The sequence below is a fragment of the Schistocerca americana genome, chromosome 7 (genome assembly GCF_021461395.2).
Source record: "Schistocerca americana isolate TAMUIC-IGC-003095 chromosome 7, iqSchAmer2.1, whole genome shotgun sequence".
In the NCBI taxonomy this organism is placed as follows: Eukaryota; Metazoa; Arthropoda; class Insecta; order Orthoptera; family Acrididae; genus Schistocerca; species Schistocerca americana.
Genome location: NC_060125.1, coordinates 28,822,998 through 28,967,176, shown reverse-complemented (window position 1 = coordinate 28,967,176; position 144,179 = coordinate 28,822,998). Strand labels below are relative to the sequence as shown.

Below are 144,179 nucleotides of genomic sequence, written 5' to 3'. Positions count from 1 at the left end.
TAACAATAGCGGGTTTCAATTTGAAAAATCGTTTCAGGCATGCCCCTTGACTTAACCAACGTACTTTGAAATAATATAGTCCAGTTACAAAAGACCTGACACCCCTTTAATTTCCTGAACGGTTACAGATATCGAAACGAGGTTTCGTGCAATTGATAGTACCCTGAGGGGCACTGTTTTGTATGGATAATGCCCTGATATCAGGCATCAACTGAGATGTTGATACAAGTATGATTTTTTTTAATGGAAATGTATACTTTTCATAACTATATTCAGTAGGTCTTGGAAAGGCAGTTACGATGATATAGCGCTTTTATTACTGACACTGAAGCCTTTCGCAAGAGAATCCGAGAAATGCACTAAAACTGGGAAGCAATGAGGCGAGAGTAGGCCATTGCTGTGAAATAACACCAAGCTCTCAGACCAGACTCAGCCGTTATATGCCGATGCAGCAAGGCACGCCTTCGCTACTAAAATAAAACCTCATTTTGTATACGACCTAGGAACACCTACGATTTTTTTTGTGAGACTATGGCATATGCTAGTTTCTGGCGTATCAGATGGGACTAAGGAAAGCTGTTTCAATTGTACGTACTTTTCCAGGTTTTTGTTGGAACAACTACAGTTTTTCGAGCAGTTTTTCATTACTATTTTCACAGAATTTTCTTGACATTCATCTCATAATAGCGTGTCTAACTTTTGCACATTGGTGTACATGTCAGCATGCAAGAAATTATGAATCATAAATGATCTGCTGACAGACAACACAGTTTTGATAGTTCTGGGGCACAGAGAAGTAAACAGTCGAAAAGCTTAATACAACGATGTAGACTGGCATGACCATGTTTACAATGTAATATCTGATTCCGGATGACTCAGTTTTAGAATATTCCTCTCATTCTTTTGCAAGGAGTTTCTACTACAAAATTAACAAGCATTGTATCACTGCAGTCGTCTTCTCATGCGCTTTCGGATGCCGTTAAGAAAGTATATCATTCTCTTTAAAAAATTATACTTGCCTCATAATCACGATCGATACAAAAGTGAAGATTCTGTATTACACACCAAATTACGTGTCCCTTAGCGTGCTATCATTGGCCCAAAACCTAGCTTCGGTATCTAAAATCATTCACGAAATAAAAGGGGTATTACGTCGTGCATGACTCATCCTGAATATACTCCCTTTGTCAGAAATGTTACAGGACAGATTAAAAAAAATATAGAAAATTGTACTTCAGTTACCAACGTTTCTGGAGGTCTTGAAATAAAGCAGGGAAATTTTCAACTTCTATGCTTGTAAGCTCATTTGTCACAGGCTGTCGTATGTATGTGATATCTTGATGGAGTTTTCTTTCAGTTGCATTCTTGAAAGGGCCTCGCTGCAGTTGCTTAATCATCGTCCACATTTCACTAGGGTTTTCCCAGCTTAACGCATATCTTATTTTTCACTCTTTGCTCAGAATCAGCATCGATTGTGTCACCAAAACTAATGCGCCAAGAATCCAGACAGGGTGTTGCTAAGCACAGCCTTGCCACATAGTGAGTTTCACGGAAACACGTGCAAGGTCATTTCGAGGACACACACATTAACATGAAAGCAACATTTGTTCCCTTTTGGTATTGCAAGCTCAGAAATAAAAAAAAGCCTGTCCTGGAACTTTTTCTGCGAAATGGATTAGTCTCCATACTCTTCGTACAGTTTCACTGAAACAGTTATACCTGACGGCATAGTAATGTATTCTACTTCCGAATATTTGCTACTTGAACCATCAATGTCATCACGTCAGCTACGTCTGCTAATTTAAAACAAAGTGCTTTTTGATGTACAGAACACAGAATCTCGTCTGCTAATCTTTGTAATTTCTGGTTCTTTCCTCGTCAACTAAAAAAATGGTTCAAATGGCTGTGAGCACTATGGGACTTAACTTCTGAGGCCATCAGTCCCCTAGAACTTAGAACTACTTAAACCTAACTAACCTAAGGACATCACACACATCCATGCCTGAGGCAGGATTCGAACCTGCGACCATAGCGGTCCCGCAGTTCCGGACTGTAGTGCCTAGAACCGCTCGACCACCCCGGCCAGCCCGTCAACTAAATCTTTAAATTCTATCTGAGTGGTGTGTAATGTTCCATAGGAAATTTCTGCTACTCATATATTACTGCGACTGCATAATGGATATGGAGAATTTCAACCTTCTGTTCTCGTTCCCATTCACATCTTGTGACGATAGATCACTAGACTGCCTGTTTTTGTGCGAATAACCACTGGACCAACTTCCTTTATACCACAAACAAATAGCGAAGGATAAACAGTGCTTACACCAAGACCCTGGCGAGCTGAAGAAAGCCGTGTCGATCAAAAGAAGCCTCATCAAATGCTGGAAGGAAGTGTCGCATCGCTCTGCTGTATGAAATGTGGCGCTATACCGAGAGGGACCGAGCAAAGGCGAGACGTACCAAACAGTGACGAGACAGACTGAACCTCGGAGCGCTTGGAAGCAGCACATTGTGCAAAAGTGAAATTTTGCACGACTTGGTCGACCATGGTGTATAACAACTGACGCTCGGAAAACCGATATTTGATCGGAATAGCAGAGCCGAATTAGACAACGTGTGAATATGATAGTGAAAATGGGCCTCCGGTATCTGGCGAGCTATGTGGGCGCGCGCGGGCCGCTTAGCGCTTACCTCCTCGCGGGACAGCGTCTCGTGTGGCCAGCGCGCGTCCAGGTCCTGCAGCAGGCGCAGCAGGATGCGAGTGTCCAGCGGCGAAGACAGCGCCTGCCGGCAGTAGGACGTCCAGCGCACAGCGGCCAGCTGCAGCTCCGTCACGTCGCCCTGGATCGCGTGTTGGTGCTGGATCGTCTACGCCACATGCGGCAGCTCGCCGCTCCACTCCCACGTCGGGCCCTGCGGGCACATCGCCGGCACCCGTCACTACAGACAATCTCACAGGACAAAATATCAGCCACCCCCTCAAAAAAGCTCAACTCGTCGCTTTGGAGCTCTGAAGGTGGCAGGGGTAAAATACAGGGAGCGAAAGGCTATTTACAATTTGTACAGAAAGCAGATGACACTTATAAGAGTCGAGGGGTATGAAAGAGAAGCAGTGGTTGGGAAGTGAGTGAAACAGGGTTGTAGTCTATCCCCGATGTTATTCAATCTGTATACAGAGCAAGCAATAAAGGAAACAAAGGAAAAGTTCGGAGTAGGTATTAAAATCCATGGAGAAGAAATAAAAACTTTGAGGTTCGCCGATATTGCTGTAATTCTGTCAGAGACAGCAAAGGACCTGGAAGAGCAGTTGAACGGAATGGACAGTATCTTGAAAGGAGGGTATAAGATGAACATCAACAAAAGCAAAATGAGGATAATGGAATGTAGTCGAATTAAGTCGGGTGATGCTGAGGGAATTGGATTAGGAAATGAGACACTTAAAGTAGTAAAGGAGTTTTGCTATTTGGGGAGCAAAATAACTGATGATGGTCGAAGTATAGAGGATATAAAATGTAGACTGGCAATGGCAAGGAAATCGTTTCTGAAGAAGAGAAATTTGTTAACATCAAGTATAGATTTAAATGTCAGGAAATCGTTTCTGAAAGTATTTGTATGGAGTGTAGCCATGTGTGGAAGTGAAACGTGGACAATAAATAGTTTAGACAAGAAGAGAATATAAGCTTTCGAAATGTGGTGCTACAGAAAAATGCTGAAGATTAGGTGGGTAGATCACATAACTAATGAGGAGGTTTTGAATAGAATTGGGGAGAAGAGAAGTTTGTGGCACAACTTGACTAGAAGAAGGGATCAGTTGGACATGTTCTGAGGCATCGAGGGATCACCAATCTAGCATTGGAGGGCAGCGTGGAGGGTAAAAATCGTAGAGGGAGACCAAGAGATGAATACACTAAGCAGATTCAGAAGGATGTAGGTTGCAGTAGGTATTGGGAGATGAAGAAGCTTGCACAGGATAGAGTAACATGGAGAGCTGCATCAAACCAGTCTCAGGACTGGAGACCACAACAACAACAACCTGTGTAGGACTTCTGCCAAGCTGTCACGTTACCCTCCACCGCTCTGAAATATGTCATGCCGGCCAAGTGGTGGGTACACCTTCTGATCAAAAGTGTCCAGCATCTAGTAATGGACATAAAGGGCACTGCGCACACACACCAACCGACCGACCAATTTCCTGTACAGCCTACACACTTTACGACCTACTTTACTGAGTGACTACAGGGACAAAAGATGAACTTCTGTTGGTCGGCTGGCAGGGCAGCGCTACACATAACATAATTTTTTGGGTGGAGTGATTGGGGGAGGGAGGGGTTGGGTGAAATTGTGACGGAGATCATGCGAAGGGCTGGTGGGTCGGCTGTTGGCTGTGTGTGTGTGTGTGTGTGTGTGTGTGTGTGTGTGTGTGTGTGTGTCCCTTTATTACTCATGGGATATGACCACCCTTTAATTTATGATAGCTGGAATTCTGCTGGGGACATTTCCAGTGAGGTGCATGAATGTCAGTGAGGGAATGACAGTCTGTTCTTCTTCAAGTGCTGAAACCAGAGGTGGTAGTGATGTTGGATTCTGGAGCGAAGTCGATCTTTTAACACTTCCCAAATGAGTTTCATTGGGTTCAGGTCGGGACACTGGGCAGCATAGTCCATTTCAGGAATATTGTTATTCACAAACCACAGATACTGCCGCACAACAGGGTTTACTATCACGCTGAAACAATTATAGTCTCCGAAAACGTCCTGTGCTGAATGCAGCCTAAAGCTCCACAAAATGTCTTCATATACTTCTGCATATAGCGCTTTCCTAAGTGCAATGAGGGAACGACACCCTAAGCACGATAAACAGCCCCATATTGTAACATCATCTCTTCTGTGTTGGAATTACGCATGATGGCAGGCATTCTACAAACCCTTTCATTGGATTTCCAAAGTATGTAGCGTGGTTCCTCACTTCAAATCACCCCTTTCCAGTGATACACTGCCCAATGGCGTCATTCTTTACATCACCCCATGTTTTGCTTAGCACTAATTACAGAAATTTGTGGCTTGACAGAAGCTGCGTGACCATCGTACTCCATTCCATTTAACTCGCATTCATTGTGCTAGCTGGACTACTGGTAGTACTTTGGAACACACGAGTGATCCCTTCCACTCATTTCATGCGGTTTCTTACAACCACCGTCTGCTAGGGTTGGAGGTCCTGTCTGTCAGTACATGATGTCTGCTTCATCTAGGTTTAGCTGTTAAGTTTCCTCCCCACTTCCACTGCACACTCCCATCGCTAGCAGTCGACTTGGGCAGCTTTAGAACGTCTGAAATGACCCTGATGGATTTGTTACTCTGGTGACATCCAGTCACTACGTTTGAGATCACCGAGCCCTCGTGAACAACCCATTTTACAGTACTGTTTCTCTGCTAATAAGACAATGGCTCCCACCTCCAGTTACCCTGTCGAGTCTACCTCTCGTGACATATAGTCGCCAATTCCGCATCACATAGCGGTGTCCAGATACTTTTGATGAGATGGTTTATGTGCCAGTTAGTTATAAGGAACACCGCAGTAAGAAGGCTCTACATGGAGAAGTGACAGGATTGCAGTTAGTAGTAATCGTGTTTGGACTCTCCTGTGATCAGATCGTGAGTGCAGTCCACCGATTTGTTGATGTATCAAGACAGTAATGGTAGATCTCTCGCAGCCATGTAGTACGGCGTAGGAGCAACACTAGTAAGAAGACTTTAGCTGACATGGACCAGAGACAATTGTCATACACTACCAGATACAATCGGTTTCAAACATGACAAGGAATTGCTGCTCACAGCGAATGCTTTGGATCGCTCTAAGTCACGTAGAACTGATACCAGACGGTTGTGTGACACTCCACTGCTGACCTAATTCAGGACAGTGCCTCTTTACAATGAAATTCTGTGTATGTGCCACTCAGTTATCCGAAATTTGCGCTGTAAGATAGGTTGACGAGGTAATAGGACATGTACATGTGTTAAGACATTAGGCAGTAACTTGGATGGTACTAGAGGGAGCTGTAGAAGGTAAAAACTGTAGGTGAAAACAGAGATTGGAATATATGCACCAAATAATTGAGGACATTGTTCTTCTGAGATGAAGAGGTTGATTGGTGTATCATTGTGGATTGTCTACAAGGAATGGTGGACCACTCACAGTCATGTAACACATGTTAAGAGCAGCCATTGTTAAAACACCCTAACCGACAGTGACTAGTGACGGATGTCACACCTCGCCAATGACAATATTTTTCCAACCCGACAGAAATTGCTGCAGTCATTCAATGCAGACACGGATCCACAGTAGGATCCTAATGGGGGGGGGGGGGGGGGCTCTCAGTTTCTTACTTTCTCACCTCTCCCACCGGAAGGATCCAGGACTGAAAGAATGCAACAAGTTTCCAGCGAACCAACGTTGCGAATGGAACTGCATGCCATGGACTTTCGAAACGAGGTACTTCACAAAAGGTCATTGCTCTCAGCGGCATGTGGAGTTGGACGTCTTTAATTGGACAAACAACACAGTATCTGGGCAGTAGTTGACTGGAGTGCAATCATGCCATACTGAAGAGTGGAAGTTGTGGATCAGGCCGGAGGTGGTTCTGTGATGTTTTGGGGCAGTTTTCGCACCGTGACTTGCGACCATTCATTGCCATGAAAATAAACCACGATGTTCATCTCTACATTATCTGTAATTAAGCATTACCCCTCTACATTTTGATATGGATATGCTGTGGACCCTCCCGTCTTCCAGGATGACAGCAGCCATTTTCACAGGGTTGTATTCTTATGTTCCTGGTATGACAAACACTCTCACTCCTCTCTGCAGATGACAGCTCTTGCAGGGGTGGATTCGTCAAGTGGATGTGGCATACCTGAAGAAAGTTCTGGAGCATATCATTGTGTGGAACTGAAATATATACCAAGCGAAAATTTGAGAAGTATAAATTAGAAGGACCGAAGATTTGGCTTCCTTTCAGCATCATCATGACTAGAGACTGTGCATAAACTGAGATGTGTGAAGGGTGTGAAGGGAAATCGGCGTATGCTTTTCAAAGGATCTATCCATGCAGTGACCTGAAGTGGTTCAGGGAAGCCACGAAAATCTGATCTCAGTGTGGGGCGAGTATTTGAATCCACCGTCCTCCCCAGTACGAGACCCTTACCTTCATCACTACGCCACTTCAAACGATCAGAAGTTGGGGAGAATTTGATCCTTTCAGATGAGGTACTATCGAAGAAGGTAGTAAAGTAGAGAGACGGGATACGAAACAAGGAGGTACTGAAAAAACAGCCCGCCGCAGTGGCCGAGCGGTTCTAGGCGCTACAGTCGGGAACCGCGCGACCGCTACAGTCGCAGGTTCGAATCCTGCCTCGGGCATGGATGTGTGTGATGTCCTTAGGTTAGTTAGGTTTAAGTAGTTCTAAGTTCTAGGGGACTGATGACCTCAGATGTTAAGGCGCATAGTGCTCAGAGCCATTTGAACCATTTTGAAAAAACAAATAGGCCCTATATTAAATCTATGGGAAAGCCTTACCAGTAGAATGGTCACGTTAATGGAACATTTGCCACGCAGGCCGCTAAAATTAATTTTGCGCTGGAAGGAATTAGAAATGGAAAAAAGTAATGTAGGTGTAGACAGATACTAGAACACGCGTCCTAGGACAAAGAAATTATAAACTTGGTGTTCTAGATACATTGAAACAGACTTCGAGTGGTTGTAGATGGTATCTTGAGGAATACATTGCGGGTAGAAACCCGTGTTGGGGAACGTCGTTCAACGACGCTAGAGCGCGCCGATGTTATAGGCGCTGGCAGAAAACGTGACTTTGCACGCTGAAGGACGGTAGGCAGAAAGTCTCTTAATGTTGTTTGTTTATTCACTGATCGACTGATTACCGCGACCTTCAGTGGAGAAGGTGGAGCTAGCTGCTGCTTAGAACGGCTTTGTTTCCTATGAATACGATGCTCTGGTGCTTCGGTTGGTGGCGGTTTCTGACACGAGTATCCACCCGCAGTTTATTTTTCTCCTGGAACCCTCTAAAATACAGGAGAAAAATAAACTACAGATGGAAACCCGTGTCCGAAACAGTCATCCACCAAGGCAACAGAACATCGCATTCATTGGAGACAAGGCCTGTCTACGCAGCAGCTAGCTCCATCCTCTCCAATGGCGATCATGGCAATCAGTTGCGATCACTGAGTAAGAAATAACATTGCGAGGCGTTCCTCTTACATTTCGTCAGTGTACAATGTGAATTTGCTGCCGAAGGGGTGCCCTAGTGGCAGACATAGGCTTCTATGACTTCGACGTTCTGTAGCTTCGTTGGATGAAATTTCTAGACACGTACTCCTATCCTCCATTTGTTCCTCAAGACACCCTCTACAACTCCTTGAATTTTGTCGCAACATTTCGGGGACACCCTGTAGAGATGAAAAGTAGTGCAGAAGATAAGAAGCGATGTAGGACTCCAAACCAGTCGAAAGACAGATGAATTAAAAAAACAGACAGTACTTTGGATACACAGCTGTGCACCAGGATAAACTGAAGCAATACCACGTGGGAAGACTGTGGCTAAGGTCCTAAATTCTAAGCTTGTATATGTATTGTCAAGCAACGTACAACTGGTTCATGAATCAGTACTGACAATGTTTCGCGTCAATTGTTAAATGTGTGATACAATAACCAGAACATGTTTCGGGACTGCGTTATTACGTTATAAAGTGGTATAAAGTAAGGAAGCAAATCGAAGATCGCAATACTACATACACTGAAAACCATGTAATTATATTGTCCTGCATTATACCATACCCTGATTGAGCCGTGCGCGGCTCGTGTTAGTGCCGTTTATTGCTTAACATCTTGTCTTTGCGGTACTGCCGTCCTGTTTCTTATTAGATTTACTGGCGTCACTAAGTTGCTGGCTTGCCTGCCCGTGAGTGGCACCAGCGGCGCTTATCGATAAGAGGACTGTCGTACTATCTTTAGAGCGACCGCTAGTATTTCCGGGTCGTTGTGTGTTGGGACGGAGCAGCAGTGAGGTCCGGACAGCCATGTACCTGTTATTGGAACACAGCATTCTGGACAGCTCAGGAGCATATTTAGATAGTTGCATGTATTCTCTGTGGTTAACAAGATTAGTGGTGAACCATCTTTTTTTCTGATTCAGTGCTGGCAGACAGTAATAAACTTAGTTTCATGTAAGTACTGTGTGAATTATGAAATTTTTCCACCACACAGTGCTGCCTGCATATTACTGGATGTTCTGTGAGTAAATTTTCCACTGTAACTGCGAGAAATGCGTTCGATTTTCCCCAGATAGTAGCATAGCTATATTGTTAAAACACTTTCCCCGGTTTTCAGAAAGCATGGGTGGTTTTTCAGGAATTCCATTTCTAATCTGTGCAATCGCATTTGAGCAAACTTTTTTATATCCTATTTTGAAATTTAATTCATAGTGTCGCACTTCGTAGATTTATACTTAGTCATAGGCTACAGAAGTGGGGGGGGGGGAGGGAGGAGGGGGACGTCAGGGGACAGACAGCAAGGAGTTGCACTTGCCACCGACCCCCCCCCCCCACCCTCCCCACCATGAGCGTCTGCGATAAACTTCATCCATTTAAGAATTCTCACTAATTTCTGGATGTGTCCCGCATGTAATTCGTGACAGACTAAATATTGAGTGTCCTGTCAGTTATTTGTGCAATGTTTCATTCGTTATAATAAATACATCATTTGCCTGTCGTTTCGGAACACTGCTGAAACAAAGTACCTTGTGTTGCTTCTTTCGCCCCCTCATACAGCTGGAAATTAGTTGCGGTAATGGACAGTTCCGACTTAGCACCGTGTATACCTGTCTGACAACTGTCCGAAATTTTAAGAACAGCCCTTTCGTTTCTGGACATCGTGACCTTAACAAAATGTCTGAACTTTACCTGTTAAGGCTTGCTGAGACTTTAACAGCAGACAACTGGATTTCATATCCAAAGATTTATTTCATTTGCAGTATGGACAACATAACATCCTATACTATGTGTTTCTTTACTTTTGGTTTATCTGAGGGCAAACAATAATCCTAGGCTAAACACGATGGAAAATTGTGAATATTGAGGTTGAAATGGTGTTTGGATCTTTCTCAACTGCATGGTTGAGAATTTATACGCTGTATGACCCTGTCTCACTTCTAGTCACATAACTTGTGTACTCGAGTTCACGCATGTACACATGATCACTCCAAACCGAAGAGACGAAGACCATTTTGTTTGCATCATTGGCCTTTGATACGTGATTATGGGTATTCATGTCGGCTCTCCAGCCAGATCAGATGATGTTTTGAATCTGGAGCCCCGACATGAATACAACCAATTATTACGCCGGCAGAGATTACGGAATCACATGAAGATCCTCTACGGTGAGGGGACGTTTCAACTTTCAAGGGTATTTCATGAACTTCGTAAGAAGGGGAAATTACTGAGCAACCTCGCTTTTTGGCTGAGATGCTGGAATGAAGTTTTAATACCTAAATTTGCCAGAATTGTTGATTACATTGAGACAAGAATGGCCAACACCATTAAGAAGCGTGCTGGTTTTGCCTTACTAAGGGAGCGCAATAGTTTTATACGCGCACAACTGGATTTCATATCCAAAGATTTATTTTATCTGCATTTGGCAGTTTCAGCGCTGCTTCCGCTGCATCCTGGAATTGGGTCGACAGTTCGTCCTGGGCAATATCAGACTGGGTGTAGGCAAACGCCGTCAGTAGGAAATCTTCGAAAATTCAACGGTTTTCTTCGCAGTCTACACTGATAACACCCGTCGACATGTGATTAGTCTCACAACGAAAGAGTGAACGATGCTATGCCTGCAGTATTGGAACAGGAATTCAATTTTACCCATACACCCAGTGATGTTCCAATTACGGAATACATTTCTGCCGTTGAACAAGTCGTGTCCAGGTTTCCCGACCATCTAGCTGATGAGGTTAGGTAAGAGGTGTCTCAGCTGTTTCAGGTGCCACCCCCGCGAGGTAACATCTCGCTTTAAAGAGCCGCAATCCGGTCCTTCAGAGAAGATTTCGTAATTCCTCCAGCGGACAAGGCCAGTTCAACGGTTCTTCTTTTGCGGGACAATTATGTGCTTAAAATTTATCTCTCTCTTGCACACTTGGCATACCAAAGATTGCAGAACTATCCAACTCACCGTATAAAACCCAAGACTCTCAAGACTCTTCCAGTCATTAAAAGAGACTTCATTATCTGATGAAGTTCTGGGAAAAACGTCGACCTGGTTCTGCAGTCCAGCCGAGATTATACGGTTTGCCTAAGGTAGACAGGAAGTACTTTCTCTTCGGCTTTTTGTTAGAAATTTGGGCACTCCTACTTATAAGTTGGCTAAGTATCTAGCGTCCATGCTCAGTCCCCCAGTCGGAAATTGCTATAATCTTATTTCCAATTCTCTGGTTTTTATTCAACATATGACTTCTGAGTCTCAATCCCAAGAATTGGCTCTTTAGTTTTGATGTTGCGTCTCTGTTGTCCAAAGTTCCTCTTGAGGATTCTTTGCAGTTAATTTGTGAAAAATTGGACGAAGAAACAACAAGCTTTGTCGCCATGTGTTGACGTTGACGTATTTTTTTACTTAATGACAAAAGTTTTAAACAAACTGAGTGGCTATTGGGAGTCCATTATCCCCCGTGGTCGCCAATTTGTGGAAGATTGAGGACATTGCAACATGGTTCTTTAAACCAACTTGTTCATGGAGATACGTCGACCATACGTTTATGGGATGGCCATTTGGGAGGGATGTTCTGGATCGTTTTCTGTATCATTTTAATTGTGTGCATCCCAATATTGAGTTCATTATGGAAGTCAAAGAGGACGGCGAACATCTGTTTTTAGGTGTCTTGGTCCACAGGAGGGGTGATGGGACATTAGGACAGTTTATCTGAAGCACACGCATACGAACAGATATCTTTATCCATCAGGCAGTTATCAATCCTACCAACGCAACGGGGTCCTACTTACATTGGTGAAAAGGGTTTACGCTATCTGAGATGCAGACAGTTTGACGCAAGAACTGGAGACTGGACATTCGCGGGAACTAACAGAAGATACAAGCAAATCTGCGGAATTCCTACATTTTGCGGGGAGCATATCTTCAGAAACAGGAAAAAGTTTAAAGAAGTTTGATATTAAAAGTATTTTCCGTCCACCGCCTGAGACCACAGCTCTGCTGGGCTTAGTGAAGGATAACTTTGGTTCGAGAAAGCCCGGGATCTACACAATTCCCGCAGTTGCGGGAAAGCCTGTATTGGACGAACTATTTGTACGCTCCAGTATCGTTGCGTGAAGCACGATCGGCACGCACATTTAATTCAGCCAGAAAAATCTTAGTGTCTGAACATTGTCTTACTGAAAAATATGAAATGTTGTACGATGAGACAAGTAGTTGACCCTGCGTCGCTGTATTGGGACTGTGTAGTGGAAGAAGCCATTGGAATGCCGCTATCTAACAATACTCTGAATTGAGATAAGAGGTACCCTTTAACTAACAATTAGGACCTTGTTCTGTTTGATGTTAAGAAACACAATGGTCCCTGTTTCGGTCATCAGAAACTGTCAGTTTTTTATATCTATTGTTCCCACGAGCTTTCACCACCTGTGCGCTGTTGTGCCTGTCGCTAGAGGGCAGTTGTGTTCGCGCACGCGCGGTGGACCCACGGTCGATGGATATTTGTGTTCCGGCTGATAGTGCGACGGCTCACAGCCATAGTATTGTGACCAGATGACGATGTGTTCCACCTGGAGACCTGACATGAAAACAACCAATGGGGACGTTTACGGAACCTCAAATGGTGATTCTGCTGACCAATTCTATAGTTGTTTTTAACTATTATTCTATGTTCACATTCACATCAAGCATGTCAGAAGATGTACTGCTGATATACTCATGAGGTACGCTTACTTTCAAGGTACAGCTGCCATCTACAAGTGAATAATGTTCGCTGTGTAGCTGTCAAGCGTTTGAGACAGGATAGGCTGTGTGTACTTCATGTGAAACTTATTTCTGCTGCCAAGGGTATTTAACTCCACTGGACGCTCTTTGTTGCTTCCGTACAAGGTAAAACAAAATTAACCACTCTGGAGCAACCCATACTCTAGCTACGCTACATATAAATCTGACCACAACCAACATTTCATTGGGGAGTTGGCAGTATTTATAACTAGGCAAAATCAGCCTCTGATTATCACAAGAAGCAACTGCATGGAAAAAAGCGGGAATTTCAGAACATCCTTTAGTTACATGATTTGGCGTCACCAAACACCTGTAATACTTTACTCGGAAGAAACACAGCAGTATGATGAATCTCACAGGATACTGAGCTACAAGCATGTGAATTGGGCATTGTTCAAGGAAATGCTTGAAAAGTCGTATCCCACAAATTCCCAAAATTACACAAAGCAGGAAACTTGTTGAAGCTGTCAAAGCCCTTACCACTGCAGTTCAGGATGCAATAGCAGGTACCATTACAGTACTTATACCACAAGAATGCTCAATGGCCCTGCTCCCAGAAATACAGGGGCCGATGTCAATGAGAGATCATCTCGGGAGATACTGGCTGTACAAACAGAATATTAGCAGGCTCCAGGGGATCATACGGGCTAAATTAAAACTTTTAAAACCACAAACTGGGACAATACACTCCCAGGGCTGCACACCACATGACCTGGAGTGTTGCAAATAGCTGTCCACTCCACCAAGAAGAAATACTACACACCAAGTTTACAAATACCTTACAGACCAGCATACTCCATGGAGGAGAAGCATGAGCTGATGACCAGAACACTAGCAACATCATTCACACTGAATCTGGCTCCTTCCAATCCAGCACTGCTACTTGAAATGGACCAGGAGGTTACATGGCTTGTAACCCAGCCCAAGTGCAGTGTAACAATACATACTGCTACACATGAAATTACACAGGTTATTAAGCACAAAACAGCTAGAAAAGCTCCTGGTCCCAATCACTTTCAAAACCGTGTCACCCAGGAGTTCATGAATAAAGCTATAGAGCATCTCACACATATGACGAATACCATTCTACAACATCAACACTTCCCTGTCCTGATGTTCAGGAAGCCAGGGAAATACCACTCCCTACCACAAAATTACGGAGCCATCAGCCTGCTGAGCTCCCTAAATAAGATTGTTGAGAAGATGATTCTCAAACATCTTACTATGCACTGCAACACCAATGACTCGCTGAGACTGGAGCAATTTGGATTCAGCAATCACCACTCCACAACACAACAACTCCTCCGCGTAGTAGAACATATTACACACACCCCCAACACCAACAAAGCTACAGGAGCGCTGTTCCCGGTCTTCAGTCATCTACAGCACAATCGTCTCATTCGCAAACTCTGCACTGCTAGTCTCTCCGACGAGCTCATACATCTTACACACTCATATCTCACCCACAGAAGCTTCAACACCGACGTTCAGGGCAAACAGTCAACACAACACAGTATACAAGTGGGAGTACCCCAAGGCAGCATCCAAGGGCCCCTCTTGTTTAATCTCTACGTCAATGACTTTCCAACTGAACAAAACACAATGGCAACCATCTACGCAGATGACACTACCATCCTAGTGCAAGACTGGAAACCATCAGGCATAATTCGCAACTGCAAGCAAAACTGCCTAGCTGGAATGACAGTGTGTTAAAGCAAATGCTGACAAGTGTGAAGCAGTTCTGTTCATTGACAAGCCATAACAACTGCACAAACATTAAGTGTTCTGGCATACCCACAAGCTCTGGAATGAAAATTAAGATCGCAAGAGCAAAGAAGGCAGACAATAGCCCATTGGCAAGGACCACACCACGACGGGAGCAGGCCCCTAGACCAAGAGAATATAAGTGCCGCTCCTGCCAGCCTCGGCCACTCAGTATTTGGACAGGATTAGGACAGTATACGGACAGGCCTAGCACAGAATGGTACAATAACAGTTATTAGTGATCCACAAACTCTGTGTCAAACTTGCACGAACATTGTATATAGCAAAGGACTCTGATTTATACTGCATGTCGCCTATTGCTTGCGACACCATTGTAAATTCCAGGTTAAGCATTGTCAAACTTCTTATTTGTAATAAAAACTATTGATGTTGTTTGCTTGAATTGTTGTATAGCATTTTGAGAATGCAGCATCCTTTAGGCGCCCTATATGAGATGAGTGGGCAGGACCCCACATTAAGACTGCAGACGAATAACACTACACACACGCCCGATACGTTTCAGTGTGAAAGTCAAACACTTCAGTGACAGGCCAACTGAGCAAATGCAAGGCTCAAACAGTGTTACTCTAAGCTCAGCAGGTAAAGCACACTGAATAGGAGGGTATCGAGGTCCGTGTACATGATACTGATTAGACCCATGATGATACATGCAGCTGCAGTCTGGGGTTACGTGGCTCTGACCGCCTGTGCTGCCTACAGGTGATACAGAACGAAGTGCACCACAGTCCACACACACACTGTTGACCTCCACAGAGAATACTGCCTTGAGACTCACACACAGATATTCAAAAAACTCACCACACGACTGTACAGGAACTTGAGACACTCTGACAATCACTTCATTCTTAACCTGGGAAACTACAACCACAACCATGGGTGAAAACACAACTGCTGAAAAACACTTCTATCTAGGGACAATTAATCACCTGTGGACAGCACAAGCTCACAGACAAAATAAACACTGGTGAATCCCTGCATTACAGCAAAACTAAATGGCATTGCCAGCTGCAAATATCTAGCTGACCAACTGGCAATACGGGAAAGCAGTATTGCACACTAAACATAAACATATCCAACCAAACCTCTTTATGGCCAATTGACCACTTGTATAATGACCTTGGCATGTTACAAGTACAGATGCTGCAGGTGGCCCAGGAGACACTCAGGTGCACAGCCCAGGAGTACCCCAACTCAATAGGACTGACACTCGTAAAGAGTGTTTTAAGCTGCGACAGTGGTATTGAGCATCGCACGATACCCAAAACTAACGACAACCTCACCCTTGCAGACAGAAAGAAACTGCTACTGCTCTTACTATCTGTCCAGACTATTGCAGAAGTTCTTTTCCTTTGGTGCTTGCCTCGGCACTTTTCTCCCTCTGCCCTTAAAACTGCTACGTTCTGCTCACTTCTTGACCACTTCTATCGCCTCAAAGTACCTGTATTAGTGGGTAATCCTACGGACAACATCATGATCCCACATCCTGTGCACTTCTCAATTGTAACAAAGCAAACGGAGGTGATGGTAGAACTTTGGTGATGGTCACCATGTCAGTGTGGGTGTGGAGTAGTTTCGCCCTTTAAAGAAAAAGGCATTACCACGAATTGGACCTGGGTCCTCCACATAGCAGCAAGATATGCTGACCTCTGAGCTGCTCAAATGGACAAGAGAGAATTTAGCATTAATTGCAAAGTTTGCAACCATAACAATCACAATATAAATAATTTCCATAGAGAATATGCATTGAAGCTTAGGGTTAAGAAAACTGTTTTATATTCAGGTGCAACACCCTTTTAACATCTGCCAGCCGACATTAGGAGCAATCTGGAAATCCCCAAATATTCAAAATTAAAGTAAAAAATGTTTTATTAGCCAGTCCACCAATAATTTACCTGGATATGTGAATTTACCTACCTGTCCCACCTCAGATACACAACGCACAAACACTTTCTAACAGAAACCATATTTAGCCATGCAACATATTCTCTAGGAGCAGACAGGAATGGCAGATGGTTTACTCCACAGAGGGAAGCTGGCAGCAGCTTTGGAATGCCTTTTGAAGTGGTGATTCCACCTTAATAATAGCCTATGTGCAGGTACGGTTGGTTCTCCACGGAACAGAAACTACTGTACTGGTCCCAACGTGGCATTGACAGCATAAAGGGCAGCAGCCCTGTAAAGTTAATTGTTTTGGTATCATTTTAGAAGTGTCAACTACATTTCATTTTTGATTATTTTATTTTTGTGATTTAGGAGCAGAAAACTATAGTGGTAAGTATACTTCCCACTGTCTTTAGTAAGCTGTTATGAGTTACTACTACATGTGAAAAAAAGGAATTTTCTGTTTTTATTTGACTATCTATTTTACAATCCTAGAAACTTCATTCAACGCTACGTAAAGAAACGAGCCGAGACAAGTCACAATAGCATATATTGCAGAATGAAACAATGTGTTCTGTTGTAACAAGTGACAAAAGCACTGATGTCATGACAAACAGACACCAGTTGTTTAGCATATTATCACAAAAGGTCAACCACATCCAGAGGAGGTACAACATTTCCCCAAGAGCATAGTAAAACAACTAAATTAGTGGTAAGTATGGTCAGTTGGTGGTAAGTATCCTTTCTGCTGTCCAAAAAAGAAATTAATTTTGTGGTAAGTATATTCCCCTTGTATCATGGAAAAATTACTTTGGTAGTAAGCATACTTCCCAGTGGCCTTCAGAACAACATTATTTGGTGGCACATATAGTTGCAACTGCTTCTGAAAGGAACAAGTGACATTTAATGACAATTAAAAGCTACATTTCATAACAGACAGAGAGTTCAGCTGGTGCAGCAAACTAACATCAGGTGCCAGGTGCATACAGAGCTCGTATGATGTGTTCTCAGGAATACAGTAAAGAAATACAGTTGATGGTAAGTACACTTCCCACATCCTGTGAAATGGTTAAATCAGGAACTTCTCTCACAATATATCGAGCGAGGTGGCACAGTGGTGAGCTCACTGGATTCACATTCAGGGCGACTAACAGTTAAAGTCCATGCATTACTCTCCTGTGGCAACCTGTTCATCTCAGAGTACCCCTTTCAACCTACAGCCTCAATTATCTGCTGGATGCATTCCAGTCTCTGTTTTCCTCTACAGTTTTTGCTCTCTACAGCTCAATCTAGTCCACCCAGACTTGGGTTTTCTGAGCTTTCTCTAAATCAGTATAGGCAAATGCCGAGATGGTTTCTCTGAAAGGGCACAATAAATAGCCTTCCCATCCTTGAAACAATCAGAGTTTGTGCTCAGACACTAAAGACCTCAATGTTTATGGGACATTAAACACTTATCTTCCTTCATTTCTCCTTTCTCAATATTCTTTTGTCTACCAGAAATCACTAAGTACAACTGACTGTGTAATGTAGGTGAAAGCGAACCTGCACTCTCATTTACTTTAGCAGAGTGCACTGTGTCTCCATTCGTTAATGGGACAGTGTGACTCACGTGGGCCGTACAGTCTGTCGACCTGCTGCAAAGAGTCACTTAAGGCTTTTACTGGTCATGAGAGATATACTTAGCAGTAGCTGTGTTTCTTTACTGCATTTATGGGAATACATTGAACCACTCTGCATGCTCCTGGCATCCAGTGATAGTCCGCTGCACCAGTTTACTTTCTTTTTGTTATGAAACATAGCTTTTAGGGCTGTGAGAAGTATACAGCCCACCAAATAACAGTGTTTTAATGGCTCTTGGAAAATATGCTTTCCATCAAAATAGTTTCTCAAAATGGTTTGGGAAGTACACTTACTGTATTTACCCGAATCTAAGCTGCACTCGAATCTAAGCCGCACCTGAAAAATGAGACTCGAAATCAAGGAAAAAAAATTTTCTTTAATCTAAGCCGCACTTGAAATTTGTGCCTCGAAATTCAAGGGGGAGAAACGTTTTAGACCACATCTCCAAACCGAAACAAAGTTGGTCCATTGTAATATGAGACAATTTAGGTCGAATGAATGATGATACAGCTACAGTAGTTTGGTGCGTGTGGTAAACTTAGCAGTTAAGCTTTACCACATAGTCATTGCTATGTGTCAGGCTCTCTGTCCGTATTTATACTAGAGAGCCTTTTTCACGTGCTTCGTCTGGTTTGAATTGATTGCTTGTTTTTCTTTGATCTGATAAGTGCCGTTCTCTCTGTTATAGGTGTTTCCGTCAGTCTAAGCTCAAAATGCATTATCATACTGTGCCATTCTGATTATGCGTGTTTACAGCCTGTCACCGCTCGCGGGATGGCTTGCTTTTGCGCACGCTACCGCCGCTTACAATTAAAAAAAAAAAAAAGAGAGGAATCGTCTCATCAGCAAAACAATGGGAAGAGACTGCTATTTGTTGTTACTTACACTGCCACTTTCTTTGATAATGATCAACAAGAACCATATAATAGACTGCATATGATAGATGTTCCAAACGAAAGTTTAGCGAAAAATTTTCTCCGTTTGTAAATTTTTGCAGACGCCTCTTTAGTGCATTACATTCTGCACAGAAATTAGATCCATCTTAGGTTTAAAAATCTAGTCAGTTGCCATGCTTCATTTCCGACTGTATCACTATTCAGCATAGGAATAATACGAATATAAACATGACATGATATATATATTCTTCCGCGTTTGCTGTTGTCTCTCTCTAGTTTTGTAGTTTATTAGGAAGACAGGATTTAAATGAGATAGCAGGAAACACGTAGGAATACATGGCAAAATGTTTACATTCGAATTATTCTTATGGTGAAGAGAATACTGCATGTGATTCACAATTCATAAAAGTTGCTATTAACAACCATCTCTTGTCAGGTGGGACAAAAATTCAGAACGTAGACTTGGCCATATTGACAAACATCCCAAACACTCTTCCAGTTGGATTTTCGTAGTACATTGAAAGGCTGCAACATTTGGAGATGAAGAATACGGAATTTGTATTTACTTCATTGGATAAAGTATGAAAATGCAGTGGTCGAAACTTGGGGCAGAGAAAAAAGCTCGTCTTCCACCCCCCCACCCCCGTTTTTTTTTAATTTGTTTACTGACGCAGAGGTTTTGGCGCCAGTATTTATCTTTGTGCCTGCAAAGCATGCCTGTGTAGTGCTACAAATATTCGATGGCAGAAGTTAGTTGTGGCGGCACCTACCAACATTTTTCAGAACTTCCGCTTACTTTGCACTTGATTCTAAGCCGCAGGCGGTGTTTTGGATTACAAAAACCGGAAAAAAGTGCAGCTTAGATTCGAGTAAACACGGTATTACACAATTATGTCTTTTGTGAATCTCGGGAAGCATACTTGCCAACCACTTAGTGGTTTTACAAAGCTTTTGGGAATATATATTACCATCTGTAGATGTACCTGGTATCTTGTGATAGTACACTGTACCAGATGCATAAAAATTGCTACAACAAATAGTTTTTGTTTGTTGTCTGATCACTACTATCGTCACCTGTGTAGTTGGAAAAAAAATTGCCTCATTTTCACAGTGGGAAATAGCAGCTCACAAAAGGGCTTTAGGAGAAATACACTACCACTACAGTTTTTGTCCTAAACCACAAAATAAAATTACAAAAATAAATAAATAAACAAACTGATCACATGTCCAATATAACATCAAAAAATTTGACTTTGCAAAGGGATTAAAGCGTTAACGCTTAAAGACTGCCCAAGCATTGTTACTTTACAGTAAGAATGTTTGTCAGCATGGAAAGTTACCACACAATTGGCAAACACTACAGCGACGTCATATGAACATTCCACAGCCTTTGCAGTAACAAAATGTTAAAAATCGGCACTACAGAGATTGCTCAGAGCCAACAACAACTGACGACTGCTAACTTCAAATTATAGCTGACAGGTAGTACCTCGGGAAATTAATGTAACTGCACTGTGACTTTTTTTGCAGCTAATGGGGAGAGCTGTGTTGACTCACACGGTACACAACCATCTCAACCCATTCAGTGGGGTCTCTAGGTGTCCATTATGTACTACAGTACAAACCCCCGGGCAATGTAGTGCACAAAGAATCGTGGTGTACATGGAAACCGATGGATGGAAAGCGACATTCTTTTTAAGGAGCACTAGTGAGAAAATTTAGAGAAATGGCTGTTGACGCTGACTGCAGAACAATCTACTGCGACTAATGTACATTCCATGTAAGGGCCATGAAGACAAGTTTAGTGAGATTAGGGCTCATTCAGAGGCATATAGACAAGTCATTTTGCCCTCACTCTGTTTGTGGTACAACAGGAAAGGAAATTACTAGTGGTGATACAGGGTGTCCTCCAGCGGAACTTGGATCAGTGGTATTGTATTCCTTTCACAATAAGTGAAGCATTTCTTTGATACCTGATGATCCTTGTAGAAGGGTGCGGAAATGACCAGGTACCAATGCATGTCTGAAGTGTGAAGACCCACAGATTCAGCACATAGTTGAGTCAGCCTGGTTTTGGTCTGGTGTCACCTATGGATATCAAATGCCTCTAATAACTAGTAAGTATAATTTGAGAGCTGTGCAGTATCAGAACTGAATCCTCCAGCCTACTGTCTAGCCAACATAATGTCAAAATTTCAGCAATGGGTCTCTCGATAAATAGTGCACTATGGCATAGGTCCTGTTCTTAGCATGCATTTATTGTAATTTCCTGCTTAATACAAAGTCCTAAGCAATTGGAAAAAGCACGGTAATTCCTGTATATAAGAAGAGTAAAAAAATGGACCCACAACATTACAAACCAATATCCTTAACATTGGTTTGCTGCAGAATTCTTGAATGTATTTTCACTTTGATTTCCACGAGACAGAAAAGCTTCTGTTCACAAATCAGCACGGATTTAGAAATCATCGTTCGTGTGAAACTTGACTTGCCCCTTTCTCACAAGATATCCTGCAAATCACGGATGAAGGGAACAGGCAGATTCCACATTGTTATTTCCAGAAAGTGTTTGCCACAGTGCGCCACTGCAGACTGTTGATGAAGGTCTGAAATTGCAGATTAGGTTTCAAGATATGTGAATGGCTCGAGATGGCTTCTTGTGTAGTAGAAGCCAGAATGTCGTCCTTGATGGTGAGTGTTCATCAGAGGCAGGGGTATTGGGGTTATTCTCAGGAGTGCCCCGGGGAAGTATGATAGGACCACTCTCATTCCCTATACAGGGTGTTACAAAAAGGTACGGCCAAACTTTCAGGAAACATTCCTCACACACAAATAAAGAAAATACGGTATGTGGACATGTGTCCAGAAATGCTTAATTTCCATGTTAGAGCTCATTTTAGTTTCGTCAGTATGTACTATACTTCCTCGATTCACCGCCAGTTGGCCCAATTGAAGGAAGGTAATGTTTACTTCGGTGCTTGTGTTGACATGCGACTCATTGCTCTACAGTAATAGCATCAAGCACATCAATACGCAGCATCAACAGGTTAGTGTTTGTCAGGAACATGGTTTTGCAGTCGGTGCAATGTTTACAAATGCAGAGTTGGCAGATGCCCATTTGATGTATGGATTAGCACGGGGCAATAGCCATGGCGTGGTACGTTTGTATCGAGACAAATTTCCAGAACGAAGGTGTCCCGACAGCAAGACGTTCGAAGAAATTGATCGGCATCTTAGGGAGCACGGAACATTCCAGCCTACGACTAAGTGACTGGGGAAGACCTAGAACGACGAGGACACCTGCAATGGACGAGGCAATTCTTCGTGCAGTTGACGATAACCCTGATGTCAGCATCAGAGAAGTTGCTGCTGTACAAGGTAACGTAGACCACGTCACTGTATGGAGAGTGCTACGGGAGAACCAGTTGTTTCCGTACCATGTACAGCATGTGCAGGCACTATCAGCAGCTGATTGGCCTCCACGGGTACACTTCTGCGAATGGTTCTCCAACATTGTGTCAATCCTCATTACAGTGCAAATGTTCTCTTTACAGATGAGGCTTCATTCCAACATGATCAAATTGTAAATTTTCACTGTCAACATGAATGGGCTGACGAGAATCCGCACGCAATTGTGCAATCACGTTATCGACACATATTTTCTGTGAACGTTTGGGCAGGCATTGTTGGTGATGTGTTGATTGGTCCCCATGTTCTTCCACCTACGCTCTATGGAGCTTGTTATCATGATTTCATACCTGTGCAGCTAGAACATGTGCCTTTACAAGTACAACACAACATGTGGTTCATGCACGATGGAGCTCCTGCACATTTCAGTCGAAGTGTTCGTATGCTTCTCAACAACAGATTTGGTGACCGATGGATTGGTAGAGGCATACCAATTCCATGGCCTCCACACTCTCCCGACCTCAACCCTCTTGACTTTCATTTATGGGGGCATTTGAATGCTCTTGTCTACGCAACCCCGGTACCAAATGTAGAGACTCTTCGTGCTCATATTGTGGACGGCTGTGATACAATACGCCATTCTCCAGGGCTGCATCAGCGCATCAGGGATTCCATGCGATGGAGGGTGGATGCATGTATCCTCACTAACGGAGGACATTTTGAACATTTCCTGTAACAAAGTGTTTGAAGTCATGCTGGTACATTCTGTTGCTGTGTGTTTCCATTCCATGATTAATGTGATTTGAAGAAAAGTAATAAAATACGCTCTAACATGGAAAGTAAGCGTTTTCGGACACATCCACATAACATATTTTCTTTCTTTGCGTGTGAGGAATGTTTCCTGAAAGTTTGGCCGTACCTTTTTGTAACATCCTGTATAGACTGGTGGTCCAAGACATTATGACCTGCTTAATAGCTTGTTTGTCCATCTTTGGGACAAAATACATCACTGATTTTGCGTATGAGGGATCAGACGGCTTGTTGTTAGGTTTGAGGAGGTATGAAGCATTAGATGTCTGCACACAGGTCTTGTAATTCACGTAAATAACATTTCACTGATTTGCATACGTGGTAATGATGCTCAATAGCGATCCAGATGGGTTCTTTAGGTTTACATCAGGCAAATTTGGCCACCAAGACATCAATGTGACGTCACTATAATGCTTTTCAAACCTCTGTAGCATGATTCTGGCTCTGAGACACAGACATTTACACTGCTGAAAGATGACATCGCTGTCGGGGAAGACATCAAGCATGAAGGGACATAGGTGATTCACAGCTGTCGGCATGTCTTCGATTACTACATGCAAGTGCAGGAGAATGTCTCCCAAGCATAATGCTGCTCCCACCAGCCAGCATCCGTGGTGTGCTGCACATTTGGAGCCGCCATTCTCCTCAATGATGGTTTTTGTGGAGACACCTATCAACCTGGTGTAGCAAAGAGCCAACAATTCCATTGATTGATGGTTTAATCCGAATGGTCCTGTGCCCACTGCAATCACAACTGATGATGTTGTTGGGTAGACATGTGAACATGTAGGAGTGGTCTGCTGTGGAGCTCCGTGTTCCAGAATTTACAATGAACAGTGTGCTATGGAACACTTGTGCGTGCACCAGCATTGTGCTCTTTCAGCAGAGTTGCTACAAATCACCGTCTATCCTACATTGCAGACAGACATGCCCTCAAACCCCAAGTACTGTGAAGCGTCATGGATGTCTAACCATTTAGCACCTAGTGATAGATAGCACATGAACATTTGACCAGCATTGCTGCTTTTGAGATGTGTGTCACAGGCTCAGCATAATAATAATCTGCCATTTATCATAATCACTTATCTCAACTGATTTCCCCATTTGCAGCCCATATCTTCCCTAAAGTGAGCCCCCGTCTGTGTCTGCTCTATTTACATATTTTTGTTACCGCATCACATGCCCGCAATGCCACCAGGCAGCATCCAACTCGCAGTGGGCAGTGGTCATAATGTTTTGGCTAATAAGTGTACATTAAGGATCTGACAGCCAACGTGGCCAGCACTATGAGGCTGTTTGCTGATGACGCTATTGTGTATGAGCAAACGTCGCCATTGAGTGACTATAGGAGGATATAAGATGACTTAGACAAAATTTGTGATTGGTGAGATGAATGGAAGCTTATTGTAATTATAAAAAAAATGTAGCTTAATGCAGATGAGAAGGAAAAAAAATCCCATGATGTTTGAATACAGCATCAGTAGTATGCTGCTTGACAGTCATGTCAATTAAATACCTAGGCATAATGTTGCAAAGCAGTAAGACATGAAACAAGCAAATTTGGTTGTAGGGAAGGCAAATGGCCAAACTGGTTTATTGCAAGAATTTTAGGAAAGTGTAGCTTATCTGTAAAGGACACAACACTAGTGTGACCCATTCTTTAGCATTGCTTGAGTGTTTGGGATCTGCATGACATTGGATTAAAGGAAGACATTGAACCAATTCAGAGATTTATCACCAGTAAGTTTGACCAGCACATAAGTATTATAGAGATGCTTCATGAACTCAAATAGTAACCCCTGGAGGGAAGATGATATTCTTTTCACAAAACACTATTAAACTATTTAGGTACCTCGTACTTGAAGCTGACTGCAGGACGATCCTATAGCCACCAATTTACAATTCATTTAAAGGCCACAAAGACAAGAGAAATTAGGGCTTGTACAGAGGCATATAGACTGTCGTTTTTCCTAGCACTATTTGTCAGTGGAACAGGACAAGAAATTACTAAGGTGGCTTGTGGGGTATGTACGTAATTTTAATCAGCACGATAGATACATTTTTGTACATGTTTACTTTCAAGGAACTTTGTTGTGCTGTTCTTTTTTAATAAAAACAAATACAAAGCTCGTGTGGGGTATGTACATAATTTTAATCAGCATGATAGATACATTTTTGTACATGTTTACTTTCAAGGAACTTTGTTGTGCTGTTCTTTTTTAATAAAAACAAATACGAAGCTCGTGCTTATTCACTCCATTCCTGGCTGATGAAAGTGTCTATTGTAATTATCATCTTTCTCATGTTCCCAGTACCTCGGAAGCTCTCTGTCAATTGTATTTCTTTTTATTTGGCATTTATGGTGTAGACATCTTGGAATTCACGAGCATCTATTCTGTTATCAGAAACATTACATTCTCTTCAGACCATTATGCTGCTCAAAGATCTTGAGTTGAAGACAAAAGTTCACTGATGAAACACCAGAATTTAGCTCTTTCTCTCCTGCTCTCACCAATGCAGAGATAATGGAGACTTCATTTGACAGTTCATCGAAAGACTGATAATGGGCAGAACACGAGTGAACACCTGTGAATGCTAACCAAATGCAACAGAATGGTGTCTGCTTGTGCTCAGCTACTGTTCAGAGCCACAGAGAATTCTTGTTCATTTGTGTCCGCTCCAGTGAAAAATGAGTTTCAGACCTGCAGTCCAGTCTTTTAAGTTTAGCAGGCAGATGGATCGGTCATATTTTGGGCCAGTATGGTATACAGATGTCTGACACATCTCATTTCGAATGAGGCTATTTGAGGGCTGTGCAATGTGATGATAGGATCCTCGAACCTACTGTCCTGTCATATAGTCGACGTTTGGATGATCATTGGTTGTGTTACAAGATGACAATGCACAAGTACACCATGGGATACGAATGATGGAGGAAATCAAAGTCAAAATGAGGGCAGCTCAGTCTGTATTATTGTAAAATATTAGGAGAGAGAGAGTCACGGACATGATATGCAAGTTGAGATGGTAATCACAATAAGAAATACTTTTTTGCTGTGGCAAGATCTTTTCACAAAATTCCAGTCTCCAACTTCATCCTCCAAATGCAAAAACATTTTCATTTTCATAGCACTCACCTTCATAGGGAAATATGATTGTTATAATAAAACACAACAAATCAGAGATCACACAAAGCAATTTAAGTGTTACTTTTCCCCACACATTGTTCAAGAGTGGAACGGTGGAGAAAAAGTATGAAAGTGGTTTGATAAATCCTCTCTCAGGCACTGAGCTGTGAAATGCAGAATAGTCATATAGATGCAGACATTTCATATCCCATAAGCACGGTGGTTGTGGTGGTCTAGTGGGTAGCGCACTAGACTCCAATCAGGGGGTCCTGGGCTCAATTCCCAATAAAACATAAAAGGTGGGGATTTTTCCTTGTTCCAGTGACTGCAGGGTGGCCCCAGGTGACGCCAACCTGTTATCAGATGACTCCTGGGGATATTTCCCAGGGGTAAAAGGAAGCTGGGGTGATAGGCCATAACCCTCTCCCTCCTAGTGCCACGGTGAACAAAGGCTGCACCCTACCTGCTGTCAGGACAACAGCCCAGTCACTGCCTGCCATCATAGACCTTACTTTAACTTCTATGTTGTATGCATCTGAACAATTACTTTAACACAGAACAAATACGGAATGAACAAGACCAGAATAATTCACATATTCTGTTGGATTTTCTGTTGCGGCTATATCATAAATTAAACAACAACAGAAAGACATCTTCAATCAATTTTCTAAAATTCATGACATAAAAGTATTGTATAAATCATTAAAATTCTACTGTACTCTATCGAAATTGTAATACTCCTGGGTAGATGCCAACGTTAGCATGCAGCTAGAGCCAGTGTGGACATAGTTTTTAGGCTGTTGTCCACATCCGAGTAGATGAATAGCAGACTGGTATGCACACCCCACATCAGTTACATGATCCTCAAACATTTTGAAAACATTCTCACACTTTCACACACGATAATATTAGATACATACAGATACAGGGTACATAACTTTCATCCTGGTGTGGGTTGGAAGGGGGGGGGGGGGGGGGGGAGGTGGCACGGAAAGGGCATCTGGCCACAATTTACCACTAATACTACCAAATCCACATTAACATGCTGAGACTGTGATAGCAGGGGATAAAGACTAAGAAAAAGAAAAAGTAAAATGTATCAAAGTTGTGAGGTAAAAGTCTGTGCCCACTGCCAGAAGAAAATTCACTCCAGATTTAATGTTGTAACAGTGCATATGGAGTACATGAAATGATCACATTTACAGATCAATACTGCAAATGCTTCTCAGCTATCATGTATCGACCCGTGCCAAAACACACACATTAGTATGTGGTGTAGCGCTCACTGGTGACAATGCAGGCACTGACTGTGGCATGCAGTCGATAGTACAGATGGCAAATACTGTCCTGAGATAAATTATGTCACACATGCTCAATCTGTTCAGATAGTTATGTAAGAGTTGTTGGTTGACAAGTTGCACGAGTCACTTCTCATCCCATGTTCCCACATGTGCTCGGTTGGAGACAAACTCGTAGAACATGCTGGCCCAGGAAGTCACTGCTCATCTTTCGGAGAACACTGAGATTCGTGATCAGCGTGTGGGTCAGCACTGTACTGTTGGAACAGTACATTACCTTCCAGTTGCAAGAATGCAAAAATAACGGGTGTAACATCATTCTGCATGTACCAAGTGCAGAAACACAACAGACGAATGAGAGTTGTAGTTTATCGCACCCCAGACCATAAGGCCTGGGGTGGGGCCACTGTATCTTGGACGAATGCACTCTACAAGAGAGTGCTCACCAGATTTATGTCATTTGCTGATACGACCATCACTTGTGTGGGAGCAGAATCTGCTTTCATCACTTACGACCATGGCGTGCCATGCCATCCTCAAAGAGATCCTCTGATGGCACCACTCGAGCCATGCATGTCAGTGCTGAGGCACGATTGGAAGACGGGATAGATGTGTGCACGTCCGTAACGCAACTGGCAATAACTGCTTCACAACAGTTTGTGTTGACACATCTGGGGCTCACAAGACCTTTTATCTGTGCTGTGGTAGCCGTACGATCTGCAACTGCTGCCCTTTCAGTACAACAATCCTAGTGAGCATCTGTGCTGTGTGGATGTCCAGAACCTCGACTACGTGTGTGAGAATGTTCACGTGACTACTGATACTAGCAATGTTGCATAACTGACGCAGCACATCCAACTTGTGTGGCAATTCCCCCGAAAGGACCATCCTGTCACTCGGAAGCCCACAATTTGACCCCTTTTTAAACTCACTCGTTGGCTATAAGAATCACAAGTGTGCCTTCCTGGCATGGTTGCCTGCTTGCTTCACATGTCTGCATCACACTGGCTGTGAGCATTTCCTATTAAAGGGTAGACACATATAGCACTCTGATAGCTATGCCATTACACTATCTGTTGGCGGATGACACTGAAACCATTGCCAGTACATCTACTATTCCCAGGTGACATGTGTTGTCATCAGAACAAAATTGACATTGTATTGCCAGGTGTACAATATAAGCTGTATCAGCAGAAACATGTGACTAAAAAGATGCTAGCCTTACATTATTCTTGCACATTATCATTATCTTTGATGTTAATATGACAAGAAACATGAAAAATGCAATATCGAAAGTGAAGTTCATGGGAGAGATCTATGAACCATTCAAAGTAAAGACAGGAGTGAGGCATGAGGAGAAAATAATCAGGACATGGGACAAAAGAGACAGATGGGTGAAGACTGAACCGTCGCCCTCCAAGTGCCGTGCCAAACAAAGACTGCACTCTACGTGTAGTCAGATCATGTCACACACCACACCATGGCTTGCGGAATATATATGCACATGTAGATAAAATGTCTGGCCTTTGCTGATGATATAGCCATCATAACAAATAACAGAAAAGAAGACAAAAAAGCTCTACAAACTATTTATCAAATCTCAGTCAAAACGGGACTACAAATCTTACATGAAAAAAACTTGTACATTGACACAATGTGAAGAGACAGACACCCACTAGTAACAAAGTATGGAACGATATCACATGAAGAAAGTTTCCAGTGCCTGGAAGAGATTACACAGAAAATGGGACTGAACTCAACATCCAATGAAAAAAGAATCACAAAACTACATAAGGTATTCAGACTTATATGGAACAATTATAACAAAAGAAGTTTTTCCATCAATGCCAAATTAAGACACTGTAGTACAGTAGTTACCACAGGCCTTGTACACCTCAGAACAACAGCCATGAAGGGAAGAACAAAAATCAAAGAGATGGAAAAACAGAAGGAAAGATCTACAGGCCAGTTCAGAGAGAGGGGATCTGGATAAACATATTGACAAAAGAACTGTACAAATACAAACAGAGGATTAAAAACAGCACCAGGTAAAGAAGGACAAGGTTCTAGAGACACATACAAATTATGCACAAAAACAGACTTACCAAGAATATTTTTAATATAGTTATGACTAATAAAGTGAAAACCAACTGGGTATAGGAAACCGTGGAGGACCTCAAGAAACTAAACATCTCCGCAGAAGACATCACAGACAGGAAAAAATACAGAGTAAATAACTGGAAAACAGAAATTTCAGCAGATATTGAAAGAAGGAAACGGGGAAGAACGGTACAGAAGAGAGGAAGAAGAATCACAATAAAGAGACAGAAAAAAACCTTGAAAATTGATGGTGCTTTACTGCTCTCCTAAAGGGGGTATTAATTAACAATAATTCAATATAATAATAATAATATTTGTTGTACTTTAGAAAACATCAAACAACAAGTACAAAAAATACTGGAACAAAATAATGTGCAATCAGAAGAAGAAGAAAATACAGTAATGGACTCAAACATCCCAGAGCAAACAAACAAAGAACAACACGCATCGATTAAACAATCAGAGGAAAACGAAATCTTAAGACAGCCACCAGAACAAGCACAAATAGAACATGAAGTGACACACATGTTAGATATAGAAGAAAAATTTCAGCTGACATATATAGAATACAAAGACACAAATACAGACATTAGACCATTCTTGCAAAGACCGCCAAATAACCCACAAGTCGAAACAACGTTAAAAACTATCAACACAATCATACACAACAAAATAAATGAAAACACAACTATGGAAGAGTTACAACTACTGGTTTATACAGGAGCACTCACTACACTAAATATACACACTAGGCAGAGATCAGAACCAACAAACACACACAAGAAACCCACAAAACCAGCATGGCAACACAGGCTACAGATCAAAATAGAAAAACTGAGAAAAGACATCGGACAGCTAACACAATTTATAAGAAATGAAATCTCGGAAAGAAAACGAAAAGGGTTGGGTAAAATCTCACAACAAGAAGCGACAGAGCAATTAGACGAAAAGAAGCAGAAATTACAAGCATTAGCCAAATGACTCAGAAGATACAAAAAAAGTGAAAATAGAAGGAAACAAAACCAAACATTCAACACAAACCAAAAGAAATTTTACCAGACAATAGATAACAAACACATTAAAATAGACAATCCACCAAACATAACAGACATGGAACACTTCTGGAGCAACATATGGTCAAACCCGGTACAACATAACAGGCATACACGGTGGATACAAGCAGAAACAGACACATACAAGATGATACCACAAATGCCTGAAGTGGTAATTTTGCAACATGAAGTCACCCAAGCAATTAATTCTACTCACAATTGGAAAGCCCCTGGAAAAGATAAAATAGCAAATTTCTGGCTAAAGAAGTTCACCTCAACACATTCACATCTAACTAAATTATTTAACAGTGACATTGCAGACCCATACACATTCCCTATACACTTACACGTGGAATAACTTGTCTGAAACCTAAAGATCAAGCAAACACAGCAAAATATCGCCCCATAACATGCCTACCAACAATATACAAAATATTAACTTCAGTCATTACACAGAAATTAATGACACATACAACACAGAACAAAATTATAAATGAAGAACAAAAAGGCTGTTGCAAAGGAGCACGAGGATGTAAAGAGCAACTGATAATAGATGCAGAGGTGACATATCAAGCTAAAACTAAACAAAGGTCGCTACACTACGCATACATTGATTACCAAAAAGCTTTTGATAGTGTACCCCACTCATGGTTACTACAAATATTGGAAATATACAAAGTAGATCCTAAATTGATACAGTTCCTGAACATAGTAATGGAAAATTGGAAAACCACACTTAATATCCAAACAAATTCAAATAATATCACATCACAGCCAATACAGATTAAGCGTGGAATATACCAAGGAGACTCATTAAGTCCTATCTGGTTCTGCCTTGCCCTGAACCCACTATCCAACATCCTAAATAATACAAATTGTGGATACAATATTACTGGAACATACCCACACAAAATCACACATTTGCTATACATGGATGATCTAAAACTACTGGCAGCAACAAATCAAGAACTCAACCAATTACTAAAGATTACAGAAGTATTCAGCAATGATATAAATATGGCTTTTGGAACAGACAAATGTAAGAAAAATAGCATAGTCAAGGGAAAACACACTAAACAAGAAGATTACATACTGCATAACCACAGCGACTGCATAGAAGCGATGGAAAAAACAGATGCCTATAAATATCTAGGATACAGACAAAAAATAGGAATAGATAATACAAATATTAAAGAAGAACTAAAAGAAAAATATAGACAAAGACTAACATAAATACTGAAAACAGAATTGACAGCAAGAAACAAGACAAAAGATATAAATACTTATGCTATACCAATATTGACCTACTCATTTGGAGTAGTGAAATGGAGTAACACAGACCTAGAAGCGCTCAATACACTTACACGATCACAATGCCACAAATATAGAATACATCACATACATCCAGCAACAGAAAGATTCACATTAAGCAGAAAGGAAGGAGGAAGGGGATTTATCGACATAAAAAACCTGCATTATGGACAGGTAGACAATTTAAGAAAATTCTTTATAGAACGAGCAGAAACTAGCAAAATACACAAAGCAATCACTCATATAAATACATCGACTACACCATTGCAATTTCACAACCACTTCTACAACCCCTTAGATCACATAACATCAACAGACACGAAGAAAATAAATTGGAAAAAGAAAACACTACATGGCAAGCACCCGTATCATTTAACACAGCCACACATCGATCAAGACGCATCCAACACATGGCTAAGAAAAGGCAATATATACAGTGAGATGGAAGGATTCGAGATTGCAATACAGGATCAAACAAAAAACACCAGATGTTACAGCAAGCATATTATTAAAGATCCCAATACCACAACAGATAAATGCAGACTTTGCAAACAACAAATAGAAACAGTAGATCACATCTCAAGCGGATGTACAATACTAGCAAATACAGAATACCCCAGAAGACATGACATTGTAGCAAAAATAATACATCAACAGCTTGCCTTACAACATAAAGTTATAAAACAACACAGTCCCACATACAAGTATGCACCACAAAATGTACTGGAGAATGATGAATACAAATTATACTGGAACAGAACCATTATAACAGATAAAACAACACCACATAACAAACCTGACATCATACTCACCAATAAAAAGAAGAAATTAACACAACTAATCGAAATATCCATATCCAATACAACAAATATACAGAAGAAAACAGGAGAAAAATTGAAAAATACATCCAACTGGCTGAGGAAGTCAAGGATATGTGGCATCAGGATAAAGTTGACATTATACCAATTATACTATCAACTACAGGAGTCATACCACACAATATCCACCAGTACATCAATGCAATACAGCTACATCCAAACATATATATACAACTACAGAAATCAGTAATTATTGATACATGTTCAATTACCCGAAAGTTCCTAAATGCAATATAACACATACCATACAGTTGAAAGGAAGTGACGCTTTATCAAGGTCCACGTCACTTTCCATTTTTAACCAGACTTAACGTCTGAGGAAGTAAAGAATAACAATAATAATAATGACACTGTCTCTGTCTCAAGAAATTGATCTTCGAAGATCAGCTGAAGTTATCTCCCATGTCTTACTCTGCCTCTGTCCATGTGAATAACAGTAAAATTTAGGCTTATTTGGGAAAACAGCATCAAAGAAATTGTTTATTACAAATGGAACAACAGTATTATAGATTGCACATGACAAAGATTTATTGTCACAAATTGATGTTATCACCACTCTTGATAAATCCTGTTAATACAGTCCAATAAAAAATAACAACACCCGATAAATCTCTGTACACACGCCACATTACCACAAGTGAAAACTACATGGAGTGGAAACAGAGGGAGATACTACGACGCAAAATTGTTTCCATCTTATGACCTTCTTGTTGTTGCTGTGGTAGTCTGAAGATTGGTTTGCTGCAGCTCTCAATACTAATCTATCCTGTGCAAGCCTCATCACCTCCACCTCTACATATCTATTACAACACCCACCCATTTAAACCTGCTAGTTGTCGTGAAGTCTTGATCTATTTCTACAGTTTTTATACCCCTTCCCTTCCAACACACACACACACACACACACACACACACACACACACACACACAAGCCACCAAGGAAGAGCCTACAGCTTTGATTCAACCTCCCCCCAGTCATACCCTCATACCTCCCTAACTATGCTTTGTTCATTACTCCATCTTCCACAATCACTACGAATTCCTCCATCCTCCACGAGATATATACATCCTAAGCACCAATCCTGTAAAACTGTTGTCAACCTTTCTGCCACAACTCTTAGCCCTGCAGAAGTCTTGGTACTTTCTAAAGGCCTCACCTTTAGCCCAAAACCTAAATTCAAGTGTGCTGGACTTGTAAAGGACCTTCTTTCCTTACCTAATCTCTGCAGCTGAAATTTCTTCAATGTGCATTAGAGAGGTATGAGGGTATGACTGGAAGAGGGGGGGGGGGGGTGAATCAAAGCTGTAGGCTCTTCCTTGGTGGCTAGTGTGTGTGTGTTGGAAGGGAAGGGGTATAAAAACTGTTGAAATAGATCAAGACTATGCTCCAGACTGAACGCGGAAAGGCATAATCAGTCTTAAATGATGATGATGATGCATCCCACTAATAACAGCCAACAAAAACCTCACATAGAACCTTGCTTAAAACAGTTCCAGCCTCCCTCCGACCCTGAACCTCCCATTCCAGCCAGTCATCTCTTGGTTATCTTTCAGGAATTCGTCACTTCTAACCCGGCCTTACTTTCCTTTCCTAAATTCTCCCTAGTGAGACCAACATCACTCCTATGTAACACACACCTACCCATATCCTGAAAATCAATCCGTGCCTTATCATCTTCCCTACAGATAAAAGCTTCATCACAGTGTTCATGAATCATAGTGACTATGTGGCTGAGAGTCTTCACCAACTTTCTAACACCTCTGCATACAAACCTTACAACCATGATCACATCCTTGAATTCCAACAAGACTCCAGCAGCTCTCCAAGACCTTAAGTCCATCCCATAACCTGACTCCTGGATCTATCTCCCTCCTCACACCACTCCTTCCTTTTTACCTATTCGCCAAACTACACAAACCCAACTACACAGGTCTCTCCACTTGTCCAACTGTGGCTGGGTACAATCCTCCCACTGAACATCACATGCAAACCATTGTCTGTAACCTCCCATCCTACAGTGAAGACAATGCTCACTTCCTTCACCGCCTTTCTGCATTTCCTGTTTTGCTACCACATGACTCCTTGCTGGTTACTATGGATGCAACATCATTTTACAACATCCCCCATGCCCGTGGCCTCACTTTCCAAACATCCTCCTGATGCCAAACCCACCACCTCTTTCCTAATCCCCCTACCCAATCTCATCCTGACCCACAATTATTTCACTTTTGAAGACCAAGTCACAGGGTGAAATGCCTAAAGCTCGCACCACAAGTATGAAGTGCTATTGATTTGCGGCTTTGACAGAATGGATTGGTTGTCAGGGACTCATTATTGTTACCCAATCAACAGATTGTAAAAATCCTTTCTTGTGCAGATGTACACTTTTTAAATGAAACTGTGCTTACTGACATTAACAAACTAAAAATATGGTAAATCAGAATGTCAGTGGGGTTTGTTGCAGGATTCTAGTACAAGTTGTCAATGAGATACAATATTTTTAAAAGTTTCCACACCAATACTAGTTTGTGCCACTCAATCTGGGTAGTTGCTAGGTATGATGTTATCAACCTCTTCAACCAGTTATGTGGAAGTCATAGCCTAACTCTTAGCAACATAACAGATGAAACAAGTAGTTGATCCACATGTTACCTCTTGCACAATCGCATGTGGAAATGGCATTAATCGGGCAAGTGTCCTATGCATTCTCCATTGATATAGGTTTATCCCTTTCTATAAAGAGCTGCATGGAATTGATCAAAAGAATTGTGTTAACTTCCATACATGGCCATTAAGACAGGATACTCCAGATGTATCATGTATCTTGTTTAGTGGTGAAGGAAATTTTAACAATCGTGGCCTGGTAAAGTGCTGAAATAAGCACAATTGGTCTGTTAAAAATTCTCTTTGGCTGTGGCAGGTGGAATGTCAGCATCCTTGGAGTGTAAACGTGTGGTGTGGGGCAGTGAACCATCAGCTCATAGGCCCGTTTTTCTTAGAAAGAACACTGGATGCGCACAAGTATCACAGCCTCCTAACAAATCATCTTCCACGGATGCTAGAAGAGATTCCTCTGCAGACTAGGAGAAACTTGTGGTACCAATACGATGGCTGTACAACCCACAGTGCACGAAGTACAACATGGCTTCACAAACTGTTTACAAATCATTAGATTGGATGTAGAGGACCTGTATCTCGATTGATCCATTCGCCAAATTTCATGCCTGGAGACTTTTTTTCTATGGGGAAAGCTGAAGGACTGTCTACAAGGGCATACCAACTACATCTGATGATATGCAATGATGTATTACTGCAGCCTGTCGGATTGTCCCTGCTGAAATACTGGTTTGTGTGCAGCAGTCTTTCCATACCAGAATGGGAGCATATACTGGTGCTGCCAGTGGTCGTTTTGAACACAGCCTGTGATGGTCAATTGTCTCATTACTGGTCACAATCCACATAACTAGTGTATGGACTTGGACTGTTCTTTGGTGTGTGCTACCGCAGTACATTGTTGTACCACACATTACGGTTTTTCCCCATTCAATGCTCATGTGGAGTGTGGGAAGAATGATTCTTTAAATGGTTCTGTGCATGCTGTAATTAATCTTGCCTGCATGGTCCCTATAGGAGTGATACATATGCGGTTATTGTATAATCCCTAAATACCTCACTTAATACAGGTTCCTGAAATTTCATAAGTTAGGTTTTGTCATATATTTGGCGTCTATCTTCACTTGTCTGGCATTTCCAATTTTTAGTAGCTTCTTGATGCTCTCCCATGCATCAAATAAATCTATGATCAATCATGCTACACTATTTTGTATACATTCAATGTCTGCCATTAGCCTTATTTGTTATGGGTCATACTTAAGCAATATTCTAGAATGGGCCACACAAGTATTTTGTAAGCAATGTCCTCTATAGACTGATTGCATTTTCCAGTATCTTACCAATGAATTGAAGTCTGCATTCTGCTTTGCCTACAAGTGAGTCTATGTCACCATTTCATTTCATCCAGATATTTGAATGAGTTGACCAATTAAAACTGTGATTATTTGATAATGTAGTCATACAATACTGTCTTTTATTTGTTTTGTGATCTGCTCCAATTTACATATCTTTGGATGTTATGACCTGACTCAAATTTGTGCAGATATTTTTCGGGTAATAATTCATTATAGACAACTCTATCATCCAGGAAAAGTATGAGGTTCCTTATAATATCGTCTTCCAGAACATTAAGGTACAACATTAATGTAATGGTATAAATTACTATAACTGTATAAATAAGTTTATAAGTGTGTAAAATACATTGAACTATTTGTTACAACAAAATATTGTACCGGTATACTCAGCAAGATGTTAAATCAGCAGATAGCTACATTTTATGTTCAACATTTTGTGTACAGCATATATGCTGGAAAGGATTTATACCCAAATTAAATTAATCTGAAGAAATGGTAGTGTGTATCTGGAAAAAAAAAATCCGTAAAAACTCATACAGTCCAATTTGCTATTATGTCACTGTTACTGAAATATAATACAAAGTAACTGAATTCGATGAACATTCTCAGAGTGCAATATGCCTCAGAATGAAATGCACAGTAATGTCAACATTATTTTTCAAGGCTATGTTTGTGAAAATGGATGAAAGCAAACCACACATTTTGTTCTCAATCTGCGGAAGCATTATGCACTGTGAAACACTGTACTGCTGTTATACATAAAAGCTGTCTCATTGCCAACATCTTTTCCCTGCTGGCTGTTCTACACTTCTCATCACTGATTCAACACATTGTAAGATATTTTATGCTGTATGACACCACAGTCCAATCTGGTTAGGATAGCATAAAAATAATATATGAATTTCAGTATTGAAACTGGAACAGCAGAACAGCTCTCATCACACTGGATATCAAATCGAGGTTGGATTACAGCCATGGGTACATCATTTCATGCTACTCAACTGTTATGTCATATGTCAGAGTTCATCAACTGTAGTGGCTGGCGACTGGTGGCATACCCATCTCTTGGCATCCTGTGAACAGACGTTCTCCACAGGTGACAGATTTGAAGGAAATGCTGGATACGGCAACAGTGGAACACTCTCTGTATCGAGGTAGCTCAGGTGATGTGTAGTCTTGCATTATCTTGTTAAAAGATAACATCACGGAGCCCTTGAAAATAGGGCACAGCGATAGGCCTTAACAAAACACAAATGCAATGGCTACTGTCCAAATTACTGGCTATGTGAACCAGAGGTTGTGACATGAATCCAGTTGCACCCCATACCATCACATCACGTGCTGGACTCACATGAGAATGACAGATACAATCTGGCCAGGTCTGTTGGCATCAGAGCCTCCACACACATGTACATCAATTGTGACGATGTTGCAGAACCGAGACTCATCCGATACGATGACACAGTGCCATTCCTGTGCCTGGCATTGTTGTCAGTTGCACCGCTGTCAGTTCACCTCTCTCTAGAGCTGCATTAAGGGCTTGACAGTCTGTGCTGCTCCAGATGCCATCACATTGTCTGTGTGGATACTTGTCTCACTGTATACAAGCCCACTTCCTGACTAAATGTACACAACTTCACTGCAGGATCACGTACGCATGAGCGAACACTTGTCTGCCCTCTCAGGTGCTAGTTGGGTGGCACTACTGAGGCCCTGCAAGGCATTTAGCATGGCCCTCCTGAACCTACCAATTCTATGTTCGCACAAAATGAGATTCTGAGCAATGCAAGCAGCAATATAGTGAAACAATAAACCAGATTCTCAGCAGACCATGAGCCTGCCACTGCCAAATCTGGAATGCTGATAAACATTTCTCCTTCTTCCATTATGCTTAACACGGTCTTCGTGTAAACAACCAACACTGAAATAGAATTTCTGAATGAGAAACCTGCTCCATATGCTTTTCTTGCATACAGAATATGCATGGGAGTGGTGAAAAGTAATGCCTCTGAATTTTTTATTCTGTTCTCAATATCAGTCGAGGTATGACACGTCACACATATTACTTGGTCAGCTTTTCCACTTCACTGACTCGTGGCACACCCCCCTCCCGCAAACAGATGGAGTCGCAATAGGCAGCCCACTCTGACCAGAGATTGTGAATATGTTTACGGTGCACTTCGAGGAAGAGGCCCTGATGTCATCCAAATGGAAATCCATCTTCTTCTTCTTCTTCTTCTTCTGTTATGTGGATAACACACTTGTCATCTGGCCTCATGGAAGAGACAAACTTCTTGACTTCTTTGTACATCTGAACTCCACACGCCACAAAATCAAATTCACTATGGAGACCAAAGAAGAAGGAAGACTACCATTCCTGGACATCATAGTCAGGAGAATAACGGACAGCACCCTGTGCCACAGCGTGTATCTGACTCTATAAAACACATAAACTCAGTTCTCCCTATGGCACTGTGAATAATTTCAATAACAAAAAGTGAGATGAATGTTGCAGCGGATATTTAATTTCCTCTATGGCTTTGCATTCAAGATCAGTCTTACCTGAGAGTGCAACATTACATCTTTGGTTAATTTAATTATATGTTCATTAGATTTTGGTTATAAGGCACGTTTTGGTGCCTAATGTTTCATCTCCAAATGCTGGAAACAATCCATGGAGGAAGAGGAGTATGTAAGACATTGGTGGACCAGGTTGGAAGAATCTGTGAATTTCAATACTCTGTAGAAGAGCTCAATCATTTGAAAATAACTTTCAGACCTTGTGGCTATTCTAACAGATATACATAAGGCACTACATTCTAAAATATTTGCATCTGTCACTGAAAAACAAGCAACTAGAGGAAAAGTTCTCTTGCCATTTGTAAAAACTGTCGCAGATCATGACCTCCGAGTGCTATGAAGAGAAGGTATTGACGCAGTGCTTAAACCAAACTGAAGACCACAACAGCAGCCATACTCAAGTAAATTGCTGTGCAGTAGTTTCAGTGAATTTGACAATGATGTGGCTGCTTTCATGGTGGCCCAGTCATATTGTGGGGTAGGGAATGCCAGTGACAGGGCTGGAATTGTAAGTGACAGATGGATTTTTGGCAAAGCCTTGTATCAATACCTCCTTAATTATTGAGCTGAAAAACTGTAAAAAACATTCATACAGTAAAATCACACAAAAAAATTTCCTATTTCTGCAGGTATTGTGCCTTCTGGTTCTTTTTCATTACAAAAACATATTGATTCATGTTTATAAAGTCACAACTATGTCACTGTGATTTGTGTAACACACATTCTAGAACATGTTCCAGGAATGTCATGAAACAGACAGCTTTAAATACTTACTCTAGCTTATCTTTCAAGACTTGCATGCCAACAACAACACCATCTATCCAATCTGTTTTTATTGTACTTTCATGTAAAGATTTCTCCACAAAGGATATCATCTGCCATGTAGGCAGTGCAAGAGGAAATTCCACACTAACATTTGGGTAATCAAGTGGATTCTGTGTCTTGTCAGAACCAAGTACAATCAACCCAATTTCATCTTTACCACTGGTAAATATCTGGAAACATATTAAATGGTAAAAATAAGTTTTGTTTATAACAAGTTGTATACCAATAAAAACATCACACACAGATACTCTTTATAAAATTATTTAATTGGATAGATAAAAAATCTACTCACCAAGCAGTGGCAGAATACACACATAAAAGACTGTTGTGATAGGCATGCGTTTGGAGCCAGTGACTCCTTCTTCTGGCTGAAGGGTTGCAGGGGAAGCAAGAAGGGTGAAGGAAAAGGACTGGAGAGGTCTAAGAAAAGGGGTAGATTTTGAGAAAGTTACCCAGAACCGTGGGTCATGGGTGACTTACCGTACAGGATGAGAAGGAAAGACTAATTGTTAGGGACTGCATCGGGCAAGATTCGGAAACCTGAGAGCTTAAAGGTGGAAGACAGAGTAATATGCAAGACAGAGATTACTACTAAAACTGTACATGAGTTCATAAGAGTGAGAAGCTAAGTGTATTGTATGCAATAGCTGTGGGAGGGGGCAGTGAAAATATACGATAAAGACAATGACATATGTAAAAAGCTAAAACGGAGTGAAGCAAAGAGTAATTACAGTGAAGAAAAGCTGAGACAGGAGAAATTAACGTAAATTAAGGCGAGGTGGGTGGTGAGAACCAAGGACACGTTGTAGTGCTAGTTCCCAGATGCGGAGTTCTGAGAAACTGGTGTCTGGCGGAAGAATACAGGTGGCATGTGTGGTGAAACAAGTGCCGAGGTCACGTATGCCATGTTGTAGAGCATGCCCTGCAACAGGATATTGTGAGTTTCCAGTATATACACTATGCCTATGCCCATTTATCATAACTAATAATTTGGTGGTAGTCATGCAGATGTAGAAAGCTGAACAGTGTTTACATAATAGCTGGTATATGACATGTGTCATTTCTATTTTTCGCCTGATCCGCAGTTCTGGGTGACTTTTCCAAAATCTACACCTTTTCCTGGAACTCTCCAGGCCTTTTCCTTTACCCTTCTTCCTTCCCCTTCAAGGCTTCTGTCTCGAGGAGCCATTGGCTCCGAAAGCTTGCCAATCACAACAGTCTTTTATGTGTATGTTCTGCTGCCGCTTGGTCAGTAGATTTTTTATCTATTCAATTAAATAATTTTATCAATAATTTATTGTTTTTGTAAAAAACAAAGACGAGGTGACTTACCGAACAAAAGCGCTGGCAGGTCGATAGACACACAAACAAACACAAACATACACACAAAATTCAAGCTTTCGCAACAAACTGTTGCCTCGTCAGGAAAGAGGGAAGGAGAGGGAAAGACGAAAGGAAGTGGGTTTTAAGGGAGAGGGTAAGGAGTCACTCCAATCCCGGGAGCGGAAAGACTTACCTTAGGGGGAAAAAAGGACAGGTATACACTCGCACACACGCACATATCCATCCACACATACAGACACAAGCAGACATATTTAAGGATATCTGCTTGTGTCTGTATGTGTGGATGGATATGTGCGTGTGTGCGAGTGTATACCTGTCCTTTTTTCCCCCTAAGGTAAGTCTTTCCGCTCCCGGGATTGGAATGACTCCTTACCCTCTCCCTTAAAACCCACTTCCTTTCGTCTTCCCCTCTCCTTCCCTCTTTCCTGACGAGGCAACAGTTTGTCGCGAAAGCTTGAATTTTGTGTGTATGTTTGTGTGTCTATCGACCTGCCAGCGCTTTTGTTCGGTAAGTCACCTCATCTTTGTTTTTTACATATAATTTTTCCCACGTGGAATGTTTCCTTCCATTATATTTATTGTTTTTGTTGTTATAGTTACTCATTATAACCTACTTAAAGTACATCACGTACCCTCCTCTCCACAATTCTTCGAACACATAGTTTTGCCTTTTGCAAAAAATCACTGCGTTTCTGTATAACATACTTGGAGTCAAAGTGTCCAACATCTATTACAATTATAAACAGAAGAAAGAAAGTCATTGTATTTATTGGCAGTATTACGCAATCAAATATTTTGAAAGAGTTCCAGTGGTATAAATTTACAAAATCTTACAAATAAATATATACGTTTATTCTTTAAATCAATTCTTAGCAATAACATAATAGTATAAATTGCAGAATCAATATAGCCAATTTTAATGTAATGACTGCAATACATATACAATATAACAGTGGTAAGTTATAACAAATGAGAGAGAGAGAGAGAGAGAGAGAGAGAGAGAGAGAGAGAGAGAGGGGCATTTAGACAATGTTTCATTACAGTGTGAAACTTATTAGAATTAAAATGAAGCCATAGTGAATTATTACATTCCAAAAATAATAATTATTGTGTTCTTTCACCCCAAAATAATACATTCATTACGTAATATATACTTTTAATTTCAGAAATTTTTACAGCTCTGAACTTCACTGCTTCGATGAATTTATTACATGTGTCAATGAATGAGGGTTGATAACACTGCTTTAGTCATTCAATTGTTCGTCATGTGATGTTCGCAATGTTCTTAATAACTTCTTATGTAAAGTTCTATCATCAAAAAGATAATCTACATAAATTTTAAAAGTTGCGAATCTTTAAACAACAACTTGAAAATGGGTGTATCAGTATTTTGTATACATTCTAGCATTGCTAGATTTACTTTTAAATTTTAAAGTATATGAGCAGATTGAGCGACTTTCCATCCAGAAAATTTACTGTTGGCAAGACCTCACTACAAAGAAAAATGGTCTTTCCGGAGTCAAATGCTAAAAAATTCATAAATACCAGCATTGTAAGTGATACAAACAGGTATTAAGCAACAGGCATAAATATCGTTCTGCTTGATGAGAAAAAAAGTAGGTACATGAAAGAGTAAATTGGGTGCAAGGATTGAACATAAACTGCAAAGGTTAAAAAAAAAAAAAAGAGGGTCACTGCTCAAGAATTGAGAACTGCCCCCCCCTCCCCCACCCCTTCCTTTTACAGGCTTACTTTCACTTTTCAGATGAGACCATGTCCCCCATATGTGAAGAAAATAGCCAATATGTAAAGAGAATTACAGATAAAGAGTTTTCTAGAATGAGATTTTCCCTCTGCAGCATAGTGTGCACTGATATGAAACTTCCTGGCAGATTAAAACTGTGTGCTGGACCAAGACTCAAACTTGGTGATCGTAACCCCAGACCTGTGTTGCCATTTTGGGAGGTAGATCTTGTATCTGGAAAGAGGAGATGACAGTTAGGATACTATGGGCGAGCAGCTGCCATCAATTTTTGATGGTGCAGAACCCACAATAGTGGAACTGCTGCCTAGTCCAAAGGCACCTATTACCAGTCTTACCCCACAATAGTGTATCGAATCCAGAAGTAATGTCGAAGCTGATAAAAAGTCATATGAGAGATTCCTGTAATCTAGGTGTGACTGCACCAATGCTGCATACAGGCATATCAAAGTAGAGTGGACCACACCGCTGAGGCATAGAAGAGCATTCAGGTGCGACCTACATGTCTGCTTTAGTTGACAAAGACGGGGAAGCCATGTCAACTAGGCATCAAAGACCAGTCCTAAAAAACACAATGACAGAAATGCATAACGTAGGTCATGGCAGCCAAAAAATGGATGCTATGAGTGAAAGCGCAGGATTGTGCTTGGTGTATTGCTCCCTGCATTCTGCCTCCAGCAATAGCCGTCACGGATGAACAAAAACGATGGGGACACCATATGTCATGCAGCTGCCGGCAGATCATTGATAGCCACAAAAAGGAGAGTGACACTCAAAACAGAACCTTGTGCAAGCCCCTTCTCCTGCAGGGGGAGATGCTACAGGAGGCACCAACCTGTACCCAAAAAGTGTGACATGGAAGAAAGTTCTGGATAAAAATCGGGAGTGGGCCATGGAGGCCCCACTCCTTTAAGGTGGCAAGGACGTTATGGCACCATGTGGTATCATAAGATATACATGCAGATCAATGAAAACTGCAACAAGGAACTGATGCTGAGCAAAAGCTGTTCAGATAGCACACTTCAAGTGGACTAAATTATCTTCAGTAGAGCGCCCTTGGCGAAAAGCACCCTGGATCGAAGCCAAAAGATCCGGGGATTCAAGGACACAATACAGCCTTCGACTAACCATATGTTCAAGTAACTTGCAGGACACTGAGTAAACAAGCTGGACGACAGCTGTCCGTTTGAAGAGGCAATTTATCTGATTTCAAAAATGGAATAACAGCATTTTCTCGCTACTGGGAAGAGAATTCTGCATTGCACCAGGGATGGTTAAAGAAAGGCCAGGTACACTGATGGAAAAATTTGCAACACCAAAAAGTAATTAATGTAGAGTAATGAAATACCAGGAATATATTTGTTGAGACAACGTATGTAAAGTGATTAATGTTGCAGGATCAATGTGAGTGTGAGATAAGCCACTGCAAGACATTGCTGAAGATGCCACTAAGTGAGACAAGTTCATAGAGAATTGCAATAGAAGGCAAAATCGTCAAAAAAAAGGGAGCCGGAGATGCCCAGTGGGAGACAGGCCATTATAGGGTTTATGGTGATAGCAAAGAGAATGACACTCAGTATGGAACCCTGAGACACACCATTTTCCTGGATAAAGGTGTCCGACAAGGCAGACCCTTCATGCACCTGGAAAACTCGGTCTTTTAAAAATGTCTGAAGGAAACAGGGTAGGTGGCCACGGAAGCTCCACATGTGAAGAGTATGGAGGGTACTAGCTCTCTAGCAGGTGTCATAGGCCTTTTCCAAATCGAAAAACACAGCGACAATCTGGGATTTCTGCAGAAAACCATTCATGACATGGGTGGGCAAAATAATGAGACGGTCCACTGCAGAATGCCCTGTTGAAAGCCACACTGTGCATTCATCAAAAATTGTGAGACTCGAGCCACCATATCATCCGGGCATGAATCATATGTCCCATCACCTTGCGAACACACTGGTAAGAGAGATGGAGTGGTAGCTAGTAGGAAGAGTGTGTGTGTGTGTGTGTGTGTTTTTGTGTGTGTGTGTGTGTGTGTGTGTCAGAGAGAGAGAGAGAGCTAATTTCAGCAAGAGCTGGATTTCCATCAATAAACTGAGTTGAAGTCTGCTGTTGTGGTCTTCATCCAACTACTGCTTTGGTGCATATCACCAGCCTATTCCAGCCTTTGTAAGCCTCTTCATCTCTGCATAGTATTTCAACCTAAATCCACTTAGAATGGTGAACCACCATTCAGAGAATAACTTTTTAACAACACAGTTTGGCTTCTGTAAAGGCTTCTATACTGAGAATCCAACATAATGTCTCACAAAGTCAATTCCAGTAGAATTAAATAGTGGAAATTATCCCCTCTGTCATCTTGCCAAAGTCTTTGACTGTTTAGATTAAAAAATTCTGTGAGGGGGAGCAAAAAAAGTATGGCATTAAAAGTCTTCCCCTTGCATGGATTGAGTTGTACTTTAACTACAGAAAATGGAAGGTCACATTAACAAATGATAAGACAGGAATAAGATTAAACTCAAAAAGGGAGAACATAAAATATGGTGTGGCACACAGTGTTTGCTGCCAAGTCCACAAAAATGATTTACTTGGGGCACTGGAGGGCTTTGGAAAAACTCTAATGTTTTGCAGTGTCACAAACTTATTGATGCAAGATCTAAACTCATCCATACCAGAAACATCCAGGAGAATAACAGAACAGGCTTGTACTGATCAACAGATACCAGCTTAATGCCTAAAAACTTGTATTGTGCAGTTCTAAAGAAATAAAAGTCACTTACAGATACGAATATCAAAAGTAGGGATAAATGGGTAACTAGGCTCCCGTGTTCTGAGTTCCTGGAAATGCAGATACCACTCACATGTGAGACCAGCATGTGAGTCAGTTAACCGAGAAGCTCAGTTCTGCCCATTTTGTGCTTAGAAATCTCTTACTGTATCAAACTGGACAAAGGATTGCTAACACACTTCCACTCAGTTTACTCATATGGCATAATCTTCTGAGGTACTTCAGCTAAGCGGAAAAAAATATTTATTCTACATCTTGAAAAAGCTTCTTCAGGGACCCATGGATTCTCACACTTACATGCCTATAGAAGTTATATTCCCTAATGGTATATGTGATTAATAACAAGATTTAGTTTAAGATGAACTCAGCAATTCAGAACTGCAATACTAGAAGCAAAAATAATTTCCATATATAAAAACCTAAAATCAGGTTTGCCACAAGTTTCTCCAAGTGAAATTCCCTGATATTTCTCTGATTCCACAGACACGTTTTAGAATTTTTCCCCGACAAATTTTGAGGCCTCAAGGGGAGGTAAAGACATAAGTCGACAAAAGAATCTATTTGTGATTAATAACAAGAGTTATTTTTAGATGAACTCAGCAATTCAGAACTGCAATACTAGAAGCAAAAATAATTTCCATATATAAAAACCTAAAATCAGGGTTGCCACAAGTTTCTCCAAGTGAAATTCCCTGATATTTCTCTGATTCCACAGACACATTTTAGAATTTTTCCCCGACAAATTTTGAGGTCTCAAAGGGAGGTAAAGACATAAGTCGACAAAAGAATGTAAGGGCTTTGTATTTCTCCCCCATTTTGTTTTAGGGCGCAAAAACAACTAGGGTCATATGTGTCCATGCCAAAACTGTGAAACACAAAGATGAAATGAGGAGTTAAAAATGATTACATGTCAACGTTTAATGACAGAAGATAGGACAGCTACAAACAGGGACGTGGAGGAGAAAGCTCTATGAAGTACGCAATAGGGAAATGGAGGCCCAGAACTAAAAATTAAATGGCCTTCACTATATTGCTACAACTGATAAAAAGTAAAACACGGTCGACAGCCCACGGATTGTTCACTAAAATGGCCAATAACTCAGATGGCAAACCCAAACGGGAATGTAAACGGTAAAAAAAAGGGCATCCCTTCAGGAAACGGCAGACAGTTAAAAGTTGGGTGCAATGTGCACAAAGTAGTAGGGGAGCACCACTTAACAAATGGTGATGGCTAAAAAAGCAGTGCCCAATATGCAACCTAGTTAAAATGACCTCCTTGCCGCAGGAGGACTGAGAGGAGGTTGTCCAAGCCACTGGGAGAGGCATAATAACCCAGAGTTTATTCCTATGAATGGAGGACCAGTGGTGATGCCAAAGTGACACCACCTCCTGACAGAAAGCAACAAGAGATCATCAGAGGGAATGCAAGAATTATTGGGCTGAAGTACGAGGAATGCAGCTTTGGCAGCAGTGTCAGCAACCTCTTGGACCGATATGACCTGGAACCCACATAAACATCACAGTGGCTCCATAAAAAGTGAGCAAGTGGAAGCTTTCCTGGAACGGGTGCACTAAGGGATGGACATGTCATAGGCTTTCTCCAAATTGAAAAACACAGCCAGTCTGGGATTTCCACAGAAAACCATTCATGACATGGGTAAACAAAGTGGGTGATACCCAGAAGGAAGTTGTTTGTCCTTACCGGGCTTAGATGTGGGTATGACAGTGGCTTCACGACAGTGGCTGGGAAACATGCCCTCTGCCCAGATCCGGTTGTACGTATTAAGCAAAAAGTGTTTGCCCACAAGAGAAAGGTGCTGCAACTTTTGAAAGTTAACAGTGTCTGGTCCAGGGCGGAGGATTGAGATGAAGTGAGAGCATGATCTAGCTTCCTCATAGTAAAGGCAGCACAGTAACACTCACGATTCTGAGAAGAGAAAGGCATTGTTCGAGTCTTCTCTGCTCATTTCCAATAGAGGTAGGCAGGACGATAGTGGGAGGAGCTCAAAATTTCTGCAAAATGGCGACCCAAGGTGTTGGAGATAGCAATAGGGTACACGATGATAGTGTCTGCTACTGTCAGGTCGAAAATTGGGGAATGTATCTTGCACCCAGAGAACCGTCGGAGGTTGGTGCACACGATGGAAGAGGGGGGTGAAACTGTTAAAAGAACTAGTGAATGAAGTTCAGCTGCCTTTTTGGTTATCCCAAAGAATGCGAATTGCATTGCAGCTGGCTTCAGTCCACCAAAGGACTGGGACACAGCATGGTGAAGAGGAAGTGTGAGGAATGGAATGTTCTGCGATGGTAAGGATAATGTTTGTAAGAAATTCCACCTGGTCATGACAACTGCGGAAATCGTGTTCGTTGAAGGTCACCAGGGAGGAGTAAAGTCTCCAGTCAGCCTTAGTGAGCTGCCATTTCGATGTGCACGGAGGTGGGGTAGGAGTTAGCAAATGGATAGCACACAGGAAATGGTCGCTCGAGTAGGTGTCAGAAAGAACGGACCGTTCAAGATGATGTGCAGGACAGGCAGTGAAGAAGGAAAGGTCCAAATGGGAATAGGTGTGTGACGAGTCTGAAAGCAACATGGGTGCTTCTGTGCTAAAGAAGAAAAAGTTAAGTTGATTAAGAATGGCAGCGAAGAGGGCACCTCTCGGATAGGTTCTGGAAGAGCCCCAAATGTGATGGTGTGCATTAAAGTCCCCAAGCAGCAGAAATCGGCGAGGAAGCTGTCCAATAAGCTGGAGGAAGTCGAACCTGGTGACATCGAATGACGGAGGGATGTAAATGGTAGAAGGGGAAAAGCTCAAGTGAGGAAGGAAAAGACAAACTGCAACAGCTTGATGACAGGTAGTCAGGGAGATGGGTGGGTTGACTATGAATGTCATCCCATAAGAGCAGCATGACTCCCCCATGAGACAGAATGCCAACCTCGAGCGGAAGGTCAAAACAGACCAGGAAGAAATGTGAAAGCTCAAAGCAGTCATGAGGATGAATTTTGTTTCCTGAAGACAGAGTACAAATAGAAGCTGTGATTCTAAAAGCAGTCATAAATCCTCTTTGTTGGATCAAAGGCTGCAAAAGTTCCATTGGAGGACAGTCACGATGAGGACAATAGGAAGGGGTGTCACCTCGGCAGCTGCCGAGTGCCAGTCTGCGAAAACTCGCTGCTACAGGGCACAGAGGCAAGAGGATCCTGCTCCATGTGGTCCTACAGAAGTGTCGGCTTTCTTCTGCTGTCGACATGAGGAATCCAGGGCATGTTGTCTGTAGTTCAACAATGCCTAGATGATCAGTACTGCAGTTCGATTACATCTGCATTATTACACTGTGCCAAGAAGGGCTCTCAACAAGGGTAGTGTCCAGGCATCGTGAAGTGAACCATGGCAATGTTGTTCAGACATGTAGGAGAAACAGAGAGACAGGAACTGTCAGTGACATACCTTGCTCAGGCCACCCGAGGGCTACTACTGCAGTGGGTGACGCTACCAACGGATTATGGCTCTGAGGAATCCTGACGGCAATGCCGCTGTGTCGAATAATGCTTTTCGTGCAGCCACCTTACATCACATTACGACTCAAACTGTGTGCAATGGGCTGCATTATGTGCAGTTTCACTCCACACATCCATGGCGAGGTCCATCTTTGCAACTGCAACACCGTGCAGCACGGTACAGATGAACCCAATAACAAGCTGAATTGGACTGCTCAGGATTGGCATCACGTTTTCTGCACCAATGAGTGTCACATATGCCTTCCGACGATTGTCAGAGATGTGTTTGGAGGCAACCCGGTCACGTTGAACTCTTAGACACACTGTCAAATGAGTGAAGCAAGGTGGAGGTTCCCTGCTGTTTTGGGTGGGATTATGGGGGGCTGATGCGCACTGTTGGTGGTCATGGTAGGCACCATGACAGCTGTGCTATAAGTGAATACCATCCTTATATTAGAACAAATAAGCCCTCGGTCACAAATATTAAGTCAAAATTGACCAGGTTTCGATGCTACTATGAGCGTCGTCTTCAGAATTACACTAACTGTTCTAGAACATATTATGTATATAATACATTAATAAAATTAAAGTTTGTACTGACTGGAAAAGATGAAGTACAAACTTTAATTTTATGAATGTATTATATACCTAATATGTTTTAGAACAGTCAGGCTAATTCTGAAGACGACGCTCATAGTAGCATCGAAACCTGGTCAATTTTGACTTAATATTTGTGACCGAGGGCTTATTTGTTCTAATATAATTCTGACACGGGCACTGAACCTTAGCAGCTATGTTCAAAGTTTTATGAATGCCATCCTCCGACCAATAGTGCAGTCATATTGGCAACATATTGGCGAGGCATTCGTCTTTGTGGATGACATTTCGCATCCCCATTGTGCACATCTTGTGAATGACTTCCTTCAAGATAATTACATCACTCGACTAGAGTGGCCAGCATGTTCTCCAGACATGAACCCTATCGACCATGCCTGGGATAGATTGAAAAGGGCTGTTTATGGGCATGTGACTTGCCAACCACTCTGAGGGATCTACGCCGAATCGCCGTTGAGGAGTGGGACAATCAGGAGTGACAGTGCCTTGATGAACTTGTGGATAGTATGGCACGACGAACACAGGCATGCATCAATCCAAGAGGACGTGCTACTGGGTATCAGAGGTACCCGTGTGTACAGCAGTCTGGACCAACACCTCTGAGAGTCTCGCTGTATGGTGGTACAACATGCACTGTGTGGTTTTCATGATCAATAGAAAGGGCGGAAACGATGTTGATCTCTATTGCAAATTTCTGCACAGGTTCAGGAACCGAGGGGATGCAAAACGTTTTTTGATGTGTGTATGTATGTATGTATGTATGTATGGGATGGGCGTGAGAGAGAGAGAGAGAGAGAGAGAGAGAGAGTGGAGGGGGGGAAACTGTGGTTGGTAAGACCTTTTTCCTTTTTGTAATGTAGTGGATTTGTTTACGGTTCATTGAGGTAATTTATGTTTGATTAATTTGGTATTATTTTTTGGGGGTATTTATTTGCTTATATCGGTGGGTTTTATGGAGTGTGGTCTGGTGTTGTTGATTTGTGGCAGTTGGTAGTATTGTGCACCTTGGTTGAGCTATATAGGTCAAGTGAAATTTGCAGTACCAGGTTTTTGTGTCTGGTTTCATGGTATCTCTGGCTATGTTTGAGCCGTATAGACCAAGTGAAAGTTTCAGTGTATGTGTGGGTTTCTAGTATCACTGTCTTCATTGGAGCTGTTTAGTTCAGGCAAAATGTATGATACCAATAGCTGTTATTCGCAGTTTTGGGGTGGGATGATTGTTGAGGGTTTGTTGAGGATTTTGTGTGCATAATTTTTGGTTTGATATTTATTTTGGAATGGTGTCATCATCCTTATTGTTGTGTGTGGTGATTGACACTGCCCAAAACCCCTACTTCGAGCGGTTCCCCCATTAGTTTCACTTTATTTCTGGTGTTAAATATTCCACTTGTTAGGGCCTGTTTATGTTTGTTCATGGGTGTAGTGATAGATGTCGTGGTCTCCATATTGAAAACGCTTGAAATAGGAGTGTCACCATCTTGAAGATGCCACGGGTTAAAGCAAATAAGAGAACAAGAACTTTTGGTAATCCCCTGCTGCCTATGTCTGTAAAATATGCTAACAACAAATTATGGCTAGTGCTACTCTGCTCGAATTGATAATTATGAAATTACTTGTAGATTTGTTATGTCAGGGGTAAAACAGCGATTTTGAAAATATCCACTGCTCGTCCTATACTATTTAGCTGCTATTTTTATATAATACTTCAAACAAAACATTCATGTAATGGGACGCAGACTACTGTCAGCTCTCTATATATGGGTAAAGTCAGGATCTATATAATAGTATTAGTATGCAGAATTTACATTCTGGAGCCCAGGTATTCTTATAAATTATGGACACCTTGTCTCATGGGGTATTTCTTTACTTCATTTTTAAGGATTTGGGGATTTTTGTTTGCCTGTCCGTCTCTTGTCATACTGTTACACTTTTCTAGCAGAATATAAAGCTGTAATCTGAACCGTACGGAGAGGTGCACAGTCTACATGGAAATATGCCATTGGTACTTGAGGGAACATAGATATATTAATGCTTAAATTCACATCATTGATTTTCCACAATAGTATTTGTCTTATAGTCAGTTATAAACCAGCTTTTGGCATTCTGTGTCATCCTCAGACAATTTCTGATGATGTCCAAAAAAGCCAAAATCTGATTCATAACGAACTATAAAATAAATGACTTTGATCATGCTGAGCACCACAGCTGAGACCAATATTAATGATTATATGTGTTATTACATATTTATCATGTTGCAGTTGGTTTCACTGATTGAACATCTTCAAATTGCCCATTTGTGTCATGACTTTACACATGTAGGCCACCTGAATATGTTTAGTGAACAAATCTGGTCATAACACAATAAATGTGTAATAATACAGCTTAGATGGTTATTAATATGAAATAAATATTATTATGGCACATCAATCATGTGTATTTCCAGGGTTGCCACATGTTCTGGAAATCAGGGAATTTCAAATGTATCAGGGAATTTTGAAAAGAGCACTGGAAAAATCTTGTTTTTGTCTCAGTAGATGAAATGGTTTGTTTACTGAGATGTCATGTGTCATCACTGGCTGGGTGCAGCTGAGTACGTGCGTAACTTCCGTACTCCCTTATTCTTACTGCTTCTCCCCTTTATACCACTCCCCTCGAATTGCAATCAGTACCACCACCACTTCTTGCCACTAGCCTAGCAGCTATCGACAAGAGACAGGGAGGCAGGAGGAGTGGTTATTTGAATCTGATTCTCAGAGATTGTTGACGCAGCAGCCAGAGGTGGTGATCACGTATACATGAGTTGTGTCTGGGTGACTGTCTGAATATCTGTGTGCTCTTGTTTTCTGACAAAGGGTATGGCGGAAGTTTGGTTGTGAGAATGTTATTGTCTTTTTTACATGCCTGGATGTGGCTCAGCAATCATCTTTACCGTGAGTTGCTACTATCCTCATTAGCGTTGATTCTCAGAGTATTTGTGCAACTCACCAGCTACACAACCGGCAGGCCGGAAAGGACAGAAGGAAGACTCCCTTGAAGACTTGCTACATCCCTCCAGCCAATCAACACATGAGTCTCCCTCTGCCAACTGGAAAGGCTCGAAAAAGTCCACCAAAGGCAAATGGTCTTCTGTTTCGCTGACCCAAAGATCCTCTTTGACGGTGTCGCCATGTGATACCTTCTCCTGGCCGGCCACCATTTCGCCAGTGTGCCCCACCAACCTTTCTTGTGCCCTGGATTCCTCATGTCGACAGCAGAAGAAAGCCGACACTTCTGTAGGACCACATGGAGCAGGATCCTCTTGCCTCTGTGCCCTGTAGCAGTGAGTTTTCGCAGACTGGCACTCGGCAGCTGCCGAGGTGACACCCCTTCCTATTGTCCTCATCGTGACTGTCCTCCAATGGAACTTTTGCAGCCTTTGATCCAACAAAGAGGATTTATGACTGCTTTTAGAATTGCAGCTTCTACTTGTACTCTGCCTTCAGGAAACAAAATTCATCCTCACGACTGCTTTGAGCTTTCACATTTCTTCCTGGTCTGTTTTGACCTTCCGCTCGAGGTTGGCATTCTGTCTCATGGGGGAGTCATGCTGCTCTTATGGGATGACATTCATAGTCAACCCATCCATCTCCCTGACTACCTGTCATCAAGCTGTTGCAGTTTGTCTATTCCTTCCTCACTTGAGCTTTTCCCTTTCTACCATTTACATCCCTCCGTCATTCAATGTCACCAGGTTCGACTTCCTCCAGCTTATTGGACAGCTTCCTTGCTGATTTCTGCTGCTTGGGGACTTTAATGCACACCATCCCATTTGGGGCTCTTCCAGAACCTATCTGAGAGGTGCCCTCTTCACTCCCATTCTTAATCAACTTAACCTTTTCTTCTTTAGCACAGAAGCACCCATGTTGCTTTCAGACTCATCACACACCTATTCCCATTTGGACCTTTCCTTCTTCACTGCCTGTCCTGCACATCATCTTGAACGGTCCATTCTTTCTGACACCTACTCGAGCGACCATTTCCTGTGTGCTATCCATTTGCTAACTCCTACCCCACCTCCGTGCACATCAAAATGGCAGCTGACTAAGGCTGACTGGAGACTTTACTCCTCCCTGGCGACCTTCAATGAACACGATTTCTGCAGTTGTCATGACCAGGTGGAATTTCTTACAAACATTATCCTTACCGTCAGAACATTCCATTCCTCACACTTCCTCTTTACCATGCTGTGTCCCAGTCCTTTGGTGGACTGAAGCCTGCTGTGATGTAATTCGCATTCTTTGGGATAACCAAGCAGGCAGCTGAACTTCATTCACTAGTTCTTTTAACAGTTTCACCCCCCTCTTCCATCGTGTGCACCAACCTCCGACGGTTCTCTGGGAGCAAGATCCATTCCCCAATTTTCACACTGACAGTAGCAGACACTATCATCGTGTACCCTATTGCTATCTCCAACACCTTGGGTCGCCATTTTGCAGAAATTTTGAGCTCCTCCCACTATCATCCTGCCTACCTCTATAGGAGATGAGCAGAGAAGACTCGGGCAATAACATCTCTTCTCAGAATCCTGAGTGTTACTGTGCTGCCTTTACTATGAGGATGCTAGACCACGCTCTCACTTCATCTCAATCCTCCGCCCTGGACCAGACACTGTTAACTTTCAAGTGTTGCAGCACCTTTCTCTTGTGGACAAGCACTTTTTGCTTAATACATACAACCGGACCTGGGCAGAGGGCATGTTTTCCAGCCACTGTTGTGAAGGCACTGTCATACCCACACCTAAGCCCGGTAAGGACAAACAACTTCCTTCTGGCTATCACCCACTTTGTTTACCCATGTCATGAATGGTTTTCTGTGGAAATCCCAGACTGGCTTTGTTTTTCAATTTGGAGAAAGCCTACAACATTTGTTGGAGGACTGGTATCGTTTGTACTCTCTACACATGTGGCCAACTGCGCCATCTCCTTGAGGAATTTTTAAAAGACGAGTTTTGATGTACGTATGGGGTCTGCCTCCTCGGACACCTTTATCCAGGAAAATGGTGCACCTCAGGGTTCTTTCCTGAGTGTCGTCGTCTTTGCTATCGCCATTAACCCTACAATGGCCTGTCTCCTGCCGGGCATCTCCGGCTCTCTTTTTGTTGATAATTTTGCCATCTACTGCTGCTCTTCATGAACCTGTCTCATTGAGTGGTGTCTTCAGCAATGTCTTGATCGTCTTTACTTATGGAGCATGGACAGTGGCTTAAGTTTTTCTACTGACAAAAACATTTGTATGAATTTCTGGCAGCACAGCTGGTTTCTCCCACCATTTTTACATCTTGGGCCTGTTGCTCTTCCATTCATTGAAACTACAAAATTCCTGAGGCTCCTGCTTTATACAAAACTATCTTGGTCCTCCCACTTCATGCTCCCTGCAGCTTTTTCGATGGGTGTGAACCCTTCACCATCTTGGCTTCGTGCGGCAGCCCATCTTCACCTTGACCTTCATTCACTTTCTAAAGACACTGCACCAGGCTCGGTCTATTGCCTTCAGTTTCACGACCTATGCATGGAATTTTGCAGTAGTATCTTTGTGTACACTGATGGCTCTTGGACTGACCATGGTGTCGGGTGTGCCTTCAACGTCAACCAACATTTTTTGGTACTGACGTCCGGCACATTGCTCAGTATTTACAGCAGAGCTCTTCACCCTGTATCAGATCATCGAGTACATCTGCTGACATACTCTTTTCACTGTGTCACTGCTCAGACTCTCTTGGCACCCTTCAAAGCCTCTGTGCAGTGTAGACTGTCCATCCCTTAGTGCACCGGTTCCAGGAAAGCTTCCACTTGCTCACTTTTTATGGAGCCACTGTGATGTTTATGTGTGTTCCAGGTCATATTGGTCCAAGAGGTTGCTGACACTGCTGCCAAAGCTGCATTCCTCGTACTTCAGCCCAATAATTCTTGTATTCCCTCTGATGATCTCTTGTTACTTTCTGTCAGGAGGTGGTGTCACTTTGGCATCGCCACTGGTCCTCCATTCATAGGAATAAGCTCTGGGTTATTAAGCCTCTCCCAGTGGCTTGGACAACCTCCTCTCAGTCCTCTTGTGGCGAGGAGGTCATTTTAACTAGGTTGCATATTGGGCACTGCCTTTTTAGCCATCACCATTTGTTAAGTGGTGCTCCCCTACTACTTTGTGCACATTGCACCCAACTTTTAACTGTCTGCCGTTTCCTGAGGGGATGCCCTTTTTTTTTTAGAGTTTACATTCCCTTTTGGGTTTGCCATCTGAGTTATTGGCCATTTTAGTGAACAATGCGTGGGCTGTCGACTCTGTTTTACTTTTTATCAGTTGTAGCAACATAGTGAAGGCCATTTAATTTTTAGTTCTGGGCCTCCATTTCACTATTGCGTACTTCATAGACCTTGCTCCACGTCCCTGTTTCTAGCTGTCCTATCTTCCGTCATTAAACATTGACATGTAATCATTTTTAACTCCTCTCTTCATCTTTGTGTTTCACAGTTTTGGCATGGACACATATGACCCTAGTTGTTTTTGCACCCTAAAACAAAATGGGGGAGAAATACAAAGCCCTTACATTCTTTTGTCGACTTATGTCTTTACCTCCCCTTGAGACCTCAAAATTTGTCGGGGAAAAATTCTAAAACGTGTCTGTGGAATCAGAGAAATATCAGGGAATTTCACTTGGAGAAACTTGTGGCAAACCTGATTTTAGGTTTTTATATATGGAAATTATTTTTGCTTCTAGTATTGCAGTTCTGAATTGCTGCGTTCATCTTAAACTAAATCTTGTTATTAATCACATATACCATTAGGGAATATAACTTCTATAGGCATGTAAGTGTGAGAATCCATGGGTCCCTGAAGAAGCTTTTTCAAGATGTAGAATAAATAATTTTTTCCGCTTAGCTGAAGTACCTCAGAAGATTAAGCCATATGAGTAAACTGAGTGAAAGTGTGTTAGCAATCCTTTGTCCAGTTTGATACAGTAAGAGATTTCTAAGCACAAAATGGGCGGAACTGAGCTTCTCGGTTAACTGACCCACATGCTGGTCTCACACGTGATTGGTATCTGCATTCCCAGGAACTTAGAACACGGGAGCCTAATTGCCCATTTATCCCTACTTTTGATATTCGTATCTGTAAGTTGCTTTTATTTCTTTAGAACTGCACAATACAAGTTTTTAGGCATTAAGCTGGTACCTGTAGATCTATACAAGCCTGTTCTGTTATTATCCTGGATGTTTCTGGTATGGATGAGTTTAGATCTTGCATCAATAAGTTTGTGACACTGCAAACATTAGAGTTTTTCCAAAGCCCTCCAGTGCCCCAAGTAAATCATTTTTGTGGACTTGGCAGCAAATACTGTGTGCCACACCATATTTTATGTTCTCCCTTTTTGAGTTTAATCTTATTCCTGTCTTATCATTTGTTAATGTGACCTTCCATTTTCTGTAGTTAAAGTACAACTCAATCCATGCAAGGGGAAGACTTTTAATGCCATACTATTTTAGCTTCCCCTCTCAGAATTTTTTAATCTAAACAGTCAAAGGCTTTGGCAAGATGACAGAGGGGATAATTTCCACTATTTAATTCTACTGGAATTGAATTTGTGAGATATTATGTTGGCTTCTCAGTATAGAAGCCTTTACAGAAGTCAAACTGTGTTGTTAAAAAGTTATTCTCTGAATGGTGGTTCACCATTCTAAGTGGATTTAGGTTGAAATACTATGCAGAGATGAAGAGGCTTACAAAGGCAGGAATAGGCTGGTGAGTTGCACCAAAGCAGTAGTTGGATGAAGACCACAACAGCAGCTTCAACTCAGTTTATTGATGGAAATCTAGCTCTTGCCGAAATTAGCTCTCTCTCTCTCTCTCTCTCTCTCTCTCTCTCTCTCTCTCTGACACACACACACACACACACACACACACACACACACACACACTCTTCCTTCTAGCTACCACTCCATCTCTCTTACCAGTGTGTTCTCAAGGTGATGGGACATATGATTCATGTCCGGATGATATGGTGGCTCGAGTCTCACAACTTTTTATGAATGCACAGTGTGGCTTTCAACACGGCATTCTACAGTGGACCATCTCATTATTTTACCCACCCATGTCATGAATGGTTTTCTGCAGAAATCCCAGATTGTCGCTGTGTTTTTTGATTTGGAAAAGGCCTATGACACCTGCTAGAGAGCTAGTAACGTCCATACTCTTCACATGTGGGGCTTCCGTGGCCACCTACCCTGTTTCCTTCAGACATTTTTAAAAGACTGAGTTTTCGAGGTGCATGAAGGGTCTGCCTTGTCGGACACCTTTATCCAGGAAAATGGTGTGTCTCAGGGTTCCATTCTGAGTGTCATTCTCTTTGCTATCACCATAAACCCTATAATGGCCTGTCTCCCACTGGGCATCTCCGGCTCTCTTTTTTTTTGACGATTTTGCCTTCTATTGCAATTCTCTATGAACCTGTCTCACTTAGTGGCATCTTCAGCAATGTCTTGATTGTCTTTACTCGTGGAGCATCAACAATGGCTTTCGCTTTTCCACTGACAAAACTGTCTGTATGAATCCCACGAACGCTGACTGCAAATTTGTATGTCCGTCTGGTTATTTGACCTGTTGTGCTGCCATTCACAAACAGCATTCCAGGAGGTGTTTTCCTACAGGATAACACTTGCTCACATACTGCTGTTGTAAGCCAACATGCTATAGTGTGTCAACATATTGCCTTGGCTTGCTCGATAACCAGCTCTACCTCCCATCGAGCACGTATTGGACATCATCTGATGACAGCTTCAACCCATCCACAAACATCATTAACTGTCCTTATATTGGCCAACCAAGTGCAACAGGCATGGAACTCCATCCCACAAACTGACACATGACACGTGTACAATAGCGTACCAGCATTTGCATTTACATTTGCAGTGGCTTGTCTCACACTCCCATTGATCCTGCAACGTTAATCACTTTACATACGTTGTCTCAACAAATATATTCCTGGTATTTCATTACTCTACATTAATTATTTTTTGGTGTTGCAAATTTTTCCGTCAGTGTACCTGGCCTTTCTTTAACCATCCCTGGGGCAATGCAGAATTCTCTTCCCAGTAGCGAGAAAATGCCGTTATTCCAATTTTGAAATCACATAAATTGCCTCTTCAAACGGACAGCTGTCGTCCAGATTGTTTACTCAGTGTCCTGCAAGTTACTTGAACATATGGTTAGTTGAAGGCTGTATTGTGTCCTTGAATCCCCGGATCTTTTGGCTTCGATCCAGGGTGCTTTTCGCCAAGGGCGCTCTACTGAAGATAATTTAGTCCACTTGAAGTGTGCTATCTGAACAGCTTTTGCTCAGCATCAGTTCCTTGTTGCAGTTTTCATTGATCTGCGTGTATATCTTATGATACCACATGGTGCCATAACGTCCTTGCCACCTTAAAGGAGTGGGGCCTCCATGGCCCACTCCTGATTTTTATCCAGAACTTTCTTCCATGTCACACTTTTTGGGTACAGGTTGGTGCCTCCTGTAGCATCCCCCCCCTGCAGGAGAAGGGGCTTGGACAAGGTTCTGTTTTGAGTGTCACTCTCCTTTTTGTGGCTATCAATGATCTGGCGGCAGCTGCATGACATATTTTGTCCCCATCATTTTTGTTCGTCCGCGACGGCTATTGCTGGAGGCAGAATGCAGGGAGCAATACACCAAGCACAATCATGGGCTTTCACTCATAGCATCCATTTTTTGGCTGCCATGACCTACGTTATGCATTTCTGTCATCGTGTTTTTTAGGTCCGGTCTTTGATGCCTAGTTGACATGGCTTCCCCGTCTTTGCCAACTAAAGCAGACATGTAGGTCGCACCTGAATGCTCTTCTATGCCTCAGCGGTGTGGTCCGCTCTACTTTGATATGGCTGTATGCAGCATTGGTGCAGTCACACCTAGATTACAGGTATCTCTCATATGACTTTTTATCAGCTTCGACATTACGTCTGGATTCGATACACTATTGTGGGGTAAGACTGGTAACAGGTGCCTTTGGACTAGGCAGCAGTTCCACTATTGTGGGTTCTGCACCATCAAAAATTGATGGCAGCTGCTCACCCATAGTACCCTAACTGTCATCTCCTCTTTCCAGATATGAGATCTACCTCCCAAAACGGCAACACAGGTCTGGGGCTACGATCACCAAGTTTGAGTCTTGGTCAAGCACACAGTTTTAATCTGCCAGGAAGTTTCATATCAGTGCACACTATGCTGCAGAGTGAAAATCTCATTCTAGAAAACTCTTTATCTGTAATTCTCTTTACATATTGGCTATTTTCTTCACATATGGGGGACATGGTCTCATCTGAAAAGTGAAAGTAAGCCTGTAAAAGGAAGTGGTGGGGGAGGGGGGGGGGGGGGGGCAGTTCTCAATTCTTGAGCAGTGACCCTCATGTTTTTTTTTTGTGCAATTTGGGTTAGTTTATGTTCAATCCTTGCACCCAATTTACTCTTTCATCTACCTACTTTTTTTCTCGTCAAGCAGAATGATATTTATGCCCGGTGCTTAATACCTGTTTGTATCACTTACAATGCTGGTATTTATGAATTTTTTAGCATTTGACTCCGGAAAGACCATTTTTCTTTGTAGTGAGGTCTTGCCAACAGCAAATTTTCTGGATGGAAAGTCGCTCAATCTGCTCATATACTTTAAAATTTAAAAGTAAATCTAGCAATGCTAGAATGTATACAAAATACTGATATACCCATTTTCAAGTTGTTGTTTAAAGATTTGCGACTTTTAAAACTTACGTAGATTATCTTTTTGATGATAGAACTTTACATAAGAAGTTATTAAGAACATTGCGAATATCACATGACGAACAATTGAATGACTAAAGCAGTGTTATCAACCCTCATTCATTGACACATGTAATAAATTCATCGAAGCAGTGAAGTTCAGAGCTGTAAAAATTTCTGAAATTAAAAGTATACATTGCCTAATGAATGTATTATTTTGGGGTGAAAGAACACAATAATTGTTAGTTTTGGAATGTAATAATTCACTATGGCTTCATTTTAATTCTAATAAGTTTCACACTGTAATGAAATATTGTCTAAATGCCTCTCTTTCTCTCTCTCTCTCTCTCTCTCTCTCTCTCTCTCTCTCTCTCTCATTTGTTATAACTTACCGCTGTTATATTGTATTTGTATTGCAGTCATTACATTAAAATTGGCTATATTGATTCTGCAATTTATACTATTATGTTATTGCTAAGAATTGATTTAAAGAATAAACGTATATATTTATTTGTAAGATTTTGTAAATTTATACCACTGGAACTCTTTCAAAATATTTGATTGCGTAATACTGCCAATAAATACAATGACTTTCTTTCTTCTGTTTATAATTGTAATAGATGTTGGACACTTTGACTCCAAGTATGTTATACAGAAACGCAGTGATTTTTTGCAAAAGGCAAAACTATGTGTTCGAAGAATTGTGGAGAGGAGGGTATGTGATGTATTTTAAGTAGGTTATAAAGAGTAACTATAACAACAAAAACAATAAATTATTTGTGATTGGCAAGCTTTCGGAGCCAATGGCTCCTCCAGACAGAAGCGTTGAAGGGGAAGGAAGAAGGGTAAAGGAAAAGGCCTGGAGAGTTCCAGGAAAAGGTGTAGATTTTGGAAAAGTCACCCAGAACTTTGGATTAGGCAAAAATAGAAACGACACATGTCATATACCAGCTATTATGTAAACACTGTTCAGCTTTCTACATCTGCATGACTACCACCAAATTATCAGTTAGGATAAGTGGGCATAGGCATAGTGTATATACTGGAAACTCACAATATCCTGTTGCAGAGCATGCTCTACAACATGGGATACGTGACCTCGGCACTTGTTTCACCACACATGCCACCTGGATTCTTCCGCCAGACACCAGTTTCTCAGAACTCCGCAGGTGGGAACTAGCACTACAACGTGTCCTTGGTTCTCACCACCCACCTCGCCTTAATTTACGTTAATTTCTCCTGTCTCAGCTTTTCTTCACTGTAATTACTCTTTGCTTCACTCCGTTTTAGCTTTCTACATCTTTCATTGTCTTTCCCGTCTATTTTCACTGCCCCCTCCCACAACTGTTGCATACAATACACTTACCTTCTCACTCTTATTAACCATATACAGTTTTAGTAGTAATCTCTGTCTTGCATATTACCCTGTCTTCCACCTTTAAGCTCTCAGGTTTCCGAATCTTGCCCGATGCAGTCCCCAACAATTAGTCTTTCCTTCTCATCCTGTACCGTAAGTCACCCATGACCCATGGTTCTGGGTGACTTTCCCAAAATCTACCCCTTTTCTTAGACCTCTCCAGTCCTTTTCCTTCATCCTTCTTGCTTCCCCTGCAACCCTTCAGCCTGAAGAAGGAGTCACTGGCTCCAAACGCATGCCTATCACAACAGTCTTTTATGTGTGTGTTCTGCCACTGCTTGGTGAGTAGATTTTTTATCTATCCAATTAAATAATTTTATAAAGAGTATCTGTGTGTGATGTTTTTATTGGTATACAACTTGTTATAAACAAAATTTATTTTTACCATTTAATATGTTTCCAGATATTTACCAGTGGTAAAGATGAAATTGGGTTGATTGTACTTGGTTCTGACAAGACACAGAATCCACTTGATTACCCAAATGTTAGTGTGGAATTTCCTCTTGCACTACCTACATGGCAGATGATATCCTTTGTGGAGAAATCTTTTCATGAAAGTGAAATAAAAAGAGATTGGATAGATGGTGTTGTTGTTGGCATGCAAGTCTTGAAAGATGAGCTAGAGTAATTATTTAAAGCTTTCTGTTTCATGACATTCCTGGAACATGTTCCAGAATGTGTGTTACACAAATCACAGTGACATAGTTGTGACTTTATAAACTTGAATCAATATGTTTTTGTAATGAAAAAGAAACAGAAGGCACAATACCTGCAGAAATAGGAAATTTTTTTGTGTGATTTTACTGCATGAATGTTTTTTACAGTTTTTCAGCTCAATAATTAAGGAGGTATTGATACAAGGCTTTGCCAAAAACCCATCTGTCACCTACAATTCCAGCCCTGTCACTGGCATTCCGTACCCCACAATATGACTGGGCCACTATGAAAGCAGCCACATCATTGTCAAATTCACTGAAACTACTGCATAGCAATTTGCTTGAGTATGGCTGCAGTTGTGGTCTTCTGTTTGGTTTAAGCACTGCGTCAATACCTTCTCTTTATAGCACTCAGAGGTCGCGATCTGCGACTGTTTTTACAAGTGGCAAGAGAACTTTTCCTCTAGTTGCTTGTTTTTCACTGAAAGATGCAAATATTTTAGAATGTAGTGCCCTATGTATATCTGTTAGAATAGCCACAAGGTCTGAAAGTTATTTTCAAATGATTGAGCTCTTCTACAGAGTATTGAAATTCACAGATTCCTCCAACCTGGTCCAACAATGTCTTACATACTCCTCTTCCTCCATGGATTGTTTCCAGTGTTTGGAGATGAAACATTAGGCAGCAAAACGTGCCTTATAACCAAAATCTAATGAACATATAATTAAATTAACTAAAGATGTAATGTTGCACTCTCAGGTAAGACTGATCTTGAATACAAAGCCAAAGTGGAAATTAATTGTAAGCTGCAACATTCATCTCACTTTTTGTTATTGAAATTATTCACAGTGCCATAGGGAGAACTGAGTTTATGTGTTTTATAGAGTCAGATACACGCTGTGGCACAGGGTGCTGTCCATTATTCTCCTGACTATGATGTCCAGCTATGGTAGTCTTCCTTCTTCTTTGGTCTCCATAGTGAATTTGATTTTGTGGCGTGTGGAGTTCAGATGTACAAAGAAGTCAAGAAGTTTGTCTCTTCCATGAGGCCAGATGACAAGTGTGTTATCCACATAACAGAAGAAGAAGAAGAAGAAGAAGAAGAAGAAAAGAAGAAGATGGATTTCCATTTGGTTGACATCAGGGCCTCTTCCTCGAAGTGCACCGTAAACATATTCACAATCTCTGGTCAGAGTGGGCTGCCTATTGCGACTCCATCTGTTTGCGGGAGGTGGGTGTGCCATGAGTCAGTGAAGTGGGAAAGTTGACCAAGTAATATGCGTGACGTGTCAAACCTCGACCGATATTGAGAACAGAGTAAAAAATTCAGAGGCATTACTTTTCAGCACTCCCATGCATATTCTGCATGCAAGAAAAGCTTATGGAGCGGGTTTCTCATTCAGAAATTCTATTTCAGTGTTGGTTGTTTACACGAAGACCGTGTTAAGCATAATGGAAGAAGGAGAAATGTTTATCAGCATTCCAGATTTGGCAGTGGCAGGCTCATGGTCTGCTGAGACTCTGGTTTATTGTTTCACTATATTGCTGCTTGCATTGCTCAGAATCTCATTTTGTGCCAACATAGAATTGGTAGGTTCAGGAGGGCCATGCTAAATGCCTTGCAGGGCCTCAGTAGTGCCACCCAACTAGCACCTGAGAGGGCAGACAAGTGTTCGCTCATGCGTACGTGATCCTGCAGTGAAGTTGTGTACATTTAGTCAGGAAGTGGGCTTGTATACAGTGAGACAGATATCCACACAGACAATGTGATGGCATCTGGAGCAGCACAGACTGTCAAGCCCTTAATGCAGCTCTAGAGAGAGGTGAACTGACAGTGGTGCAACTGACAACAATGCCAGACACAGGAATGGCACTGTGTCATCATGTCAGACGAGTCTCGGTTCTGCAACATCGTCACAATTGATGTACATGTGTTTGGAGGCTCTGATGCCAACAGACCTGGCCAGATTGTACCTGTCATTCTCATGCGGGTCCAGCATGTGATGTGATGGTATGGGGTGCAACTGGATACGTGTCACAACTTCTGGTTCACATATCCAGTAATTTGGACAGCAGTCATTGCATTTGTGTTTTGTTAAGGCCTATCGCTGTGCCCTATTTTCAAGGGCTCCGTGATTGTAGATTGTATTTTATTGGTCCTGTTGTCTACATAGCAGCTTATGCATAAGACATTGGACAAGTCAAGTTATGAATATACAGGCTGAAAGTAATTTCAAAGCATACATATTTAAGCTTACAATAATACACTTTACACACAAGTATTTATATAACACATTTCATAAATTTAAATATTCTTCAATGGAATAAAAGCAGTGATGCTGTAAATATGACTTTAGAGATTTTCCAAATGTATTGACCTCAGTGATAGCTTTTATGTTTTCAGGAAGTTTGTTATAAAGCTTAACTCCCATGTGAAAAGTACCTTTTTGGCACAGTGCTATGCTGATTTGAGTCATATGTAAGTTCCTGTTTTGTCTGGTAAAGTGCTCATGTATATCACAGTTTTTTTTAGCCTCTGGTCCTTGCCTATTACATTTAATTTAAAGAACAAAAGGGTTTCCATAATGTATACACACGGTAATGGGAGAATACCAGATTTCTTAAACAGGGGTTTACAAGAGTCTCTAGGCTTGCACCCAAACAAGATTCTAATGGCCCTTTTTTTGTAGTTTAAAAGTGCTATTAGCTATTTTAGAGTTTCCCCAGAAGGTGACCCCATATCTAAGACGAGAATGAAAGTACGCATGATATGCATTCAATACTGTTTTCTCACTACAGCATGATTTTAATGAACAAAGAAGATAACGTGTTTTGGTCAGTTCTGCATTGAGACATTCAATATGCTTGTTCCATCTGATGTCACTCTGCAGCCAAAGTCCTAAGAATTTGGTTTCAGTACTGTTACCAACTGGTTCGTCATTGATAGAGACTGATGGGATAAACATGTCCTTGTTAGGAACATTGTGGAATTTTAGAGCAACGGTTTTCTTACTGTTTATTACAAGCCGATTACTCTGTGCCCAGCTGCTAAGTTGTTTCGTGACTGTGTTTACTGTCTGCTGTAACTGTTCATCGTCATCTCCTTTTAGTAGAATCGTGGTGTCATCTGCAAATATGATTGATTTGTGTGCATCAATATTTAAGCTTAGATCATTTATGTACAGAAGAAACAGAAGGGGTCCCAATACGGATCCTTGGGGTACACCACATTTTATTTGTTTATAGTCAGATAAGTGATTAGATACAGTTTTTAGTTCAATATTTGTGTGCTTGACGCACACTGCCTGCATACGATTTGTCAGGAAGGAACTGATCCACTTGTTGGACAGACCTCGAATACCATATCTTTCTAGCTTTGATAGCGGAATTTTATGGTCCACCATGTCAAAAGCTTTTGACAAGTCAATAAAGACTCCTATTGTTTCCTGTTTTTTGTCCATCAGGTTTAGGATGAAATTGATGCACTCATAGACAGCAGTTGTCGTTGACCTCTTATTTCTGAATCCATGTTGTTCATTACATAGGATGCTGTTTTTATTTATAAATTTCATAAGTTTCTCATACATAACTTTTTCCAGTACTTTAGAGATGCAGGAGGAAATTGTGATGGGTCTGTAGTTATTTACATTGTCTTTATCCCCTTTTTTATATACAGGAATAACTTTTGATGTTTTTAACACATCAGGGAAAGTGCCTGCCTGAAGTGAGCAGTCGCATAAATGTGTGAGTACTTCAGTTAGGTTTGATGCGCTCTTCTTTAACACTGTTGCAGGTATACCATCAATACCTGCCGATTTGGAATTTTTTAGTCCTTTTATTGCTTTAGCTACTTCATCTTGTGAAACAGAACCGATGTACATTGATCCTCTACATGTACTTATTTTATATTCATTTGCCTGGATGCTCTTAAAGTTTGATTGTAACATATTTTCAGCAACACCTGTGAAAAAGTTGTTAAATGTGTTAGCTACTTCTAAGGGGTTTGTTACTTTTTTATTTTCATGTGATAGTGTTATATTTTTCCAAGGTTGTCTGTATTCTCCACATTCTTTTTTTATAACACTCCACATAGACTTTGATTTATTAGCTGCATTATAAATGATTTAATCATTATGCATTATTTTTGCTGCTTTTATTACTTTTCTTAATATTTTGGAGTATTTTTTATAGTATGCGCGTACTACAGGTGAGGAATTTTTTGAGTTACATATTTCATGAAGTAGTCTTCTCTTCTGGCATGAAACCCTTATTCCCTTTGTGATCCAGCTGTTTGTTCTAGAGTTTCCCCGTATGGTTAATGTTTTCAGTGGGAATGCAAGTTCAAAGAAATGGGTTAATGTATCAATGAAAGTGTCGAATTTTTCATTAATATCATTCATTTTGTACACTCCTAGCCATTTTTCTTTGTGTAATAAGTTGTTGAAGTGGTTCACATTATGCTGATTATAGCTTCGATATGCTGTTCTAAAAGACATGTTGTTAATAATACTGCCTTGTACTTTTATGCTTAATATTTGAGCAAGATGATCACTAAAACCTGCATTGAAAATTTTTAGTGAGGTGTTGTGTAAACTCTTATTTACTAGAAACTGATCAAGAGCTGTTTGACAAGTTTCTGATACTCGGGTAGCTGCTTTTACTTCAGCCTTTAAATTGAAGGACGTTGCAAGGTTCAAAATGGTCTCCCTATTTCCACTATTCATGAGGAAGTCAATATTGAAGTCACCACAGATTATAAATTCACAATCCATTTTATTTACTTTATTTAGCAATGACTCCACTTTGTTTAAGAAAAGTTCAAAATTCCCAGACGGTGATCGGTAAACTGTAGCAATAACCAGGTTGAACTGAGTAATTTTTATAGCTGCAATTTCATAATCCTTTTCGACATTTGCCCTAGTTAAGTCAGGTAGTGTAATAAAATCTACATTATCCTTTGTGTAAATTGCTACCCCACACTGTTTGCTGTTTTTCCTGCAGTAGTAAGCAGCCAAGACAAATTTGTTTATTTTAGTATTCTGGATTAATTCTGGGCTAAGCCAGTGCTCAGAAATGCATAACACTGAGATATCATTAAGTTCATGTGTTAATAGAACGTTAATTTCATCGATCTTATTACGCAGGGATTGCACATTATGGTGATAAATTTTTAAATCGGGCGTATTCACAATTTGGTAATTGGGAATCATATTTACAGCATCACATACCTCTAGTTTAAATTAGGAATGTCAGCAGCGTTGTATTTTTGTTCTTCTTTCTTGTTTATTTTGTTTTCCTCGCTGTTGGAAGGATGTTCAGGAAGCTGATAAATTGTTCTATCCCTTACAAGTCTTTCTTTGATGTTATCTTTTAACAAGATAATGCAAGACTACACATCACCTGAGCTGTACTGAGCTACCTCGATACAGAGAGTGTTCCACTGTTGCCGTATCCAGCATTTTCTTCAAATCTGTCACCTGTGGAGAACGTCTGTTCACAGGATGCCAAGAGATGGGTATGCCACCAGCCGCCAGCCACCAGTCGCCAGCCACTACAGTTGAAGAACTCTGACATATGACATTCAGTTGAGTAGCATGAAATGATGTACCCATGGCTGTAATCCAACCTCGATTTGATATCCAGTGTGATGAGAGCTGTTCTGCTTTTCCAGTTTCAATACTGAAATTCATATATTATTTTTATGCTATCCTAACCAGATTGGACTGTGGTGTCATACAGCATAAAATATCTTACAACGTGTTGAATTAGTTATGAGAAGTGTAGAACAGCCAGCAGGGGAAAGATGTTGGCAATGAGACAGCTTTTATGTATAACAGCAGTACAGTGTTTCACAGTGCATAATGCTTCCGCAGATTGAGAACAAAATGTGTGGTTTGCTTTCATCCATTTTCACAAACATAGCCTAAAAAATAATGTTGACATTACTGTGCATTTCACTCTGAGGCATATTGCACTCTGAGAATGTTCATCGAATTCAGTTACTTTGTATTATATTTCAGTAACAGTGACATAATAGCAAATTGGACTGTATGAGTTTTTACGGATTTTTTTTCCAGATACACACTACCATTTCTTCAGATTAATTTAATTTGGGTATAAATCCTTTCCAGCATATATGCTGTACACAAAATGTTGAACATAAAATGTAGCTATCTGCTGATTTAACATCTTGCTGAGTATACCGGTACAATATTTTGTTGTAACAAATAGTTCAATGTATTTTACACACTTATAAACTTATTTATACAGTTATAGTAATTTATACCATTACATTAATGTTGTACCTTAATGTTCTGGAAGACGATATTATAAGGAACCTCATACTTTTCCTGGATGATAGAGTTGTCTATAATGAATTATTGCCTGAAAAAAATCTGCACAAATTTGAGTCAGATCATAACATTTCAATTTGGTCCAAAGATAGGCAACTGAGTTTAAGTTTTCAGAAATGTAAATTGGAGCACATCACAAAACAAAAAAAGACAGTATTGTATGACTACATTATCAAATAATCACAGTTTTAATTGGTCAACTCATACAAATATCTGGATGAAATGAAATGGTGACATAGACTCACTTGTAGGCAAAGCAGAATGCAGACTTCAATTCATTGGTAAGATACTGGAAAATGCAATCAGTCTATAGAGGACATTGCTTACAAAATACTTGTGTGGCCCATTCTAGAATATTGCTTAAGTATGACCCATAACAAATAAGGCTAATGGCAGACATTGAATGTATACAAAATAGTGTAGCATGATTGATCATAGATTTACTTGATGCATGGGAGAGCATCAAGAAGCTACTAAAAATTGGAAATGCCAGACAAGTGAAGATAGACGCCAAATATATGACAAAACCTAACTTATGAAATTTCAGGAACCTGTATTAAGTGAGGTATTTAGGGATTATACAATAACCGCATATGTATCACTCCTATAGGGACCATGAAGGCAAGATTAATTACAGCATGCACAGAACCATTTAAAGAATCGTTCTTCCCACACTCCACATGAGCATTGAATGGGGAAAAACCATAATGTGTGGTACAACAATGTACTTTGTCGGACAAACCCACAGTGGTTTATACAGTGTGCATGGAGACATGGAATCAGTTGACAGTAGCTGGGTAATGGTTCATATTGATTCCCATTTCCCTGTTGCAGTAGGTGATCTTATGCCTCTAATTATTTTTCCATTGCTATCTTAACTTGCATTCTTCAATTCAGTTTATTAACCCTTCTTATCTCTTTGTATTAGGGCAAATGTACAGTTAACTTTTGAGGAATTTGTATTTTCAATTTATCAACTGGAGTTTTGTTTCATATGCAGCAGCAATGTTACAAATTATTTGTTTCAGTTTCTTTAGAATAATTTGCTGTTTCACGGGTGCTTTGAAGGAAATAAAAGATCTCGAAAGTGTCTTAATGACAACCGATGGCCTCATGTTGGCAAGACAGCTGGTTGCCTTGCAGAGGGCAGGGCTTGACGGTCTGAACATCAGCTTAGACACCCTGCAGTCCCAACGCTACAACCAGATCACGAGGAGGAAAGGCTGGGAGCGTGTCATGGTTGGCATAGATCTAGCCTTGCAACTTGAATACGACCCTGTGAAGGTATTACTAGTGCAGCTGTCATCGCATGCAGACTTTCATAAACAAAAGATATAAATCTGTTGTTAAGAATATCAATACAAGAATCACCATTTTAAAGCAGTATGCCCACACCCTCGCCCCCATCCCCGCTCCCACCCTCACCGCTGTCTCCACACTGCAGCTGTAAGTGAAGGAAGGTATATTAAGACAGAAGAAGTAAATTTTAGCTGACGATGCTAACAGTTTCGTAGTTTATACAACATAAAAAGGATGCCTTGCAAGTTTACCAATTAAAAATCTTATATTTTCCTCCCAAGAGAGTCTTATGAGACTCAAGATCTTTACAGTTTCTCTTTTTTTCTTTTGTGTCTTTAGTTTAAAATAAGTTTCCACTATTGTGGTGTTGTTTTGGTAAAAATACTCGATTGTTTGGAAAAATTATTCTTAATTCTGTAGTCACATTTTTGTTGTGTCTAAGTACTACTGGTTTCAGTAGCAAGTGCCAGCATCAGTTCATTTTATTATCAAACATTTCTGTGCAAAATAAAAGCTGACCACTGTGGCCGAGCGGTTCTAGGCACTTCAGTCCAGAACCGTGCTGCTGCTATGGTCGCGGGTTCGAATCCTGCCTCAGGCAGGGATGTCCTTAGGTTAGTTAGGTTTAAGTAGTTCTAAGTCTGGGGGACTGATGACCTCAGATGTTAAGTCCCATAGTGCTTAGAGCCATTTGAACCATTTTGCAAAATAAAAAGCTTCTGTACAACTGCAAACTAGACATACCATTTTCAGGGTGCAGTTCACATCTATTGAAAGCACAACAGTGACCTTTACTTTTAGTAGATAAGACACCTACTGAGGTAAGTGACTTGATGACTGCACACAAGAAGTTGTCATTCATTCCATATGTAGCTACCATGCAGACTCATATTTTGTATTAGTTTGTCCTTACTCTTCCAAAAGGTTAAACCTTGTCTCTGCAGCCACAGCTTCCTCTCTTCAGCAGTTGTCTTCATCTCCATGTGTGAAGAAAATCCCATTCATTGATCATATTGTTTAAGTAGGATGTTCTCAGTCATCCCTTTGTTTTCTTACCTACGATCTTGCCTTCAGAAATGTTTTTTAAAAGATTATCATCTCCAGTTAAGTGTCCAGTGTATTTTGCTTTGCCCTGGCCTATAACTTTCAGTGGTTCTTTCTTCTCTCCTATTTCCTTTAATTTTTCTGTCAATGCAGATAGTTCTTGTACTTCTCCTCCAGAACCACATTTCAGCAGGTCTGAGGCGAGCTTCCTTTGGCTTTTCTAATGTACAGATTTTGCATCTGTGTGTCAGAACACTCCACACAAAGGTCTTTACAAATATTTTCTTAATGTGGAAGCTGATATGTTTATTCAGTTGCAGCTTCTTCTTATTTTGGAAGGAACTCTTCACCTGTGCTATTCTTTTCTTGAATGCCTTGAAATATTGATTGTTTTCTTGCAAAATGCTACTGAGATATTGAATTTCAGTTCCTTTCTTGAGTTGCTCATTGCCTGTTCTTGTGTCAGTCCTACCTCCTCCTCCTTTCTTGTCTGTAGCCATAACTTTTGTCTTCTTTGTATTCATTTTTAGCTTTAGTTTTACCACTTCTTGATTTAAGGCCTGAAACATTTTATTTAGTTCCTACTCTGATTTACTATTGTGATGTCATCAATCTGCAGTGTATATGCATGCAATTAAGTTTCCATATCGACATCATGCTCCAAAAACCACCTAACTGTGTGTGGCAGGGGGTACGTCTCATGCCACCAACTGATCCCCTCTGCCTTGTTCCACTTGTGAACAGTGCTTGGGAAGAATGACTGTCAGTACACTTCTGTATTATCTCTAACTTCTCAAATTTTCTTCTCGTGATCATTTCGTGAATTGTATATGAGAGAAACTATTATGTTGTCAGACTCTTCTCGGAAACTACTCTCTCGAAATTTGGGTAGTAAATCTTTCCGTGATGCACAACTGCTCTCTTATGGCATCTACCACTGGAGTTGCTGAGCATCTCTGTAATGATCTCACAGCGACTAAATGATCCTGTGACAAAACACTCCGCACTTCATTGGATCTTCTTTCTCTCTTCTGTCAGTCTTACTGGGTAAGGACACAGGGGTAATTTACATTCACTTAAGATTCTTCCTGTGAATCTTAGTCTGGCATCTGCTTTTCTATTGCTGTTTTATGTGGTCATTCCACTTTAAGGTTGCTCTGGATAGTTACTTCTAGATATTTTATGGTAGATTCTGTTTCCAGCAATTTGTCATTAATAGTGTAGTTGTACAGTATTGGATTTCTTTTCCTGTGTGTGTGTGTGTGTGTGTGTGTGTGTGTGTGATATGTTACATTTATTTATGTGCAGGGTCAACTGCCAGAGCCTACATCATTCACCAATCCTCTGCAGGTCATTGTGCAAATTGATACTGTCTTCTGTTATTGCTACTTTCTGATGGACAAGTGTAGTACCTGTGAACAATATTAAGGAGCCTCTGACACTTTCTACTGGATCATTTATATACATTGTAAATGTAATGGTCCTATCACATTTCCATGGCGTATTCCAGAAATTACCTTTTGATTCTGGTCATCTTTTCTTTGTTGTTGTTATTACTTCCTTGATGAACATATTAAGGAAGTAAGGTGATAGAAGGCACCCGTCTCTCACTGCCCTTCTGGTTTTCCTTCTTTCATATCCGGTTCAGTACTCTGACTTTAGTATATACTCAAAATTAATCATCTGTCCTTCCACTTTGGACATTACTTTAAGGAATGATGATATAATGGTAATCTGTTTATTAAACTATATTTTAACGATACACTATGCTTTCTGATCATATAGTGGCTTGATGATGGAATTTGATACTGAAATTAGTAATCATTAGACAAAATAAAAGTGAAGCTATAATAAAAGAAAGTAATATTTTGGATCATGTCAGTTGTTGTTCCAAACAACAGCACGTCAGGAATAGGTTCAAATGGCTCTGAGCACTATGCGACTTAACTTCTGAGGTCATCAGTCGCCTAGAACTTAGAACTAATTAAACCTAACTAACCTAAGGACATCACACACATCCATGCCCGAGGCAGGATTCGAACCTGCGAACGTAGCGGTCATTCGGTTCCAGACTGTAGCGCCTAGAACCGCACGGCCACTCTGGCTGTCCAGGAATAGGTACTAAATTATTTGTCCGCTGATGGCCTCACAGCTTAGAACACTAAAACACAAATGTTAATTGTTTGCTATGTGCCCTGGTAGAGTTTACAGCTGTTTACAGTTCACGATTGGTTGTTGGAGATTGGACATTACTCACATAGTGTATTTAGTGCACAGTGCAGAAAAAGGCAGTGTCCAGAAAAGTAAACAAGTGTAAAGGCAAAAGTTTCATGACAGGATGTTGTGTCACCATACTTGGAAGACAATTATAGCCAAAGACAGAAATTTAAAAGAAACTGGCTCATTTGAGCTGTGGAGACCTAGTCAAGGATTCTCAGTAGATAATTGTTAGCACAGTAGAATTTATAAAGAGACAATGTCAGTTCGTGTCAGGGAAGGTTGATTGGTAAGTATCTATCAGCTTTCTCGTAAAACTCACAATTTGAAGAATACACATCAAGGAAAAGGTAGAAGTCCAACAGTGTCAAATCTAGACAATAATATCGATCATCCAACAGTTTTGCAAAATCCCCAGTTGTACTTTACTTACTTACTTACTTACTAACTTACTCAGATTTGCTGTGTACCATACAAGGAACTGGTTTCCACTAGTTCACTTGATCAGCTGCCAAGTTCTCACCTTCCTCCAAGTTTGTGTCCATGGATTGAAGATTCATTGCAAAAGTTCCAGGTGTTAAAAGGTCTTCCTGTACATCTGTATCTGTCCATTGATTTCCACAACAGTGTTGATTTTGGGATTCTTCCACCTTACATGTGTAGAACATAACCTGCAATCTTCAGTCTTCTTTCAACAATAATTTTGTGCAGGCTGTGTAGACCTCGTATTCTCAGCACTACATCATTTGTAACTTGGTCGGGTTAACATCTTCAGAATTCATCTCTAGCATTGTTGGTGAAAAATATGGAGACTGTGTGCTGATTTTACTGACATTTTCCAAGTCTCACAAATATAAACAATAAAGGAGTACAGGCAAAGCTTTGTTGACATATTACAGACCTAATTGCCATATGGACTGATTTTCCAGTTCTGCTGGTGATTTCTGCATCTGTGACCTCATTATTACATATAAAGCTACCGAGATATGGCAATCTGTCAACATCTTGTATTATCTTCTATTGCACTGTAATCGGGGAAGAGACGAGTAATTTCCACTTACTTTGCACATTCTGTTTACCTTATCCCCATTAATTTTCAGCCCTACACAATGGGGCATTTAATGAGAAAGCATATAAAAATTAACTTGATGCCTTCCAAGGAGACGGTCTCTACTTAGTCTCTACTCCTTCAAGCCTGACTTTGTAAGTGTAGACCAGACATGGCTTAAATTCAGAGAAATAGTATCGACATCAATTAAGAGATATATACCAAATAAATTGAAAGGATACCAAATAAATTAAAAGGGTGGTGCACAAAATATGTCAAAACTCAGCTGCAGAAGCAATGAAAAAAAGCATGTCAAAATTTAAAAGAATGCAAAATCTCCAAGATTAGCGATGTTTTACTGAAGCTCGAAATTAGGGTGGGTTTCAGTGCAAGATGTGTTTAATAGTTCCCATAGTGAAACTTCGTTTTGAAATCTGGAAGAAAATCCAAAGAGGTTCTGGTTGCATGTGTAGTACACCAATGGCAAGACACAACCAATACCTTCACTGCGCGATAGCTGTGGTAATATTACTGATGACAGTGCTACTAAAGCAGGGTTACTAAACACGGATTTCTGAAATTTCTTCACCAAAGACAACAAAGTTATTATTGCAGTATTCAAATCAAGAACAACTGCAACTGTGAGTAACTTAGTAGTAGCTCTCCTCAGTGTCATAAAGCAGTTATGTTTCTTTCAGAGAATGCTGATACAATAGCTCCATTAGAAATCATATATAGCCCTGGAGATTCTAAAAGGTATCAGATAGATTATATAATGGTAAGACAGAGATTTAGGAACCAGGTTTTAAATTGTAAGACATTTCCAGGGGCAGATGTGGACTCTGACCACAATCTATTGGTTATGACCTGTAAGATTAAAACTGAAGAAACTGCAAAAAGGTGGGAATTTAAGGAGATGGGACCTGGATAAACTGAAAGAATCAGAGGTTGTACAGAGCTTCAGGGAGAGCATAAGGGAACAATTGACAGGAATGGGGGAAAGAAATGCAGTAGAAGAATAATGGGTAGCTTTGATGGATGAAGTAGTGAAGGCAGCAGAGGATCAAGTATGTAAAAAGACGAGGGCTAGTAGAAATCCTTGGGTAACAGAAGAAATATTGAATTTAATTGATGAAAGGAGAAAATATAAAAATGCAGTAAATGAAGCAGGCAAAAAGGAATACAAATGTCTCAAAAATGAGATCGACAGGAAGTGCAAAATGGCTAAGCAGGGAGGGCTAGAGGACAAATGTAGGGATGTATAGGCTTATCTCACTAGGGGTAAGATAGGTACTGCCTACAGGAAAATTAGAGAGACCTTTGGAGATAAGAGAACCACTTGCATGAACATCAAGAGCTCAGATGGAAACCCAGTTCTAAGCAAAGAAGGGAAAGCAGAAAGGTGGAAGGAGTATATAGAGGGTCTATACAAGGGCGATACACTTGAGGACAATATTATGGAAATGGAAGAGTATGTAGATGAAGATGAAATGGGAGATACAATACTGCGTGAAGAGTTTGACAGAGCACTGAAAGACCTGAGTCGAAACAAGGCCCCTGGAGTAGACAACATTCCATTGGAACTACTGACGGCCTTGGGAGAGCCAGTCCAGACAAAACTCTACCATCTGGTGAGCAAGATGTATGAAACAGGCGAAATACAATCAGACTTCAAGAAGAATATAATAATTCCAATCCCAAAGAAAGCAGGTGTTGACAGATGTGAAAATTACCGAACAATCAGTTTAATAAGCCACAGCTGCAAAATACTAACACGAATTCTTTACAGACGAATGGAAAAACTAGTAGAAGCCGACCTCAGGGAAGATCAGTTTGGATTCCATAGAAATACTGGAACATGTGAGGCATTACTGACCTTACGACTTATCTTGGAAGAAAGATTAAGGAAAGGCAAACCTACGTTTCTAGCATTTGTAGACTTAGGGAAATCTTTTAACAATGTTGACTGGAATACTCTCTTTCAAATTCTAAGGGTGGCAGGGGTAAAATACAGGGAGCGAAAGGCTATTTACAATTTGTACAGAAACCAGATGGCAGTTATAAGAGTCGAGGGACATGAAAGGGAAGCAGTGGTTGGGAAGGGAGTAAGACAGGGTTATAGCCTCTCCCCGATGATATTCAATCTGTATATTGAGCAAGCAGTAAAAGAAATAAAAGAAAAATTCGGAGTAGGAATTAAAATCCATGGAGAAGAAATAAAAACGTTGAGGTTCGCCGATGACATTGTAATTCTGTCAGAGACAGCAAAGGACTTGGAAGAGCAGATGAACGGAACGGATGGTGTCTTGAAGGGAGGATATAAGATGAACATCAACAAAAGCAAAACGAGTGTAATGGAATGTAGTCGAATGAAGTAAGGTGATGCTGAGGGAATTAGGTTAGGAAATGAGACACTTAAAGTAGTAAAGGAGTTTTGCTATTTGGGGAGCAAAATAACTGATGTTGGTCGAAGTAGAGAGGATATAAAATGTAGACTGGCAATGGCAAGGAAAGCGTTTCTGAAGAAGAGAAATTTGTTAACATCGAGCATAGATGTAAGTGTCAGGAAGTCATTGCTGAAAGTATTTGTATGGAGTGTAGCCATGTATGGAAGTGAAACATGGATGGTAAATAGTTTGGACAAGAAGAGAATAGAAGCTTTCGAAATGTGGTGCTACAGAAGAATGCTAAAGATTAGATGGGTAGATCACATAACTAATGAGGAAGTATTGAATAGGATTGGGGAGAAAAGACGTTTGTGGCACAACTTGACCAGAAGAAGGGATCGGTTGGTAGGACATGTTCTGAGGCATCAAGGGATCACCAATTTAGTATTGGAGGGCAGCGTGGAGGGTAAAAATAGTAGGGGGAGACCAAGAGATGAATACACTAAGCAGATTCAGAAGGATGTAGGTTGCAGTAGGTACTGGGAGATGAAGAAGCTTGCACTGGATAGAGTAGCATGGAGAGCTGCATCAAACCAGTCTCAGGACTGAAGACCACAACAACAACATATAGCCACTCATTTGATAAAGATCCATACCTAGAGACTGAAAAGTTGCTCAGGTCACACCAATGCTCAAGAAAGAAAAGAGGAGTAATCTACTAAATAACAGACTCATATCACTAATGTTGATTTGCATTAGGATTTTGGAACATATATTGTGTTTGAATATTATGAATTATCTCAAAGATAATGATTCATTGATAAATAGCCAAGATAGATTCAGAAATATTGACCTTTTAAAACACAGCTAGCTCTTTAGTCACGCAAAGTAATAAGTGCTGCCGACTGGGGCTCTCAAATTGATTCCATATTTGTAGATTTCCAGAAGACTTTTTGAAACAGTTCCTCACAAGTATTTTCTAATCATATTGTGTGCCTATGGTGTATTGTCTCAGTTGTGCAACTGGATGTGTGGTTTCCTGTCAGAAAGGTCACAGTTTATAGTAATTGATGGAAAATCGTCAAGTAAAACAAAAGTGATATCTGACATTCCTCAAGGAAGTGTTATAGACCACCTGCTGTTGCCAATCTACATTAACAATTTAAGAAGGAATCTGAGCAGTCCTCTTAGGTGATGCTATCATTTACAGTCTTGCATATCATTTACTGTCTTGTAAAGTGATCAGATGATCAAAACGAACTGCAAAATGATTTAGGCTACCTATCCATATGATGCAAAAAGTGGTAACTGACCTTAAATAATAAAAATTGTTATGTCATCCGCATGAGTAGTAGAAGGCATCTACTAAATTTTGGTTACATGATAATTCACGCAGATCTAAAGGCTGTGAAGTCTATTGAATACTTAGGAATTATATTTACAAATAACTTAAATTGGAATGCTCACATAGATAACGTGGTGGGAAAGCAAACAAAGGACTGTGATTTAATAGTAAAACATTTAGAAGGTTAGGATTACTAAAGAGACTATCTACAACTATACTTGTCTGTCCTCTATTGGAGTATTCTGCATGGTGTGAGATCCTTACCAGATAGGACTGACAAAGGACATCATTTAAAAGTTCAAAGAAGGGCAGCTCATTTTGTATTATTGGGAAACAGGAAAGTGCATGCCACAGATATCGCATGTGAATTGGGGTGGCAGTCATTAAAGCAAAAGCATTTTGCTGGAGCAGGTTCTTAAAATTTCAATCATCAATTTTCTCCTCCGAATGTGAAAATATTTTGTTAGAGCCCTCTTACATAGGGAGAAATGATCATTGTAATAAAATAAGAGAAATCAGAGCTTGTACGGAAATATTGAAGTGTTTGGTTTTCCTCAAATGCTGTAGGGGAGTGGAATGGTAGATAAATAGGTTGAGGGTGGTTCTCTGAACCCTCTGCCAGCAATTAATTGTGAATTACAGACTAGTCATGCAGATATAGATAATGTAGATAGGCTTTCAATATTGTGCACTGATTCTCTAATTTTATACATTGCTCAAATACTTTCGTGGCGCTTTGGAGTGACCCCTTCAAAATAACACTTTACCAGTCTTCTTAATATGTATTTTGGTAACCAGGTTGATAAGAAGTTACAACAATACTCTCTTATTACTCCCCAGTTTTGGGTTTTATTAATGAACAAAATCGCCGCAGTGTTCCATAACAATTACGGGCTGAAGTTTCCTGCTGATGGAACCAATATGATTTTCTGTGTTTCTGAGCATACAGGTTGTGTATGCTGTTTGGAGCCTGTTGTATGCTGAATCAAATGTTTTTATTGTTGTGATCTTCCATCTGAAGATTGGTTTCATGGAATTGCCCATGCTAGCTTATCCTCTGTGACCCTCTTCACCTCTGGGTAACTACTGCAGCATACAATAACTTGAACTTGCTTACTGCAGTCAGTTTTTGGTCTCCTACAGTTGTTACCCCCATTATATTTACAGATGACCACATATTGTGGAAATTGCATATTGTAATGTAGGATGCAACAATAAGGTACAGAAAGTTTCTGTTGAAAATTATGAATTATTTAGGAATAAAGGAGATGGCTCACCAAAAGGCAGAAGCCCTGTCTCATCGATAGGCACACGAACAAAAGGTATGTAGAATGAGATTTTCACCGTGCAGTGGAGTGTGCACTGATATGAAACTTCCTGGCAGATTAAAACTGTGTGCCGGACCAAGAGTCAAACTTGGGACCTTTGCCTTTCGTGGGCAAGTGCTGAGCTATCCTTGCACGACTCACGACCCGTCCTCACAGCTTTACTTCCACCAGTACCTCGTCTTCTACCTTCCAAACTAAAAGGTACGTTACTTGGTGAGCTTCCAGAATGCACTTTCTTTTTCTAGCTGTAGGGAAAACATGTGCGCGCGCCCACACACACACACACACACACACACACACACACACACACACACACTCTCTCTCACATGCGCATGCATGTCTCCTTATGCTGTGGTCGCTCAACTGCCAGCTCTTTACTGGCCCATGGTGAGTGTTCTGGAGTGAGGTGGGGCTTTAGAGTGGGGTAGGATGGGGTGGGTTGAGGCAATGTGAGAGATGGAGAGAGATGGGAGGGGTTTGGAGGGAAGCATTTAGTGGCTCGTGGGAGAGTGGGGAGCCATCTGAGGGCTAGCTAGGGGTGCAGGTAGAGGGGTCAGGTGCCAGACAGCTGGGCACTCATAGACTAGGGTGTGACGTGAGATAACAGCACACAACTAGCTGATTTGCGAGGGGGGGAGAGAGGGGTGTGTGTGTGGGGGGAGGGGGGGGGCTGGGAGTTAACTTGGATTTAGGCCAGGAAGCAAAGGATGTGCTGTAAGTATGGCTACGAAAGTTGACTATTCTTAAATAAGATCAGCTGGTGCCAATGTATTGGAAAGTAACTGGCACACAAAGTGCAATTGTGGCTCCTTTTTCTTCAAAAGTTTTAAATAGTCTGCAGAGCAAATTGAATTAGGAGGATCAGGCATTTGTGTGGGTCTAGGAAAGTAAATTGTAGAGCCAGATAAAAGGCGCACAAGACAGGAGGGGTACTACTACTCATCACTGCTGTATCGTGCTACTAGTACATGTCAGTGTGAGTGCACCGAGAGTGGTGTTGCCTTACATGCGTCTTTAAATTGGTCACCGACTGATCATTGCAGGCTGGCTGCTGGAGGCCGTCTCTGGGAGCCAAGCGTGCCGTGCGGTCCCTGCCGTGCCATCTGCTGGTGACTCGCACATATATTAGTGTGGAACAGTGCTGACTGACTCTCTGTGTGATTCTAGTTTGTAATGTGCACATCAGTGTTCTGTGTCTTGTTGAGTCCTTAGAGGCATATTGTTCGGAGGTTATTATTAAAGCCATATTTGTGCGACTTGGATCACACTTCAGTATTTATTTATTTATTTATTTCTTGTTCCATAGATCCGGTTAGTGAGTCAATCACAAGGATATGGAACGTGTCAAATTGTACAGGTTTCAATTTAAACTATACAAGGGCAATTCAATGGCAAATTGTACATAGTTTAAGTAAGACATACTATAAATACAGTAACAGATACAATATCAGCTAGATAACATAACAACCATTTGACAGAAAAAGGAGTTTCAAATAAAGGTTAAAGGCAAGAGCACAAAGTTAAATCAGATATTAGGCCTACAAGAGTAAATACATGTACAGCCAATCTGTTGTTACAAAAAGTGAGCTAATTCCCAAATGCACAATAAAATCAATTGAACTACTTCTAGACACAATAAGTTTAGTGATGGTATACATTTTCTTTCAGGTATTCATCCACAGTATAATAAGATTTCTCTGTCAGGTAATCTTTGAGAACTCGTTTAAATTTTGGCAGTTCTGTATGAACACATTTGATATGTAGTGGTAGAGCATTGAATAGCTTAATGCTGGAGTAGTAAACTCCTTTTTGTACCAGAGTGAGACGTTTCATTTCTAAATGTAGATTGTTTTTGTTTCTGGTGTTATAACCATGGAATTTACTGTTGTCTTGGTAGATGGAATAATTTTTGCACACAAAGGTCAGCAAGGAAAAAATATACTGTGAGGCAGTTGTTAGGATACCTATCTTCCGAAACAAGTGCCTGCAAGAGTGTCTTTGATTAACCCCACACGTTATTCTGATTGCTTTTTTTTTGGATGGTGAAAACTTGTTTTGCAAGTGGTTGGTTCCCCCAGAATATGATAGCATATGACATCAATGAGTGGAAGTAGCCAAAGTAGGCAACCTTAATAGTGTCAACTTCAGCCACTGAAGAAATTACCCGTAGTGAAAATGTTGCCGAGCTAAGTTTTTTACATAGATGAAGAATGTGAACTGACCAATTACATTTACTGTCTATGTAAGCACCCAGGAATTTTGTTTCTTCAACTTTCTGTATTGGTTGATCTCTACATTTTATGTCAATTTCATTGGGATTACTTTGTGATGTATGGAACCTCATATAATGAGTTTTATCTGCATTGAGTGAGAGACCATTTGAGGAGAAACAATTTAAGATGTCATTAAAAACAGTAGTTGTAGTTTTTTCAAGATCATGATCAGTCAAATCGTCAATTAGAATTGTGGTATCATCGGCAAACAGGGTAAATTTGCTGTTTGTCTCAGAACAAAGAGGAAGATCATTAATAAAGATGAGGAAAATCAGTGGGCCCAAAACGGAGCCTTGAGGCACACCACACGTTATCATGCCCCATTCAGACGAGGCAATTTCTCCAGAAGAGCCATTTAGCATTACAGTCTGCTTCTGATCCTGTAGATATGATTGTAGCCACAAGCCAACAGTACCACCTAACCCATAGTATTCTGCCTTTTTCCAAAGAATTTGGTGGTTTACACAGTCAAAGGCTTTCGTAAGATCGCAAAAAATACCCACTGGAGACATTTTTTTGTTAATGGCTTCCAAAACTTGGTTGCTGAAAGAGAATATTGCCTGTTCAGTACAAAGACCGGCACGAAAACCAAACTGATTTTTGCTTAAGATACTATGGAATTTGAGATGGTCTACAATCCTCCTGTGCATGAGTTTTTCTAGAATTTTCGAGAAGGTAGTTAATAGGGATATTGGGCAATAGTTTGTAACAATGCTTTTATCCCCTTTTTTAAAGAGAGGAATCACTACAGCCAACTTAAGTCTGTCAGGGACAATCCCATCTTGTAGGGATGCATTGTATATGTTGCATAAGGCGGGACTAACAAATTTATAACAGTGTTTCAGTATTTTACTAGAAATATTGTCCACACCAGCAGAATTTTTGTTTTTTAATGATCTAATTACTCTTATGACTTCGCTTACAGTAAATGGAGATAAGGATAACTGTGGGATTCTGTTGCTAATAGCTTTCTGTAGGAGGGACAATGATTCTTCCATAGAACCATTACAGCTTGTCTTCTCTGCTGCTCTCAAAAAGTGGTTATTAAATATTTCTGCAACCAACTCAGGTTTCTTTATGATACTGTCCCCTGTTTTAATCTCTACCTGAGACATGTTCCCTGTTGTCCTGCCAGTTTCCCTCTTTATTACATTCCTTATAGTTTTAATTTTATTTTCTGAGCTTTCAATTTCTGATTTTATGCACATACTTTTAGATTTATTTATAACCTTCTTGAGAATGCTACAGTAAAGTTTGTAGTGTTGTCATTTCTTTGGATCATTACAAGTCCTGAGAGAACTGTATAACATCCTTTTTGTTCTACAAGATGTTGTTATCCCTGTAGTGATCCAAGACTTCTTGGCATTGCCTATATGACTATTTCTAACTACTTTTTTTGGGAAAGATGGACTCAAATACAGACATGAATTCATTTAAAAATGAATTGTACTTTTTGTTTACATCTGTTTCCCTATCAACTCGGCTCCAGTCTATCTCTTTTAGGCTATCACTGAATTTTTTAAGGCCCTGTTCATTTATTATCCTAAAAGATTTCCAAGAATGCTCGGAACTGTTGCACACACTGATGTAATTGAGCCTAAGCAAGTGACCACCATGATCAGAAAGGCCAAGGATTGGAGGTACAGTGATCTCATTCCATGTAGACTTATCTATAAATATATTATCTATCAGACTTTTACTGTTAACAGCAACCCTAGTTGGGAAATCTACTATTGTCATCAGATTATAAGACTCCATTAAATGTACTAAATCAGCTTTACTATTGCTCTCATTTAGGAAATCAACATTAAAGTCACCAGTAATTATCAAGTTCTTGGACTTTGAGTACAGTATGGATAATAAAGAATCTAAGTGCTTAAGAAATACATTCAAATTCCCTGAAGGAGATCTATACAGTGCTAACACTACAGCCGTGAAGTCATTTACAGTAATCTCAACACCACATACTTCAATTTGTTGCTCTATACAATGGCTCTTTAAATCTAATGCATTGTAAAATATGTTGTTTTTTACATAAATTACCACTCCACCTTTTTCCATGATGGTTCTTGAGTAATGCGCTGCCTGACACACAGTATTACTTGGTTAGTACATCACCACAAACATATGGACTGGGACTGTACATGCTTTGACAGTTTGCTACGTCTCTCTCTTCTAGGACTGACATGGTAGCTGCCTTGCATTTCTTAATGACTCTGACCTTGTCAACCACAAACCGAATCTTAGTACAGTCATGATTTCCCTGAAGAGATTACATGACAGCAGAGACTTGTAAAATTGTGTTACCCATTTCTCTAGCCAGTGAAGATTCATTCTATACCTTCAGATACAGTGTCATTTAGGAGTAGAACAGCAAGAAATACGTAGCTCCTCTAACAGTAATGACAGTTTATCACCTCCCAGCACTACATGTGCCAATGTTTCAGTGCATTTTTGAATATGTCTGTTAACAGATTCATCAACACAACAAAAATTTACGATCTCAGTAGCATCTTATTTTTTAACTCATACTTTACTATTCATCAGAATCTTCATCGCTGCTCTTTGATTCGTCAGAGCTCCCTGCTGTACTTTGTTTTATTTCATAGTCAGAATTAGTTGAAATACCACCTACCGTATTTACCCAAATCTAAGCCGCACTCAAACCTGAAAAATGAGACTCGAAATAAAGGAAATAAAAAAAAAAATTCCCGAATCTAAGCCACACCTGAAATTTGAGACTCGAAGTTCAAGGGGAGAGAAAAGTTTTAGGCCGCACCTCCAAATCGAAACAAAGTCGGTCCATTGTAATATGAGACACAATTTAGGTCGAATGAATGACGATACAGCTACAGTAGTTTGGTTCGAGTCGTAAGCTTAGCAGTTAAGCTTTACCAGGTAGCCTTTGCTATGCGTCAGGCGCTCCATCCGTATTTATACTGGTACCCTTCCTTTTTCATGTGCTTCATCTGGTTTGAATCAATTGCTTATTTTGCTTTGATCTGGTAAGTGCCGTTTTCCTTGTTATAGGTGTTTATGTCACTCTAAGCAGAAAATGCATTACTGTACTGTGTCATGCATTGTTTGTCGCATTCTGATAGTGCGTGTTTGCGGCCTGTCGTCACTCGTGGCATGGCTTGCTTTTGTGCACGCTACCACTGCCTACAATTAAAAAAAAAAAAAAAAAAAAAAAAAAAAGAAGAGAGAGAAATCATCTCATTAGCGAAACAATGGCAAGAGACTACTATTTGTTGTTCCTTACACTGCTGCTTTCTTTGATAATGATCAACAAGAACCAAATAATAGACTGCGTATGATAGAACATGTTCTGAACGAGAGTTAGGTGAAAATTTTTCTCCATTTGAAAATCTTTGCGGCCGCTTCTTTAGTACATCAAATTCTGCACAGAAATTAGAGTCATCTTGGATATAAAAATCTAGTCAGTTGCCGTGCTTCATTTCTGACTGTATCACTGTTAGGCATAAGAATAATATGAATATAAACATGACACGATACGTATATTCTTCCGCGTTTGCTGTTGTCTCACTCTAGTTTCGTAGTTTATTAGGCAGACAGGATTTAAATAAGATAGCAGCAAACACGAAGGAATACGTGGCAAAATGTTTATATTCGTATTACTCTTATGATGAAGAGAATACTGCATGTGATTCACATTTCATCAGGTTCCTATTAGCAACCGTTTCTTCTCACAGGTAGGAAAAAATTCAGAACATTGAGTTGGCCATATTGACAAACATCCCAAACAGTCTTGCCGGTCGGATTTTCGTAATACATTGAAGTTCTGCTACATTCGAAGATGAACAATACGGAATTTGTATTTACTTCGTTGGATAATGTATGAAAATTGTCTTCCACCTTTTTTTTTTAATTTATTTACTGACGCAGAGGTTTTGGCGCCAGTATTTATCTTTGTGCCTACGAAGCATGCCTGTGTAGCGCTACATATATTCGACGGCAGAAATTAGTTGTTTCAGCACCTACTGACATTTTTCAGAACTTCCACTTGCTTTGCACTCGATTCCAAGCCGCATGCGGTTTTTTGGACTACAAAAACCAGAAAAAAAGTGCGGCTCAGATTTGAGTAAATACGGTACATCCTCTCCTTTGGATTCAACTTCTTAAGTATTATATTTCAAGTCAACACCTGCTAATCTGTGAGACCGAAATGATGAGCCATACTACTCTATTTCACTGTACCTGTATGTTTCATTTGTATAACATTTTATTCCATCATAGATGCTGCACTTATAGTTTCATATATGCATTGCAGCAGCAGACACAATAAAAGTAGCAATCAGCAGTGCTTAGTTTGTTGAATGGGTAAAAAATATGCCATTGTCCCAGTTCCACATATCCCCAAAATTTGATTCTGCCAAATTCTGTACTCTCTGAAATCGAATGTTTAATCCAAAGATGAAAGTGAACAAGTTTGATGCAGTATTGCTAATATTGTTTATTACCCATCTTGCTGAATGAAGTGCATACCGTATCCTTTCTGAAAGGTTTGCAGAAGTAATGCACATACCAGTTTTCTAAAAACTTACATTGAGATTGTGCTCTCCTTCCTCTTGTACAAATTAGTAGAGCCCTTCGGATTACTCCACAATATGCCTCTTGGCAAGGTGGTAACGACAGTATTATGAAAAGGATAGATTGGCACTCACTGTATAGTGTAGATGTGTTGCTCGCAGGGGGGGGGGGGGGGGGGGGGGGGGGGGAAAGGAACACCACCTATTATTAAACACGTAAGCTTTTGGTGCAAACCCCCCCCCCCCTTCCCTCACACACACACACACACACACACACACACACACACGCACACGCACACACATGCGCGCAAATGCAGATCACACATACATGACCACTGTCTCCGGCTGCTAGGGCCAGACTGGGAGGAACTGTGCATCATGGGAGAAACAACGGTCGGGTGTGTGTGTGTGTGTGTGTGTGTGTGTGTGTGTGTGTGTGTGTGTGTGTGTGTGTGTGTGTTTTTTGTCCACTTTGGAAGAAGACTTTCTGATGGAAAGCTTACGTGTTTAGTAGTCTTTTTGTTGTGCTTGTCTGTGACCTAACATCTCCTGTATACAGTGAATAGCAATGTATCTTTTTTATAATATGGTCATTACTCCAGCCTAGATTTCTATTGTTTGTTTCCTTTTAAGACCTTATAAAGACAGTTACTGACAATTTCTTTTTTCTTATTGGAGAAAAGTAAAACCATATGGGGGGCCAGACGTAGATTGTAAATGAATATGGAATAGAGTATTTTTATTCTCCCTGTATGCAGTGTCAATAACGTCACCTCACACACTTCATTTCTGGCAGCACCTCCTTCTCAACACATGACTGTCCCCCACCACCTCACCATAGTCTTCAAGTTATATCCTATAGCACTTCTGGGTGGACAAATAGATGAAGGATGTAGTTTAAAACAGTATAACTAAACTTAAAAGTCAAACTGCCCTTTTATAGAGACTGCCATCATTATTTAAACATACTAAACAACATCAAAACAGTCAAAAGAAATTTTTTTTCAAAAGAGCGGAAAATTGTAGTGAAATTCATGAGAGGATTGTTTTAAATTGTTATATCTTAAATCAATAAGTATGTCAGCATTTCCCAGGATTTTCTGGCTTAATTAAGACTAGGTCATGCCACCACAGTGGTCAGACAGTGGACTTGACTTCCAGAGGACAATGGACCCGAATCCCATCGGGCCATCAAAATTTGGGTTTTCCTTGATTTCCCTAAATGATTTAAGACAAATGCTGGGATGGTTCCTTTGAAAAAGATGACATTCGGCTGAGGAAGCTAATTTCTGTGGCATGTCTGATGACACAGTGCTGGTGGAAGCACGAGTATTTCAGAGCACACCATTCATTGCACATTGTTAAACATAGGGCTCTGCTGCAGACAACCCCTGTATGTTCCCATGTTGACAACACAGTTGAATTACAATTTCTGTGGCTCAGGAGCATTGAGATTGGGCAGTGAATCAATAGAAATGTGTCATCTGGTTGAATCATTCGAGTTTCGCATTACACCTACTTGACGGTTTTGTGCACATACACTGTCAACAGAGTGAATTGGTGCTTGCAAGGTGCACTTTGCTACAGACTTAGGCCAGTGGGAGCAATATTATGCTATGGAGGACATTCACCTGGTCTTCTATGGGTCCTGTGGTAGTAACTGAAGGCTCCATAACAGCTTTGTTCTGTGTGAACGTTATTGTGCACTGTCCGCACCCTGTCCCTAATGAAGGTGACATGTTTCAACAATATGACTTTCAGTGTCACGAGGCCAGAATCAAATTCACCCCTTCTGAATCTGATGGAATACATCTGCAATGCTATCAGATACCAGTTCTGCACCCAGAAACCACTGATCTCCAATTTATGGGAATTACATGACCTGTGCTTAGACATGCGGTGCTGCATAATGCTGGGAACATACCTCACATAATGCTGGGAACATACCTGAAATTTGTTGAACTTGTCCCACACAAAATCACTGCTGTATTGTGTTCCAACAGTGGACAAACACATTATCAAACAGGAGGTCATAGTGTTTTGTCTCATCAGTTTATATATTCAATGCTTGAATGAAAGGTGTGCTCTTTTCCTTTTTTCTGCCATTGCGTGTATGTGTAAAGCAGGATGTTCTACCATTTGGGCTTGTTTATATGATGGCTGTCAGTATTACCACCTGCACAGATACTAAATGCTCCTTTTGTGAAGACCTTTTATCTTGAGACACTTTTAACTTTGTTTCACAAATGGCAGCACAGTTTCAAGAAAGCTTCTTAATTTCATGTAATAGTTAAAATAATACCTTCAGCAAAAGATGTGTGCGTTGGAGTGGGGAAAAAGATTGGAGATGTATGTAGTTTAATTTTCATAAATTGTTAAGAAGGTTAACAGCTTGGCATGCTAAGATAAATTCAGACATTCTCTAAAAAGAGAGAAAAAGATTAATTTAACAGAATCAGTGAGGTATACAAATATAACAACAGACTTGTAGAACCATTATTTTGTAGGTTAGATTAGATTAGATTCAGCTTTTGTTCCAAGACCCAAAACATGAGACGATTCTCATGGGTGAGTAACATGCCAGAAAGTATAACATAAAAAATATAAAACATTTGAATACCCTGATCATTTGTCAGGAGATTGTCAAACTAGGTGAATACAATACAAACTGGAACAGCTAATATTTTCAGAATTGATACGCTGTCAGACTGAAACATTGTTATGCACTATTAATAAATTTATCAAACAAAAAGTACATAATCTTGACTGTTATGACAAAGTGCTCTCAGAACTGAAATCTAACAGACATTCTTATTTAAGCTGGCCTAACAGCCACTGTTAAGATATTCATCTATTGAGTAGGATGAGTTACCTATCAAAAAGTCTTTCAAACTCTGTTTAAACCATGCTTTATCTGATACCAAGTTTTTAATGGTGTCTTTCTTCCACAGATAAATTGTGTTGTAATGCGAGTTTTTAATGAAGATGAAGTGTGCAGTTTTGTGGAGTTAACAAAAGAGAAAAATGTTGATGTAAGATTTATCGAGTACATGCCTTTCAGCGGCAACAAATGGAATGATGGGAAGATGGTCTCATTTAGTGAAATGGTCCAAATAATTAGAAAGCAGTGGCCTAATTTTGATCCTCTGCCCAATGGGCCCAATGATACCTCAAAGGTACGTGCAGTATTACATATGAACATGCATTGAAAATAATTTAATGTTTATGACTTACTACCAATCACAATAATACTTCACATCTGCTGGTGGTATGAGAGATGGACTGGTTTAGTTACATATTTCTCATCCCATTCAGTAAGTCTGTCCTGGCCTGGGTTTCTCTGCAGCTTTTCTACAACTCTCCCCATTTCCTAAACCTTGACAATCCTTTTCTTTCTTCCCTTTTCTGTCCCCTTATTGTTTCTGCCAGAAGAAGAAGCCACTGGCTCTGAAAGCTTGCACATTTCCATAACTTTAAGGGGAGTTAGAAGCGGAAAACATTCTTTTTCACTTTTTCGGGTTTTTACCTGATTATAAAATTTGCAATTTTCCAAATAAAATGATATGTATATTACTTATAAACTTGCGTGGGAAGTATTTTATTTTATTTTCTAAAATATAATCTACACTACTTGAAAATGTTAAAATTTTTACACGCATTACTTCAAGACCTAATAAAATCGGTAATTTTTTATATACAGGGTAGTCCATTGATCGTGACCGGGCCATATATCTCACGAAATAAGTGTCAAACGAAAAAACTACAAAGAACGAAATTTGTCTAGCTCGAAGGGGGAAACCAGCTGGCGCAATGGTTGGCCTGCTATAAGGCGCTGCCATAGCTCAAACTGATATCAACTGTGTTTTTTTAAATAGGAACCCCATTTTTTATTGCATATTCATGTAATACGTAAAGAAATGTGAATGTTTTAGTTGGACCACTTTTTTCGCTTTGTGATAGATGGCGCTGTAATAGTCACAAACATATGTCTCATAATTTTAGACGAACAGTTGGTAACAGGAAGGTTTTTTAAATTAAAATACAGAACGTAGGTACATTTGAACATTTTATTTTGGTTGTTCCATATGTGATACATGTACCTTTGTGAACTTATCATTTCTGAGAACGCATGCTGTTACGGCGTGATTACCTGTGAATACCACATTAATGCAATAAATGCTCAAAATAATGTCTGTCAACCTCAATGCCTTTGGCAATACGTGTAACGACATTCCTCTCAACAGTGAGTAGTTCGCCTTCCGTAATGTTCGCACATGCATTGACAATGCACTGACGCATGTTGTCAGGCATTGTCGGTGGATCACGATAGCAAATATCCTTCAACTTTCCCCACAGAAAGAAATCCGGGGACGTCGGATCCGGTGAACATGCGGGCCATGGTATGGTGCTTTGACAACCAATCCACCTGTCATGAAATATGCTATTCAATACTGCTTCAACCGCACGCAAACTATTTGCCGGACATCCATCATGTTGGAAGTACATCGCCATTCTGTCATGCAGTGAAACATCTAGTAGTAACATTGGTAGAACATTATGCAGGAAATCAGCATACATTGCACCATTTAGATTGCCATCGATAAAATGGGGGCCAATTATCCTTCCTCCCTTAATGCCACACCATACATTAACCTGCCTAGGTCGCTGCTGTTCCACTTGTTGCTGCCATCATAGATTTTCCGTTGCCCAATAGTGCATATTATGGCGGTTTAGGTTACCGCTGTTGGTGAATGATGCCTCATCGCTAAATAGAATGCATGCAAAAAATCTTTCATCGTCCTGTAATTTCTCTTGTGCCCAGTGGCAGAACTGTACATGACGTTTAAAGTCATCGCCATGCAATTCCTGGTGCATAGAAATATGGTACGGGTGCAATCGATGTTGATGTAGCATTCTAAACACCGACGTTTTTGAGATTCCCAATTCTCACGCTTTTTGTCTGCTACTGATGTGTGGATTAGCTGCCCCAGCAGCTAAAACACCTACTAGGGCATCATCATTTGTTGCAGGTCGTGGTTGATGTTTCACATGTGGCTGGACACTTCCTGTTTGATTAAATAATGCAACTATCCGGCGAATGGTCTGGACACTTCAATGATATCGTCCAGGATACCAAGCAGCATACATAGCACACGCCCCTTGGGCATTTTGATCACAATAGCCATACATCAACACGATATCGACCTTTTCCGCAATTGGTAAACGGTCCTTTTTAACACAGGTAATGTATCACGAAGCAAATACCGTCCGCACTGGCGGAATGTTATGTGATACCACATACTTATATGTTTGTGACTATTACAGCAGCTGGCTGGAGTGGCCGAGCAGTGCTAGGCGCTACAGTCTGGAAACGCGCGACCGCTACGGTCGCAGGTTCGAATCCTGCCTCGGGCATGGATGTGTGTGATGTCCTTAGGTTAGTTAGGTTTAAGTAGTTCTAAGTTCTAGGGGACTGATGACCTCAGAAGTTAAGTCCCATAGTGCTCAGAGCCATTTGAACCATTTTTTACTATTACAGCCCCATCTATCACAAAGCGAAAAAAGTGGTCCAGCTAAAACATTCATATTTCTTTATGTACTACATGAATATGTAATAAAAAATGGGGGTTCCTATTTTAAAAAAATGCAGTTGATATGAGTTTGACCCATGGCAGTGCCATCTACCAGGCCAACCATAGCGCCATCTGGTTTCTCCCTTCAAGCTAGACGAATTTCGTTCTTTGTAGTTTTTTCATTTGATGCTTATTATGTGAGATATTTGGCCCGGTCACTATCAATGGACCACCCTGTAGAAAGCTGTGGATTGCTGTGTTATAAAGGTTAAATTATGTGTTTGTATTGGTAGCACTGTCAAAAATAGTATCGTATCTTTTCATAGTATAAACATGCTTTGTATATCGAAGTGCTAACATTTTTCTGAGGAATAGTGACGAATAGACTGGTAAATCTCTCAAAAAGTATGACTCCAAAATGAAGTGTTTTTAAGAAATGTGGGTTTCATGGTAATAAATTTTTGAATAAAGAGAAACATTGTGTTCAGCATGTGGTGTGTGAAGTTACAGACAATGAAATACTCGCAAACTCGTGAGTATCTAGAGAAACACCCATTAGTGCTTCGAAGATTAAAATAAAACATAGTGATAACACAGTTATCTCAAAACAAAACTCATGTAAATGGTAGGTTAGGTTATATTCTGATACATCTACACATCGTAACAGGGGTATTATGTGAATGTGTGTGCTGTATGTATGTGGAGGGCCAGTTAGTTTACTTGAAGACATTGAGGTATCAAATGGACTAGCCAGGAAACTTATCATTAATTCTGCCAGTTGTAAATATACTCATTCATTTTGGAGTTCTGATAAGTGTAAAGATAATTATTTTGAAATAAATGTTAGGTGGTTTTATGGATTGAGAGCTATTGGCAAAGGACACACTGCAGCAGAAACAATGTGTGTCGTGATGTATATGCCACACCCACTTTGTAAAATGGACAAGTATGCAGGATTTATTGGAGCTGCTGTGAAATCCACTGCATGTGAGTCAATTAAGGGTGCTGCAAATGAAGCTGCTGAAATAAACGATGGTATGATTGACATATCAGTAGCTTTTGGGGCACTTGGTAGAAGCGCAGCTGAAGTTCTAAGAATTCTGTTGCTACAGTGACCAGTGGTGGATACTGGAAATCTAATAGATTTCCAGATTTTAACCAAACATTCTTATAAGTATAAATCAGGGAATGAAGAAGGGCATATCTGTGACAGAAATTATGAAGGACAACTAGTCGTACGGAGGCCTGTGCAGCTGTTGAAATTTATAATCGATCTGTAAACTAAAGGGGAGTGTGTTACACTAAGTTCTTAGGTTGTGCAGACTCAAATGCATATAACAGTGTAGTAGCCACTCAGCCTTATGGTGAGAAGCTTATCACAGAACTGGAATGTGTTGGTCATGCCCTCCTGGATCTGGTTCATGGTGCAATTACCGCAATGCCCAGTACTCAAACAGGTCATACAGCCATAAACATTATATCCCAGCAGCAGTTGTGGATATCATAAAACCTGTTTACAGAGACCTGGCAATCCTGAATTATTGAAGAAGTGTCTGCATTGTCAGACTCAAAATCCCAATGAGTCGTTCAATAATCTTATAGCGTCAGTGTCGTCGTAACTGCCGTCTGCGTCACGTCTGCTGTGCAGCGAGCTATGCTGATTTAAGTATTAACTCTATTTTTCTTACTTGTAACTTCTTCTTCCGTGTGTTTTTGCTTTTAGGAAACTTTAATTGTCGAGTGCTAGTAATAGTGTTCCATAGATTTTGTGTTTGTTTTGAATACAGTCAGAGAAAGTCCGTTTAGTCAGCCATAGTGCCAGTAGTGCTAGTGTTTGTTTTCAATACAGTCCAGAGACAGGTAGTGCTATTTTCATTGTTTTCTACAGGAAGTGTCTAGTAACCACAGTTTAGTCAACTATCAGCCGCCTTTAGTGAATTAGCAGTCTAATTATAAGTTGATTAACTCTCTACAGTAAATTGATTTCTTAAGATGGATAGGATGTGAGACTGCTGTGTACGGACACAGGAGGAGCTGGCCACTGTTCGCAAACAGCTGAACGTGTTGATGGCCGCGGTTAGCCGTCTTCAGGCAGTGGTGAGTCTGGTGCGTTGCATGGTACACCCCAGGTGTTACATGCTTCACCCACTGACCCTGCTGTCGACACATCTTTGCGGATACCGGGCGCGGTTGTGCCACCCTCTTCCCAAGGGGAGTGGCGGGTTCAGCGGCATTCGCGGCGCACAAGGTGGAGGGTCAGTGTGGAGGCTGGCCGTGTGGCATCGCCCGTTCTGCCTGTGAGTGGACATGTGGCCACTCCTTCAGCAAGGTCCGAGCAGGCACATGGGGGGAGGGGTTTATTAGTTATTGGGAGCTCCAACGTTAGGCGGGTGATGGAGCCGCTTAGGGAAATAGCGGAAAGGTCGGGGAAGAAGGTCAGTGTTCACTCTGTCTGCTTGCCGGGGGTCTCATCCGAGATGTGGAGGAGACCGCGCCGGCAGTGATAGAGAGCACTGGGTGCACCCGACTGCAAATTGTTGCTCATGTCGGCACCAATGACTCCTGCCGTCTGGGTTCAGAGGTCATCCTCAGTTCGTTCAGGCGGTTAGCGGAGTTGGTGAAGGCGGAAAGCCTCGCGGGGTAGAATCTGAGCTAGCTATTTGTAGTATCGTTCCCAGAACCGATAGTGATCCTCTGGTTTGGAGCCGAGTGGAAGGCTTAAACCAGGGACTCAGACGATTCCACGGAGATCTGGGGTGCAAATTTCTCGACCTCCGCTATCGGGTGGAGAAATGTAGGGTCCCCCTGAATAGGTCACGCATGCACTACATGCAGGAAGTGGCTACAAGGGTAGCGGAGTATATGTGGAGTGCGCATGTGGGTTTTTTAGGTTAGAGAATTCCCTCCCTAGGCCCGACAAGACACCTCCTGAGATGCGGCAAGGTAGGAGTAGACAAAATGCAACAGGGAATAACAATATTAATGTGCTAATAGTAAACTGCAGGAGCGTCTATAGAAAGGTCCCAGAACTGCTCTCATTAATAAGCGGTCACAATGCCCACATAGTACTAGGGACAGAAAGTTGGCTGAAACCAGATGTAAACAGTAATGAAATTCTAAACTCAGATTGGAGTGTATACCGCAGAGACAGGCTGGACAGTGAAGGGGGAGGCATGTTTAAAGCAATAAGAAGTGCAATAGTATCGAAGGAAATTGACGGAGATCCGAAATGTGAAATAATTTGGGTGAAGGTCACGGTTAAAGCAGGCTCAGACATGGTAATGGGATGTCTCTATAGGCCCCCTGGCTCAGCAGCTGTTGTGGCTGAGCACCTGAAGGATAATTTGGAAAATATTTCGAGTAGATTTGCCCAACATGTTATAGTTCTGGGTGGAGATTTTAATTTGCCGGATATAGACTGGGAGACTCAAACTTTCATAACGGGTGGCAGGGACAAAGAATCCAGTGAAATTTTTTAAGAGCTTTATCTGAAAACTACCTTGAGCAGTTAAACAGAGAACCGACTCGTGGCGATAACATATTAGACCTTCTAGTGACAAACAGACCTGAACTATTTGAAACAGTTAACGCAGAACAGGGAATCAGTGATCATAAAGCGGTTACTGCATCGATGATTTCAGCCGTAAATAGAAATATTAAAAAAGGTACGAAGATTTTTCTGGTTAGCAAAAGTGACAAAAATCAGATTTCAGAGTACCTGACGGCTCAACACAAAAGTTTTGTTTTAAGTACAGATAGTGTTGAGGATCAGTGGACAAAGTTCAAAACCATCGTACAATATGCGTCAGATGAGTATGTGCCAAGCAAGATCGTAAGAGATGGAAAAGAGCCAGCGTGGTACAACAACCGAGTTAGAAAACTGCTGCAGAAGCAAAGGGAACTTCACACCAAACATAAACATAGCCAACACCTTGCAGACAAACAAAAATTACGCGAAGCGAAATGTAATGTGAGGAGGGCCATGCGAGAGGCGTTAAATGAATTCGAAAGTAAAGTTCTATGTACTGACTTGGCAGAAAATCCTAAGAAATTTTGCTCCTATGTCAAAGCGGTAGGTGAATCAGAACAAAATGTCCAGACACTCTGTGACCAAAAAGGTACTGAAACAGAGGATGATGGACTAAAGGCCGAAATACTAAATGTCTTTTTCCAAAGCTGTTTCACAGAGGAAGACTGCACTGTAGTTCCTTCTCTAGATTGTCGCACAGATGACAAAATGGTAGATATTGAAATAGATGACAGAGGGATAGAGAAACAATTAAAATCACTCAAAAGAGGAAAGGCCGCTGGACCTGATGGGATACCAGTTCAATATTACACAGAGTATGCGAAGGAACTTGCCCCCATTATTGCAGCAGTGTACCGTAGGTCTCTACAAGATCGTAGCGTTCCAAAGAATTGGAAAAGGGCACAGGTCATCCCCGTTTTCAAGAAGGGACGTCGAACATATGTGCAGAACTATAGACCTATATCTCTAACGTCGATCAGTTGTAGAATTTTAGAACATGTATTATGTTCGAGTATTATGACTTTTCTGTAAACTAGAAATCTACTCTGTAGGAATCAGCATGGGTTTCGAAAAAGACGATCGTGTGAAACCCAGCTCGCGCTATTCGTCCACGAGACTCAGAGGGCCTTAGACACGGGTTCCCAGGTAGATGCTGTGTTTCTTGACTTCTGCAAGGCGTTCGATACAGTTCCCCACAATCGTTTAATGAACAATTTAAGAGCATATGGACTGTCAGACCAATTATGTGATTGGATTGAAGAGTTGCTAGATAACAGAATGCAGCATGTCATTCTCAATGGAGAGAAGTCTTCCGAAGTAAGAGTAATTTCAGGTGTACTGCAGGGGAGTGTCGTAGGACTGTTGCTATTCACAATATACATAAATGACATTGTGAATGAAATCGGAAGTTCACTGAGGCTTTTTGCAGATGATGCTGTGGTATATCAAGAGGTTGCAACAATGGTAAATTGTACTGAAATGCAGGATGATCTGCAGCGAATTGATGCATGGTTTAGGGAATGGCAATTGAATCTCAATGTAGACAAGTGTAATGTGCTGCGAATACATAGAAAGAAAGATCCCATATCATTTAGCTACAATATAACAGGTCAGCAATTGGAAGCAGTTAATTCCATAAATTATCTGGGAGTATGCATTAGGAGTGATTTAAAATGGAATGATCATATAAAGTTGATCGTGGGTAAATCAGATGCCAGACTGAGGTTCATTGGAAGAATCCTAAGGAAATGCAATCCGAAAACAAAGGAATTAGGTTACAGTACACTTGTTCGCCCACTGTTTGAATACTGCTCAGCAGTGTGGGATCCGTACCAGATAGGGTTGATAGAAGAGATAGAGAAGATCCAACAGAGAGCAGCATGCTTCGTTATAGGATCATTTAGTAATCATGAAAGCATTACGGAGATGTTAGATAAACTCCAGTGGAAGACTCTGCGGGAGAGACGCTCAGTAGCTCTGTACGGGCTTTTGTTGAAGTTTCGAGAACATACCTTCACCGAGGAGTCAAGCAGTATACTGCTCCCTCTTACGTATATCTCGCGAAGAGACGATGAGAATAAAATGAGAGAGATTAGAGCCCGCACATAGGCATACCAACAATCCTTCTTTCCACGAACAATACGAGACTGGAATAGAAGGGAGAACTAATAGAGGTACTCAAGGTAGCCTACACCGTCAGGTGGCTTGAGGAGTATGGATGTAGATGTAGATGTAGACCAAAAAATGTATTTCTTGTAATGAAGACACTAAAGTGGGGGTCAGTCATGCTGTTATTGCTTTTAATGATGGCAACATTGGTAGCGTGAAAGCGCTACAACATATGGGAATTAATTCTGGAGCAAACTGCATCAGAGAATTTGAATGGATGGACAAGGTTTGCAATGGTAAAGCACTGTATGCAGCACAGTTGGCCACTACGGAGTCCAGAAAGAAGAAAACAAGAAAAAACTTAAAAAAGGTCAAGAGGATGATATGCAGTATGGTGCAGGGTGCTTCTGAGTGACTAAAAATAAAATGTTAAGCATATATTGAGTTACTTTAAAAACTCTTCTTGAAAATTTAGATTTTCTCTTGCATTTTTCCCTAAATCTCAGAAACTACTTCGAGTAGCGAATTAAAATTTTCAGGGAGTAATAACATACGTATTCTGAGTCTTCTGAACTAAAAGAAGAACATAATATTGTGCATAAATAAAATTATTTAGAATAACATACAAAAAAGTACACAAAATTTTAACTGTGTAATTAAAAAATTGCATTTCCAAAAGCAGTGGCTGAAATGCAATTATTGTAAGACTCAGAACATATAGTTTAATGTCCTGTAAAAGTTTCTTGTCAATGGCTACAGTTGTTCCTGAAATACGGGGAAGTTAAGTCACCAAATTTAACATTGTCAGGATAGGGCGTTCAAACTCCCCTTAATGCACATTTTCTCCTTCCTCCACTTGGTGAGCAACACATTTATAGTATTTACACAACAGCAGTAGCTATTTTCTTACAATTTCTTTTTGCAGGCATGCCATGTCCCGGGCTTCAAGGGACGTGTGGGATTTATTACCTCAATGAGTGAACACTTCTGTGGCACGTGCAACCGTTTACAGATAACAGCTGATGGCAATTTGGAGGTGTGTCTCTTTGGGTATTCAGAGATATCTCTCAGGTGAGTGATGAAACATAGAATAATCATGTCCAAGTGAAAATTCATGCGAGGAAACCATAAAATTACTAGAAGACTGACAGAGTGATCAGTATTTTACCTTCAGGAGGTGAAATTCCAAAACTTCTTATAGACACATTCGTTCCTCTTGTCCTCACATTAGTCATGGAGTCCGAGTGACCTTTGAGACCTTCAGAAACTTATCCCTCTTTCCTCTCTCATGAAGGAACTGATAGTTCCAAATGCTGAGTATAGAATAATACTTTCAAACTGTTTGCCATGCACATTAGGTATGTGGTTGGTATATGGAAGAGATAAACTGCAGTTAAATCCAGCAGGTATGAAATGAGTAATCTTTTCTTGAAGTTTTCAGCTTGCACCCTCCTCCCTCCCAGACATACAAACCAGATACCTCTAGCTAAATAATTTGTGAGTATATATAATTTGCCTCTGTCAACATCATGTTACACTAACCTATTTGTGAGATTAAATTAAAGGAAAGTAATCAGAACTGGAAATTATGTAAAGACATTTTTGGCTATGTCCCTGTGTTGTATTAAAGTTAACACAGTATTTCTGTCCATGTGATGGTAACTATGATTCGCCAGCCACCGTTGCCGAGCGGTTCTAGGTGCTTCAGTCCAGAACTGCGCGACTGCTACGGTCGCAGGTTTGAATCCTGCCTTGGCTCAGATGTTAAGTCCCATAGTGCCCAGAGCCATTTCAACTGTGATTCATGATTATCAGAGTCTATATGTTCCAAATAAAAATTGGAACTTCATGTGTATAAATGTACAAATTATTAGACAATGGGACCAACAACTGACACTTTTAAATTGATGACTAGACTAAGACTTGGCGATAAGTTTGTTTCAGGACATGGTAAGGGGGGTGAGGGGTGGGAAGAATCAGCTCTCTCTTTGTGAGCATACCAGAAATCCTTTATCAACCGAAGGTAAAATAAGATATAAAAATACAGGGTCAAACAATTAATTTAAGTATCTTAAATACCAAATGACTAATAAAATTGGAAGCTAAGAAAAGTAAGTTCATAGTAAGTAGGGTGAAACACAGGGGGCTGCAACATATTGCCATTGTTGTTTGACTTGTCTATCAAAGAAAAAAGAAATGGATCAAAACAAAATAAAAGTGAGAATGGAAATGTATCAGAAGCAAATAGGAATAAGCAAGGAACATATTCTTTAATTAAAAAAAAAAAAAAAAAAAAAAAAAAAAAAGACATGTGAGGCAGATGTTCCTACAATTTTATGTTCAAAGCACAGCAGCCTGTGAAAGCAAAATATTTATGACATTGAAAAAAGAAAATCAGTGAGTGAAAAGTGTGTGTAGGTGAATTGTGGTGAAAGACTGGATATTGGAACTTCTGTTATGCTGCCCAGTATTAGTTGACTTGGTAGTAAAGGAGCAAGTTTGCAAGGGCGGATAACTGTTTGGCTACGTAAAATAGAGTGGGAGTATGGAAAAGCTAGTCCAAGATAGGATGAAAAAGATAACAGCAACTTAAAAAATGAACCCCATGAACCCCATTCCCATCTAGTGAATGCAGTGGTTGACAATATCTTGTGACATTCACCTATAAGGCTCAAACAATAATTGCTAAATAAAAATACAAAATGTTGACAAGACTGTATCTAAGCTGTCACTCTCTTTTGAAACAAGGGTGTTTAAACCAACAAACATGCAGGAAAGCAGGGACAACTCACACACTAGAGAAGGATGGGCAGTATCACTGAAGGAGTGAGCATGAACCGTGTGGAATATGTGTGGTACAAGTAAAAAAAAAAAAAAAAAAAAAAAAAAAGAGTAATGATAGTAAAATTCCAATCCCGGGAGCGGAAAGACTTACCTTAGGGGGAAAAAGGACAGGTATACACTCGCACACACGCACATATCCATCCACACATACAGACACAAGCAGATATATATATGTCTGCTTGTGTCTTTATGTGTGGATGGATATGTGCGAGTGTATACCTGTCCTTTTTTCCCCTTAAGGTAAGTCTTTCCACTCCCGGGATTGGAATGACTCCTTACCCTCTCCCTTAAAACCCACTTCCTTTCGTCTTCCCCTCTCCTTCCCTCTTTCCTGATGAGGCAACAGTTTGTTGCGAAAGCTTGAATTTTGTGTGTATGTTTGTGTTTGTTTGTGTGTCTATCGACCTGCCAGCGCTTTCGTTCGGTAAGTCACCTCATCTTTATTTTTATATATAGAAGTTTATTATTTTATTTACCGGTCTTGCAGTTTCCTTGATTTCTTGCAAAGTACAGTACAATGAAAACCTACCATATTGCATAACAAGTAGATGAGTATAAACTTCAGAATAGCATCATCGCCATTAAATGACCTATGTTTTCTTTACTAACAAGAGAAGGGACAGAAGCAATAAACACAAAAGCAGAACTGCTTTTGCTTGATTACAGCAGGGACAATAATTTTTAACATCTACATTTACAACAGATCATATTTACAAAATGTTTTCGAAATTTGCTCTGTTTGCTCAAATGAAAGTATTGCACTGCTCAATCATTCATTTACACTCAACCCCGACTGCTGCACATGCTGTGGGGTGTGTCATCTGGTTATGTCATATGTTCAGTGTTTCTCACCAATTTTTGGGGTATTTTGAAATGTACAAAAAGGAAAATAAAGAAAGTTATCACATTTTGCTGCACATTACCTGCGTCACAGAAAAATAATGCATACAAATCTTCTCAGATTTGCCACTGAATAACTTTGTCCAAGCCTCACAATATTTCACCAACACAACTGTTCGTCATCTTCAGGTAGTGGTGGGTCCTGTCATCACTGCTGCAAGATGTGGGTGGTGATATTCGCACAGCAGAATTGAAATTTGTCAGGCTAGAAGCAGGAGTACGAATGTGTGGACAGGCACTCCCAGTTGGATGTAAATGCCATTCATAGTAGCCTTCTGCTTATGTGTTGTGGGCAATGACTGCACTTCTGGACACTCGTGTGGTTAAGAGCTGAATTAACTCTCTGCAAGGTACTGCATCAGGTCATACATCGGAGGATCTGGTTTCTACTGTTTTAATTTCATGGCAGTCAGTGCTGGATTCTGGGCAGTGCTTAGTCAAAATTCCATATTCCTGTTGGTAAGATTGCCCACCGTATGGATACATGCCTCATTCTTAAAAACACAGTCCTAGAGTGATGATGCTGAGGATACAATTTCAGTCCTCTTGGGAAACGTGTGGTGCCCTGTATTCAGGCAGTGCTCTGCTACCATTAATTTACTGGGTGGCATTTTTGTCAGCGCTGTTGAACACAGTGTTCTTGCACAATGTGAGGTGTCTGCCCTATATAAGGTTTCCCATAATGGCATCAGATCTTATATATGATCTGTGTTTTCTAAGGTCAAGATTGTCTTTAACTGAACACAAACAATTCCTTAGTTTTGCTGGTAGATGAAAAACACACTTGATTCTGTTTCTCTTAGCGATTCTTTTAATTTTGAAAACATGCCACTGAAATATGGCAAGAAAGCCATTTGCAGTGCTTGTCTAAGTATCTTCATTTACATCCCTACACTGAACTTGCTTTGCTCAGAACACATTGCAAATCTGTTTACAAGAATAAACATTCTGCTGGAACACTGTTCTTAGGTGTTACAGTTCACCAGGCAGACTGTCGGTATCTGAAATCACGTGTGCTCTATGTGCCAGGGAGTGTAAGACACTACCACATTGTGCAGGGTGACGGCAACTTTTGGACCTCAAATATAACTCTGCGTGTATCAGTTTGCAGTAGAGACTAAGCCCCAGTGCTATGTCAGCTTTTCTTCTAACCGTGACATCCAGGAATGGTAAGCTGCTATCTTTTTGTACTTCCACAGTGAACTGAATATTCAGATGGAGCGAGTGCAAATGCTGCAGGGACATAGGTAGTGTCTGTATTATGTGGGCCACACCACAAATGTCTCTTCAGCATTCTGCCAGAAGGAGGAATGTTGGATATTTACTAAGGGAAATAGAGGATCTCCCATGGGAACACTGTCCACTTGATTAAAGTAGTTGGTGTTACATAAGAAATAGGATGAGGTATGCACATGTTTAAACAGCATCACAATTTCTTTCTCAAACTTGCTGCTAATAACCTCTAATGAGGGCTGCAGGGGCACTTTTGTAAGTAATGATATAACATTTGAGCTAACTAAAAGATCTGAAAGTTCTAGTTTAAGCATCTTCAGGTATTCTATGAAATCCTCTGAATTCTAAATATGATGGTCATAGTCATCCACATGATAAATTTCAAAGCTGTCACGTGGAAATTGCCAGTTGCATCTTGCAGCAGTGATGGTGGAAATCACCACCACCTGAAGATGCCAAAACGTTGTGTCACTGAAATATTGAGGGAGGGACTTGCATAATGTTATCTGGTGGGGAACCCAAAGTGTTTTTGCAACAGATCTATTAGGCAAGCCTGAAAAGTCACATATACTCCAAGCATTAAGTACCTGCTATAAAATGGTCACATTAGTGAGCTTGGCAATTAATTAAGAGTTTATCAATAAATTTGGCTTCATTTTGCAAGAAATTGTGCTGTGTTCCAGTACTCCCTCTTCAACAAAACTAATGTCAGTTTCTGCTCCACCTCTTCAGCCCGAGATCCTATGTATACTCTTGAGCATTTGTGTAAGATACCTGTTTATTTATAAAAATAAAAGTAACTTCTATCATGACTTTCCCATTCTTGTCCAGTGGGTTTGTTATCCTGCTGTTGCCTACTGCAGACTACAAGATTACTGTTGAAGATTTCTGCAAAGTTTTTCTTCCTTTTTAGTGTACCAACATTTCACTGTGTGGTAATTGCCTGGTACTGTTTAACGGGTGTTTTAACTGTTGTTTCAGAGATGCAATACGAAGCAAATGCAGTGAGGATGACTTGCTTGCCATGATTGGGGCAGCAGTGAGAAGAAAGAAGAAACAACATGGAGGTAAGATACATTACAGCAAATGTAACTCTGTAGATAGAAAGAAAATTTCTGCTTAACAAGTCATAGCAAACATAAGAGCAAAATAGAATGAAAAGCAACAGTGATAGAACCTGTGTTTTTTGTGTAAACTTGGATTTAATTTTTTATTTAGTGTTCATTCTGATTAATGCCCATTGGTCAACAGTATATTTCAGCCCTAGAATTTGGTTCTGCAAGGTCCACCAGATAACCATATATGGCTGTTGTAACTCCTTTATTGGACTTCAGAAGTTTTCCAGCAACAAATCTTTTTTTTTTTCTTTCTTTCTTTCTTTTTTTTTCTTTTTTAAAAAAAAGCTAAAATGCAGAAAACATCATAAAGCAAACACTCACAGAAAAGCATCAGTGTCCTTGAAACAATGGAAACTCCAGTAGGAATATCAACAATGTTGGAAAAGACAGATTACTACTTACTGATGAAGGCTGTGGCTGAAAGCTTTATGTAAGTGTCTTTTAATTCTTCCCATCTGCAGCCTAAGGTATCTTCTTTATGGTAAGTAACAGTCTGTCTTTTCCTTCATTATTCATTAGTGTTCTTTTTTTTTTATTGCTGTTTAGCAAGCATCGTGTGGTATATAAGGGATGTGAATAGTGTCAGATGTTGAATCATCACTCTGGAGGATATGAAGGTGCTGCATATTGGTGTGAGACAGCATTATCTGATGAGAGTTTGAAAGAAACCTCATTGTGGATGTCCATTTCGTCCCCTGGTTAAACCTTGCAACATCTGTATTTTTGGAGTATTTGGATCTGACAGTGGCCTGATGTTGGAAAGTAAGGGCTTACTCATCATCAATGTTCCAGTTGACTACATCAGACCACTACAAGGGAGCATCACTGTGTAGTGTACTGAGTACATTGTAACCTGTTCACGTCTGTGACTGCCATCTGACAACAAGTACAGTAAACTCTCGTGCAGCTACACTTTTGGCTAGCTAGATTGACACTTGACAAGTTTCAATTTGCGTGCACCTGGAGCCAAGCATTTGCTGGTGTTTTTTGGCAATCTACTGCTAATCAGTGCACTGGTGCGTGTCAAAAGTCCAAGTATCGTCAATTCGTGCGTGTGTTGGTTGAAGCTCTAGTGCGTTTCTTATTCGTATTGCATGGTTTCATGCCACTGCCATCTATTGGAACTCCTTGGAAGTACAGTACATACAGTATTGTTCTATGGAGCGCAACGTAGGCCTGTCGAAACTGACAATTAGAGTGCGCCGCCTAACTCTTTCCACTTGTTGTCGGTACATCAAAGCTGAGTGTTTAACAGTGAACGTACAACACCCTGTTGTGTTGCCACGTGGGCTTGGGTAGAACAGAGGAAATGGCATAGATGTATCGAATGCTTTCATTTGATGGCTGCCACAGCCTGGTTTCAAAAATCAAAGGTTTGTCTAGTGCATCTCGAGTGTTGTCAAGTTGTGCATTTGTGTGTTTCTGATTTGAGGTTTTGTGCTCCCACTATGTGCCTTAAAGTGTCCAGAGATAAAAGGGGCCAAAAACCATAAAGGACTCAGTCGAGTGTCTGTAAAAAGAACACTGAACGTGACTACGGGCACGTAACATAAAATGAATGTGATCTTGTTGGAAAAAGAGCATCACACTTTGCAGAGAATTGATGCTGGTGAGCCACCCACAAAAGTTGCTGCAGAGTAGGAGTACAATTACTGATCGGAAGACAAATCGATCAGGAATTGAAAAATTTTTGTTCCAGCCAAGCATTGGGCAGCGCAGTGAAATCTTGAAAAACAGTGAGAAAAGGTGCACATCCTCAGTTAGAAGAGGCATTATTTTTGTGGCACGAATAAATAAGAGCCAAAGGTGTGTCAGTTTCAGGTCCTCTAATTTGTCAAAATGAGCTAATGAGCTGATAGAAGGAAAGAAGCAAGAATTCCTCGGAAGTAATGGCTGGCAGGATCATTTCAAGAAGCAGCATGGCATCCATGAAATTGCCATCAGTGCCAAATCATTATCTGGGGATGAAGCTGCTATGCTGATTTTAAGAAGAAACTGCACACAATCATTGACAAAGGAGGTTATACTGACAATCAACTTTACAAATGTGATGAAACTGGGTTGAATTACAAAATGCTGCCAACGAAAACCCTTGCCTCTAAAGAAGAAGAAATGGCTTCCAGATACAAAAAAATCAAAGAAAGATTTACTGTCCTCGCTTGCAGTAATGCCACTGGCAATCATAAACTGTGTCTTACTTTAATTGGCAAATCCAAAACACCAAGAGCATTTAGACACCAACCAACCAGCTTTCCCACTGAGGTACACGAATCAGTCTTAAGGCATGTATGAACAGTGCCGTGCCATCTTCAGAGAGTGGTTCCAGGCAGAGTTTGTTTCAGCTGTAGTAAATTACATGGAAGGAAAAGGACTTCCTTGAAAAGCGCTACTTCTTGTGGACAATGCTCCTTCTCACCCAGGTGATCTGCAAGATGGGGATATCAAAGTTGTATTTCTTCCACAAAATGTCACATCTCTATGTCAACCGATGGACCAAGGTATTCTTGAGGCGATGGAAAAACATTACAGACACAAGATGCTGGAATACTTAATAGGTGTGATTGATGCTGCAGATGATTTTGTGGAAGCTCTTAAAAAAATTGATGTTTTAAGTGTCATTCATTGATTGCTGAAGCTTGGAATCTAATTCCTCCAGTTCCTCTTGTTAGGTCTTGGAAAAAACTCTTAGATCGTAAGGCAACCTAAGTGGTGGGAAGGAGGAGACAACACCGAAACTCAAGCTGACATAATTTTGGTGAATTTACTGGAGAAGCTGGTTGTAAAGACACACACTTCGAAGACATTGAAGAGTGGATGGAAAATGGCATTTTTTCATGTGACTGAGGATGAAATCGTCCAAATTGTGACCGATCATAAAGCGTTAGAAGACTATGTTTCTGATGATGAATCAGAGAAAAATATTCCTCACACATTCTGTTACGAAGTGATCCAAACTGCCCTGGAGTACATCAGCCAACAGGAGGAGACGATTTATCCTGAAATAGTTTGATTTCAACGTTGGAGATGTATTGTTGCAGCAATAGTTTCTCAAGCAAAAAAAAAAAAGAAAAAAAGGCATTCGTGACTTCGTTACCAAAAAATAAACTCTAATGAAGCATCCTAGAACTTCTATGTCCATAACTTAAAAAGTTTTTTTTTTTTTTTTTTTTTTTTTTTTTTTTACTTTTCTTGAAAGTTCCTCTGGACAGACTTTTCGTTCCTTTGAGTAATCTCTAGATTTGTTTCATAATTTTGTTCAGTAGTTTATTTTTTATTCAAAAGAGTAGGTAATAAAATTAAAACTCCTGTTTTTTCCTGCTGCCAAATAAGGGAGATTTTTTCTGTAAGAATGCAAAATAAACGAGCTTTGTTATACAGCATTTAAAAACTTTGAGTTTTCAATCATAGTTTGGTGCCTTTTTAACATGTCAACACAATTTTTTCAGTAAAAAAGTGTAGGGTTATTTGCAACCATATCAGTACTGTTTTACATACCCTACGCACGTTTTACGATCGTATTTCACAATATTGACGCAATTTGGAGTGTTCACATGTGAAAACAGGGGGACTTTGATTTATCTGGAATTTTCGTTATCGGAACTGACCACCGTCCTGATCATTTCGGATAAACAGGAGTTCACTGTAATAGTCTCCTTGCAACGTGCTGTGTCATACAGCTAGGAGCAGCCAGACTATGGAATTGCCGTCCTGCGCATAGGCTGCCATTAACACCCAAGCAAATGACTGCATGTGAAGTGGTGCCATGATCAAGAAGTACGGACTGCTAATGAATGGCGTCACATCTTTAAAATCAAAAACATCTAGTGGGTATGATGAAATATCAACAAAGTTAATTAAAGAATGTGATTCTGAGCTAAGTAACATATTAAGCTATCTGTGTAACCAGTCGTTTATCAGTGGAATATTTCCCGAATGGCTGAAATATGCTGAAGTTAAGCCACTGTTTAAGAAGGGAGATAAAGAAATAGCATCAAATTTCCGTCCAATTTCACTGTTGCCAGCATTCTCAAAAATTTTCGAAAAAGTAATGTACAGTCGTCTTTATAACCATCTTATCTCAAATAACATGCTGTCAAAGTCACAGTTTGGATTTCTAAAAGGTTCTGATATTGAGAAGGCTATCTACACTTACAGTGAAAATGTACTTAATTCATTAGACAAAAAATTGCAGGCAACTGGTATATTTTGTGATCTGTCAAAGGCATTTGACAGTGTAAATCACAATATCCTTTTAAGTAAACTAGAATATTATAGTGTAACAGGAAATGCTGCAAAATGGTTCAAATCTTATATCTCTGGCAGGAAACAAAGGGTGTTATTAGGAAAGAGACATGTATCAAGCTATCAGGCATCATCCAACTGGAAACTAATTACATGTGGGGTCCCACAAGGTTCCATTTTGGGGCCCTTACTTTTTCTTGTGTATATCAATGACCTTTCATCAGTAACATTACCAGATGCCAAGTTTGTTTTGTTTGCTGATGATACAAACATTGCAATAAATAGCAAATCAAGTGTAGTCTTAGAAAGATCAGCCAATAAAATATTTGTAGACATTAATCACTGGTTCCTAGCCAATTCTTTGTCACTAAACTTTGAAAAAACACACTACATGCAGTTCAGAACTTGTAAGGGGTGTCCCAAGAGTATATGTCTAACATATGATGACAAGAAGATAGAAGAAGTGGACGGTGTTAAATTCTTGGGATTACAGCTTGATAATAAATTCAACTGGGAGGAGCACACCACAGAACTGATGAAGCGTCTTAACAAATCTCTGTTTGCAATGCGAATTTTGTCAGACATAGGGGATATAAAAATGAAAAAGCTGGCATACTATGCTTACTTTCATTCCATAATGTCATATGGGATTATTTTCTGGGGTAATTCATCAAGCCAAGCTAAAGTTTTCCGGGCACAAAAACGTGCAGTAAGAATTATATGTGGTGTGAACTCAAGAACATCCTGCAGAAGCCTGTTTAGGGAACTAGGGATACTAACTACAGCTTCCCAATATATTTATTCCTTAATGAAATTTGTCATTAAAAATATATCACTTTTTCAAACCAACAGCTCAATTCATGGAATCAATACTAGAAATAAGAATAATCTTCACAAGGATTTAAAGTCACTTAGTCTTGTACAAAAAGGTGTGCATTATTCAGGAACACACATTTTCAATAACTTGCCAGCAGCCATAAAAAGCTTAACAACCAATGAAATTCAGTTTAAGAGAAGCCTAAAGGATTTATTGGTGGCCAACTCCTTCTACTCCATTGATGAATTTCTGAGGAAAACCAACTGATTTGTATATAAGTACAACATAACTTCTGCACAATTTCAGTGCAGTAATGTGTTCACTGAAAATTTGTGTGTGTGTGTGTGTGTGTGTGTGTAAGTATAATCTAACTTCTGCACCATTTCAGTGCAGTAATGTGTTCATTGTAAATAAGTATTACAGTAGTTGTATTACATGTTTCTTACCTTATAAATAAATATAAAACTTTTTTATTTTAAATTCAGTGCAATAGTATTTGTAAAATGACTCTTAGTGTTCATTAAAAAATGACGATCATTCCACTTGGGACCTGTGGAATGGTACATTAGCTTATTTGTTTTAGTTTAAATATTTGTCATGTATTGTTGTTTTTCTGACATGTTCCACATCCTGGAGGACCTCCTCACTATGGATCAATTGGAATGAAAGTAAATCTAATCTAATCTAATCTAATCTAACATTATGTTCACTGATGAGTCCCAGTCCTGCACTGCTCCAAATGACTATCGTGGAGAAGTTTGACAGTGACCCGGGGAGATGGGGAGAGGTCCCATTCTTCCACATTTTGGGGGGGGTGGGTCACAAAGGAGTCCCATGGTGTGGGAGCCATTGGGTATGACTTCAGGTCACGGCTTGTAATGGCCGTGGGAACTCTGATGGTACAGCAGTGTGTAATAGTATTGTGGTGCTATTTTTCAACAGGCCGGTGCTTGTCCACATGTAGTATGTGTCTCTTTAAATTGTCTGTGTGATGTTGATATACTCCTGTGGCCAGCAAAATCCCCGTATCTGTCCCCGATATAACATTATGGGACCAACATGGACGTCAACTCCATCCCACTGCCTGTATCCATGATTGCAATGTCCAGTTACAACAGTTGTGGATCACCTTTCTCAGGAGGGTATGCAGCAGCTTTACGACATCCTCCCGCACTGTCCAGGCCAGACAGGGTGCATTGCTGTATTGATAAGTGGGCTCAAACTGATAAGTTCTGTGTAAATTTGACTCTGTTTTGTTATCACTGAAATAACATCACATACCCTCTAAATTAGCTATGTTTCAATTTGTTTTCTCCCCACCTTCTGAGTGTCTCACTTTTTTTCAAGCAGTGTAATTTAAGACAGACATAAGAATATGAAAATGGGATGGCATATCACATTGCTATTCAACTATGCCCCTAAGAAAATTGTAAGATAATGGAGAAGAGCAGGTGCACTATTACACTGACTAGAACGTAAACTTAAAGATAGAATTATATTGTGTAACCTATACCGATGACATAATACTAATTGACAAAGACATCACTGATATGCTAAAGCAATTTGAAATATTAAGGGAGCAAGCTAGGAAAATTGGACTACTAATTTCACCTGGAGAAAAAATTCTTGGCTGATACCAAAATGGCACTGGGTGAACTTATATAGGCAATGACATAGTATTCGGTGTTAAATAGTTTAAATAATTTGGTGAAAAAGACCACTGAACATCATAATGAAAAGAAGGCCATAGAATCCAGACTTCAGAAAGTACAAACTGTCTCTCAGTTAACTAAAAGTATTTTTCCTGGAACTCTAAAATCTAACATTGTACAACAGTGATCAAATTAGAATTTCTTTATGCATGAGAGAGACTCTTTGTCCAACACAAGACATGAAAACAGCAAACTGAATTAGAAGAATGTAAAATTGTAGTAAAAATCTTAGGTCCAAGAATAAAGGATGGGATACATCACACAGAACCCAGTGTGAAATCTCCAGGCAAATTCCTAAAAGCTCTTGTTACAATGTGTCTCCAAGGAATCCAACTTGTGGGACATACAGAAAGAATGTATCCAAACAGGCAGCTCATTGGATTCCCACATACTTGAAAAATAAGATCCTACTGATGAAAACAAACAGGAAGAGACCTTAAGAAATTGGAATCACCACATTTACAGTATTCTGATGTAGTGATGAGTCACACAGAGTGCAGTTTCGCAGTAGCTTGATCGATGCTTGTACTTGTGTATGTAGTATATGCAAGTGTGTACAGCGTCTCTTCTGGTGTACTCACGATATGCTAATTTAGTGGCCGAGCAGTAAACCGGATCCCTACTCGGTTCCAGTGTGCTGTGCTAATTATTCTTCTTCACTTGACATTTATGCTTGGAGCTGCAAGAGAGGCCATTTTCCAGATAATGCCACAAAAACAACAAATTCTCAGATATCAGTTTAACTTACACGCTTCAACATCATAGACAACATTTCACATTAATATGTTGCAGAACACTAGATTAGTGTTAAAATTGCCAGAGTAAACATTGTTCTCCATGTGACAGATTGTCAAAAGATGTCCAAAATCGATAAATTTTATATCTCTGCACAGAGAAGCAGCTGGTTGCTCATTGTCATCTGTGGTGCTAATCAATGGGTTGAGCTCGTTGCTGGCACAGCGCCACCTCAGAGTAAGTGGCCCCTCATCCCAGCAGGTGTCAATGTTTAAACACCCGTATAGCTCCCAAGACTTACTGCGTCTGTGGATAACTCCATCTCTGCACAGAACTTCCCACATTTCCCACACAGTGGGCCCTCGTGTCTCTTACACACAATAAATCTTCAAACTTATTTCATTGGCTAAGTTAAATTTCGAGTGTGATGTGCTATTTCGTAAAAAATAGCAAAAGGTAGACATGGATGTTATTGTGACTCTTTCCTAAGGCAACATTTGTGTATTACACTTGTAGAAGTGCACTGCAACATAAAACAGTAGACCGTAAGTTCAAACAATGGAAACTCCAGGTTGGAATATCAGCAGTGTAGGAAAAGATAGAGTGCTAATTACCATAAAGATGGCACGTTAAAATGCAGACAGGCACAGTTAAGACACTTACACATAAGCTTTTGGCCACAACCTTCATCAGAAAAAGAAATAGAAATACACACCATTCATTCACACAAGCAAGCACACCTCACACACACATGACCGCCAACTCCGACAGCTCAGACCAGAATGCTAGTCTGTAAGTTTGCTACACAATAAAATAATTATTCTGAGCTACAAGAAAAATGGATTCAAAGAACTAAACAGCTTGAAGAAAAAAAAGGGAAGCTCCCTGAAGCAACGTAGTTTCACGAGTGTGCATACCAGTGGTAAATTATGAGAGTCGCAACTCTCTGAAATGGATACAAAGGCCACCAGATTGCATTAGCTTTGTTTGTGTCTCGGATTGTTACCAAGAATGGTAGGAGCTATAAGAGATGTGAAGAGTGTAAGATGTTGAGTGATCCCTGTGAAGGACATAGATGCCCTGTACTTCTGTGAGTCAGCATTATCAGCACGCAACAAAATTTGAAGGGGCCTAATTGGGTGTCTCCATTTGCCAGGCTGATTGAATTATGCAATATGCAGATTTGTGAGTCATTCAGATGTGGTAGTGGCCCCATGTTGGACTGCTTGGGAACGTAAGGGTGGTGTGCTTGTCAGCAAGCTTCCGGTTTACCGTGTCTGACGAGCCCATGGGAGAATTGCTGTAATGTACGCCGAGCACATAGTAACCCTTTCACACCTGCACCTGTCATGTGACCAGCAGTGAGACATTCTGCAAGACCCGCGATGACAGTTGTCAGTGAGTATGACAATGACATAGGGAGAGGGCGTGTGGGGCAGCATCGGATATGACTTCAGGTCACTCTGACAGCACAGCAGTATGTCATGGACATCCTACATCCTCATTTGCTACCTCCATGTCCAACGGAGTTACAAGAGACAGACCAGTGAAAACATATCCAGTTGTTGACTCACAAAACGGTTTTGAGCTGTGACGCATGTAGTCTTAAGTGAATCATTCATACAAAAAGAAAAGAAGAAGAAGCTAAAGTCAGAATGTGAAAAAATTGGAGAATGGAATAGATATTTGAAGACTTCACACTTGAAACTCCCAGTTTTCCTACTGTGAAAGTGCCTTTGTGACCGTATGCATTTCACTGACAATAAACTTTTTTTTTCCCCCTGGGTCTTGGCTCCAAATTTTTCATCCACTTGAGTCAGAATACTTGCATTGTATTTGTGAGGTATTGTTTCAGTCTTGCAAGCTAATCTAAAATAGAAATCCCTTTTGCATCCTAGAAAACAATGACCACTCTTTCTCTCCGATTAAGTCACCTTGGCTATTTTTGTGCAACTGCTGTTTCATTTCATCCACGGGAACAGATTGGTGCATAGAATCAGTTGTGTGTCAGATTGTCCCAAATTGTTTTTCACATTAGGTTGTAGTCAGGCTTCAACAGACATGCCACTCACTTTCTGGTATGGCCACGGCATCAAATGTTTTGCACATCTTTTTAATTACTGATCTTGCAATATCACACTGTGTTCTTTCTCAGCATTTTCATATTTGATTGTAATTCTAGGAAGTTGTTCATGAGTCATCTTACAGAGACATATGCTACATATGAATTCAGCCACCCATTCCTTAACTGTTGACTATGAAGGAACTCCCCCCATGAACCATGGACCTTGCCATTGGTGGGGAGGCTTGCGTGCCTCAGCGAGACAGATGGCCGTACCGTAGGTGCAACCACAACGGAGGGGTATCTGTTGAGAGGCCAGACAAACATGTGGTTCCTGAAGAGGGGCAGCAGCCTTTTCAGTAGTTGCAGGGGCAACAGTCTGGATGATTGACTGATCTGGCCTTGTAACATTAACCAAAACGGCCTTGCTGTGCTGGTACTGCGAACGGCTGAAAGCAAGGGGAAACTACAGCCGTAATTTTTCCCGAGTACATGCAGCTCTACAACTTGACTAGAAGAAGAGATCGGTTGGTAGGACATGTTTTGAGGCATCAAGGGATCACAAATTTAGCATTGGAGGGCAGCGTGGAGGGTAAAAATCGTAGAGGGAGACCAAGAGATGAATACACTAAGCAGATTCAGAAGGGTGTAGGTTGCAGTAGGTACTGGGAGATGAAGAAGCTTGCACAGGATAGAGTAGCATGGAGAGCTGCATCAAACCAGTCTCAGGACTGAAGACCACAACAACAACAACATGAAGGAACTGACTCCTAATAAGTAAGATGATGCCTGTAGAAAAGTACAACAAAACAGTAATCTCAAAAAAGGACAGGATAGACAGTACATTCTGTAGGACATATTAAAAGTGATTGGTAAAAGAGACTTGGTGTGTTAAATGCAGCTTTTGGTTACATGATAATTGAACTGGATAGATAAACAATCTACTTGCTAAGTGGCGGCAGAACACACACATAAAAGAAGATTATAATTAGGCAAGCTTTCAGAGCCAGTAGCTCATTCTTCAGGCAGAAGGGTTGAAGTGGAAGGAAGAGGGGTGAAGGATAGGTCTAGGAAAAATTGTAGATTTTGAGAAAGTTACCCAGAACTGCAGATCAGGGGAGACTTTCCAGATGGGATGAGAAGGAAAGACTGATTCCACATCTACATACATACTCCACTAGCCACCATATGGTGCATGGCAGAAGGTACCCTGTCTCACTACAATAGTCTGAATAAAATTACTTGATGGTTGACATCAATCACTTGCCGCAACAATGTTGCCACATTGGCTACCAGCTACCGTTTGGTTACAGGTGACAACAAACAAGCGGCTCACTTCACAAATTATGTTAAACGTTTAACACAGAGCAATTTTTCTAGTGGCTGGTGCAAGGTATGTCAGAAATGTTGGATACTCTGTCGACTATTGATTTAAAGTGACCAGTGACTGAACTGGGGAAGACGACCCGTTTTGTATCCCTGACTGTAAACTTGTGTCCTAACCCAGCCGAGAAAATTGTGGTCAACAGTCTGCAGCAGTACTAATATCATGATCGCTTTGTTCATGGCAATTAAAGCTAACGCTTAAGGGTAAACTCAAGACAACAAAAACTCAATTTCAGGGCTGAAAGCAAATTAAAATTTCTCCGTTTCATTTGTTACCTGTAACTATCCTTACTCTAGCTGCACATGCTGCCATGTTAGAAACCAGTGAACAGTCCATGTGGGCACTTGTTCGTGGATTATAGATGACTGAGGCAGATTCCAAATGAAGAAATAGTGACAGGAAGAAAAATAAGACCAAATAGAACAGTCAAAACAATGATGAAAAATGATGCAGCAAAGTATTAAAAATAAAAAAATACATTTAAACCAATTAATTGAATGAAAATAATAATCACACTCTTTTGGTCAGATTTAGAAATAAAAATTTTGCTACATTGATGAGATTCAAACCTACGACATGCTACACATTAGATTAATCTGCCAACCATTGTGCTATGCCACAGCACTGCATGAAGTATTTATATATGTGAATGTAGTGACCCAGTTGCAACTATGAACTGCAACCTTAAAAATTTCAGTTTCACACAATGTAGTGAAAAGCTTATCTAATGTAAGATGATCTCTGTGAATATGATAACTATATGTATGATACTGAATTACACCTTGTGCTGAGTTATTCGGTAGTGTTTGGTTAGTGCTATGAATGAAATGTGTGTCTTTCATTAGCATTGTTAATGTGTGTTGTTTTTGGTGTAGCTATCGCGTGTCATGAAATACATAATAAAAATGTCGGGCTCGTGATTCGGGATACAAATACATCAAGAAAGAATGCTGAACCAGGAATTGGAAGTGACTGGCCAATTTTGGTGGAGTTTGGCAACAGCAGACAGTTCAAGTGTGACGCTGACTACTGTTATTGGCGTTCGAAGTGCCAACTATCAAGTAATTTTATTTCAACTGTAGTCAGTTCCTTTTCCGTTCCATCTGCCAATCGATTGAGGAAAAAGTGAATGTCTATATGCCTCTCTATGAGTCCTAATTTGTCGTCTCTTATCTTCGTGGTCCTCACGCATAATGTATGTTGGTGCAATCAGAATTGTTCTGCAGTCAGCACAGTGTTCCTCAAAATCCCTCCAGGGATTCCCATTTGAGTTCCAGAAACATCTCCATAATACTTGTATGTTGTTGTTTCGACCTACTGTTAACAAATCTAGTATCCTGCCTCTGAATTACCCCAATGTCTGCTTTAATTCGACCCCTTGTGGATCCCAGACACTAGTATCCTATATGTGATGTCCATCACAGCTGAGCCACACTGTAGTAAAATCCACCCAACAAACGAAAGATGATTATTCGCCCTCCCTACCATGACCCTCACAAGTTTGTTCCATTTCATATCACATTGCAACGTTATGTCCAGATATTGAAACAATGTGACTTCATTCATGACACTACTAATGCTGGATTCTGGCATTATGGATTAGTTTTTCCAACTCATCTGCAGTAACTTATATTTTTCTACATTTAGGGTTAGCTGTCATTTATCACACCAACTGGGAACTTTGCCCAAGTCATCTTTTATCCTCCTAAATCACTCAACGATGACACCTTCCATACACCACAACATCATCAGCAAACAACCACAGATTACTGTCCACTTTGTCCATCAGATCAGTTATGCACATAGAAAATATGAGTAATAGCGCTCCTATCACACATCCCTGGAATGATCCTAATGATACCCTAGTCACGGATGGACACTCACCGTCGGGATAATGTAGTGGGTTCTATTACTTCAGAAGTCTTTGAGCCACTCACATGTCTGGGAACCTATTCCATGTGCTTGTACCTTTGTTAAAAGTCTGCAGTGAGGCACTATGTCAAATGCTTCTCGGAAATCAAGAAATATGGAATCTGGGTTTGTGAATTTTGTGATGGCAAAGTTAGAGGAGCAATGCATCTGCATTAAATTTTGCGTGAAACTCAAGAAAACCTTTACACAGACACACCAAATGATGCAGGGAGCCTATAGCGATGAGTGCTTAAGCCATACTTGGTGTTATGTATTATTCACACGTTTTAAAATGGCTTTACAAAAGTCAAAAATAATCCTTGTTCAGGATGCTCTTAGATGTCCCCTGATGACGCTTGTGTCAGGAACGTCAAAGAAATTGTGTGTGGCAGTCGAAGATACACTGTCTGAGAGATTGTAGAAGAATGTAACATTTCAATTGGATCATGTTATGAAATGACACAGCATCTTGGAATGCATTGTGTTGCCGCCAAGTTCATTCCACGGCTCATGAGTCAAGACCAAAAAAACTTTTGGATCTCACAAATGAGAATGAGATGTTCCTTGCGAGAATAGTATGACCCCTGCAGACTTCTTTTTATTTCCAAAGTTGAAAAGGATGAAGTTCTGCAATGGTAGCTGAGATAAAAGAAAATTCGCAGACGGCACTTTATGCGACCCAGCAAGAGGTGTGTCAAGACTGCTCCTGGAAGTGGAAATGATATTGGGAGCAGTGTATCAATTGTGGAGGAGAGTATTTCGAAGGAGACAATCCATAGTAATTAAAAGATAAGCATAGAAAATTTTGTGGACAAAGTTTTGGAATTTTTTGAACAGACGTCGTATGACAAAAGGGCATGCTGAGTTGGCCATGAGCGATGCTTTGTACTGATTTGTGGACATAAACTTATTGGTCTCTATGAAACTGATTAGATTCAAACCCAGAATATGTTCAAGAATTCTGCAGCAAACTGATGTTACGGGTATTGGTCTGTAATTTCGCGGGTCTGTTCTTTCGCCCTTCGTATATACAGGAGACGCCTCTGTATTTTTTTCCCCAGTTGCTAGGTCTTTCTGCTGGGTGAGAGATTCACAATAAATACAAGCTAAGTAAGGGTCCAGTGCCATATAGCACTCTTTGTAAAACCAAATTGAGATTCCATCTGCAACTGGCGACTTATTTGTTTTTAATTATTTCAGGCATCGGGGATGCTTACGAGGGTGGTTTGAAAAGTTCTTGAAACAGAATAGAAAAAATGTACTTATGTCACTGAAACTTTTTTGTTTTTCAATGTACCCTGCTTGTAGATTAATTCACTTGGTCCAACAGTGTTCCAATACCTCGATCCCATCTCGACAATGATTTTCCTCCAGGCCTATAAAATAGTTGTCAACTCAGGCTATCAGTTCTTCATTTAAGTGAATCTTCATCCACAAAGAAAAATTTTAAGTTTAGGGAAGAGGCACGTGTGGCAACAATTCATACCTTAGTTTGTGTAATTTTACCATGGCGATGGTACATGCATGCGAGCGTGCATTTGCTTGATGCTAGACGACTTTCTTCCTTATTAAACCTGGCCTTTTTCGCATATCATTTGTTGCAATTTGTCCAGAAGGTTAGCATAGTATTCTCCAGTAATTGTTTGCCCAGTGGGGAGATAATGTACAAACAGAATCCACTTCTCATCCCAGAACACTGATGCCATGCCCTTCCCCGCTGAAGGAATTTGGTGGCGCATCCCAGAACACTGACGCCATGTCCTTCCCCGCTGAAGGAGTTTGGCAGCGGAGATTCAGCATGTTTCCACTGCCTTGATTGTTGCTTTGTCTCTGGGGTATAGTAGTAAACCAAAGTTTCCTCGTGGTCACAAACCAGCACAAAAGATCTTGTTTGTTTCTCCTAAAACAGGCCAAACATTGTTGTGATATGTCCATTCTCATGCGTTTTTGACACAGCGTCAAGAGTCGCGGCACCCATCTTGTGAATACCTTTCAGATGACATATGGCAAGCGTGAGCAATTTCATGCACTCTAAATTGGTGATCCTCCTTGATCATTATGCGGACTTTTGCAATGATTTCTAGAGTAGTGACACGTTTTGGCTGACCTATTCATGGATGATCATCATCTAAGCTCTCCTGACCAAATTGAAATTCATTTATCCACTTGGCAACAGTTGAAGACAAAGGAGCAGAGTCCCCTGGTGTTTTCTGGAAATCGGCATGAATGTCCTTCACTTTCATACCTTTCTTTATGAAGTATTTAATCACTGCTTGAATCTCGACCCGACCCCCCGTCCCGTACCGTCGCGTCTTTGCAGATCACTGCACAGGAACAACAACAGAGCCATGTCACTGCCACAGCTCTCTTCCAAGAGCACTGACATGGGACGGGTTTACAGGCAACAGTCCAACGAATATCATGTGAACAACTTGTGCTAGTGCTGGCCTCTTGTGGTGATTGTTGTTAGGTGTCTTTGTGCTATTGTCAAATGACGGTATGTTTATATGATTCTCTTGCATGAATGATTTCTTAAATGCAAAATTTAAAACATTTATCTCCTACTGCCACACCAGACTGGTCAAGTGACTTGATGGAATTCTTTGACTCACTTAGTGATTTTACATAGGACAATAAATTCCCCTGCTTCTCAGCCAGATCTTTTGCTGAGGTATGACAGTGGTAGTAACCTTTCCTTGTTGCCATTTGGCATTCTCTTTTGAACCAAGAGTGCAATAGCTTTTCCTTCCTCAGTATTTTCCAAATTTCATTGTTAAACCGCAGTGGCTCTTTTGCATCCTTAATTCGTTTACTAGGTACAGACTTGTTGAGAGTGCAATTCACGATCTGTTTAAGCTTTGACCATAATCTCTCTACGTCCATCTTAATGGAACTAAGTGATGTCAGTTCTGTCTAAGTGAGATGCTAACATCTGCTTATCTGCTCTTTCTGGCATGAACATTTTCCTAGCCTTCTTGACTGATTTATTAATTTTTGTAACCTTAGTTGTTATGATGTTATCATGATTATTAATCCCCATCTCTATGCTGAAGTCATTGATGATATCTGGCCTGTTTGTAACTACAAGGTCTAAGATATTTCCATTGCATGTGGCATGGCAAACTAGGTGCTCAAGACAATTTTTGAAAACCACATTCAAAAGTGCTTCACAAGATTGACTGCTCCCCCTGCAATGAAGCCATAGGCTACCATCTATACTCAGTAGGCTAAATTCACCTCCAACTAGTATTGCATGATCTAGGTATTTACGTGCTACTGTCTGTAGACTTTCTGTGAATGGCTCCAAAACTGTCATAGCAGAACTGGGTGGCTGATTATCCATTAATTAACGTGATTTCACCTAGACTTGTTATACGCAACCAGATAACTTCACTGTCACAATCAGCTTTGACCTCAATAGAGACAATGGACACTCCCTCTCCTACAGTGTCTAACCTGCCTTTCTGATATATATTCCATTAATCACTAAATATGTCAGAGCTTTCTGCTCTCGGTTTCAGCCATCTCTCAGTCTCTGAGAATAATTTGAGTGCGATACTTTCCTGGATGGCAGTAAATTCGGAAACTGTGTTACAAGTACATTGACAACTGATAAAATTTTGACAATCTACACTGGAGTGAATTCAAAAGATAAACCTCAACCAACATTGAATGTATCTTGGTGATAAAGAGCCCAAATAAATAAATTGATGATTTTATTCCATTTCATCTGATTGAATGAAACACACACAGCATAACTACTCAGAAAACAACTATAGTGCTGATTACATTTACTATCATACATGTAGCACTCTGAGAACATTTCACCTTGTCATAGTAGTCCTGTGTTTTGGAACTAGGCAGTGCTTCATTTCACAAAGCGAAAGGAATAGCTTGTGTAAAAAACAAAAGAAGGGGAAATAGTGGTTGCTGGTGTTTTTAACATTATCATTCAATTTAGTTCCTATTGTGAACTTTGCAGCTAGGATATGTAAATGCTCTGAGACTGCTATTGATAATATCTTTATGAACAAATCTAGGGGAAAGACGTCATATCACAAAACCAATAGTAAATGGACTATCTGATCACGACGTGCAGCATCTTGTGTTAAATGTTGAAACTTGTCAGGATAAAAAAATATTAAATCTGAGTACAGGAGGATAATAAATAAGCCAGAAATTGAGGAATTCAGGAAATTGCTCAAAGACATGAACTGGAGAGATGTTTACCTGACTCAAATGGAAAATGCAAAGCATTTATTAATAAAGTTACCTCCTCTTTTGAAAATTGTTTTCCCCTAAAGGTAACTCAGATCACACAGAAGTCAAAAGATAAACCATGGATTATACAAGGAATAAAGATATCATGTGGGGCAAAAAGGAGACTGTATCTACTATCTAGGAACGTTTCTGATATTAGAATTGTAATGCATTACAAAGAATACTGCAAAATATTGAATCAAGTAATCCAGAAATCGAAGTAGCTTTATTAAGAGAAAATGATAATTGTATCGGGCAACAAAATAAGAACTGTTTCAGATATAGTGAAGACAGAGAGAAGTGGGGCCAAAAAGGAAGTGGAACAGATAGCTCTAAAAGTAAATGAGACTTTGGTAACAAGTGCATGTAGTGTTGTAAATTTCTTAAGCAAGACTTAATTTTTGTTACTGACGGCTCGGGGTTATCAGGTTCGGTGAATGGTGCAATGGAGTATCTGGGACCAGTCTTTGAAGAACATCGTGTAGAACCTATTCGAGGAACTTTGAATTCCAACCATTGCTTCTCAGTATACTTACTCCTTAATGAAATTTGTTGCAAGTTATATATCTATATTTCCAACAAGTAGCTCAATACATATTATCAATACTAGGAATAAGAAAAATCTACATAAAGACCTAAAATCACTTATGTTGGTCCAAAAGGGGGTCCAATATTCAGGAACACACATTTTCAATAAATTACCAGCAACCATTAAAAACTTGGTTTCAGATAAAGCACAGTTTAAACAGAGTTTGAATGACTTTTTGATAGGCAATGCCTTCTACTCTATAGATGAATATCCTAACAGAGACTGTTAGGCCAGCTTAAGTAAAAATATGTTAGATATAAGTTTTGACAGCACTTGGTTGCAACAGTCAAAATTAGGTATTTTGTGCATGATAAATTTATTAATAGTGCATAACAATGTTTCATTCTGACAGCGTATTAATTCTGTAAATATTAGCTTTTCCAGTTTATTGTATTGTATTCACCTATTTTGACAATCTCATGACAAATGATCAGGGTAGTATTCATTATATTAAAATGTTTTGTGTTATACATTCTGACATGTTCCACACCCTCGAGAATCATCTCATTTTTTCGGTGTATGTAATGAAAACTGAATCAAATCAAATCCAATCACCATCTCTCATCATGTAATAACTTCACTTCTTCTTCTTCCCTTGTCGTCTCCTGTTTTTCCAGTACTCGTCCATCTCCTCCTCATGTTTTTCCCCCTTTATTCTATTCGTGTTGTTCTCAATCCCCTATTTCTTCTGCATTGAAAGCCTTTTATTTTTATTTACTTATTTTTTTTATTGAGGTGAGTCTCTATGGACTGCGTGGTAACAACCGACTTCACTCTAGTGTCCAGGTCTTGTTCTTGCTCCAGCTTTGACTTCCTGCCAGTATCTTCTGAGCCCCTGCAAGAAGTGCCTTTTTATGCTCTTCAGATAATGGTCCTCACTGTCTTTCGGATGTTGATGCCATGTTAAAACCTTGGTAGTTGGTCACCAATCTTCTAAATTTGTTCCTTTCAGGAATTTCTCTCTGAGATACCAATCTGCTTAAGATCTTTTTCACATTCTTTGAACCATCTCGGCCTCGTTTTCTTAGATGGGATGAAACTCCATATTCTTTTTGTTAGTCGATCACCGTCCATTTTCATGAGATACCATAAAATAACAATCATTTCTTTGTAATGGATGCTGTGATAGGTTCTGTCTTGCTGCACGAGTCCTCATTTGCTCTCATTCGCCATTGTCCATCGACCCATCTATTACCTTAGGATTTTCCTTAATATCCTACACTCACGCTTTTCCAGCCGCTCAGCTTACCTTGTCTATTCGTGGTCAAAGATTTGGATGCTTATAAGCCCTCAGGTTTTACAACTGTATTATAATGTTGGAACTTGGCCCATATACTCATAGACTTTTTGTTATAAGTATTCTTTGTCAGTTGGTATGCTTGGTCTAACTTCCTCATCCCAACAATTGCTTCTTCTTTTAATCCATTCTCCAGGTGGATGACTTCACCGAGATACCTGAAATTCTTAACTCATCCAATTTTTTCCCAGGTTGGTTATCATCCATTCAGGTCCATCACAGATGTTCGTCATATGTTTTGTCTTTTGAATAGAGATCTGGAGTCTAACTTTTTTCAGCAATTTCTGACAGCCTATTTATCTTGTTGACTGCTGACTCTATGTTGTTAGCAAAAATGGCTAGGTCAGCCGCAAAATCTAAGCAGCCAATGCACACCCCTTTGTTCTTAGGACCAAGTCTGAACCACTCTTCATTTGTTTCTCCTTGGGCTAATAACTTTCTCCACTCTTGAATGACCTTTTCCAAGACACAATTGAAAAGGTTCAGATACCTCACCCATAAATTTAATTTTTGACACTGTGTTAGTAAGAGTTTGTTTGATCAGCTTTCTTGATGTATTATCCACCCCAAACTTTTCCAAAATATTCATTACTGCCTGTCAGTCGATGGAGTCATATACTTTCTGAAAATCAACAAATATGACCACATAGTTATTTTTCCAATTTTTTTTGTACCTGATCATGTTCTTCAAGTTAAAGATCTGTTCTGCGCAAGAATCGCCCTTTCGGAAACCAGCTTGATAGTCCCCAATCAGTTGGTTACAATGATCTTCTATTCTATTCTGTATCACTTTGGAGAGAATCTTATATGGAACAGATACTAATGAGGTACCCTTATAGTTATTGACATTCTATTTATCACCTTTTTTGTGTATACGATGGATTAAAGCTGACTGCCATTCAGTTGGTATCATCCCAGCTCTCCAGATCTCCTCAAAAAGTTGGACTAGTATATCTAGAGTTTCATTATTTGCCAGCTTCAGTAGTTCCACCACTATTGAATCCTCTCCAGCTGCCTTATTATTCTTAAAGTTGTTGATGATCTCTTTGGTCTCCTCTTTACTAGATGGAGATGAGGGGTAGTTTGTGGATTGGGGCACATACAGGGAATCTTTCTTTCGGTTCATCACAATTAAGTAGGTTTTCAAAGTAACGAGACATTATCTTGCAGTTCTCTTTGTTGGTCAAGCCGAGTGTGGTGTGCGTACTGTAAGACCTTCAGTACACACACCATCAGATTATTTGACTTGTTGCTCTAACGAAGTAAGCGAGTGTCAGCAATATGTCTCGTGGTCTTATCATGGCATGTTTATCTTCTGCCATTAGGTCAGACGATAGAAATGCCACTTGCACACTTAGAGTAGCAGATTGATGGTGACCAACTTTAAATAGAACTTGATTAATTTTCACACACATTTATTAAAATAATAACAAATATAAAAATTATTTAACTTGGTTCTGGATGCTATTTACAATTGACAATCTGAAGTTCCTTTGGTATTGGTACGTTAATCTTATTCTTACATATATCTCGGATACTTGACAAAAGTGTCTATACATTTATCTTCATGGCTATGTACAGGAATATGGTAATCTTATTAGGCGCAGACTGGATCTTGACTATGGACTGGCACAGACAATTGTAGAACTCGTACAGACTGGTACAGACTAATGCAGACTGGTACAGACTAATGCAGACTGGTGCAGACAAATGCAGACTGACTGATCGAAGGTCTTTACACCCGTTATAATACCTCGCACGTTCGTGTATCACTGCATGAGTGTGATGCGCGAGGAGAAAGTGTTCTATGTTAGCAGCAATCTCATTGGCTGCGTTACATATTAATACGCGGATCGGCGGAAGCAGAATTTGGTCCGTCTCTATGGCAGCGCCATCTCGTAGTGGGGAGATGGACGAGTGCTGCGCCTGCGCTGTTGTGCTTAGCGGGGCGCACTCTAGTGGGAAATTTGTGTACGCGCTGAATACGCGGAACTATGTACACAACACTGAGCTTTCCATTTTCGTCTCTAAAACAAAAACTAGGGGCTTGGTATCCTTTCAAATTCGATTTGAACGTCTGATAGAAGTCTCTGACATTGTTTATCTGGAAACGCTGATCGATCTGTTCTAACTGCTGTTTCTCATGCAGTAGAGTTCTGGCTGCATATTTTTGAACTTCATGGAATACATCAAAATCATCAGGTCTCCTGGTAGAGTTCCACTATTTCCATGCACTTGCTGTTTGGGCCACCACCTCACCACAAACCTCATTCCACCATGTATGATTCCTCTTTTTAGCTGTCAGGATTGTAGTATTAATTGCTTGTTGGATCATGGAGGCAATGTCTGCCCATTTATGAGATTCAACTGTCAGTTACTGGTGGCATTGTTCCATTACGTTTTGATTGATTTTGAGCTTCGCAGTATCATATTTATGAAATTTATTTCCGGTTTTCACAGTCTTATTGAGAGGGATGAAATTAATTTTGATCTTGGAGAGGTGATGATCCTTTTACATTCAGTATGTTATCTGTAAAAAGGTTTCTTTCTATTATTTCTGATTGTTTGATGTTGTTTCTTTCTTATTTCTGTAATCCATGCTATCATTGATTCCTTCTTCCAGAACTACTCATTCAGTAGAGGTCTCTAAAAAAAGATTAATCTTCTTTTAGCCATTACTTCTGATATTTTCTCAAAATTTTTGTATATCTCCTCATTACTTCTCATTTTCCAGCCATCTGTAGCTTGTATTGCAACCATTATTTTCTAATAATGCTCCTTTGTGGAACCTCTGTTCTGTCCAGCTTATAGTTCATCATTAGGCATCCTCATCCATGTAAACATCCTGGTCATACCACTGTGGGATAGTGTTTAAATTTGTTTTTTTTAGTTGTACATTTCTTGTTGTAAATATCCTTTGTCAAACGATTTGCTCTCTCCAGTTTGCTGACTCTTGCATCTACTGTTAATTCTTCTAGTCCATTTTGTTGTACAGTTTGTCCAATATATTTAAATTTACTTACTAATGCTATTTTACATTTTTGTTTTTCTAAGAATGTTGATGCATTGTTTGAAATTGTCATCAATGTTGTTTTTTCGGCTGAAATTTTGGGACCAGCTCTCTTTGCTATTTCTTCCAAAAGATTTCTTTTAATAACTGTCTGTCAGATTTTTTGAAAGTATATCAGAATCATCTGCAGAAGCCAGGCAGTTTACCTTAATTCCATTTGTTTTTCGTCCTAAAACTATTGGTTCAATTTTGTGATTTTTTTTCTCCAAATTCCAATAACTTTCTATTTTTTCTAGAATGTAGTGTTACAGTAAAGGTGATAAACTGTCCCCTTGTCTAACACCAGTTTTTATTTCAAATGGTTGAGATACTTCTCCCATAAATTTAGCTTCAGTCACCCTATTTGCTAGTGTTTTGAGGATTATGTTTGCTTTAACACAAAATTCTTTGATGATTTTTACCCATAATTTCTCTGCCTACCAAATCAAATGTTTTCTTGAAACCAATATGTGATACTATTAATGGTTTGGTGATTAACAGTCTGTGGAGAATTATCAATTTTCTAATAAACATCTGTTCTGTGCAGGGTCTTCCCTTTCTAGAGCTCCTTGAGATTCTCCCAGTTATTTGTCTAAAGTTTCTACAACTCTGTCCAGAGAATTTTTGATAATATTTTGTATACCACTGGCAGAAGTCAGGCATCTCTGCAATTGTTGACATTTTGTGTGTCCCCTTTTTTTCATAGCTGTGGATTAATGCTTTCAATAATCTCTTCAGCTTTCCAAATGTTCTCAAACAGCAGTTGTAGATCATTTGTGTGTTCTGACTATTTCAATAATTTTGCTGTAGTGGAGTCTTCATTTGTTGCTTTGAAGTTTTGGAATGATTTGATGGCTTCATGAATTTATTGTTCTGTTAGTGGAAAATCGTCCTCCAGATGTTGTGGGACTGCTATTATATATTGCTACAATGTGCTGTTATTGTTATTGTTGTGTTGTTGTTGTTGTTTGGTTGCCTGTTCTTCAGCACTATCTTTCTGTTTCGTTTATCTATTTGCCGCCATTTTAGCCCATTTACCGGTATTTTCAGCTTGTTTTTCACTTATTTGACCTTTTGGTGGCTCCTCTTGAAGAGATCTTATTTCTCAGCATTTAAAATTACATCATCTGCTGCTCTTTTGAACTCAATTTCATCATGTCCAGTCTAGTTTTTTCATTCATTTAACCATCCATCTTCCTTGACTCAAGATCCTGAATTTTCATCCTTAATTCTTGAACAGTCTCATTTCTCTTTTTACATTTTCCAGATGAAGAAACTTTTGGTCCTCAAAGCTAAGATTAGTATCAGTTTTTTTATTTGTTTCTGCCTATGGCTGCTATATCTCTTTAGTTAGAATATTTTCTCTCTCTTGTATTTGATTATAGTCTAAGTCTGAATATTTTTATAAGTACATTTATTGCTGTAGCAATGAGTAAAATAAATTGTATTGCACTGCCTGTAGCATATAGCACCATTTTGACTGTTAGTCCTCTTGCTGTACAAAAAGTAGCTTTGATGATTACTTAATGCAAGTATTTTGTAAGAGCTGTGGAATGGTTAGTAGCTGTTTATATTTTTCTGATTAATTCAAGCTCGTCAATGCACATCCTGTGTTAAGGAAATATTTGCACTGAATTTACTGTGTGTTAAATATAAGCAGTGGATCCATTGGGGTAGTCTTTTGGTAGAAATATGTCAAGGTGAACAAAACAGGAGATGGTGAAGGAAGAGAGGGAAAAGATCAACATTTGCTTCTCATCAGCAATATAACTGGGTTGAAACATTCAGTGAAAATTATCTGTGACAGGAAGTTGTCAGAAATACATTTTTTGAAGAAACTTTATGTTTGTATAAGCATTTATTAAATTTAAAAATTGGATTTCATGTGTTAATACAAAAGGTAATGTTTTGCATTGCAGGCATGCTGAACCTGTCAAAGATGAAGAATCGGCCAATGATTCTTATTGGAGGATAACAGTATGTATAACTTAAACTTGAGATTCTTGAAAATAAAGCTAGTCAGTATTTCTTAACAGTACTGATTTAAATACATCTAAAAGATCGCTGTTACCTAAATGAAAGTTGACGAGCAAAGTCTTAGTGGACATTTGTATAAATTTGTCATAGGTGTTATTTACAAGAGGAGTAAATAGTTTCAATAGGAATGTGGTGAGACATTTAACAAATGTAATGACCACACATTAATAGGACCTTGTAACACTACCATTGTGATATTAGTATGCTTTTATGTAAATAACAGAAACCCTGTCTCTATGTTGCCACGTATAACCCTCTTACTAAAATTTAGTTTAGTTTCCAAATAAAATACACTGTGGACGGATAGTCCTGTTTATAGGAAAAGATAATCAATAGAGTTATCCTTCTTACAGGATTTACCATGTGTTGCGTCTAATGGATAAGTAAATTGGACTATTCACTTCTTTTCCTAAGATCTTACCCAGTGGCTAGATAGAAACACAGTATGAATAATAATATACTGAAGCTAGAACAACTCATTTCCAAGTTCATTTAGTGGTTTAAAACATGTACTTAATGGTCACCAACCTATCCTGGCAATGAAATAGTGAAGTATTGGAGAAGCAGAAATGTGAATTTTGCCTACTTTCTTGCTACTGTTTAGTTTGGCTCTTCGAATAAATTACCCCACTTAAACAATTTTGGGCTACATCTTTATACATTATGATTTAAAAAAAGAAAAAGCCCAGTAGATAACTTCAAGGAAGGTAAAAAAAATTAGCCGGGGATGGGGGGAACAACCTTTAGAAAAGCACTTTCCATAATCAAGAAACTTAAATACTTAGACACTAAAGCACACACTTTTTAACTGAACATTTCACTTAAAGAAAACCTCTTTCTTGGTGGAATTTACTTTCAAAAGCTATTATTCTTTGAACTAATTCTGTATAGCCATCTAACAGGTTCTAGTAACTTGGCTTCACTCTGATTGAATTTTATGTAAGCAAACTATAACACTTTGCAATAGTTAAGAAAACATTTTTATTATTTACACTAAAGCAATTTAAATGGTGCCTCTTTATATTAACTTGGCACTTCACTCTGATTGAATTTTATGTAAGCAAACTATAACACTTTGCAATAGTTAAGAAAACATTTTTATTATTTACACTAAAGCAATTTAAATGGTTCCTCTTTATATTAACTTGGCACTTCATAAGTCTGTAAAACAGGACACTCAGATCAATCAAACACCAGGAAGGAACCCTATACAGATGTATGATTAGGATGAAATGACAGGGTGAGCCAGTTTCCGTAAATTTCAAGAATGATTATTAAATCACAGTTTAAATTAATGGTTCATGCTGTACAAAGGTAAAAATAGAAAAAAATCTTATCTGGTGGCTATAGGCTTGGGTTTGGCGAACAGTTATGACGGCTACACTACCCACACTATGGCCTGCAAGTTTCTTGCTGTATGGGCTCAATTTCTCTTCTTGGCTTCATTCAGTTTTACATACAGTAGCTCAACAACTCGCAGCTATGCTGTAAGCTGTTTGCAGTCTTCAACCAAGGCATTTTTATGAAAATTTGCAGGCAAAGCTTCTGCTCCACAAAGGAGTTACCTCAATCACTGCTGCCTACAGACTGTGTGACTTACTTCCCACACTTGCTCAAGGTAGCACGCCAATTCGCCTTTTGCACCTTTTCCACTCCCCACAGCTATTTTCGTTTCAAACAAAAGCACACTGGCTTTTACATAACACCTATTTCTTACATTGTTCCTAAGCATGACCATTTCTTAAATTGTCAAATTTACATCAACATGAACAATTTATACACACAAATATTTTTAAATACAAAATGTTATCAAAACATTATTTAGACCCTTGGTATCCTTTGTAGAGGACTTGGGCAGGTTTGTCCCATCCTAGTACACATTATTTTGTTACCTCCCTTCAGATATTCCATTTAGCTACATCTACAATAATTCCCAATGTTCTGCCTTTTGAGGTGTTCAGTGCGGGTTGTTTTTATTTTTTATTTGATATGCGTATTCCATAGATCCGTACATGCGAGTGATTCGCCTGGATGTGGAACATGTCAATACAATTGTACAAATACAATTAATGCTACAGAATAGTAATATAATTCAATGATATAGATATTACAAGCTGTCATTAAACTAGTATAGCAATTCTCAACATAACATTATAACTATAACATTAACACTATAACATTAACATAATATTGTATCATCCATCTAATAACTAAGAGACTAAATACATCTATTATTAAGGGAGGGCATTACTTCTGGAAAAGAATTCATCTAACGAGTACAGTGGATGGTCGAGCAGGTATTTTTTTAACATACCTTTGAACAGCGTTTCATTTTCTATTGTACATTTAATATAATTAGGCAATGCATTAAAAGTCTTTATAGCCGCATACTTTACTCCATTCTGTACAAGTGTTAAATTTTTTAGTTCAACATGTAGATCATCTTTACCTCTAGTATTGTAGTTATAGTATGAACAATTTGTTTCATACTGAGCATAGTCTTTATTAACTACATTCATCAGAGAGTATATGTACTGACATGTTGTGGTCAGAATACCTAACTGTATAAAAAGTTTTCTACATGAGGTTCGTGGAGGAACCCCACACATGATTCTGACTGCTCTCTTCTGAGCATTTAAGATTTTTTTTGAGGCTGGTGAATTACCCCAGAATATTATTCCGTAACTCATTAATGAGTGAAAGTACCCAAAGTAAGACGATTTTAAAATGTTGATGTCCCCAAAATGAGTAATTATTCTTAGAGCAAAAGTTGCTGATGAAAGCCTTTTTAGAGTAAGGGACACATGCTGTTCCCAGTTGAGCCTACTGTCAATGTGAACCCCCAGGAATTTAGTGGATTGCACCTGTTCTAGTTCCTGGTTGTCATGAGCAATTACTATACTTTCTAGAGTTTTATTTTTATGTGGAACTGTATAAAAATAGTTTTTTTAATATTAACTGAAAGAGAATTAATTGAAAACCAAGCTGTAACTTCTCTGAGTATATCATTAACATCAGTCTCCATATCAGCAGTAGACTGACCATCAACGACAATGCTTGTATCATCAGCAAACATTGTGAATTCACAATTTTTACTAATGGACAGGGGTAAATCATTAACATATATTAAAAACAGCAAGGGTCCAAGGACAGATCCCTGGGGAACTCCATGCTGAATTTTGCCCCATTCAGAATCCACTAGATTAGGAGATCCTTTGTTGCAGCCATGTAGAACCACCTTTTGTTTCCTGTCTTGAAGATATGATTTTAGCCAGTTACCTATAGGCCCTTTGATTCCGTAATGATAGACCTTCTCCAAGAGTATCTTGTGGTTTACACAATCAAAGGCCTTGGAAATATCACAGAAGACACTAACTGGTGACTTCTTACTATTAATAGACTCCAAGACATCATTTGTGAGTGAATATATGGCACACTCTGTGGAAACCCCTTTTTGAAAACCAAACTGTCTGTGGTTAATAATATTAAGTTTATCAAGATGTGCCACAATCCTGTTATACACTGCATTTTCAAGAACCTTTGAGAATGTTGTTAAGAGAGAGACAGGACGATAATTTTTTACATCTGTAGCATCGCCAGACTTGAAAAGAGGTCTCACAGTGGCATATTTCATTCTCTCTGGAACAACTCCCTCATAAAGAGACATGTTGCAAATGTGAGCAAGTACTACACTTACATCATTACTGCAGGCTTTCAACAGTTTATTAGAGATGTTATCTATACCTGAAGATCCTTTACTTTTCAATGAGTGAATTATTTTTTTTATTTCATTAACAGTTATGGGTGTTACATTTATATCATTAAAACATTGTGGGAGGTTAAGTTTCAGAATATCTAAAGCTTCTCTTAGGTCACCACTGAACCTATTTGAGAGGTGACACTTAGAAAGTGGTTGTTAAATGTGTCTGCTATCTGTTTGCTATCAGTTATTTCCAAATCGTTAATTTTTAGGACAGCAGATTTTTCATTGTCAGATGGTGAAGTACCTGTTTCCCTCTTTATTACATTCCAAATTGTTCTGATTTTATTGTTTGAACAGTTAATTTTAGATTGCATGCACATACTTTTAGATTTTTTAATGACTTTAGTTAAGATTTTGCAGTATGTCCTATAATATTTCATCTGCAGGGGATTATTGGATTGTCTAGATATTATATACAGTTCCCTTTTTCTCTGGCATGATATTTTTATGCCCTTGGTGAGCCATGGTTTTTTGCTTGATTGCCTGTTCTGTAGTCTACAGACCTTTTTTGGAAAGACATTTTCAAATATATCTGATAATTCATCAGTAAATAAATTATATTTTGTATTAACATCATTTGCAAGATAAACATACCTCCAGTCAGTCTCCCGAATGCATAATTTGAATTTTTGGATATTTTCCTCATTCATGTTTCTAATGGTTTTCCACTGTGCACTAGCTTTGTTCTGATTTGTATTAAAGTTGTCAATTGTGAGTATTTGCCCATCATGATCAGAGAGTCCATTTATGACTTTTTCAACTTTGATGTGATTAGTTTTACTCATATCTACAAAGATATTGTCTATTAGAGTGCTGGAAGTGGCAGTAGTTCTTGTGGGAAAACTGACAGTGGAGACAAGGTTGTAGGTATGCATTAAGTTTGCAAACTCTGTCTTAGAAGATGAGCTTCCTAGGAAATCTATATTAAAATCTCCAGTCACTATAATGTCCCTATTTTTTCTTGTGAGATACAATAGCACAGAATCTAATTGTTTCATGAATACTTTAAAATTACGAGATGGAGCCCTGTATACTGCTACGATTACCAGTTTCTTGTTACCTTCTACTATTTCTGTGACACATGCCTCAAAGTCTTTCTCTACACAATTTTTCTCTACATCTATTGTATCAAAGGACAGGCTGTTTTTCACATAAATAACTGCCCCACCTTTGCACATATGCTTTCTACAAAATGAGGTAGCTAAACCATAATTTGGTATATTGAGCATTTCAATGCCAAAAGTGATATGGTGTTCTGTCAGACAGAGAATATGAGCACAATTTGCGCCTGTTGGTTCATCAATATTTACAATAAATTGGTCTAACTTACAGAGCAGGCTTTGAATATTTTGGTGAAAAATTTTGAGCTCATTTTTAATTACATGATTAGTTGTGGTGTTACCATTGCTAGGACTGAGTTTTATTACTTTTGACATACCAGTATTACAGGAACAGTTTTCTGCAGGGAAGAGGGAGCTGTTGTGCTGGTAACACCCACATTTGTTGTTATTAACTACATTACTTACATTCTGATTGGAACCTTCCCCCTTCTGCCCCAGTACCATAAAAAATCCCCATTTGCAGCTGAGGACTTTCTTGATCTCAGGCACATCCTATGTGGAGCAGCTGCAGTCACTACTGTGCTCCTTTTTGCCATAGAGGGTGGATCTCCTGTTGGTGAGGTTTCTACACTGTCGGCTTGTACACTTGATCCTGTGGGGGTTGGTGTTGCTGTTTCTGCTATTGATGACTGTTCTTCCTCCTTAAATGCTGCTGCTTCACAAGTTGGCGGTGGACTAACGTTTCCCACTTGAGTTGTAACTGCTGGTGCTGTCTTGCTTTTGTATAAAAGACCTGTTTGTGTTGATTCACATACAGGTGCTGCTGCATATGAAGTCTTCCCTTCAGCTGTTCCATTAGGTTTGAAGGAGTATTTTGACGACACTGTATGTATTTCTTCCAATGGTACAGTTTCAATGGGCACAGGTGCTTTTAGAATGATTGGAGGAGTGGTGTTTTCAAATAGTTTGAATGTTTCTGCTAATAATGCTTTAGCGAGTACACGTTTTCCTAGCCAGTTCCTGTGCATTCCATGCCGAGTAAAATGGTTTCTCTCTTCGGAATTACTGTCCAAAAACTTCACGTCCTTGAATGCTTTGCATACCTTTTGAAACATTCTGTTTGTGAATTTGATTTCATTATTTACACATGAACTGTTTATTAGGTCATGTCTATATGGGATGCTAACGATGATTGTTTTTCTTGGCGAGATTCTTTCCAGTGCATTTCGCAATGCTGTGATTGCATTTTTCGACTCATTTTTATAAACATCGTTAGCTCCAGCAATAATTACACAAACATCGTTTGGTTGAGGGCTTAAATCTTTAATTATTTGCTGGAAAGGAGCCCCGGGTTTTACTGTGGCAGTAACGGAAAATTTAGATTGCATATTCGTAAGAATAGTGGCTAAATCTCGTCCATGGCTGTCTGCAAAGATATAAACTTTTGGTTTTGTCTCGTCTTCTCTCAATAATTTCATTTGTCGGTGTTTCTCTTGTGCAATGGGCGCAAACAAGTTTTTCGTAACTATAGCAGATATTGGAGCACTTTGAATTTCAGTAACGGTTTCTTTGAGAGTGTTGTAGTTTTCACTTTGTACATTTTTCACAAAAGGATTAAAATCGACATTCAAAGAATTAATTAACGATTCGATGTCATTCATATATTTTTTAGCTATTGCGAGTTCTTCTTTCAGCACATCAGAGATGAGTTCTTCAGTACCAGCATTATACATCTTGACTGCACTTTTTCGACCACTGCACTTAACAAAGCCACATACACAATTCGGATTTATCACTTTTCTGTTGTTCATACACGATAGATGGATCCATATATGTGAAAAAGAGCACAAACAAATACCGCTATGAATACTGTTTTGGCAGATTATGCACTTTAAACTAAATGTAATACGATTTTCTATGGCACGATTTACTACTGCTTGCATACTCGACGCCACTTCCTGGGTGTATTGTATCGAGTTAGCTTTTTCAAATTTCCATGTGGGTTTATCAATGTATTTTGTAACTGATATTTCAGCACCAATGATAACTTTTGTGAGCCAATGTACACTCCTTGAAAAATGTTTCAGTACTACTATTGAGTGATTCAGTGGTAATTTGTTCTCATCAGTGGAAAAGATGGATGGGTAAGGTTTTGTATCAGTTTCCATCTGCCTGCCCAAAACGTTTTAAATTCCTTGGCATCAAACTTAGATAATTTCTTGTGTGTTGATCCATTCGAACAATGGTTCTCTATTTTTGTCTCTATTCATGTATCTCCGGGTTGTGTTTTGGAATTAAAATCTTAAACATATACGTGCTGTCTAGTTGCTGTGTGTAAGACTAGTGTCAGACACTTTCCGTTAGGTGATTTGTGGACTGATGTAATAACCAGGCCTTTGAGTTTTATTCTAATTACTTCTACATCACTAATTTTCTGACAGCTTAAGCCAGCATAATCCAAGAGCTGTTTCTTTTTTCATTTATTGTGGTAGCACCTAACAATTGAGAGGAGTATTGATATTGCTTTATATTGCGTAATCTTGCATGTAGCTTCTGAATTATCACCTAAATGCATTTCCTATAGAGCTATAATACTGACGGCATGCTCATCATCTAATTTGCTTTGGTAACTGCATTTGTCACTTGTTAATCCTACGTTAATTTGCATAATATGGACACCTTGCCTGATAATTTTTGACTGTAAGCTCTGAGAAGTACTGGACCATCTTTTGTGTAGAGTTTTTGCTGTATGCTCCTGCAGTCACACTGCCTTGGTGGACCATCTCGGGGGTTGTCTACATGCCACACAACAGTCTTTTTGGTGTCCCGTGTGAATGATTCACTGGTAAATATCCTGTCCCATACACTTTTGTTTGTAGACAATACTTCTGTGTTAGCTGAAAATAGAGCCAGGAAGCAGTAGTCTCAGTACCTCAGAGAATTAGTTTCAGGTAAAGTATATGGATCTAACATATCTAAAATGCACATGGTTTAGTTTGGAAACCACACAAACACCCAAATGTACACACCCGCAGTAGCTGCACGGGGTGGGGTGGGGGGGTTGGGGGTGGGTGGGGGGGAGGGGGGGGGCAGAGTGATTGGAGAAGACAGTACATTGTCTGAATGGGAAAAGATTGGTGGGTACAGAAGAGAGAAGGGAAAAGGTGAAGTGATACAGTGGGAAACAAATTAGCAGAGGTTTAGGTCAGGTGGATGGCACTAGATGTGCTGGAGAGACAATTTCCACCTGCGTAGGTCAGAGAAACTTGCACTGGAAGGGAATATCCAAATGGTATGTCTAGTGAAGCAGTTGTTGAAGTGGTGTACAGCCTCTTGGCAACTGCAATGTCAAGTCTGTGGTTTGCCACAGTTTGGTGCTGGACATTACTGCGAGTGAACAGTTGGTTACTTGTCATCCCTACATGGAAAATTGTATGGTAATTGCAGCATAGCTGATTTTTAACAGGTTGCTTTTGCACATGATCGTGCCTTTTATATGGTGGGAGATTCCTGCAACTGGACTGCTGTAGGAGGTGGTGGGTGGATCTGTGGGACAGGTCTTGCACCTGGGTCACTCACAGGATTAGGGGCGGACAAGGATGTTCTCTAGATTGTGTGGGCAGTGGAACATTACTTTGCAGGAATAGGGTAGTATCTTGAGTACAGTATACCCCATCTGAGATAGCCAAAGCCCCAGTGAAGGATGTGGTTGAGCTTTTCAAGGCCTGGGTGATTAGATGAGTGCTGACCATTGTCTGGTTAGCAGGGTTACAGGTGTGAAATGAGGAGATGGCACGGGAGATCTATTTATGAATGAGACGGATAGGATACTGTGGCTCTGGTAGTGCTATTGCCATATTTAGACAACTCCTGCTTTCCACTGGTGATAGTGAGTCCACGTGTGACAAGGCTGCATGGAAGAGCCTTTTTGACATGGAATGGGTGACGGCTGTCAAAGTGGAGGGAGGTACTGTTGGTGGTTGGTCCACTTGACATGTATTTATGGATATCGATGTCTAGTGATATGGTGCATTGAGTTGAGAATAATCAGGTTAAGATGATTTGGGAGTAGGTTTTTAAATTATGGAAGAAGCAGTCTATACCATGAGTCCAGATCATGAAAATGTCTCAATTACTCTGAATCAGACAATGGGTTTTAGGTGTTGACAGGATAGGAAGGACTTCTCCTGATGGCCAATATAAAAGCTGGTATAGGATGGCACCATGCGAGTACCCATGGCAGTACTACAGATTTGTTTATACAGGGATAATCGCTTAAAACCTGCACCACAAACATTGCAGAAATGGAAAGTGCTATTGATGTGTGGTTTTCACAGAATGGATTGGTAGTTGGGGGCTTATGCTAGTAACCAACCAACAGGTTGTAGTGATATTAGAAAGTGCATTTTTTGTGCAAACATAAACTTTTTTAAATGAAACTATGCCTATCGGTATTAACTAAAAGTAGGGTAAATTAGTCTATCAGCGGTGTTTGTTGCAGGAGTCTAGTGTGAGCCATTCATGAGATATCATATTTTGAAAAGGTCCCACGCCAACACTTGTACATTAGCTGTAAAGTTCCCACACCAACACTTGTACATTAGCTGCGGTAGCACAAACCAAAGAACAGTCCAAGTCCATACACTAGTTATGTGGATTGTGACCAGTAATGAGACAATTGACCATCACAGGCTGTGTTCAAAATGACCACTGGCAGCACCAGTATATGCTCCCATTCTGGTATGGAAAGACTGCTGCACACATACCAGTATTTCAGCAGGGACAATCTGACAGGCTGCAGTAATACATAATTGCATATCATCAGATGTAGTTGGTATGCCCTTGTAGACAGTCTTTCAGCTTTCCCCATAGAAAAAAAGTCTCCAGGCATGAAATTTGGCGAATGGATCAACCGAGATACAGGTCCTCTGCATCCAATCTAATGATTTGTAAACAGTTTGTGAAGCCATGTTGTACTTCGTGCACTGTGGGTTGTACAGCCATCGTATTGGTACCACAAGTTGCTCCTAGTCTGCAGAGAAATCTCTTCTAGCATCCGTGGAAGATGATTTGTTAGGAGGCTGTGATACTTGTGCGCATTCAGTGTTCTTTCTAAGAAAAACGGGCCTATGAGCTGATGGTTCACTGCCTCACACCACACGTTTACACTCCAAGGATGCTGAGATTCCACCTGCCACAGCCAAAGACAATTGTTAACAGACCAATTGTGCTTATTTCAGCACTTTACGAGGCCACGATTGTTAAAATTTCCTTCACCGCTAAACAAGATACATGATACATCTGGAGTATCCTGTCGTAATGCCCATGTATGGAAGTTAACACAATTCTCTTGATCAATTCCATGCAGCTCTTTATAGAAAGGGATACACCTATATCAATGGAGAATGCATAGGACACTTGCCCGATTAATGCGATTTCCACATGCGATTGTGCAAGAGGTAACATGTGGATCAACTACTTGTTTCATCTGTTATGTTACTAAGAGTTAGGCTATGACTTCCACATAACTGGTTGAAGAGGTTGCCTAGCAACTACCCACACACACAAACACACTGTAAGCAAACAACATCATACCTAGCAACTACCCCCACACACACACAAACACACTGTAAGCAAACAACATCATACCTAGCAACTACCCAGATTGAGTGGCACAAACTAGTATTGGTGTGGAAACTTTTAAAAATACTGTATCTCATTGACAACCTGTACTAGAATCCTGCAACAAACCCCACTGACATTCTGATTTACCATATTTTTAGTTTGTTAATGTCAGTAAGCACAGTTTCATTTAAAAAGTGTACATCTGCACAAGAAAGGATTTTTACAATCTGTTGATTGGGTAACAGTAATGAGTCCCTGTCTACCAATCCATTCAGTCAAAGCCGCAAATCAATAGCACTTCATACTTGTGGTGCGAGCTTTAGGCATTTCACCCTGTGACTTGGTCTTCGAAAGTGAAATAATTGTGAGTCAGTATGTGTTTGGGGAAGGGGATTTGGAAAGAGGTGGTGGGTTTGGTATCAGGAGGATGTTTGGAAAGTGAGGTCATGGGCATGGGGGATGTTGTAAAATGATGTTGCATCCATAGTAACCAGCAAGGAGTCATGTGGTAGCAAAACAGGAACTGCAGAAAGGCGGTGAAGGAAGTAAGCATTGTCTTCACTGTAGGATGGGAGGTTACAGACAATGGTTTGCATGTGATCTTCAGTGGGAGGATTGTACCCAGCCACAGTTGGGCAAGTGGAGAGACCTGTGTAGTTGGGTTGGCGAATAGGTAAAAAGGAAGGAGTGGTGTGAGGAGGGAGATAGATCCAGGAGTCAGGTTATGGGATGGACTTAAGGTCTTGGAGAGCTGCTGGAGTCTTGTTGGAATTCACGGATGTGATCATGGTTGTAAGGTTTGTATGCAGAGGTGTTAGAAAGTTGGTGAAGACTCTCAGCCACATAGTCACTATGATTCATGAACACTGTGATGAAGCTTTTATCTGTAGGAAAGATGATAAGGCACGGATTGATTTTAAGGATATGGGTAGCTGTGTGTTAGATAGGAGTGATGTTGGTCTCACTAGGGAGGATTTAGGAAAGGAAAGTAAGGCCGGGTTAGAAGTGATGAATTCCTGAAAGATAATCAAGAGATGACTGGCTGGAATGGGAGGTTCAGGGTGGGAGGGAGGCTGGAACTGTTTTAAGCAAGGTTCTATGTGAGGTTTTTGTTGGCTGTTATTAGTGGGATGCATCATCATCATCATCATTTAAGACTGATTATGCCTTTCCGCATTCAGTCTGGAACATAGTCTTGATCTATTTCAACAGTTTTTATACCCCTTCCCTTCCAACACACACACACTAGCCACCAAGGAAGAGCCTACAGCTTTGATTCAACCCCCCCCCCCCCCCCCCCCCCCCGCCTCTTCCAGTCATACCCTCATACCTCCATAACGCACATTGAAGAAATTTCAGCTGCAGAGATTAGGTAAGGAAAGAAGGTCCTTTACAAGTCCAGCACACTTGAATTTAGGTTTTGGGCTAACGGTGAGGCCTTTAGAAAGTACCAAGACGTCTGCAGGGCTAAGAGTTGTGGCAGAAAGGTTGACAACAGTTTTACAGGATTGGTGCTTAGGATGTATATATCTCATGGAGGATGGAGGAATTCGTTGCGATTGTGGAAGATGGAGTATCGAACAAAGCGTAGTTAGGGAGGTATGAGGGTACGACTGGGGGGGGGGGGGGGAGGGGGTTGAATCAAAGCTGTAGGCTCTTCCTTGGTGGCTAGTGTGTGTGTGTGTGTGTGTGTGTGTGTGTGTGTGTGTGTGTGTGTTGGAAGGGAAGGGGTATAAAAACTGTAGAAATAGATCAAGACTTCACGACAACTAGCAGGTTTAAACGGGTGGGTGTTGTAATAGATATGTAGAGGTGGAGGTGATGAGGCTTGCACAGGATAGATTAGTATTGAGAGCTGCAGCAATCCAATCTTCAGACTACCACAGCAACAACAAAAAGGTCATAAGATGGAAACAATTTTGCATCGTAGTATCTCCCTGTTTCCACTCCATGTAGTTTTTGCTTGTGGTAATGTGGCGTGTGTACAGAGATTTATCGGGTGTTGTTATTTTTATTGTACTGTATTAACAGGATTTATCAAGAGTGGTGATAACATCAATTTGTGACAGTAAATCTTTGTCATGTGCAATCTATAATACTGTTGTTCCATTTGTAATAAACAATTTCTTTGATGCTGTTTTCCCAAATAAGCCTAAATTTTACTGTTATTCACATGGACAGAGGCAGAGTAAGACATGGGAGATAACTTCAGCTGATCTTCGAAGATCAATTTCTTGAGACAGAGACAGTGTCATTATTATTATTGTTATTCTTTACTTCCTCAGACGTTAAGTCTGGTTAAAAATGGAAAGTGACGTGGACCTTGATAAAGCGTCACTTCCTTTCAACTGTATGGTATGTGTTATATTGCATTTAGGAACTTTCGGGTAATTGAACATGTATCAATAATTACTGATTTCTGTAGTTGTATATATATGTTTGGATGTAGCTGTATTGCATTGATGTACTGGTGGATATTGTGTGGTATGACTCCTGTAGTTGATAGTATAATTGGTATAATGTCAACTTTATCCTGATGCCACATGTCTTTGACTTCCTCAGCCAGTTGGATGTATTTTTCAATTTTTTCTCCTATTTTCTTTTGTATATTTGTTGTATTGGGTATGGATATTTCGATTAGTTGTGTTAATTTCTTCTTTTTATTGGTGAGTATGATGTCAGGTTTGTTATGTGGCGTTGTTTTATCTGTTATAATGGTTCTGTTCCAGTATAATTTGTATTCATCATTCTCCAGTACATTTTGTGGTGTATACTTGTATGTAGGAACATGTTGTTTTAAAAGTTTATGTTGTAAGGCAAGCTGTTGATGTATTATTTTTGCGACATTGTCATGCCTTCTGGGGTATTCTGTATTTGCTAGTATTGTACATCTGCTTGTGATGTGATCTACTGTTTCTATTTGTTGTTTACAAAGTCTGCATTTATCCGTTGTGGTATTGGGATCTTTAATAATATCTTGCTGTAATACCTGGTGTTTATTGTTTGATCCTGTATTGCAATCATGAATCCTTCTGTCTCACTGTATATATTGCCTTTTCTTAGCCATGTGTTGGATGCGTCTTGATCGATGTGTGGCTGTGTTAGATGATACGGGTGCTTGCCATGAAGTGTTTTCTTTTTCCAATTTACTTTCTTCGTATCTGTTGATGTTATGTGATCTAAAGGGTTGTAGAAGTGGTTATGAAGTTGCAGTGGTGTAGCCGATGTATTTATATGAGTGATTGCTTTGTGTATTTTGCTAGTTTCTGCTCATTCTAGAAAGAATTTTCTTAAATTGTCTACCTGTCCATAATGTAGTTTTTTTCTGTCGATAAATCCCCTTCCTGCTTTCTTTCTGCTTAATGTGAATCTTTCTGTTGCTGAATGTATGTGATGTATTCTATATTTGTGGCATTGTGATCGTGTAAGTGTATTGAGTGCTTCTAGGTCTGTGTTACTCCATTTCACTACTCCAAATGAGTAGGTCAATATTGGTATGACATAAGTATTTATAGCTTTTGTCTTGTTTCTTGCTGTCAATTCTGTTTTCAGTATTTCTGTTAGTCTTTGTCTATATTTTTCTTTTAGTTCTTCTTATTATTGTTATTGTTATTATTATTATTATTATTATTATATTGAATTATTGTTAATTAATACCCCCTTAAGGAGAGCACCATCAATTTTCAAGGCTTTTTTTCTGTCTATTTCATTTGTCTTTCAAAAACTTCTCATATATTCATTGTGATTCCTCTTCCTCTCTTCTGTACCGTTCTTCCCCATTTTCTTCTCTTTCAATATCTGCTGAAATTTCTGTTTTCCAGTTTTTTACTCTGTATTTTTTCCTGTCTGTGATGTCTTCTGTGGAGATGTTTTGTTTCTTGAGGTCCTCCATGGTTTCCTATACCCAGTTGGTTTTCACTTTATTAGTCATAACTATATAAAAAATATTCTTGGTAAGTCTGTTTTTGTGCATAATTTGTATGTGTCTCTAGAACCTTGTCCTTCTTTACCTGGTGCTGTTTTTAATCCTCTGTTTGTATTTGTACAGTTCTTTTGTCAATATGTTTATCCAGATCCCCTCTCTCTGAACTGGCCTGTAGATCTTTCCTTCTGTTTTTCCATCTCTTTGATTTTTGTTCTTCCCTTCATGGCTGTTGTTCTGAGGTGTACCAGGCCTGTGGTAACTACTGTACTACAGTGTCTTAATTTGGCATTGATGGAAAAACTTCTTTTGTTATAATTGTTCCATATAAGTCTGAATACCTTATGTAGTTTTGTGATTCTTTTTTCATTGGATGTTGAGTTCAGTCTTATTTTCTGTGTAATCTCTTCCAGGCACTGGAAACTTTCTTCATGTGATATCTTCCCATACTTTGTTACCAGTGGATGTCTGTCTCTTTACATTGTGTCAATGTACAAGTTTTTTTCATGTAAGATTTGTAGTCCCGTTTTGATTGAGATTTGATAAAGAGTTTGTAGAGCTTTTTTGTCTTCTTTTCTGTTATTTGTTATGATGGCTATATCATCAGCAAAGGCCAGACATTTTATCTACATGTGCATATATATTTCGAAAGTCATGGTGTGGTGTGTGACATGATCTGACTACACGTAGAGTGCAGTCTTTGTTTGGCACGGCACTTGGAGGGCGACAGTTCAGTCTTCACCCATCTGTCTCTTTTGTCCCATGTCCTGATTATTTTCTCCAAAACTGAGTTAAATAGAGTGGGTGATGGCCATCCTCATGCCTCACTCCTGTCTTTACTTTCAATTTTGTTCCGATGACAACGTATGTCACCTGGGAGTAGTAGATGTACTGGCAATGGTTTCAGTGTCATCCGCCAACAGATAGTGTAATGGCATAGCTATCAGAGTGCTATATGTGTCTACCCTTTATTAGGAAATGCTCACAGCCAGTGTGATGCAGACATGTGAAGCAAGCAGGCAACCATGCCAGGAAGGCACACTCGTGATTCTTATAGCCAATGAGTGAGTTTAAAAAGGGGTAAAATTGTG

General features: G+C 40.1%; 1 protein-coding gene across 1 annotated transcript; it reads left to right on the top strand.

Moving 5' to 3' along the window:
* Nucleotides 1-61,981: 61,981 nt before the first annotated feature.
* On the top strand, nt 61,982-128,655 carry LOC124622236 (molybdenum cofactor biosynthesis protein 1-like). The gene is made up of 7 exons (XM_047147890.1): nt 61,982-62,110; nt 63,216-63,436; nt 70,851-71,106; nt 90,265-90,489; nt 99,450-99,595; nt 104,483-104,568; nt 128,600-128,655. Exons 1-7 carry the CDS (start codon nt 61,982-61,984, stop codon nt 128,653-128,655), a joined length of 1,119 nt encoding a protein of 372 aa, XP_047003846.1.
* The last annotated feature ends 15,524 nt before the right edge of the window (nt 128,656-144,179 follow it).

Bases quoted from the DNA above. Each gene is read 5' to 3' on its own strand.
- LOC124622236 (XM_047147890.1), top strand. From the start codon at position 61,982: ATGACTTTCTTTCTTCTGTTTATAATTGTAATAGATGTTGGACACTTT. The intron at 63,437-70,850 runs GTAATTATTTAA...TATTTGTTTCAG, and splicing joins GTCTTGAAAGATGAGCTAGA to TTTCTTTAGAATAATTTGCT. The intron at 104,569-128,599 runs GTAAGATACATT...TTTGCATTGCAG, and splicing joins AAAGAAGAAACAACATGGAG to GCATGCTGAACCTGTCAAAG.